General features: G+C 46.3%; 1 long non-coding RNA gene across 2 annotated transcripts; it reads left to right on the top strand.

Annotated features, from left to right (window-relative positions):
* The first annotated feature begins 75,507 nt into the window (after positions 1-75,507).
* Positions 75,508-124,980, top strand: LOC146397677 (uncharacterized). Of its 2 annotated transcripts, XR_014822663.1 has the most exons (6): positions 75,508-75,685; positions 77,380-77,537; positions 81,593-81,684; positions 95,990-96,240; positions 101,139-101,515; positions 122,274-124,980. It is a non-coding gene; the product is annotated as an uncharacterized LOC146397677 (long non-coding RNA). The 2 variants fall into 2 exon arrangements; XR_014822662.1 differs by lacking the exon at positions 122,274-124,980 and having other exon boundaries at positions 101,139-108,583.
* Positions 124,981-144,179: the final 19,199 nt, after the last annotated feature.

The raw sequence follows: 144,179 nt of genomic DNA, 5'->3' as shown, positions 1-144,179 counted from the left end.
GGGTCAAAAAAATCTACTAAGTAGGTAAACTTGCGTTTGAACCGAGATAGTACTATCTGGTATCTTTACATCCCTCTTTGCACAACACTTGCTATGGCCATCCCTTCATTGTGTTTGTGTGACTTATGTCTGGGAGACACTTGCTGAATAACATCTACAGGAGTGTCTTTCCAGGGTGCTGGTTAGAAGAGCGCTAAATGTATTGTTGTATTTAAGAAAATGTGCTCATTTAGAAAAGAGACACATATGAGCCTGATGTTCAATCCTTTAAAATAGTAGCTTTAAAACTCCTGTTTGAATAACCTCATGGAAGAAAGTTTTGTCTGGTGAAGATTTCCACTGTTCCCTGTTCCAATCAGCTGCTGAGTTGGGCTGCTGCCAGACTGACAACTCTTCTTCCCTATGCAAGAGGGTGCAGCATGAGGGTGTTACCGGGAACTGAGACCTGGACAGGCTTACAGGGCTGGGCACCCAGCCGAGTCACACCCTTGTGGTGGGCGCTTGCCAACTTCAGGGCTAAGCCATTGCCCTGGAGAGGCTGGGCAGGACAGGCAGCTCTTTGCTTGCTGATCTCTCATCTCCCAGGGCAACTGCCTGGAGCCGACTGTGGTCACCCGTGGGAATGCTCCTCCTGAGTCAGCGGGGCGTGCAGTGCCCCCGGGTGTGGCTGTGTGTTCCTTGGGGCCCCCTGCACAGATGGCGTTTATCTCAAAGGATGCCACTGTGCCATCATGGGTTGAGGGCTGGAGCTGCAGGATGGAAGCTGCTTGATTTGAGCCCTATGAGGTCCCCAGAAAATGTCAACTTCTAAAACTTTTCATTGGGCTGCTGCTGCGTGCATAAAATATTTAAGATGGGGACATTTTTAGCTTTTTAGTGTATCTATGCATGACCATCAGAAAGAGACTAGAATCAGCTCTTTTCTGATTTGGTGTTTATTTTGGAAGCTCCCTTTTTCTCCTCTAGGCCTCAGTTTCCTGATCTGGAAAGTTGAAAGAATTCCTATCCTTCCTATATCCCTGGATTATGCTGAGAACCAGATGGAATGACTGTAAAAATGGTCATTAAGTGGCCGGTGCTGCCTGAAAGCAAGGAGACATTTCTTTTCCTGAAAGTTAATCTTCCCACCCTGGCTCCTAACCAACCTCCTGTTTGAAGAGTCTGATTGTCACTGGCTTGGAGAGCTGGGGTTTGATTTTATGAAGAGAGGAAGCTGGTTTCCTGACCTGAGATGCCAGCAAGGAGCTCTAAGGGTAAGGATGGTCTCAAGGAGGCTATGGGACCAGTTGCCCCGTCCTGTCTGGAAGCCTCCCTCCACTTCTGGCTTCTGTGGGTTGGGCTCTCATTTTACAAAAGGGGAAAATGCAGGTTTCCTTAGTGCCTGTCAGTCTTCTGTGGTACTTTTGGGAATTCTTACTTTAGGGCTACATATTTGGGGGTACAGGGCATCCTCAGAGTGATGATTTCCTTGGGAGGGTGACCATTTGCTTTTACAGAGAACTGAAGAGGCGGGGGAGCCCCAACGAGGTAAAATCTCAGCATGTAAGGACTGAAGAGGAGAGGGAGGAGGAGAGAAGGATGCTGCTAGCCCAAAACAGCAATGCTGGCTCTCATACTCTCACCATAGATTTTTGGCAGGGACAGCACAAAATTTTTAGCTAAGTTTTTAGGTGGCACTTTTGTGATCTGTGCATTGAGATATAGCTGCTGTTGCACCAGAACAGTCTACGGATGGCTGCTCAATGGGAGACAGGAGTGAGGCCTGGCCCCCAGGGATTCTGTACTCAGTTCCAAACAGAGAGGACTGACATGAAACTCCCATCACAGAAAGTAAAGCAATGCTTAGTGAGGAGCATGAGACTTGCCTTCATGTGTCTGAGGGCCCATCCTGGAGAAGGGTAGCCAACTCTGTTAGCTCCTAACTTTTCCTCCTACTCCCCTACTATCAGGGGAAGACTTTGGCTCATTATAAGAAAGAACTTTCCAGAAGTCAAGATACCTAAACCTGATGAAGCAGAAACTGACAGATACCATGAAGGAGCCCATGTGGAAGGGATTCAGCAGTCAGTGGGGTTGACCTAGAAGATTTCCCTCTAAGTCCTAAAGACTGTGATCTCAAGGGCTGAGTTTGCAGAATTAATGATCTGTCCTAGTTGGCATTCACTCAGAAGTGCTCCAGAGCTTTCTCCATGATGAGATTATCCTTCAGGACTGTTGTATTGGAACCCTCTCCATCACAGTAAGCCTTTAAGGTACTGTAAAGTTCTACTGTCCTCTGGTTTTGCTAGGAGCAGAGGATGGCCTACATCTGTCATTCTGTATTCCGACTAGCCCCTTTTTCATGTTTCCTGTTCCTTCCTTATTCTCAGTTTGTTGCTCTTGGCACCAGAATTTGTGTGGATTTGTTCATAACAATTGCCCTCTGCCTTGAGAAGCATGTGGAATGTTTTAGGAATATTTTTACAAAGTCTGGGGCCATATTTTTATGGCTGGAAATTAACCAGAAAACTGCAAAAATGCAGCCTTGTTATCCAGCTCTGCATCCTGAGGGTGAAGGCTTCTTGCCTCCCATTTCTGTTTTCTAGATCCTCGGGCCATAGATATGGATCCTCCTCCGACAGGACTGTGGGGTTCCTTGCAGCTCTGTGTTTTTATTGTTGAGTCTCTGGTCTTCTTCGCCTCCCAGATACCATCTTTCTCCTTGATTTCCTTTTTTCTCACTCCAGTCCTTGCCTCCTCCCCATGCCCTGTATTTCTTCCATCTTAGAAACCTCTCTAAGATGAAGATGAAGATGTCTGTGCCCATGTTTACATCTGCTTCCTGGAAAGACTCAAGGAGACCATGGAATTGGGGTGGAGGTTGAGATGGGTGGGCTTTAGCTCCCTTTAAAAGGGCTTGACCAGGAGTTCCCGTCATGGCACAGTGGTTAACAAATCCGACTAGGAACCATGAGGTTGAGGGTTCGGTCCCTGCCCTTGCTCAGTGGGTTAACCATCCGGCATTGCCCTGAGCTGTGGTGTGGTGTAGGTTGCAGACACGGCTCGGATCCCGCATTGCTGTGGCCCTGGTGTAGGCCGGTGGCTACAGCTCCGATTCGACCCCTAGCCTGGGAACCTCCATATGCCGCGGGAGCGGCCCAAAGAAATAGCAAAAAGACAAAAAAAAAAATAAAAAAATAAAAATAAATAAATAAATAAAAGGGCTTGACCATTCAGAATACCATTTCTCTTGGGAACTGAATTGACAGACTGGTAATGTGCAGCAAACATCTTTTAGGTCACATGGTTGTGAAGTCCTGGTCCATTTCCACATTTTAATCATTCTTTTTATATCCCAATGTAAAAATATGTTTCTGGTGCCTTTAAAAATACATACTATTTTATTTTATTTTATTTTTGGCCTTACCTGCAGCTGTTCTGGACCAGGGACTCTCATCAAACTCTTGCCACAGCAGTGACCTGAGCCACAAAAGTGACAACACCAAGTCTTTAAATGCTAGGCCACTCGAGAACTCTTCTGGTGTCTTTTATTTTCAAATTTAAAATATTAAAGGCTGAGGAAAATGGTTTGAGTCATGAATGTAAATCTTTAGAGTTCTGCTTATTGGCCATGAGCCCCTACTTACCAGGCACTGACTTTGCAACAGGCATTGGGATAGGCACCTGGACAAAGGGATTGATATGACGGCTTCCTGTCCTCAGGGACTCAGAGTCTAGTCAAGGAGACTACCTTATGGCACAGTAAGGGCCAAATGAGCTGATGTTGGTGCAAGGAGGAGAAAGCCTTGAATTCTGTTTGAATGGAGACATGTGGGTATGGTGAGGAAGGCTGTTCAGCTTAAAAGGTGAAATCCTAGGTGAGTCTTAAGATATACCAAGAAAGTTTCCTGGGGAGATAAGGATTTTACAGACAAGGGACGGCATTAGGAAAAGCAAGAGATTAGAAGAAGAGTGGTCTGTTTAGGGATCAAGAGCAGCTGGGTGTAAGTAGAGGTAGTAGAGGCTGGTAGAAGCAGAGGGGAGGGGGAGAGATTGGGACGTTGTCTTAGAGAGTGCTCATGCAGGGCCTTGGGCACCATGTGAAGAAGTTGGGATACTGGTGATGGGAATCTCTACTGATCTCTACTCCCCCACTCCCAACCACCCTGACTTTCCATAGGGCTTTTCTGCCCACCAACTCACTGTGAGATACTCCGAAAGGCCCCTGTGAGTTTGCGTATTTCCAGCCACAAAGTGAAAGACAAGCCAAAGTAGTGAGAGACTGGCCACAAGGAGATTGACTGGAAGGACATTGTGATAATTCAGGTGAGAACAATGGAGCATCCATGAGATCAGCAGCCTATGCTTTGTGGACCGCATGTCAATACTGCCTGCCATGTCAGGGACAGTGCTTCTCCTAGTCCCCAGGCCACTTCTGGCTGGCCTCCTAGCCTCTGTGGTCACCCATCACTTCCTTCCCAGAACTCATCTTTTGTTTACAGAGGCCCCTAACTGGGGCTGCATCCCCCAAGCCCTCTCAGGTACCCCACCCCGACCCCCTATGGACACACAGGCCAGAGATATGGCAACCCACCCCAACATACACTCTAGGAGGAAATACTTACAGTAAAACAGAAGCCCTCTGTGTCTCAGCTGAGCTTGGGTTGGGCTCAAGAGTCTGAACGTGAACTCAAAGGCTTCCTAGTCATGGTGTGGGATGGCTTAGGACGTGTTTCTGCAGGCCTTTTGGCTGCACAAGGAGGTTCTGTATGACCTCACCCAGCTGAGCACGTGCTCGTGTCATATCCTCAGGAGCACCAGAAGCTCCTGGGGACACTGCCAGCGTCTGTCTCCTGGAGAAGAAAGCCTGTCATCCCAGCCCTTCCCTCTATACTTTGCCTCCCAAGATTTAGAGCTGTGTTTGCCTGAACATTCTGGGAGTTTGGCTGCCAAAAGATCTCATGGTGTTCAAAAACCTTTGTGAAGATTCTGGGTTGAACAATACTGAGTATTTTTTTTTTTTTTTGTCCTTTTGCCTTTTCTAGGGCCGCTCACGCAGCATGTATAGATTCCCAGCCTAGGGGTTGAATTGGAGCTGTAGCCGCCGGCCTACGCCAGAGCCACAGCTACGCAGGATCTGTGACCTACACCACAGCTCTCAGCAACGCCGGATCCCTAACCCACTGAGTGAGGCCAGGGATCGAACCCACAACCTCATGGTTCCTAGTTGGATTTGTTAACCACTGAGCCACGATGGGAACTCCAATACTAAGTATTTAGTTCCCTGCAGGTCTTCTCAAAGTCTCCAATGTTTTATAAGGGGGACTTGTGCATCCCCAGATTTGGTTATCCGGCTCTGGAAACCAATCCCATGCGAGTGCCAAGGGATAACTGCATTTATATTCCAAGTCTCCCAGAGAGGGTAAGAAGATGAACGGTTCATTTTTCACACTTATTTGGCCATGGCACTTCCTCGTGCCCCACTTCTTGCCAGTGTAGAGGCTTTGCCTCCACGGGAAGGGAGCTCAGCTGCGGGAGCCGCTGCTCAACTTTGTGGAGAAGATTCTGAAAGCAGCTAAACTTTATCCCCGACATTTTGGAGGGATTCCTAATTAGGGTCAGTAAAGCCCCAGTTGCATTTGCATGGTCCCAGTGTAATTCTGAGAAGCGCCCAACTTTTACTCTCCAAAGGGCGCCGTTTGAGGGAAAGAATTATGTGGTCACCCTGGCCATAGTCCACTGCAGAGCCCAGCCACTTGGCCTCCTGGAGCCCAAAGGGCAGCTATTGTTAGGCTTACTTCTGCTTCTGCCCATAACACAGTCTGATGTCACCCTTTGACTCACCACTTGCTCTCTGACAACCTTTGATATTTGCCAGTGGGTCCCGCATTCTTTCCCCTTTATTCAGCCACCATATTCAGCCTGGTGAATTGCCTCACCTTCTCAAAAACGGTTCTGCAAGAGAGGGTGACAGAAAATCAGTGCCCCTAAGACACGCAGACCTTTTGTGTTAGGTGTCCTTTCATGACGCGTGCCTTCAGTTGTGGCATTTCTGGACCGCCTCAGCTCATGAACTTTTGGACTCTGCGTCTGCTGGTCTACTGCTGAATTGTTTGTCTGTGCCATTCTTTCTCCTTCTTCCCTGGTCTCCTCTTATTCCTGCTGCTGAAACAGCCACCTTCCTGCTTTCAGATGCTCTGAAGGAATTCATGTTAGAAAATATCACGAAACCATTCTCATTTAGGGCAGGGAAGATATAAAATGAAAAAAGGCCAACCAGACAAAGCAGGAGCCAAGCAACTGATGAATTACAGAGATCACAGAATTTAATGAGAAAAATGAAAAAATGAGAAACTTTCTTAATTCTTTTTAAAGGGCAGTTAATGGACTATAAGTTTTTTTTTTTTGGTCTTTTGAGGGCCACACCCATGACATTTGGAGGCTCCCAGTTCAGGGTTGAATGGGAGCTGTAGCTGCCGGCTTATGCCACAGCCACAGCAACATGAGATTTGAGCCACATCTGCAACTTACACCACAGCTCACAGCAATGACAGATCCTGAACCCACTGAGAGAGGCCAGGGATCGAACCTGCATCCTCATGGATACCAGTCAGATTCATTTCTTTTTTTTTTTTTTTTTTTTTTTTTGTCTTTTTGCCATTTCTTGGGCCGCTCCCACGGCATTTGGAAGGTTCCCAGGCTAGGGGTCTAATCAGAGCTGTAGCTGCCAGCCTATGCCAGAGCCATAGCAATGCCAGATCCGAGCCGCGTCTGTGACCTACACCACAGCTCACGGCAATGCCGGATCCTTAACCCACTGAGCAAGGGCAGGGACCGAACCCTCAACCCCATGGTTCCTAGTCGGATTCGCCAACCACTGCGCCACGACGGGAACTCCCAGTCAGATTCATTTCTGCTGAGCCATGATGGAAACTCCTGGGCTATAAGATTTGATTTCAACTTTTATTTGTCTTTGAAAAAATATTTTTGTTGACAAATTTGTTTTTAAAATGTTAGTCTAGGAGTTCCTGTTGTGGCTCAGTGGTTAATGAATCCGACTAGGAACCATGAGGATGCGGGTTCGATCCCTAGCCTTGCTCAGTGGGTTGAAGATCCAGTGTTGCCGTGAGCTGTGGTGTAGGTTGCAGATGTGGCTCGGATCCTGCGTTGCTGTAACTCTGGCGTAGGCCAGCGTCTACAGCTCCGATTAGACCCCTAGCCTGGGAACCTCCATATGCCTCAGGCAGGGGCCCAGAAAAGGCAAGAAAGACAAAAATGAATAAATAAATAAATAAATAAATAAAATGTTAGTCTAGCTTTCCAAAATTCCAAATTTCCGCTCAAAGTGGAAAAATGATTTATTGAAGAAGTGCTTTCCTTTTTATTTGATGAAGTAAACTGTGGGGGTTATTTTTTAGTATTTGCAAAAGCCTCAAAAAAAATCTCATAAGTTAGAAATACAAAAGGAAACTAGTGATCAAGTATTTGGGATCTCTTTTTATTATGGGATATTTTTGGATGTAAATCATACATACCTGAGTTTCATCTGGTTGTAGATGTCCCAAGTAATATGATTTGTTCATGAATATTTTGTTGAAAGTTCTTAAAGATGTTTGGGACCGACTCATAAATCTTGTTTCTTTCTCAAAAAAAACAAAAACAAAAACAAAAAAAAAGGTAACTATTTTGTCTTTAAATTTAATACCTTTAGAAATTGTTCAAGTTATGGATCTTGAAATTTAACTTCTCTTTTTTGGGTAACCTTTTTGGCATTTTTTTCCTCTGCCACCAAAGGCAGAGTTTTGCTTTGCCTTCTTTTGAGCATGTAAAGGAAGTATTTTTTTTCTCCTTAATTCTTTTGAAAGAATGGGGCTATTTGGCTTTAACACTGTCATCTAGGCTTTTCTTGTACGTGTGGGTTCATAGCAGTTTTTAATTGGCCAAAGTACCATAGTTTTCAGCTCATCTGCCTGTTGTAGAGCCTTCATGATTTTCCTTGACTAGACCAGACCAGACCAAACCAAACCAAACCAAACCAAACCAAACCAAGATCAAATCAGAGCCCACTCTCAAAAATACAACATAACTGGCCCTCTGGTTCTCAGGAGGTAATTGACTGAGATTACTTTCCTATTTTAAAAAAATATATACTTATGCACAGCAACACATGCGCATATATCAGTATTACCTTCCAAATTTTATTTCAAAAGATGCTTCAATACAATTGTGTAAATCCTGAGTGAAAATTTTTAAAGAAATATTTGTATCTAGATATTAAAATCAAACCTTGAGTCACAAGCTCCACCTTCTTCTTTTTTTTAATTAATTAATTTGTTTTTCTGCTGTACAGCATGGGGGCCAAGATACACTTACATGTATACATTTTTTTTTTTCCCACTCTTCATTCTGTTACAATATAAGTATCTAGACATAGTTCTCAATGCTACTCAGCAGGATCTCATCTGATAACCCCAAGCTCCTAATCCCTCCCACTCCCTCCCTCTCCCCCAGGGCGGCCACAAGTCTATTCCCCAGGTCCATGATTTTCTTTTCTGTGGGAATGTTCATTTGTGCTGTATATTAGATTCCAGTTATAAGTGAAATCATATGGCATTTGTCTTTCTCTTTCTGACTTATTTCATTCAGTATGAGAGTCTCTAGTTCCACCCATGTTGCTATAAATGGTATTATGTCATTCTTTTTTATGGCTGAGTAGTATTCCATTGTGTATATATACCACCTCTTCCGAATCCAATCATCTGTCGATGGACATTTGGGTTGTTTCCATGTCCTGGCTATTGTGAATAGTGCTGCAATGAACATGCGGGTGCATGTGTCTCTTTTAAGTAGAGCTTTGTCCGGATAGATGCCCAAGAGTGGGATTGCAGGGTCATATGGAAGTTCTATGTATAGATTTCTAAGGTATCTCCAAACTGTTCTCCATAGTGGCTGTACCAGTTTACATTCCCACCAGCAGTACAGAGGGGTCCCTTTTCTCCACACCCCCTCCAGCATTTGTTATTTGTGAACTTATTAATGACGGCCATTCTGACTGGTGTGAGGTGGTATCTCATGGTAGTTTTGATTTGCATTTCTCTAATGATCAGTGATATTGAGCATTTTTTCATGTGCTTGTTGGCCATCTGTATCTCTTCCTTGGAGAACAGTCTATTCAGGTCTTTTGCCCATTTTTTCCATTGATTGATTGGCTTTTTTGCTGTTGGGTTGTATAAGTTGCTTATATATTCTAGAGATTAAGCCCTTGTCCGTTGCATCGTTTGAAACTATTTTCTCCCATTCTGTAAGTTGTCTTTTTGTTTTCTTTTTGGTTTCCTTTTTTGTGCAAAAGCTTTTCAGTTTGATGAGGTCCCATAGGTTTATTTTTGCTCTTATTTCTGTTGCTTTGGGAGACTGACCTGAGAAAATATTCATGAGGTTGATGTCAGAGAGTGTTTTGCCTATGTTCTCTTCTAGGAGTTTGATGGTGACAAGCTCCACCTTCTTTTGTTGACTTTATTTTTAAGAGAGAAGGCCCTTTAATTAAAAAAAAATTCTCCTTTTCTTGCTTTTCTTCCCCTCTCCCCTCCCCCACACTTGCTATTGTCTCTTAGGACCAGGAAGTTTATATGTAAACAGAAGCCGTAATCAGACCCCTGACCTCCTCTGGGCTTTCAACCCAGTGTTTCCACAGAGGGATTAACCCCAAATACCAACTTGCTCTCAGAGGCAAAATTGTTCCCGAGGCGGGCATCACCAAAGGGATTTCTTCTCTCTAGGCTTTCACATTCACCCTGCAAATAAGTTCTTCTCAAAGGGAGGCTTAAAGGCGGCCGAGGGAAAGCAAATTGCCGGGCAGGCTGGAGCCTGGAGGGATGCTGAGAATTCTCTGGGCTCTCAAGCCCCTTAGTCTGTCCTCAGCAGTGGTCATAACCTTCCTGATCCATCAGTGTGATGGGAAAGGGCCAGTTTGCTTGGTGTAAGAAAGCCTCACTCCGTCCTTGTGGGTGCATGTGCATGTGTGCACGCGTGAGTAAATCGGAGTGAGTACCTGTGTTCCCTTTTATGGATTTACACACGGGCGAGGGGGCTGTGGATTGCCAGCTTGAGGGCGATGCAGGGAGGCTGGCAGGGAGGGGAGGGTGGGGATGGGTGGGGATCAGGATTTCCTTCTGGGGGGACAAGAGCCATAGCCCTAGCCTCCGGTCCAGAACCACAGCTGTGTGTCTACAAGGGGAAAGTTTGCAAGTCATTCTGTTTTATTCTTCGCTGCAGGTCTCCAAATGGCCACTCAGGAGGGAACGCTTTGAACCAGGCATCAAGATCTGGGCCGGATTCCAAGTCAGCTCTAAAAACAGTCAGAGCTCCCCTCCGGTCCGCAGCTTGCTGGGCAAAAGGGCTGAGTGAGTGGGTTCTCACTTCTGTGTGGCCCCCACCCCAAGTTGCTTCCCTGCAGCCCCGCTTTAAGCCAAGACTCGGACAAGACAGGACAGGGCTGGGCACTTTTCTCAGGGCAGAGCATCCTCTGCCCACCTGGTCCCCCAACAATTTCTCACCCGAGAGACAAAGTGTCTTTCTTTTAAAGGCTCCATGTAGCATGTCCAGAAATTTCTCATGTTATTAAGAAGCGGGGTGGGGGTGGGGAAAAGGACTGGATGGGGCTACTTACTTAATAGCTCCTAACAGCTGTGGAAAGTTTGATGCCGCAGGAGCACCCAGACAGAAAATTAAAAAACTAATAAAGTCCTCAGTGTGGGGGCGCTGGCATCACGACAGCTTTACTTCTCCAGACACCTAATAAAGAGACATTCCGGGACACTCACTCATAAGGGGAGTCTGCAGGGGTCACTGAGAACAGTGGAAGGCGAGCCATGGAAACACCACAGTCACTCGCATCCCTGCAGGGAACGTGCCTTTGCTTCTCCACTTCGGTTCATTTTAGAAAAATGGCAGGGTGCTCAGGACCAAAAACAAAAAAATAAGAAACAAACCCCCCAAAAACCCCCAAAAACCATACCCACGAAAACTCACAAGGAAAAGAGCGTCAGTTCTAGGAGCCCTGGATTTAGCAATCTCACTTTCCTGGACAGAAGCAGTGTGAGGCTAATGTTGGACATTTCAGACATCGGGGGAACAGGAGGTGAGGTGAGACTGGGCGGTGGTTTGGCTTTGGAGGTAGAGGAGAAAAGGAGTCTGGAGGATTCAGGTTGATTGAGCTGGAGTGTGGAAAGCACCCTGCTCTCAGGGGCTTTTCTCAGGTGGGTTTTTCCACTGCTGTTCATTGGTCATTTTGCATCTGAGTTCCATGGGGGCTGCTAGGTAATGGGGTTGCTGGCTGAGGCTTTGGTTTTCAGGGATATTTGTAGTCTTCTGTTTTGGTTCTCAAGTCCATGCCTGGGTAGTTGAATTAAAAAAAAAAAAAAAAAGATGACTTTGAACAACCAAGCCATCCGTCCATTGTGGAGATATTCCATTGAGTTGGTGGTACCAGTCTTTTCACCCAGATAATTGTGTGCCAGAGGTGGAATGGAGCTACTTGTGAGGACCAAGAGAGTGAAGTGAAATCAGACAGAAAAAAACACACACTTTCTGATCCCACTTATGTGCAGGATCTTAAAAAACCAAATGCAGAGAGAGAGAGAATAGATAGGTTGTCAGAGGCAGGTTGGGGGATGGGGATGCGGGTGGGGGCAGAATGAACAGAACAAAAAGAAAAAAGGGAGTAAAAAGAAAGTTGGTTCCATTTTCTAATCTGATGTGGAATTCAGTTCAAGTTTTTGAGAATGGCTTGGCTCAGTTCTCACTTTCTGCCTAATATTCTAAGAACAGCCGCCAAAGTGGTTCTCAGGATCACCTCTCCACAGCAGTGGTTACAACCATGTAATGCTACATTTGCATTAGAAGAATACAGTTTGCGGTTGTGCCAATTGGTGAGACGGTTTTGCAAGTGGGCCTGGAGATTGTCCTCATGCAAATTTCTCAAGGGCTCCTGGTGACATGGAAAGAGAACCCTAGACAAGAAACTTGGGTCCCACCCCTGCCAGCTCTGCCACTAACAGGCCTGGGTTGCTGGAACAAACCACTTGTCCCCTGTGGGCCTCAGTTCTTGTTCTACACGGTGAAAGGGTGGGAAACGACTTCTAAGGCCCCTTCCCACTCAGAGCAACTGTGATTCTCTGTACTGGCCTTCCTGGCTCTCCTGGGTCAGGGTGTTTCCCTTCTGGTTTTTCGTTCAGCTGTGGCTTGGCAGAGTGGAGCTGCAACCCCTGGGCTTGATGTAGAATAGATCAGGGCTTCTGTTAGTCCAATGACACATGGGCTTTTGAACTCAAGTCCAGAAACTCTTTCTTGGTCGTTTCTACGTCTTTGTTTTGTTTTGTTCTTTTCTAGGGGGGCAAAAAAAGATTTTTCTGCCACGAGTGCAGTCCCACATTTAAGAAAGGATGCTGCCATTGGGATGGGCATGGGCTGGTTTCTCGTGAGTGGAGTTCCCTGAGGGAAGCCTGGGAAGTTCTGGTTTCTACTGGATGGATGGAGACCAGTGCTTCTCAAATTTCCAAGTGCATCGGGATCATTCGAGGGTTCATCCAGGTTCTGGTTCAGTAGCTTTGGGGTGGGGCATGGAAGTCAGCATTTCCAGTAAGATCCCAGGCTATGAGGCTGATGCTGGCCCCGGATGGCACTTTCAGAAACAAGGTTAGACAATTCTAACTCAGACCTCCCCTAGGCTCCTCCAGAGAACAGTGGAACTCACAGGATTGGGGGTACTGCAACCAGAGCCTCTGTACTGGGGCTTCAGAGGGGTAGGACTCTCTGTGCCAAGAGATAACTTCGTGGGTTCATTCTGGATGTCGGGCTGTCTCAGTCTGGCTGAAACTCATTCTTGATGTATGTTCTCCCTCTTGCCATCTGACACTGGAGTGATTTCCTCTCTGTGTCTCTTTCTTTCCGTTTCCAGCATTGGGAGAAAAATTAGACAATGCGATAAGGAAGAATGATGCATCAATTACTTAGGAAGCTACAGTATAGAATTAAATGAGCCCCATACTCTGGCTCATTAACAGCATTTTATTACTTAGCAAGTCTAGAACTAGTGCTTCAGCTAAATAAAGAACGTAAATCATTTAATACACCTTTCTTAATTGAGCTGCACACCAGGGCCACCTTCCTAATGGTATTATGGCACCAATTACCTCATTAAGAGAGAAGAGCTGCTTTTATGACAGGTTTTAGAAATTAACATGGCAGGGGGATGTCCTTCAGGAGGACTAGTTCTGGGCTGGGGTGAGCAGAGCCGAGCAATGAGCAGGGACCAGAAGGGCATGCGGGGACCTGGGACCGAAGGCAGGACTGTGATCGCTCTTGGGTCTTGGGAACAAGATCTTGTTTCTCTCTTCCAGGGCTGTTTGCTCAAGAATGTAAACCTCAGTGGCTCTCCTTCGCCCGTTTGTATACGATCCACTGGGGAGGCTGGTGAGGAATTCACTTTCCAGGGCCCTTCCTTGAGATTCCAGTCCAGGAAATCCGGGCTGGGTTCCAGCCAAACCCTGCTGCAGCAAGGCCCCTGGGTAGTTTCCTTGTCGGAAAGCTCCCAGATGCTATTTCTTTTGTAGAAATTGTGGAAAGGGTCCAGGTGACTTCACCCAAAACCCCAGTTGAATGTATGCAGGTTCTTCCATCACTGTGGGTTTTCATCTTTCCAAGGAAGAGACCAAATGGGCTTTGCGTGCATTTGTTTCTTTAGACACAACACAGACGATTTTCTCTCTTTCTCTCTGTCTGGCATGGTTTATATGACTGAGTAGCAGGGCAGACTGGGTTTGACTATTAGCTTGGATGTTTACTTGCCATGTGACATTGGGCAGGTCATTGTGCCTTTGGGGCTACGGCTTCCTCAACTCAAAATGAGCACTGTCCCTGGGAAGAGTGAAATACATGGAAATGCTATTGGTCAAGACACACTGTCTTTTGGCAACTGTTGCCTTCTCTGTAAAATGAGAATGCTGCCCTTGAGGATGAATTTGAGGAACCTAGGTAGCAAGTGGGCTTCTCTTTCTGGCAGCTTTTCATGTTTTCCTTCCCTGTAGTAACAAGACCTTCGACCTCCAGATTTTGTGTAAATACTGAATTTATAGCAATGGTTTTGTAGAGTCTTCCAGTTTCCTGGGTTGATGATTAATGTGGTTTTCTCGGAGTGTGCTGTGCCTTCTCCAAACGCTTTTCCTGCTAGTCCTGTGAACCGCACAGAAGCTAAATGTTATTTCTGCTTTTTTCTCTATGGTCACCTGGAAGGGGAAGCAGATGCATTCTGCGTTACCCATAGGGCAGAAGAAGCATCAGCTGGCAGACATGTGGGGAGGTGAAATTGGGCTTAGAAACTGGAATTTTCTAATAATTAGAATGACTTCCCTGATCCAAGCCTTGGCTGGCTTTACATTACCTACCATGTCATACACAGAATTCTCTGGATTTCAGGGTCTCATTGCCTGGCTTTAGCAGGCTTTGCTAATTCTATACCCTTTTCCTAAGTGATTTGCAGCGTGTAGCTTTAACTCTTGTGATGGTCATTCTCCAATCCAGATTTCCAATCCAGATCCTGTTCAGCATTTTCAGCGGTCCGCAAAGCATTTCCAGTGGGCCAGCTTGGCATTACAGCGAATTCAAAGTGTTATTTTGGACACCTGCCGACTTTCCCTTAACTTCACTACTTTTCCCATCTCTCTCATGTCTGTTCATGGAAGCATGATCTACCCTAGAGAATGAAAAATGAGCTTGGATGATCTGAAGCCTCCTTATTGTATCATCTGATCTTGTTCCATTGCTTTGAAATATCTGGATATTAACACTTACAAGAAATCTTTTCCATTTCCTATAGTCCGTACCGTTTCTTCTTCCTCCAAATCAACAATGACATCGCTCTAGATTTGATAGCTCATGGGCCTGGCTGGATCTCCCATGTGGAGGAGAATGGTTTGTTGGTAGTACGTGCACAAATGGGGTTTGCTGATAGCATAAGCCAAGTGTAAATCCATGGTGTGTGATGTTAGAGACGTTCACACACGGTACGCTTTCATTAGGAAACATACAGCTTGTAGAATAAGCAGAGTTATTGTCCTGATCAATTTTGCACTGACTGAAACACTTGAAGAGTGCTTCTTGACTATTATATTGCTGTATGTATATTACATGTGCATGTATGAGCTGTCAAAAACATTATCTTAAAGTCTCCCGTTCCTATTACATTTCTATCAATTTTCCCCTGAATTTCTGAGAATTCTTGCTTTACTTATTTGTACGGTATATTATGTGCCATATAATGGTTCATGACAGTTATATTTTCTTCATGCTGACTTTGTCAATATTTATCAAAATTTCACTTAGGCTTTCCACTTTAAATTCTTCTTGGAAAAAGAACATTGTGATTCTGATTTCTTTATAGATTGTATAGGTGATGTATTTGCTAATTTATTTTTCTTTAATGCGATGCTTTTTTTTTGGTTTTAGGTATAAATCTTGGGGTTAGCATATCGATATGTTTAGTTTTTCAAATGTGAGAGTTTAAGCCATTTATATTTATTATTGTAGTTACTACATTAGTTTTTACATGACATAAATCAGGTTGCTTATACTTTCTGGGTTTTTTTGTTTGCTTTTTAGAATACATTCTTGCTCTTTAAAATTGTTTTTTGCTATGTTGTTTATATTTATATTATATTATTTTATTTTATTTGTTTTTTTTGTTTGTTTTTTGCTAGTGAGATGGAATATGTAGGTCCTATTTCAAAATTCTATGTGGATTGCCTTGGAAAAAATTTAAGTATATGGATCTATGTTTTCCTAATAATTTTTTTAAAAATGCTATCAACTGTTTCCCATGTAAAGTTAACACATGAACACACTTTTATTTCCCCCTTTCTTATTTAACTTAGTTTTCTGTTTTATTTATTTAATCTAGGATCTTAGACTCAGTAATTTTTTTCTCCAACGTTTTGTTTTATGAAAATTTGCAAACAGGGAATTCTCTGATGGTCTTGTGGTTAGCACTTGGAGCTTTCACCACTGTGGCCTGGGTTCAATCCCTGGTCAGGGAACTGAGATGCCACATCAAATACTACACACTGTGACCAGAAAAAAATTCAAACATAGAGAAAAATTGAAAGGATTTTACAGTGAACACTCATATACCCAGCATCTAGTTTCCACCATTACCATTTCACCTTTTTTTCTTTATCCTATATCTATCCATCCATCAATCCATCTTTTAAAAAGAGCATTTCAAAATAAATTGAGGATATCAATATCACTCCAGATATTTCACCATGAATATTATAAATTAGAATTTAATATTTGTTTGCAGTTTTTCCCCCTTTGAGGTAAAATTTATAAAGAATGAAATGTACAATTCTTAAGTGTATATTCATCGAATTTTGACAAATATACCAGGTATTTTTTCACACTATTTTCTCTTTCAATAATTATTGTTTTGTATTTTAAAAACTCTTTTACGATCATGCTTTAAAATTACTTGGATGGTATATTTCAGTGGTTTTAGTAATCACTGTGAGTGCCATTTCATCAAAACTTCTCCATTCTTTGTTTTGATTCATCTCTCAGTTGGCTGGAGTGTGACATAAGAAGATGTGAGTGGTGTTCGTTAGGCTTCTCTGAGTAGCTGGCAATCTTCTTATAGTTCCTTCAGACATGAATGCCGACTTGGATGAATTGCAAACTCTTGACTGGCTACCTTTTGCACTCAAAACTATAGATCTTTCTCTATTGTCATCTGATGTTGAATGCTAAAGGGCTCTCTGAGGCTATCGGCCAGAGTAACTGTAAAATTCTTCTATTGTTCCTGAATTTGAATGTATCTAGGTGTTGAAATCTTTGAGGGACTCAGTGAGATCTTTTGATCTTCAGATGTATAGTTTTATTTGGTTTTCCTCCAAATGCACATTGTCCATCTTGTAACCTAATTCTTGATTTTCATATGGGCATGTAATACTTAAAATAAAACCCATATTTGCCAGACTCCTTTGAAGTTTAGTGTTTCTAACCTTCTTTTTGTCACAGGCAGCTGACTCTGATCCTTATATTTTATCAGCTCAGGAAAATACACCTGGTATATTTTATATTTTTGGTGATTTTGTTTATTTATTCCGTTCTCTTTTGTTTTTTCTGGGAGTATCTCTTATCTATGTTTTCTGCTACTATCTGTTCTTTAAATTCAATAATTTTTCTCTTATTATTCCAATCACTTTGTCTTTTTCCTCTTATTCCATGGCAGTCTTTCATGTTTCATTTCTGTACCACTGATTTTGACTTTTTACAGTGCCCATGCTACTCTTTATTGCTTTTAATGAAACTTTGAAATAGCTATTGCTTTTTAAGTTCCCTGACTCATAAATTTCTGCCTCCTCTGAGGCAGCACCCTCTTCATTGCATCATTCATTCTTCATTGCTGCCTCTGGCCCTCCAAGGGTCACAGCTGAAGTGGGGAGGGCCGTCAGGTTTGGTGGGATCTCGGGATCTCATGCTCTCTGCCACTTACTTCCTGGAGCCACTGCTCTTTCTCAGGAGGCCAGTGGTGAGATGGCCTTTAGTGTCTTTCTTCCTCTGGCCCCACCTCTTCCAAGTTGAGAAGGATGGTCCCAGTCTTTCCACCACGTGGAAGGCACACTTTCCTGCACTCGTCCTCCCTCCCTGCAAAACTTGTGTTTTTACAATTTTAATTCTTCTCTGAGTAATTTTAGAGGGACTCTTGTGGACAAGAAGTGAAACACTTAATTCCAATGCCTTTTGACCCAGGAGTCTATTAAAGACATTCTTTAATGTTTCTCATATTGTGAGAGCCTATACTGTCGGCTATAAATTTGTTAAAAACAACCCTCCTCTTTGTAGGCAGAGGACTAGAGATGTAAGAAAGCAGGACTCAAAGTCAGAAGACTTAAGTTTGAGCCCCAACTCAGTCAGTTGTAAACCACGTGATCTTGGTCATATGTGCTTCAGTTTACTCATCTGTAAAATCAGACTAATACCTTGGACTAAATGAGATCAAGTACAGTAGTCGAATGCATTTTTATATTCTTTTTTTTTTTGGTCTTTTTGCCTTTTCTATGGCCACTCCCGTGGCATATGGAGGTTCCCAGGCTAGGGGTCCATTCGGAGCTGTAACTACCAGCCTGAGCCAGAGCCACAGCAACGCGGGATCTGAGCCATGTCTGCAACCTACACTACAGCTCACGGCAACGCCGGATCCTTAACCCACTGAGTGAGGCCAGGGATCGAACCCACAACCTCATGGTTCCTAGTCGGATTCGTTCACCACTGAGCCACGATGGGAACTCCAGCAATTTTTAAATTCTTAAAAGCTAAAACAATGTAAGAAAATGCAGCCGTTCTTTTGGTGTTTTTTGTTTGTTTGTTTGCTTGTTTTGTTTTTTTTTTTCTCTTTTTGCCTCTCTGAGGCTGTGCCCATCAAAAAGAAGATATTCTGTAAATCTTTGCAGGTTAGTTGTTTGGAATGAATGCCCAGAAAATGCTGAAGAATATGTAAGGAGGCAAAGGGGAGTGACAGAGTCATTCACTATATTATTATTGCCTTCTTTGCTATTTATAAGATTTTTTTTTAAACCTGTGGCGTTATTTGCCTTGAAAGCCCAGTTTTTATTAACCATGGTCACATTTTCTCTCTCATCCCTCCTTCTAACCCTTGCTATCCATTCCCCCAACACTTCAAATTTATTGTCAAAAGGTGTTCCTTTAAAGACTTTTTAAAAGAAATGTAATTATCTATGGCTCAGTGTCACTTTGAAAGTGGTCCCTTGGTATTTTCTGGAGGCTGCAAAATATGTTTAATTTCCAAACCTTCTTGGAAGTCACCCAATAAATTCAGGCACGGAGGGCATGGTCAGAGTACAGGGTGTGTGAGGAGATCACTCTGCAAGTTGGCCGGTGTCGTTTATTATAGGCAATCCAGCAGGTGCGTAAATAACTCCTACTGGGAGGTTTTCCGCTCAGCTTCCCCAAATGGCTCCATTTCAACATCCAGCAGTGACGCTGTATTCTCAGAATTGGATTAGCTAAGCACTGGGCAAGGTAAAACCCACTAGCATGATCCAAAGGAAAGTTTGCTTCTACATCAATAGCACTAGTATGAAATAGACTTTTGTTGATTAAAAATGGTAGGATTCACCAGCTAATTGAAAAATCCAGTTCTTTGAAGTGCATGTGCACATTTCATGTTACATAGCTCAATTCTATGTACATTTCATGTTGGAAAGTTCAATTCCATGTATGCCATTTTTCAGCCCTTACTAAGAGTCGGACCTTATGCTGGTTTCTGTGGAGAATAAGGAGATGAGCTTGACCTGGCCTCGGCTTTGGTAGTTCACACATTTGTAGGAAGACAGTGGCAGATGTATCCCTCATCACAGAACAGACTGAGAAATTAGAAATGCAAGCAAAATGCTGTCGGGTTAGAAAGGAAAACTTAGAGATGCCTCTTGGTAGAGGAAGCATGAAAACTCGGCATTCTTGTATTCATTTTTTAACAGACAGTTATGGAATGCCAATGGGTTTCATGCCCTATTCCATGAACACTCTGAGAGGGCCAATTTTGGTTGTTTAATTATTTACAGAAGAATAAAGTTCAACAGGCAGAAAAGGGAAGGGGGGGCATTTCGGGCAGTAGGCGTTGAGTGGAAGCCTTGAGGCTACAGGGCAAGCCCAAGCCACGGGCAGGAGTTCTTTGTGGCTCTGATCCAGGATGTGTGTGTGGGACCGAAGGATGGCAGGGGCTGTAGTGAAGGAACAATTTTTTCCCAGGGGGTCTCAACCCTGAGATTCCCTGATTCTCCAGGCATCAGAATCACCTGGAGAGTGTGTTAAATTACAGATTGCTGGGTCCATTCCAGCGTTTCTGACTCAGGAGGTCTGGATTTGGGCCTGAGAATATGCATTTCCAACACATTTCCAGATGTTGCTGATGCGGGGACCACACTTTGAAGACCTCTACTTTATCCTGGTTTGCCCTGGATAAAACCTGTTAGTTGCTGACCCAAGAGCCATCCCATCATCCCGGCTGCCCCAGCCCTGAGTTGTTCTGGTAGCACAAAGAGTCTTTGATTTCAGTATTAGATTTCCTACCCCAGGGCCAGAAGATGATGATGATGAGCCTAAACCAATCACGGTAATCTCAGTTCCCTTGGCCATTGATTGATGTGAATGTGGGCAAGTACCTGCAGTGTCTAAAGACAGGTAAGGATAATCATCTAACAGCAACTCACAAAGAGAAGGGCTTCTGCCTTTTGCACTTACTTCCTAAATCTCTATATACTGTTGTAGTTACACTGGCCATCTTTGGACCAAGAGATGACAAGGATGAGGAAGAGAACCAATATGGCACGGATGTCATGGCAAAGATACAGAAATAACCGGGGTCCCCAAAGGCATCATTGAGCTGCATTCCCTGGACTGTCTACCTCAACCTGTCCTTGTGTGAGACAAATACACTCTTATTTGTTGAGGCTGTCATAATCCATTCTCTTGTTACTTGCAGCCAAACACACTCCTAACTGATCCAACCTGTTCTAATTCTGTGATGTGGGTGGCATGGGTGATATCAACATCATTTTAGAGATGAAGGCACTGAGGTTCAGAAAATGAAGGTGACGTAATATATAGTGATAGAGCTCAGATTCCGACTCAAGATTCCTGATTAAAAGTCCTTGGCATTTTGGCAACTCAAAACTACAATGTGGTATCATCTCATACCAGTTGAAATGGCCATTAGTAAAATGACCATAAATATTAAATGTCGGAGAGGGTATGGAGAAAAGGGAACCTTCCTACACTTTGGGGATGTAAATTGGTGCAGCCACTATGAAAAGCAGTATGGAGGTTCTTTAAAAATGTAAAAAATAGTGTTGCCATATGATCTAGCAATCTCATTCCTGGGCATATATCCAGAGAAAACCATAACTCAAAAATATACATACACTCCACTGTTCATAGTAGCATTGTTTACAACAGTCAAGACATGGAAACAACCTCAATCCATTGACAGATGACAGATAAAATGACGTGGTATATAAACACAATAGAATACTACTCAGCCATAAAAAGAATGAAATAATACCATTTGCAGCAATATGAATGTACTTAGAGATTATTACACTAAGTGAAGTAAGTCAGACAGAGAAAGACAAATACCATATGCTATCACTTATATGTGGAATCTAAAATATAATAAAATGAGCTTATTCACAAAATAGAAATAAACTCACAGACATGGAGAACTTATGGTTACCAAAGGGGAAAGGGGGTGAGAAGGGATAAATTAGGAGGATTTAGCAGATACAAACTACTCTATACAAAATAGATAAACGACAAGGTCCTACTGTACAGCACAGAGAACTATATTCTGTATCCTCTTACAAACCATAATGGAAAAGAATATGAAAAAGAATACATATATAGACATATAACTGTGTATATATATATTATATATAATATATACATATATGTATATATATTACCAGAAACTACCACAACATTGTAAATCAATGATACTTCAATTAAAAAAGGTTTGGCGTTTTCCCACTGACCTATAGCTCAACCATTCTAATTATGTCTTCTAACTTATATACATATAAGTTATATACACGTTTATGTATATATAGATACGCATATTCTTTTTCTCTTATATTTAGGAAGAAGAAATTAAGTGTCTGTTCTGAGCTTACTTGTGTCTCTGTTGTCAGCTATCTAACTTCTGATTGTCATTTATTAATGATTTAAGTAATTCATTCCTCCCATATTTACATATGTAGGTAATATATGTAACCTCTGAACTTTGAGCTTTTTTATAGTGGACAACTTTGCATTTGTTCAGATTTTGTTCCTTACAGAAAGAAGCAGTTCAAATTAACTTTATGTCCTACCTTTTTAGGCACGGGCTTCAGTTATACTCTTAAATTTTTGGAGACTTTGAAACATTAATCACGCAAAACTTATAGAGCAATACTAAGATTCTTCCAGAAAATGCAGCTGGACCCAGACTACTGTGTAAACCAATCTGAATGTCTGACTTTGATGTATTTTCTTAGCCCACCCACCCATTCATCATACTCAGGCCCTCCCAGCTCTGCTCCCTCAAGCTGTCAAGATTAGTGCCAATTTACTGAAGAGACCCGTCCCCCACTCACCCTGACACATAGGTCTACTCCTCCATTACCTGGTTAGGACAATGGGCCCCGAGGCTTCTGAACCCCCTGGGAAGACTGAAATCCCATGAATTATGAGCTCTTAGATCAGAGCTGGGTGTTTACGACGGAGCCCTAAGTTAACTATCATCACTAAGAATATTTCCTTTAGTATACGAAGAAATGCTATTATTTAGCTCAGCCAAATTTTCGTAAGTAGTTCATCCACTCATTAGGCAAATTTGCACTGAATGGTGTACATGCTGCAGTGCTATCAATACCCTCCACTTATACAGTTACTTATCCACAGTTTATGAAAGCGCTTTCACAGCATTAGGGGCTGGGAACTGAGTTACAAGGGAGAGCAAAACCAGTGCATATTGATCAGATATCCTTATTGGTCATAGACGTATTTATAGTTAAAAGAACATGTATACATGCGGTTTTCCTCTTTTCATTACTATGATATGTTTACATAGTTCTGTGTATATGTACATATATGTTGTTGCTTGGATCTTACTACGATTTTCTGGTTGGAGATTCTAACTCCATAGCTTCTCATTTTCTTAGTGTTACTATTGGTAACACTGCAAGGAATCCATGGGATGTGCTGTCTTCCCATCCAATAAAGAAAAAGGGATTGATACATCCCCTTCTATTCTGAGCTTTACCTGTATCTCTGCTGTTGGCCACCTGGCTTCTGATTGTCCTCATTAATTAATTAAGTAATAATTCCACCCAGATTTATGCAGCACCTACGTTTGGCACTTTGGAGTAGGGAGAAATGAATAAGCTCAGAATGCTGTGTGAAGAGGCTCATCCAACAGCAAGAGAGGTAAAATGTGCCCAAATAACTGAAAGATGACAGAGCAATCGAATGACAAATACTACAGGAAAAGAACACACAGGAGAGCAAAGGTGAGAGAGAGGACTTCTTGCAGGAGAATCAAAGAAGTGTTCATGGCAGTGGTGGGGATTAAGGGGTGGGTCTAGGCACTAGAAGGTTAACAATCCAGCAGGATTTGGGTACTTTGATTGAATCAGAGACCCTGGGCTAAAAGGTGGAGAAAGCTCTCTTCACTGTGCCTGCAAGGGCAACAAGCCTACCACGAGATAGAGGTGATACTTACTGATCAAGTCAGGTCTTGTTACAACAATGGGACAGGACCACCCCACATATTGGGAGTTGTCCGCAATGGATTGCGGGGGGGGGGGGCATTGCATCCACTCACTATATGCACAAGTTCCTAGGCAAGGGATTGAACCTGCACCACAGCAGTGACAATGCCAGGTCCTTAGCTTGCGGAACCACCAGGGAACTCCTGGAATAGCTTTGGTACCAAACGGCTCCCTTGCAGAGGCTCCACCCTCTTTCTGTGTAGAGGTTTGGGTGGTAGGGCTTGCACCTTTGCTGGAAGGGGTTAACATGCATGCTTCTCAGGAATGGAGTAAAGCCAGATTATCTGGCACTTGGAGAGGTGCAGGTAGATTCTTGGCTCAGGAAGCTTCGGGGGTGTATTTATAGAATGCTGTTTCTTTTGAGAGAGCACAAAGGAATGACAGGAGGAGGAAGAGTGATTGGACAGCAACACAGTACTCAAGGCTCTCAGCCAGCCCCTTTGAGTTATTCCAATGTACAGTGCGCTCTCCTGCTTCAAGTTATGAGCAGCTGACTTGAATTAAAAAACAGTCCCTCCTTTGCTGGGACCTGGCCTGCCAAATTCTCAGCTGGAGTGAGTTTTTATGGCTGCGTTATAAACCCCCGAAAAGTGAGGCATATAATGGAAACATTGACATAACTTGAACTCCAAGGAGCGGCTTGTGCCACTCTAATTATCCTTACGTTCCATTGGCCCGTTTCTCTCCCTCCGCTGGCGGGACCTGCTGCAGAGCCTCTGCCTAACGGTCCAGGGGGCTGGAGGATGGAAGCTGGGCTTTGCTGGGGATAATGAGACAGTGTCTGCTGGTGGGAAGCCCGTTGTTCCATACATACGAGCCCCTCCCGTCTCCCTTCCTTCCCTTGTTCTCCCCCTGCATTGCCTCCCCCAACCCTTCCCCCCCACCCCAAAGGCAGAACAGTTCAGTTGGTTGTAAAAATTAATGAGTTCAGATACAGACTTGCCTTATTCCGGTCCAGCTGCGTAACCAGGGCGATTCCGACCAGCATTCTAGACGCTGACATCAGCTCCACACCCCGGTACAATGCTGCTCTGTTTGATCTCAGAAACAGATCAGGCTCCTGGGCTTTATACATCCTGCTTCCTCCCTTCGTAGACTCATTTTATTACCCACCGGGAGAGCTCATCTCACTGCTCTCCCTCTGGGCAGCTAATACCCGCGGATCAGGCCCTAGGGCTGACTCTTCTTTTACCCACTGGACACTTTGATCCGGTCTTCCCGGTCTGCTGCAAAGATCTCCCCACCCCCACCCCCCAGGCGTTGACAACTGGTGGAGGATGAGAGTGATAATGATTTCACCACCTTCTCCTGGCACAGGACTTCATGATTTGCCATGCACTTCCACGATCTTGTCCATGTGGCCCAGGACCACCCTGGCTGATGGAGGTGGGACACCCATTTTACAGATGAAGAGGGTCTGGGAGAGCTGGTGAGTGATGAGAAGGGGAACATCACCGAGTCCTTGACTCCTCTGCCCGGCTCATTCCCTGGACTCCAGGAGTTTACATGAGGCAAGGCCGACTGAGTTTCTGTCCATGGGCAGAGCTGGAAGGAAGCTCTGTGGACCCACTTTCTGTCATGCTAAAGGACAGGGTTAGTGACAAATCCACAATAGGCCCTTCAAAATGTGTGCGAGTTCCCGCTCTGGTGCAACAGGATTGGCAGCGTCTCTGCAATGCTGGGATGCAGGTTTGATCCCCGGCCGGGCACAGTGGGTTAAGGATCTGGCATTGCCACAGCTGCAGTGTAGGTCACCACTGAGGCTCAAATCTGATCCCCGGCCTGGGAACTCCATATGCCTTAGGGCTGCTGAAAAAGAAAAAAAAAAAAGTGTCACTAATCTGTCCTGACCCACCCCTTCTGCAGAATGCTGCTTCCCCTTCCGCTGGTCCAAGAATGTTTATTTCCCAGGAGGACCAGACAGACCTCTTGCTGACAATGGTTCCAGAAGCGCCAACCCCAATGGTTGTAAACAGTTTAGGAGATTTTGGGAGAAGCTGCTAAAGTTATGACAAACCTCTTTAGAAATAAAATGTAGACGTATAAACCTTATTACACAGAGAGTTTCACTTCTGGAGTTTGGGGTAAATGGTTTAGCAAGTATGAATTGGGCAAAGCAGAGGTCAGTATCCGTTTCCTGTGGCTGCCATAGATTGGGTGGCTCAAACAGCAGGCATTATTCTCCCTCAGTTCTAGAGCCCAGAAGGCTGAAATCAATGGCCACGCATCCTCTAAGAATCTGGGGAGACTCCTTGGCTTTTCCCAGCTTCTGATGGTGGCCGGCCATCTTTGGCTTTGGTTGCAATGCCCCAGTCTCTGTCTCTGTCACACCTGGCTTCTCCCTGTCTTCTTGTGGCATTTTCTTTGTCGTATAAGGGCACCACTCTTACTGGATTAGGGTCCACTTTAAGCTAAGATGATGCTGTAAAATGTTGGGGGGGATCCTAATCCAATGACTAGTGGGGGTCCTTCTAAGAAGAAAGACTTAAGTTGATAACATCTACAAAGCCCCTACTTCTAAATAAGGTTACCTTCACAGGGACCAGGAGTTAGGCAATGAGGAGAGGGATGGGAGTCTTGAAGAAATGCTCTGGGAACTTCATTCCTGATCCCCACCCCCAACCCCCATGACTCTTCTCATTTGACCACAAGAATGAGAATCAGGGCGGTTATCCAACTTGGCGAGGACCCCAGCTGGGAAATTGAGCTGGTTTGCAGTTTCCAAAACCTACCTTCATTCCACTGCATCCTGTCTCTGGTGGACTTTGAAGGTGACTGAGCCCTCACCTTGACTTTTGGTGAAAGTGCTGGGAACCAAGGCCAGTGAAACTGCTTCTTGGAGGCCTTCTGGGGCTCATGAGCTCACCCGGAAGCAGAGCTTCGATGCCCTTACTCTGGGTCTCAAGCTCTGCCCCCCACCCCCATCCTGCCTCCGTGTTATCAGACAGCCGGGCTCCCTTTAAAGTTGCTTCAACTTCTGTTTATCATCATCTTCCATCATTTCTAACCGTTTTCTTGTGCCCCTTTCTTTTGAAGAGCACATTAACTTTGTACGTTTAGTTTTTGAAAGAGATTCACTGTGCAGTCTCATGGTTCCATAGTGGCTTAAAACATATTGTCTTTTAGTTTCTCTGGGCCCGTCGGTCACAGTGTCCACTGTGGGAAGCTGCAGGACACCAGGGAGGTGGATGTTTATTCAGTTTTAGGGGATTTGAAGGCATTCCTGGGACCATCTAGATTATAAATATTTTGCCTCATTGTCGCTGAAGCTACTAACATATGCCAGAAATGGCCATGTCTCAGCATCTAAGTTACACATTTCAGAGTACCTCCTGTACCCAGAAATGACTTCCATAAACAGCTTCAATGAGCCACGGTAATGGTTCTGAAATGGGAACAACATGGTCCTTCCACCTCCGAAGCCCCTCCCACTCTGAGACTGGATGCACATGGCCGTTTTCGGCCAGGGCTCTGATTTACGAGATGCTCTATGAGTTCTGTGTTTAATATATGTGGCTGGCTGCCCTCAATGCACATGATTTTGTGGAATTATTTTTCACATGCTTGGATGGATCACATTCATGTTATATAGTCACTCTTTGGGTAAATAAGCAATCCTAGCTTTGTACTGCATCAGTTCACTAAAACCTGTGCCTCCTGGAATGTGTCTCCACTTTGCCTGCTTCTGTGGTAATTGCTAGGTTAGGACAAAGGTCTGATCTCTATGAGTTTCAGTGAACATGGCTCCAGCGCAGAGCAGGAATAGCTGCAGCTGCTTTTAAATAAAATTTGGGTAAAGAGTGTGACTACAGCACTTCTCATTTCTTAAACAAATAGTGAGTGCCCATTGGGTCCAGGATGCTAGGCTTGCCCCTGTGCTGAAATACAGCTGCCACCGGCTCCACACTGGAGCTAAGTGGTAGAAGAGGTCAAGATGAGGTATGGAAGTGACTGAACAAAGGCAGAGATGGCTGAACGTTTTAAGACGTGTGGCATGATCTCAGAGAGGATGTGGTCATTTTTTTTTGGGGGGGGGAGGTGCAGGGAGGCGGGACAGTCAGAGAAGACTCAGGGGGAGTTAACATTTGAATTGAGCCTTGAGAGAGAAGGGGATTTGAGAGACAAAGAGGGAAATTGGAGGTGGGCCTTCCAGGCTGACCCAATAAGGGAGCAAAAGCAAAGAGGTGAGAAATCATGAATCCTGGAGCTAGGAATTTATCTTTTTTTTTTTTTTTTTTTGCTTCTAGGGCCGCACCCGTGGCATATGGAGGTTCCCAGGCTAGGGGGGTCTAATTCGAGCTACAGCTGCTGGCCTACACCACAGCCACAGCAACTTGGGGTCAAAGCCATGTGTGCAACCTACACCCACGGCTCACGGCCACACCAGATCCTTAACCCACTGAGCGAGGCCAGGGATTGAACCAGCAACCTCATGGATGCTAGTTGGATTCATTTCTGATGCACCACAACAGGAATTCCGAGCTGGGAATTTGCACATAATGACCTATGGGCGACATTGTCCAAGGGGGGACCCTCTGCTTCTCAAGCTCCCACACCAAAGGTGGAGGGTGATAACCAGTCATGTATTAGAGATCCCCCCAGTGCTGTCACTGTCACCTTTCTGGCCTTGTTTGATTCTCAGAACAAGCCCGAGAAGCACCGAGTCTGGGTGCCCATTTTATAGCAGAGTCAAAGGCAAATGCTGGACCTCTTCAAGACGAGAGAACTCAAAGCCTCTGGCCACGACTAGAATTTCCAGACCCTTATCATTGCCCCACCCCTCTCATTGTAATGCCCCCACCGCACCCAGGAGCAACCTGGCCTATTCCTTCCTACCCCCTAGCATGCGGCCCACTTCTTACTCCACTCCTATAAAGCTGTATAAGCCCCCAGCCAACCAGCAAGTGTATTGTAGGACCCCTCTTTCTCCAACCAATCAGCTGGTCAGCAGATGTATTAGGCGCTCTCTCCTCTCTCCCTGGGCTACAAAAACAGACATAACCATGTGTCCAGGTCTCTTCTCCCTGATTATCAGGGGATCGTCCTGCTGCACCAGCAGCATCTCTCATCTGAATAAACTCTTCTTTCTCTTCACCTGGCTATGCTGGAAAGTTCCTTTTTCTGACCCATGTACACAGACCATGACAATAAAGACCTGCCTAAGCCTTCACAACTAGCAAGTGACTAAGCACGGAGAGGAAGGCAGGTTTCTAGAGGTTCGATCTGTTTTTTTCTATTGGTCACCCTGAGAAGTTGGTGCCCTGGACAATTGTATTGGGTCTCTGCTAAATTGTCTGGCTTCATATGGTTGTGTTCGAAAAACTCTTAATTATTGCAGCTAATCTCTCCTCAACACTCAGAGGGAAAAATGAGAAAATCAACCTGGGCACATCCAAGGGCTTTGAATTTCATTGCTTATTTTATTTCTTCTATACTTTTACTTTGAAAATTAATGTCGATTGGATTTTTGAAAATTGTTCCCCACGAAATATTTTCAGTTGCTAAAAAAATAATAATAACACCCCAACCAAATGAGGCTTTCAATGTGGCTGCCAAACCGTCTTCTATTTTGGGTGGATTTTCCTTTTGTTTAGCCAATAATTACTGCAGGACTGCCATCCTGGGCTCCTCCTGGTAAAAACTGGTGTGTCTCCTAAAGCCTATTGTGTCCACCTCTGAACTCTTCCATCCTCTCGAGTTTATCTCAAGCATCACAAAGAAGCCTCTCTATTAATTATTTTCTGAAAAATCAGCCCGGATTTAATCCCAATCAGAATAGCCGAAAGCCAGCAAGATGGGGCTCTCAGGAGGCCTACCCTGGCAGGTCTCAAGTCTTTGACCAAGTAAACACAATCTTAAAGGGCTGGGGAACTTGAAAGTAAAACTGTAAATGATCCCATTTGTGACTCTTGGCTGATGATTCCTCTGGGGTGGACCAAAGAAGGGAAAACCAGAAGAGAGGGTCTCTCTGTGCTTTAAACAAAATACCGTTACTGTTCTAGCATCTTCCTTGTTTGGGGTATTTTCCAAGTGAAAGTTCATTAGGGAGACACAAAAGCACGTTTTGCTAATATCCGTCAAAGAGAGGGGGCTCAGTTTCAAAGCACAGAAGAAATACAATATTGTTGAAGCAAGCTACATGAAAAAGATCTTACAGCCCCCAGAAGTGAGAAAGAAATGGACTGGTGACCTGGGTTTTTTTTTTTTTTTTTTTTCCCCCAATCTTTATTTGGGACAAAATGAGTAAGTCCCAGGAAAATTAGTATCTCCTGGGCTTTCTCTTATTTACAACGAGCAGCCTCAACTAAACATTCTGGAATGTTTGTAAATGTTTGGGTTTCCTTTTCCATATTTTCTCCTGTTGGCACCAAACCTGAAGGGCTCAGAATTTCTCAAACAAGGTTCTTATCCACAGTGATGACTGTTATTAACAAGTATTGATCTAGAGGATATACAGAAACAGGATTAAGTGCAGATCCGGAGCCCAGGGATTAGGCCTGGCTGGAGAGCAGAATGTAAACAGGGGATGTCTGAGTGCCGGGGAGCAGGAGGGCTCATTAGAGGTCTGGGCTGGGGAATAGGGTGGCTTTGTGTCTGTCCTCAAGCCAGGGAGCGGGCCTGGATGCTGATGAGCATTAGCTGGGCTCCCCAGCTTCGTCTTCGGTCTGAGGGCCAGCCTGTCCCTCCCCGGGACTCTTCAGAGGTGTTGGGCAGGTCCCAGGATAACATCCCCTCTGCAAGGAGCACTCAGGCCAGGTGGAAGGAGGCCTTCACTTTTGTCGAGGTTTTTGCTGAGGACATCCCAGCTGGTCTCATGCACGTTGCTTTGGGAGCAGTTCTCCATTTCAGAAGGCTCTGTCTCCCTTGGCTGCCCATGCAAAGAGTGGCTATTTGCGATGCTACAATCCTCGTGCATTGGGAGCACTCCCCCAACACACCAAAAGCTCTTTCAAAATAAGATCTTAGGTGAACATAAATGAGAGGCACTAACGGCCCAGGAGAAAATCCACCATAAGGATTCAGGCTGCCGTAACAAAGAATGAACCGTTGCCATATGCAGCAACATGAGGCTAAGTGAGGGCAGAGAAAGACAAATACTGTACGATGTCACTTATATGTGGACTCTTCAAAGTACCACAAACTAGTGTATGTAACAAAAAAAGAAGCAGACTCATAAACATAGAGAACTGATGGTTTCCAGTGGGGAGAGGGAAGCCGGGGGGAGGAGAAAGAGAGGCGTAGGGGAATAAAGTGGTACAAATTATCCGGCATAAAATAAATAAGCTACAATGCAGGGAATATAGCCAATATTTTATACTAGCTCTATTATAGAGTATAACCTCTAAATATTGTCAAGTGGTATATTGTGCATCTATAACTTACATAATATTGTACATCCACTATACTTCAACATTTTTTGAAAAATAAAAAATTCAAAAACCTGTGCCATAAGAATCCACTGAAGCTGGGTTCCCAGCAGTGAGATGAAGACGGTGGAGAAAGCCATCAGGATGGAGGATCTCTCACTCTGCTCAGGAGGCCCAGCTAGAGATGAATCCAGTGTATTTCTTGTACCAGGTTCATAGGTTCATTTGGGTACCTCTTTTATTTTTTTTTTTATTTTTAATTTTTGTCTTTTTAGGCCTGCACCTGTAGCATAGGGAAGCTCTCAGGCTGGGGGTTGAGTTGGAGCTGTAGTCACAGCAATGCCGGATCCAAGCCCTGTCTGCGACCTACACCACAACTCACGGCAATACCAGATCCCTTACCCACTGAGCGAGGCCAGGGATTGAGCCTGCATCCTCATGGACTCTAGTCAGGTTTGTTACTGCTGTGCCTCCAAGGAAACTCCTGGGAGTTTAGATGAGGAGTTTAGATGAAGTGTCTCAGCCTCAGCACTGTCGATGTCTATATCGGGCGCAGGGACACAGAGGAAGCAGAGCTAGCTCTGGCACTAAGCATGTGGCTATCATCACAGGCTTTGGAATCTAAGATCTGGGTTCACATCCAGCTTTAGGGCTCAGTTTTCTCCTCTGTGAAATGGGGATAACATCAGACTTGAGAGAGTACCTGTGAAAGATAAACCTGGTAATATATATGTATAAGTATTGCATAGCCTAGTGCCTGGCATATAGGAAGTGCTAAGTCAAAGGTAGGTTTACCATTCCCTGTGGCGGGCTTCACAGACAGGTGCATGGATGGGGACATTAATATTTAGGAAGCACCCACTCTATGTTACACATCCTACAACTTCTTTCATGGGTGTAGGAAGAATAGACTCTACCCTCCTCTGGTGTGGTACCAGCTGTTGACTTAAGGGGATGCTGATACCAGGCACCAGAAGCTGAGAGTGGAAGAAATGAATGCCTCTTGTCTTTCGTCTTAGATCTAATGCAGAAAGGCTACCATGTGCTATCTTCATTTGTTCTTAACGGATGGAAAGCATTTGCAGCTACAATTATAGTGGAAAGTCTATAAGGAAAAAAGACTTATTTTTCTCTTATGCCCAGGCCTTGGAGCTTACAAGGTGCTTATCTGGGTTTGGTGCTCAGCCGCCAAGCCGCTCCCCCGTCCCTCTCCTCCCAACCACCAACACTTCTTCACAAGCCTCGTCACTCAGAATTCAGGCTCCCAAAGCCTGGACAAGAAATCCCGAGTTAACCATTGAGCAACGCAGATAAAGTGGAAATTGGTAGAAAAGGTAAAAGTGAGTCAAGTAGAGATGAGACAGGAACAGAAGGATTCTTTGGCCCACATAACAACAATTTGTTCATACCTGCTGCCTGCCAGCCACCGTACTTGGTGCTGAGGTTACAAAGAAGATCTGAACTCAGTCTCCGACCTCAGAAAAGTAATGGCTGCTACTTGTTCTGGGAGCTGGTTAAAATGTTTAAATATTCAACAGGTTCAGACAGTTCTTGATGTATGTTATTCTTTAATAAAAGCTGTTTTTTTGTTTGTTTGCTTTTTGTCTTTTTAGGGTCACACCCGCAACACATGGAAGTTCCCAGCTAGGGGTCAAATTGGAGCTGCAGCTGCCAGCCTACACCACAGCCACAGCAATGCCAGGTCCAAGCCATGTCCGTGACCTATAGCACAAATCACAGCAATGCCGAATCCTTAACCCACTGAGCAGTGCTGGAGATCAAACCCATATCCTCATGAATACCAGTTGGGTTTATTACCACTGAGAACCCAAGTATTTGTACCACAGTGGGAACTCCTTCCTTTAAAAAAAAAAAAGAAGAAGAATAGTGCAGACAATAGCACAAATAGCACAAAACCAGATCATTCTAAGTGCGAGATGCCCCTGTGCCCAGGGCACTGTGGGAGAGCAATACGGTAGGAGGTGTTTTATGTTCCCAAAGGGGCAGGTGGCTTCCTGACAAAGGTCTCAGTATAAGTGAAGCTGTGGGGGAGAGAAGCCACGTGGTGTGGACAGGAACCTCTGAAGAGCCCCGTGTTGCTGGAGCATAAACTATGAGGCAGGAAGCGATAAGCACGGAGGAGAGGGAGGTGAGGGCTTTGTCCCTGAGCTGGGCTTTATCTTAGGGGCCATGAGGAGTCCTGGGCGTGTTCCTGCCACAGGGGGAAGTGGCTGGATCTGCTTTTAGATTTTAGACGGTGATGGGGAGGTTGGCTCAAGATCAGCGCGGGGAGGCCAGTTTGTGGGTCATCGCCATTTTCCAGATGAGAGATGGGTTAGAGATCAAACTATGATACCAGCTTTTACACATAGTGTGAATACACACACATACACACACACACAATTTTCCAACTGAAGATTTTCATGTATTCTTCTACAGAAAAGCCCATTTGAGCTTGATAGACACAAAGGTAAAATTGTTCAAAAGGAACTCATTTCTCTGTGAATTTTTTTTTTTTTTTTTTTTTTGTAGCAGGAGATTTTGAATGTGAGTTCATTGCCCCGTGTCAGTTATAAGTAGCATTTATTTCATGTGTTTTGCATTTTTTTTGATTTTGGAGACATTTGTGAGGAAGTAATTCTTCCTTCTCCTTTTGGGGGTTTATTTGCTACTTGTCTCTTTTGTGAAATTTTCTGTTATCTACTTTCTTGGCAAGGCACTAGTCTGAGGAGTTAACACCCTTGTATCAAAAGCTCATCTTTCCACCTTTAGCTCCTCACGTCTTTGTTTGTGTTCCAGAAGAAATTTCCAAGCAGCAAAATGGATGAAGAGATGTTTTTTTCTCCTTTTTTAGGGCCGCACCCGGGGCATATGGAGGTTCCCAGGCTAGGGGAGCTACAATTGCTGGCCTGTGCCAGAGCCACAGCAACACCAGATTCGAGCTGTGTCTTCGACCTAAACTACAGCTCATGGCAACACTGGATCCTTAACCCACTGAGTGAGGCCACGGAGTATACCTGTGTCCTCATGAATGCTAGTTGGGTGCATTCCTGCTGAACTACGATGGGAACCCCGATGAAGAGATTTTTATCTCCGCTCCATAACCCCCATTGACTGATGTGTTTCCTTTAAAATAGGAGGCTGAGGAGTTCCCACCAACGTGCAGTGGGTTAAAAGTCTGACTGCAGTAGCTTGGGTTGCTGCAGAGGTGTGAGTTCAATCCCTGGCCCATCTCAGTGGGTTAAAGGATCTGGCATTGCTGCAGCTGAGGCTGGGATTCAGCCCCTTGTCTGGGAACTTCCATATGTCATGGATGTGGCCATAATATTTAAAAAATAGAATAAAGCAGGAGACTGAAAGACCTGCTCGTTCACTCCAGAACAGCAGTTCTGAGAGGTCTGGACTCTGATGGGGAGGGCAAGGTTGGGGATGCAGAGTCAGGATAGTCTTTGATGTGTACATCGTCTCGGATGCTGGAGGAGAGAAGGGGAGGTGGTGACCAATACACCTGGTCGCTCAAGGGCTCTCCTGCTGGAGGCTAGGATACTGCCTGGTGTTGGAAGACTTATGTTCTAGGTTGTATGAGCCACTCATGAGGAGTGTGGCTTTGGGCAAGTTACTTTACCTCGGGAAAACCTATTTCCTCTTTATAGAAATTGTCGTAATAGAGCCTGTTGTGTGACTTGACCCTTACAGGTTATGTGACGATGGGGGTGGAGATATTTTGGACACTGAGAAGTGTATTTTGTTCTTGTTTTGTTTGCTTTTTGTTTTATTTTCCCCTTTTAGGGCTGCACCTGCAGCACATGGAGGTTCTTGGGCTAGGGGTCTAATCGGAGCTGCAGCTGCTGGCCTATGCCACAGCCACAGCAATGCTGGATCTGAGCCGCATCTGTGACCTCTACACCACAACTTGTGGCAATGCTGGATACTTAACCCACTGATCAAGGCCGGGGATTGAACCCACATCCCCATGGACACCATGTCAGGTTCTTAACCTGCTGAGCCACAACGGGAACTCCAAGAAGTGCATTTTGGAAACAAGGGTCTAGTATGAGAATTTTCTTCTGAACATTAACCAGTGTATCACCAAAACAACTGTAATCATAATAAAAAGGATCTAGAAATAAAGAGAAATTATGCAAAGTGCTCCTTCAGTTGGAGCAGAGTAGAAAATGATGTCTTATCTATCACGAGAAGACAGATGCTTGCTGGCTTCCTTTTGCCTCACAGCCTCCTCTCTCTCTCTCTCTTCCTTTGCAGGGTTTTACAAACTAATTTCCAGCCAAGCGCTGGAAAGTGGAAGCTGAGACGCAGCATCATGGGGAGGGGGCCCTGGCCTCAGTCCCACCACCTGGGCTTGCATCCCGGAGCTGCCCTTCCCTTGCTATGGGTACCTGGGTAGGTCTCTTCACCTCTCTTGGCCTGAGTTCCTCATGCATAAGTTAGTTAGAATTTTATTAAGGTCCTCTCTAGCACATGGATTCTGAGCTGTCCCAGCATAGAGTCGATAATACCTGCCAGGGACTGAAGAGCCTGGTGTTGCCGAATGACTGGGTTACTGGTGTAGTATCTCCCATCCTCTCACACAGTTATCAGGTGTTGACATTGCTGTACTACATCCCTGGTTTTTGCTCCTGACAGTGGCAGGGGGATGGGACACTCCACAGCGGCTGCTTGGTGGCTCAGCGTCCCCAGGATGCAGGAACATGCAGGGTATAGACCAATGCCACATTTTCCTTTGGTCCCAATTCTGGGGAAGTGGTAAGGGAAGAGGTTGGGGAAGGGTGTGGTGACTCTACCTGGGCACCCAAAGCAAGGGTGGTGGGAAGAGGGTCACTTCTAAATTGGAAGGCCACCCAAGACCTGCCGAAGGATGAGCATTACTCAGAGGGTGGGTCCCGTTCCCATTTTAGAGCTGAAGTCAACTCCAGGCCCTGTTGTAGTTGGCTAATGGCGATCCCCAAAACCACAGGCTCCAGAGATATGAGCCAGCATTCCAGGAAAAGCCACCCACGGGAGAAGGGAGGATGGAGGGAGAGAGCTTGGCGCAAGGGCCTGCGTGTTTGGGGCTGATTGCTTCAAATGGAGGGTGACTGCACACTCCAGCGCAGGGTTCATTGGTCAGACCTCAAGCAAAATCCAGTCTACAGCCATGGATGCTTTGGCGACAGGGAGCTGAGTTGCTCCCCCTCCCCCAACCCCTGAGTCAACATCCAGAGAATGGAGGGAGGCCCGGGGTCACTGGGAAGTTCTTCATTCTGTTGTTGTTTTCTTTAAGCTCAGAAAGACCAGCCTACGACTTAGGAGGCTTGGTTTGGATGGCTCTCCAAACCCCTGGTCAGATGGCGATCTTTCAACTAAAACACAGGGTTATTCGAATTTTCTTCCAAATTTCCGTGCAAACAATTATCCTGGCATGTTATCTGTCATATTTCCTTTGGAGGGTTCTTCCACACTGAAAAAAAAAAATTCATCCTATCTTGTGAATGAGTCGATTGAGAAGTAAACCCTCACATCCGTCGAGATGTCTGAAGATCTGAATGATTCCCCGAGCATGAGCGCCCCTGACTACAGCTCTCCTTCGGGGGCAAGAGCCAAGAAAGACCTAGAAGGATGCAAAGGATGCAGGATCCCACCAGCAACCTGTGAAATAAATCTGGGAGGTCTTCCTTGAAAAGTCAGCTGTCCAAGGTCAGGTCATACTTGAATCTTCAAACCCTTTAGTTTCTTCAAAACACGCGCGCGCGCGCGCGCGCGCACACACACACACACACACACACGCACGCACTCACACAGAATACGCATTTGTATGCGATATTGCACACTCCCCCAAACTCACAGCAATTATGAGCTGAATTCCTCAGTTTGCTGAGCTGGACTTAGAGATGCAGCTAAAGGGACTCTTGAGAAGAAAAAAGGCATTCCACACTGGTGAGGTTAGGGCTGCAGTCCTTAAAAGCGAGGTGGTTTCACGGAGACTGACTGCTTTAGGAAGGGACAGGTCCTGATGCTCTCAAAGGGGAACTGGGTGACATGGGAGGGAAGCAGCCCGGAGCCAGCACTGGGCGGGGTATCAGGGCAGGGCTCCCCTTCTAGCATCCCCACCTGCCCTCTCACTCCCACAGCCCAGGGCCCTCCGTCTGCTCTATTCTCCACCCACCTCTGAAAACCTTCCATCCCCGATGCTACTTCAAAGCCCCCTGGGAAAGCCAAGTTGCCAATTAAGCCTCTTTGAGGCAGGTTCTCATTCCTTCCCCCACTAATTGAAATGTTACTCCTTTTACTAAACCCCTAAACCACCCAAACACAACGGTCTTCCTCATTTGCATTGTAACAAGGACCCTAATGTGCTTCCAAGAGCTTTCCCTAAAGGGGACGTGTTCGCTCCTCTCCCGGTAGGAGCGGGTAGGACCGGTCAAAAGAATTCGGAGGCAAAGGCCTTCATTTCCATCCCTATACAGCTGCTCATTAGCTAAGGTGGAAGAAATTCCTTTCATGCTGGATTCATTTCCCAGGATGATAATGTCTTTTTTGTCTCAGGCCACTGTTCCCAAACTAGGCCTTAATTGCTGATCGTAATGGAGTTAATACATATTTACAGGCTGGTAAGGTTAAAGAAGGTCTCCTGTAGTTTTAGTATTTGAGACATTTTATTTAACTTGCAATAAAATCATTAACCAGTTGTTGAGCGTTAATGCTGTCCTTTATCTTGTCTCTGCCCCTTTGGGACAGTTGGGTGAAGGCAGATGGCTTAGGTGGAGGATCGGGGTCGATTCGCAGGCTGGGTGGATGGGGAGCCCCAGTCCTCACCTCCTCACCTCTAGGTTCTGCCCTGTTCAGGGAGCAGGGCCTCTGCTGGGTGAAAGCGGAGAGCCTGGGGCAACGCCCGTGCCGCTCTCCCAGGCACCCAGCCAGGGAGTGCGGGCGGGGTGATGAAATCCCATCAAAGCCACAGGGCTGGGCCAGGCTCCTGAATGAGCTCCCACCAGTAACTCGAGCCCCAAGTGGCCCACAGGCTGGGCACTGAGCCGAGGTGTCAGGCCGCACGACAGCCTGGCCACTAGAGCCCTCCCAGAAAGAGGGGCTGCGCACAGGGCAGGAGGAGGGCCCAAGGGCCAAGGGCAATGCCAGGGGCAGCTGCGGGGGCTTCCAAACTTCACCCTGGGAGTCTAACAGTGGGAGCGAGACATGCATGCCCCCTTTGCTGCTTTACATCGGGGGAGGGAAATCGGCTTATCAAAAATGACACTGCTTTGCGTCAACCGCAGGTCTGACTGCCCCCAGTGTGCTGCTCCCACTGCCAGATGCTTCTTCTCTCCCCCTCTGGTTGCTTTGATTTCTTTCTTTCTTTCCTTTCCTTTCCTTTCTCTTTCTTTCTTTCTTTCTTTCTTTCTTTCTTGCTTGCTTGCTTGCTTGCTTGCTTTCTTGCTTGCTTTCTTTCTTTCTTGCTTTCTTTCTTGCTTTCTTGCTTTCTTTCTTGCTTTCTTTCTTTTTTTGTCTTTTTGCCTTTTCTAGGGCCGCACCCTTGGCATGTGGAAGTTCCCAGGCTAGGGGTCTAATCGGAGCTGTAGCCGCCGGCCTGAGCCACAGCCACAGCAAACACCAGATCCAAGCCTTGTCTGCGACCTACACCAGAGCTCACAGCAATGCCGGATCCTTGACCCACTGAGCGAGGCCAGGGATCGAACCTGCCACCTCATGGTTCCTAGTCGGATTCATTAACCACTGAGGAATGCCTTGCTTTGCTTTCTGATCTGTCCCGGAGCAGTGGACCAGGCTCTAGCCCGCCTTCCCCAGCCTCCCTGGTGCTGAATGTTTCCTGGCCACATGTTTCTACATTTCCCAGCTCCCCTTGCAGGAGACATGGTGGGAAGAAGTGACAGCGACCAGCTCCATGCTCTTTGCCCTGTCCGGCTGCCTGGAATGGTGAGGACCCTCAGGACAACTTCTGAAGACACATGTTAAAAATGGTCTGTGTAACCCGGTCACCTTGCTGTACAGTGGAAAATTGACAGAACGCTATAAACCAGCTACAATGGAAAAAAAATCATTATATAAATTAAAAACAAAATGGCAGAGCCTTGGTCAACTCAAAGAAGGTAAAATGGTGGGTGGAGGGTAGCAATGGCTTTTACCCTATGTATGAGCATGACCTCAGCGTCTCTGGGGTGTGAACCACTGTAAGCTTTGAGGACTGGTGGTTACAGCAGGGCATTTACTAAACAGTCTGAGACATCCGACAGTGGGAACTGCAGGGGTCATTGCCTTTGCTTACAATGCTGGTCCACCAGTGCCTCTCCTCCACCCATCCCTTAAGTCTCAGCTTTAATTCCAGCCCCTCTGTGGGGCCTTCCTCCAGGCAGAGGGAACACACTGGGAGCCTTATCCAGTCATCCATCTGTGGGCTCCAACAGAAGCCCCCTTTGCCCACCTCTAGGCTGGTAGAGCCAAGCAGGAATGTGGGACCCAGCCAATGGAGTGAGACTGAGAAACTCAGCTTGAAGGCAAGTCTGCAAACCAAAGGTAATGCCTCTGAGATGCTGATGTCATAATTCTTTGTTTCTGAAATCAGGCTCAAGAGCCTCGGATGAGGTGAGTCGGTACTAAGCTGATTCCCAGGCAGTTCAGCAAGTTGGAGGTTAGATGGGCGCTTGGAGGTCGTCTGCTGCCGCCCTTCTCCTTATGGATGAAGAGACTGGGGTTTAAAGTGCAAAGGCAGAATCAGCACCCGGGCTCCTGCCTTGTAGCCCAGTGTTCCTTAAGTATCCGATGTAAACAAGGCAGAGGACACGCTGCTGTGCAGTGTCCTGGTCCATGCTCAGAATTACTGGTCCTCTTCGATTCGCCAAGCTGTGCTTCAGCCCCTCTATTTCAGCGTTCTCAAACACTGCTCTCTGAGCACCTCCCATCCAAGTTCTCGGTGCTGACCTCTTGCGTCAGCGTGTTGGGAAGCGCCAACATTTCTAAGGTTAACCAGTTCAAGAGCCCTCTGGATGGAGATGGCCCCTGCAAGGACCCCAGACCTATTCCTTGGCTCTAGTGAGGGCTGGGACCTTGCGGCTGCAGACCATCCCCTGTCTCTTGGTCTTCCCTTCCCTTTGTGGGAGGACGTATCCAAGAGGTGGAGTTCTGTCCCATGTTACAGGGAAGGGGGCCGAGGCTCAGTGAGGTTTGTGATAACTCAAGGCTCTACGAGATGTGCTGCCTTTCTTCCCACCCCCTCCCTCCCGTGGTTTTTCCGCTGCAGAGTCGCCCATCGAAAAAAAGTTGCCCTTTTTCTTGGAATGATCTCCTTCCGTTCTTGTTGCTGTCTTGCTTTCTTTCTTGCTTTCTTGCTTTTTAGGGCCGCACCTGCTGCACATGGAAGTTCTAGGCTAGGGGTCGAGTCGGAGCTACAGCTGCCGGCCCTACACCACAGCCACAGCAACATGGGATCCAAGCCGCCTCTGCAATGGTGTCACCACAGCTCACGGGGATGCCGGATCCTTAACCCACTGAATGAGGTGGGGTATTGAACCCTTATCCTCATGGATACTAGTTGGATTTGTTTCTGCTGTGCCACAATGGGAAATTCTCGTTTTTTTTTTTCCCCATTTATTTATGTATGTATATTTTTTTACGGTGCAGCATGGTGACCCAGTTACACTTACATGTATACATTCTTTTTCCTCACATTATGTGTTTCATCATAAGTGACTAGACAGAGTTCCCAATGCTAAACAGCAGTATCGCATTGCTAATCCATCCCAAAGGCAACCTTCTAAGTCACCAAAGAAAGTAACACTAGGGTAGAGGTGGGGGGTATATTTTGGAATTTTAAACTCAATCAACCACAATTACTCTTCTGATTTCCCAAACCGCAGACTTATTTTCCTGGGTTAATTTCTTAGAGTCTAAGGGGCCTGGTGGTCAAAACCTGACCTCTTACCTAGCCTAGGGGCCAAGCTAGGTTTCCACAGGGCAGTCCCCATCCCGTCAGTATCTTTTTTTCTGATTACTGGAGCTGGTTGAAAATCCGCATTTCTGCCCTCACATCCTGCCTTGCAGGAGGCTGCAGGGCAGAGTTCTGGATGTTTAGCTCAGGAAGGGCCTTACGCTCACAGAGTCCAATCCTCTCGTATTTGGGGGACCAAAGACCCAAACCACATAGTGGCAGGGCTGGCCTGGTATCCCAACGCTTCAGCCCAAAGAGCTTTCTGGAGAACATATGATAGGGCATCCAGCTTGGCTGGTGTCTCCATAAAGTAAAGAAGGAATAGCCTTTTCTTTAAATCCCACAGCCTGGAGACAGAGGAGGCCATTCTCCCTTGGGAAGTATGTTCCATACCACCCTGTCTGTGCTTCATTTATGAAATTGTCACCTTTTTGGATTGTCGATGTCTATTTTCCTCTGGGATGGCTTCCTGAGTCTTCCTCATTCATCTCTCTGCTCTGTCACCAGTTCTTTTTTAGCCTGGTGAGCATGTACTTGGGAAGCAGGGAGGCGGTGGTCTGGAGGCGGGGGTGAGAGTCACTCAGATAATGGTACTGGAGGAGGGAAGGAGGTGTTTGATGAGGTTAGAGTTGGGGCTGCCTGGCAACAGCCATTCTTTAGTATTTGTTAGGTATTTAATGAAGGAACATCGCTTCATATATGCATACTTTATAGTTCGCTAGGCACCTTTTCCGTTTGGTAGCTTTTGAAATTCCTTAAACCAAAAAATCTTTGGAAAACAGTGACCTGGAGAGGAAGAAGTCACATGCGGGGGATTCCACAGTACCCTAGGAAAATTTTTTTTAGGGTTCACCCACAGCCTATGGCGGTTCCCAGGCTAGAGGTCCAGTCGGAGCTGCAGCTGCCAGCCTACACCACAGACACAGCAATGCAGGATCCAAGCTGTGTCTTTGATCTACGCCACAACTCATGGCAACAAGGGATCCTTAACCCACTGAGCAAGGCCAGGGATCAAACCTGCATCCTCATGGATACTAGTTGGGTTCGTTACCACTGAGCCACAATGGGAACTCCAGAAATGTGGTTTTTATCTTCACGTGTACCCCTGAAAACTCTTCCTGTCCTGGACACCATGAGACAAGTAAGCTCACAGCTAAGAATTGGCAGAGGCAGGATTTGAGTTCACTTCTCTTTTGGTCGAAGCTACATTTCTTTCCATGATGTCAATCTGCCTCCTTAAAAACATAGAACTATTAGCAAAGAGAAGCAGTCACCCCAACTTGTAGTTTGAGAAAAATGAGTCTGTAAGTCTCAGAGAGTCAAGAAATGCTGTAACTTCTTCTAATCACAAAATTGGGACTAATGTTCCTAGCTGAGCTGAGTGAAGTGGAATTCTGCCTGGCATGGTCCCACCTCAAGAGACCATCCATCACTGGGAACCATATTTGATACTTGCATCCCAGCAGGGAATGGTTCAAAATGAGCCCATGGGTGAGGGCTACACCGGGTGGTCTAAAAGTACCGGAGATGCTGGATCTGAGTCCTGACTGTGGTCCTGTCTGCCAGTCTGTTAAAATTGTCTTTGGCCATAGGCCATGGATCTGCTTATACCATTTATCAGAACTTCTTGAGACCTGGAAGTAAGAAAACCCAAAGCTAATTGGACATGAATATTTTGCAGGAATTGCATTTACTTAACAAGGGCGGGGATCTCTTCCCTGGGAGAAAGAGCTGGAGCCAGTAATCACTGGTCAGACCATCTCACAATGGTCTGAGTGGGAGCCTCTCCCCTCCATGTTACCTCCCAAAGGAACAGGGGATAAACACCCTTGTAAGACAGTCGGTCTCATTTTGTGGACGTGAATTCAATGGCTCACAGCTCCATTCTACTCATCCTGGCTTCAGCTTAAGTTTTAAAACTAATTCTCTCTGCATTAATCTGAAAAGATCCTTCAAACAAAAGCTCAACATCTGAGTCTATTTACTGAGTGTGCAGCTGTGTCAATCGGCCAGGACAAAGCGAGGCTTCCTGGTTAGCCCACAATGGGCTGCAGGTAGTCTTGCAAACAGAGAAACACAAGGCAGCGTCCTTTCAGGAGCCAGCAACCCTCTTTCCAATAGGGAAGAGCTGGAGCTCAGGGGTCAAGAGAAAAGGAGTGCTGCTCCACCCCCACCGTCACCACACACACAAGTGGGGACTGAAGGATATGATCTGTAAGCCCATCAATTAGGGCTATTAAAAAGGTAATTAGCCCTCTTCCATGGAAACCAAGGACAGAGATGTGAAAAGGGGGAAATGCATTTCCATGTGGTTACATTTTAATGTGACCAGTACACTTTGGTCAGGAAGCAAGATGGTCCTGGTGAGAATACCATTGGGTCGGTCATGATGGGAAGGTGGTATCAATTTAAGAGCTATCTTAGAATAAAAGTAATTGTTTTCCATTCTTGGGAAAAAAAAAAAAAACACCTTTTTTTTTTTTTTTTTCCTGCTATCAATCAAATGCTTAATTCAAATCCTGCGGCTGGATTCAGGAGGCTAGGGAGGAGTGGAGAGTAATTTCCTTTCCAGTTTTTTCTCCCGAAAAGAATAGTGGCAGGAAATGAAATCTGAAAATGTCCACAATGAACAATTTGTCTTGGATTCTGGTATGTGTGAGATTCAGAATTAGTGTTTCTGTTCCCTCTCTTTTCAAAAATGTGTGGGTATTTTGGTAATAAAACTCAAGAGAGAAGAAAACGAATAGAGGAAAGCCCTCTCTCATAATGGAATTTGAAGATATTTATTGAAACACATCTGAAGTTTACAGCGTTCTGTGCAACATCAGCCCAGTTCGCAATGAACATAGAGCTTATACATATTTATATTGTCTCTTTGCATGGGCACACTTTCAAGTAAAGGATAGTTTAATTTTGTTTTGTTTTTCTGTACCGTTCATTCTCTTCTTCTCTTCCTCCTCCCCTTCCCACTTTATTGAGGTAAAATACATGTGCAGTGAGATGCACAGATCTTGTGTCCAATTGGACACATTATATCTTCTTAATCCACACAGCAATTAATCAAGATAGACAATATTTCCAGCACCTCAGAATTTTCCTGTCCCCCATCGGGTCCCCCAGGCAATCACTGTTTTAATTTGTATTACTCTAGATTAATTTCCACTCTTCCTGAATTCCATGAATATGCTATTATATGGTAAAAATTCTTTTTGGATGACCTCTTTCACCCAAAATAGATTTGTGATGTCAATTGCTATCAGGTCCTTCTTTTTAATCTGTAAGTAGTATTCCACTGTATGATGACACCATAAGGGATCCATTCTTGTGTTAATGGCCACTTGGGTTGTTTCCAGTTTGAGGCTCTTACAAAATCAAATACTTATAGTAAGAGCTTTTCGTGGGCATATATTTTTATTTCTTTCTCCCTCAGGGTGGAATTGCTGAGTCATAGGTTAAGTGTATTTTTAACTTAATAAGAAAAGCTAAGAAAACGCCAGCTTTCTAAAGTGGTTGTACCATCTTATGCTTCCAAAAGCAATGAATAAAATTTCAGTAGCTCCTTCTCCTTACAAATACTTGGTGTTGGCAGTGTCTTTGACTTCAGCTGTGATAATGGGTATGCAGTAATAGTCTTACTGTGGTTTTAATTTGCATTTCTCCAAGGACAATTGATGTCAAACACCATTTCATCTGATTATTATCATTTGCATATCTTCTTTCATGAAGTTTCTATTTAAGAATTTTGCCCATTATTTATTGGGTTTTCTTATTATTAATTTATAGGTATTCTTTATATGTTCTGGATATATAAAATCTCTTCTAATATATAGATATAGCATGTATTTTCTCTTGGTCTGCGACTCTCATTTTCATTTTCTTAATGGCAACTTTTTGATGAGAAAATATTATCTTGATGGAATCTAATTATTCAGTTTTTTCTTTTATGATTAGTGCTTTTTCTGTTCCAGCTAAGAAATCTTTGCCTAACCCAACCAAGGTTGCGAAGACATTTCTCTATGCTTTCTTATAGCAGCTCTACAATTTTAGCTTCTGTGATGAACTCTCTCGCCTACCTCAAGTTAGGTCTTTGTGTATGGAGTGAAGTAAGTGTTGAGGTTTATTTTGTCCAAGAATTTATCTGGTAGTTACAGAACCATTAGATGAAGACTTTCTTTTATCCATTCAATTGCTCTGATGCTTAGTCATAGATCAATTGACTACATATGTATGACTCTGTTTCTGAACTCCCTCTTTTCTTCTTTCTTTATACCAATACTACTTTGCCTTGATTGTTTTATGTTTTTTTTTTAGAAAAATTGGGAACACATATGTGTGTGTGTGTGTGTGTGTGTGTGTGTGTATTTTATTTGATGAAATTAACAAAAAAGTTAAAACAGCCTTAATGTTACATTTAGAATTGTCTTTACCTGGAGTTCCTGTCGTGGCGCAGGGGAAATGAATCTAACTAGGAACCATGAGGTTGTGGGTTCAATCCCTGGCCTTGCTCAGTGGGTTAAGGATCCGGTGTTGCTGTGAGCTGTGGTGTAGGCTGGCAGCTACAGCTCTGATTCAACCCCTAACCTGGGAACCTCCATATGCCGCCAGTGAGGCTCTAAAAAGACAAAACACACACACACACACACACACACACACACAAAAAAAAAGAAAAAACATATACTTAGTGTGTATGGTTATAAATGTGTTGTAGATTTTTAATACATCTTGAAATTAGATATTGTGGGTTTCCTAATCTTTCTCTTCTTTTTGAAGATTATTCTGGCCACTCTAGCCTTTTGCTTTTTTATATAAACTTTAGAATCAATTTGTCAATTTATACAAAAAGGTTTGTTGCGATTTTAATTGGGATTATGTTGAATCTGTGGGTCAAATTGGGAAGAGGGAAAAAAGGCTTAACATTGAGACTTTCAATTAATGCATGTGGTACATCTTTCTATTTACTTGTTTTCTTTTTTCCAGTAGTATTGTATGATTTTTAGTGTAGAGGTCTTACACATATTTAGTCAAACTTCTTCCCAAATGTTTCTAGTATCTTTGTTGCTATTGTAAATGGTGTTTTAAAAATGTTATCTTCTAATTGTTGTTAGTATGTAAAAATAGAATTGATATTTATATATTTGATCTTGTAGCTTGCTATGCTGCTAAATTCCCTAATTAGTTCTTCTAGTGGCTTTATAGATTCTTTAGGATTACTTATATACATGTTAATGGCATTGATAAATAAAAATAGTTTTACTTATTTCTTTCCAATCTTTACACTTTTTCCACCCCACTGCACTGGCTGGAATAGAAGTGGTGAGAGCTAACAGCCTTGCCTTTTCCTTAGAAAGTGTTCAGTCATCTACTGTTAAGTACGTATGATGTTAACTGGATTTCTTTTTTTTTTTTGTCTTTTTAGGGCCACACCCATGGCATATGGAGGTTTCCAGGCTAGTGGTCCAAATGGAGCTACAGCTGCTGGCCTACGCCACAGCCACAGCAATGCCGGATCTGAGCCGTGTCTGCGACCTCCACCACAGCTCATGGCAATGCTAGATCCTTAACCCACTGAGGGAGGCCAGGGCTCAAACCCATAACCTCATGGTTCTGAGTTGGATTCGTTTCCGTTGCGCCTGATGGGAACTCCTAACTGTGGGCTTCTCATAGTTGTTTTTTATCAGGCGTTTTATTCCTAGCTTGCTGAGAGATCTTTAAAGTGATAAATAGGTATTTAACTTTGTCAAGTGCATTTTCTTCATTTTTGAGATAATATGGTATTTTTTTATGATTTTGTTGACATGGTGAATTACAATAATTGCTTTTTGGGTGTTCCCATGGTGGCTCAGTGGTAACGAACTTGACTAGTACCATGAGGACGTGGGTTTTATCCCTGGCCTTGCTTAGCGGGTTAAGGATCTGGCATTGCCATGAACTGTGGTGTAGGTCACAGACACATCTCAGATCTGGCATTGTTGTGGCTGTGGGGCATAGGCCAGCAGTTGCAGCTCCTCTTTGACCCCTGGCCTGGAATTTCCATATGCTGTAGGTACAGCCCTAAAAAGAAAAAACCAAAAAAACAATGATTGTTAAATCAACCCCTTGCATTCCTGGGATAAACCTCACTTAGTCATAATGTGTTGTCCTTTTTTATATAATGCTGGATTTTATTTGATAATATCAATTAAGTATTTTCGTATCTAAATTTACGAAGGATATTGATCTGTAGTTTTTACTTTCTTGTAATATTTTTTTGTCAGTGTCAGGATGGTGTAATGGTTAGTTTTATGTGTCATCTTGGCATGTACTTAGACTATAGTACTCATTTATTCAATCAAAAACTAATTTAGGTGTTGCTGTGAAGGTATTCTGTGGATGTAGTACGTGGTTGACTTTAAGTGAAGGAAATCACCTTTAATAACATGGTGGGCCTTATCCAATCAGTTGAAGGCCTTAAAGAGTAAAACAGGCTTCCCAGAGAAAAAATTCCACCTCAAGACTATAGCATCAATTCATGCCAGTTTCCAGCCTGCCGGTCTGTGCTACACATTTTGGACTTGCTAAGCCCCACAACTGCATGAGCCAAGAGCCAATTCCTTAAAATAAATCCCCATTTATCAAATTATATTTCATACGAAATGTATGAAATCTCCATCTTTTGGAGGCTTATTTTACAGATCTGTTAGGGTGGGTCTATTCTGGTTTTGTGTTTGGGGTATGGCCCTTATTCTATGGCATGGTCCTTTCTCTGAAGGTGTGGAATTTCTGGAGGCTTACATGAATGGTGAGGAGATCTCTCTTCATGACACTTGGCTGGAATTCCAAAGTCTTTCAGCATTAAGGACCTCTAATGTATGATAGACCTCATGGGGCTTTGTCCTGTGATTTTGCAGTCCTGTGCATTTGCAGCCCTGATCTTCACCAAGAAGCCAGAGGGAATTCCCAATATAAATTTCTGGCACTCTTCCTCCACAACTACCTCTTCACTGGTACCCTGCTCTGCAAATTCCAGGTGCTTCAGCATCTCCGAACTCCAGTCTCCGCCTCCTCAACTCAGCATGCTTGACTTACTCTGCTTGTGCCCCACCTCCTTGCACCGTGATCTGGTAACTGTCCCCATGCAGAAAGCCAGGGTGCACGTGGGGCTCACTTGACATTCTTCTTTTCTCTCTAGGATTATAGTCCTGATGTCTATTGCTCAATGCCTGAAAAGAGTTGCTTCATATATTTTGCCCTATTTAATCAAAACTTATGATAGGAAGGCATGTCCAATACTCGTTTATTCCATCATGGCCAAAAATGTAATTTCATCCATTCTATTTCCAGAAATCTGGAAATATAACAGTTTATGTTTGTTAAACCATCCTCCAAACCAAGGGCATAGCTATGCCACTGGTTTATTTCTCATGTGCTGAGCAAAAGACAAAAATCACAGATGAGTTTAGAAACATCACTGGGTGATTCTTATAACACTTGTCTTCCAAAAACAATCAAACAAACATATTATAATTTTTAACAATTCAAGTAGTTTTTAGCAGTCTTTTGTGGCTGGCATTTCTTGAACTGTTTTCTCAGGAGTGTTGGCTCCATAAGGTAATCTGTGAGTAAAAGATTCTCAGATCAAATACTTTGGAAAGATGTTACATCTGATTTTTCTTCCAGGAGAGTCACATTTGTATTAACATATTAAAGATTCTGACAAGTCCTGTTGAAAAGTTTCATTAACTTGATGTTTCCCAAACTTAATTGATTAGTGGAACTTCTTCACCACTAACGAATTAATATTTATTAGTATTGGAAATATGTGCTCTTTAGTTTCATGGGTTATATGACTTCTGATATGTGTTCCCCAAAGTCTTGGGAAAATCCTATTCAGAAGGGAAAATGGGAGTTTTCAGGTTTGGCGAATCAATTAAAAATCAAGGCTGCTGATGTGATATTTAAGCTGAACATATTTGGTAGAGCCAGCAATTAAATAGACAATTTAAAACTCTCCAGGAAACTGTGTCTTTGAATTACACCTCCTAAATATGCAAACGACAAGGTGTTACAGGAAAAAGGACCTTTTCCTTTAAAGCTGGTGGACTTAGATCAGCATGTTTATTTTTTTTTTAAAGCCCTAGAAATCTGGAAATATAATGCCAGCCCATAAAGTCTTACCTCCAATAGTATTTATATATTACTATATATTTTTAGATAATAACCCACATATATAAATTTTATTAGTCATTTATGAGCTGCCCTCCCCCCAATACTTTTGGAAACATTTTCCAGCTCAAACACCTTTTTAAAACCAAATGACATCATGTCTGTTGGTATATATTGTTCTGGACCAGAGATTGGGAATACTTCCCTGCCCTCCATAAAGTGACGGCTTTAAAGTAGCATCATCCTTCCTAAAAGTAAGCACCTGGAAAATGTGACTGCAGTAAAACTCCAAAGCACAGCACTGAGGAAGGGAGCTGGATTTAAAAACCTCTCCCTGGGGGAATTGCCTGTTCTGAGGTCCCAGGAACTTCGGGACCCCGTGAAAGGTGAGGCCCCGTGTCTCCCAGTTTCCCTGGTTGCTGAGAGGCTAACTGCTTTCTCCTCCTCCTTGCCCTCTGTTAACTCTATGTTCTGACTTGCAGGCAAATGTTGATGCACCCTCAGCTTTTTTTTATTATTTAATTTAATTTAATTAATTTTTTTTTGTCTTAATCTCTTTTTAGGGCTGCACCTGTGGCATATGGAGGTTCCCAGGCTAGGGGTCCAGTCGGAGCTATAGCCGCCAGTGTACGCCAGGGCCACAGCAATGCTGGATCCCATCTGCATCTTCCACCTACACAAGAGCCCACGGCAAAGCTGGATCCTCAACCCAATGATGGAGGCCAGGAATCGAACCTGCATCCTCATGGATGCTAGTCAGGTTCATTAACCGCTGAGCCAAGAGGGGAACGTCTATTTTTTTAATTTTTATTTTACTTTTTGTCTTTTTATCTTTTTAGGACTGCACCTGCAGCATATGGAGGTTCCCAGTTTAGGGGCTGAATCCAAGCTGTAACTGCTATCCTATGCCACAGCCACAGCAACACAGGATCTGAGCCACATCTGGGACCTACACCACAGCTCATGGCAATGCTGGATCCCCAACCCACTGATCGAGGTCAGGGATCGAATCCGCCTCCTCATGGATGCTAGTCAGGTTTGTTAACCACTGAGCCATGACAGGAACTCCCCAACTGTTTTTTAAATTTAACTTTAATTTTATACGGGAATATAGTTGATTTACAATACTGTATTAGTTTCAGGTGTTACAGCAGAGTGATTCAGTTACACATATACATATATCCATTTGTTTTTCAGATTCTTTTCCCATATAGGTTATTACAGATTACCCTGTGCTATAGTAGGTCCTTGATAATTATCTCTTTTTATATGATGGCGTGTACGTGTTAATGCCAAACTCCTAATTTATCCCTCTTCCCAGGTATCCCTTTTGGTAACTCCTAGTTTATTTCCTATGCCTGTGAGTCTGTTTCTGTTTTATAAATAAGTTTACATGTATCCTTTTTAAAAGATGCCACAAAGCGTTCCAGTTGTGGCTCAGTGGGTTACAGAACCTGACGAGTATCCATGAGGACAAGGGTTTGATCCCTGGCTTCTCTCAGTGGGTTAAAAGATCCAGCATTGGTGTGGCTGTGGCCGTGGCTGGCAGCTGCAGCTCTGATCGACCCCCTAGCCTGGGAACTCCCGTATGCTGCAGGTACAGCCCTAAAAAGCAATAAATAAATAAATAAATAAATAAATAAATAAATCCACATGTAAGGGCTATCATATGCTATTTGTCTTTGTTTGGCTTATTTCTTTCATTATGATAATCACGAGGTACACCCATGATGCTGCAAATGGCATTATTTTATTCTTTTGTAAGGTTGAGTAATAGTCCACTGTAAAGGTAGATCACATCTTCTTTATCTCTGTCTCTGTTGATGGACATTTAGGTTGCCTTCATGTCTTAGCTATTGTAAATAGTGCTGCAATGAACACTGGGGTGCATGTATTTTTCAAATTAGGATTTTTCTCTGAAGAGATGCCCAGGAGTGGGATTGCCGGGTCATATGATAGTTCTGATGCATACTTATTCATTCATTCCATCCATTCATTTATTAATTCAAAACTGATTTACTGGGTGACAATTATGTACCAGGAGCTATTCCAGAAGTGCTAGGATGTAGTGGTGGACAAACCCAACCCTGCCTCTCATGGAGTTTACACTGCAATGAGGAAGAGGAAGGACCAATCAAATCATAGAGAGAAAAGTGCTGCAGGGAAAGGAACCATATTAATAGGTTGGACAGTGGTTGGAAAGAAAACTGTGTTACATAGGGTGAATAGGAAAATTTTCTCTGAGAGGTAGCATTTATGCAGTGACAGGAATGAGAAGACAAGACAAAAACATATTTAAGGAAAGAGCTTTCCAAGCAGAGGGGATAGTAAGTGCAAAGGCCTTGAAGTTGAGTTGCTTTTTTTTTTCTTTTAGTCCCACGGCATATGGAGTTCCAGGTGAGGGTCAAATGGAGCTGCAGCTGCCAGCCTATGCCCCAACCATAGCAACGCCAGGTCTGAGCTGCACCTGTGACCTACGCTGCATCTTGCAGCAACACTGGATCCTTAACCCATTGAGCAGGCTAGGGATCGAACCCACATCCTCACAGAGTCAACGTTGGGTCCTTAATCTGCTGAGCCACAATAGGGACTTCAGAGGTTGAGGTTTTTGGTTGAGCCCAATGGTTCCTAAACATTAATTAGATGCATCAGATTCACCTAGAAAGCTTGGGGGAAAAAATCACATTTCTGGCCTCCACAATCTCAGAGTCCAGTTCAGTAAATCAGAAGTGGGATCTGGGAACCGAGATTTTTTTAAAAAAAGCTTCCCCCAGAGTTGCTTTTTTTTTTTTTTTTTTGGTCTTTTTGCCTTTCCTAGGGCTGCTTCTGCGGCATATGGAGGTTCCCAGGCTAGGGGTCTAATCGGAGCCGTAGCCACCGGCCTACGCCAGAGCCACAGCAACGCGGGATCCAAGCAGCATCTGCGACCTACACCACAGCTCATGGCAACGCCGGATCCTTAACCCACTGAGCAAGGCCAGGGATTGAACCCTCAACCTCGTGGTTCCTAGTCAGATTCGTTAACCACTGTGCCGCGATGGGAACGCCTTCCCCCAAAGTTTTTGATGCTTAGCCCAGTTTAGGAAACTCCGATTTAATCCAATGACTTCATTTTATAGATGAAGGCATTGAAGTCCAGAGAGGAGAAACGACCTCGCTGCTGGTTGCAGAATTAAACCGTGATGGAGCCAGGCCTGAAAACTACATTCCCACACTACCAACTAGGACTTTTCCTCTTCTACCCCCGTCTCTGATCCATCCCTCCTCCTCCTCTCTTCTTTCTCATCCACCCCAACCGAAGGGCCCAATGGAAATGTGTGTCTTCTAACAATAGTTGTTACTATCCTCATTACTATGAATAATAGTGACTATTTATAGAATATTTATTTTATTCAAGGCATTGTTCTTTGCACTTTCCATAGATTAATCCATTTAATCCTCACAAAATCCTTATGGACTTGGTGTGCTTATTATTCTCACTTTATGATGAGAAAATTGAGGCTGGGGAGATAAGTAACTTCCCCAAGGTCATGCAGCTGGCAGATGATGGGGCCGAGCTACCTTTCAGCAAACCTGATGATCCTGGACCCACTGCATCATTGCCTCACGCTAACCTGGGCATGAGCTCTGGGCTGATTGTGACTGCTGTTATTGATCTGCATCAACAGGACACCTCAGATCCTCATCCTCTGCCCATCCCGGTGAGTCCTGGCAGTCCCATTATGCAGGGCAGCTGGGAGCACACCTAAAACCCGTGGCTCACAGTTCAGGCTATGGAGTCCATCCCTTTGGACAGTCCATCCCTTTGGACTGTAGTCTGAACAGGATTATTTCTCTTCTAGAAATTCCAGAAGATGCGGGATTCCTTTTAGTGATTTTTTTTTAAATCAAGCTCGGCTGAGAATGCAGGAGTGATAAGCGGGGGTACACGCTGCGGGCTGACAGCAAAGCTTGGCACAGACTCTGAGTCCTTCGGGCATGGAAGTACCACACCCCTGGGACTTCTTCCCTGAGGCCGGGAAGGCTGGATGTGTCATTTATCTCACTGCAGGGGCCCCAAGAGTGAGGTTCGCAGATGGAGATGCTCTCTGTCTCCCAGGGGCTCCCCAAATAATTGTAATTCACAGCAGAATGTAGCACTGTGCCATCAGAATGCTGGGGGCATAGAGGGCTATGGCAGCTAGTACCTCTGAGATCAACAGGAAGGATCTAGTTGGATCTGTGCCTTAATGTCATAGGTATAGACAGGGGAAGGAAACACCAGGACTAGGGAACAGTCTCAGCAGCATCACAGAGATGTGACATGACACGGCAGTTTGGGGGAAGGGAGATGAGTACAGGGGTTAGGAAAAGGAAATTTTTTTTTTTTTCTTTTTAAGATCACACATGCAGCATATGGAAGTTCCCCGGCTAGAGTCGAATGGGAACTGTAGCTGCTGGCCTACACCACAGCCAGTGCAGGACCAGTGCCACATCAGATCTGAGCTGCATCTAAGACTTAAGTGGCAACATCAGATCCTTAATCCATTGAGTGAGGCCAGGGATTGAACCCTCATCCTCATGGACACTATGTCAGGTTCTTAACCCACTGAGTCACAGTGAAAACTCCTATTAATCTTCTTTTTCCTTTTTTGGCTGCCCTGTTGGTATATGGAGGTCCCCAGCCAGGGATTAGAACTGAGCCACAGTTGCAACCTACACAGTAACTGTGGCAATGTTGGATCCTTAACCCACTGTGCCGGGCCAGGTATCAAATCTGCATCCTAGCGCTCTAGAGACACCACCAATCCCATTGTGCCACAACAGGAACTCCTATTTTTATTATTCTTAATAGAATTAATAACACATTGTATAATGGGATACAGAGGAGGACACTGGCTGGGAGACTGGACTCAAGTGACCCCTCCAATCTGTCCCAGCCCAGCCGTCCTGTGCTTATGTGTCTACCACCAATAGGTGAGAACATACATGTTCACGGATCCTTGCTATCATGCATTTCTGTGATGCTCTGGTATCTGGATGAGGTACTGCGGGCCTTTAGAAGATGAATTTAGGCCTTTAGAAGAGGATTGCCTATTTCACTTCAGTTCCTGTTGAAAGGATAAAAGAGAGGCAAAGACCTTGAAACTTGAAAGGCAGCCATGAAGAGAGGGCCAGGCACTGAGACACGTGAGAGTGCTGGGGTTGGCTCATAACCGGCTCATAGAGTCAACCGTTAAATATGGGGGAAATTTGTTAGTCATTAGTTAAATAGAGACACTATTAAAATTAAATTATGAGAGTTTACAATTATATAAATTATACTTAGAAATACTCAGACTCATCAATTCCCAATTGTACTATATTTTGTCACTATTCATGCTCTTGGTTATATCTATCGCATCTGCAGGGTAGATGAAGGTACTGTATAATGGTGAGCTACCAGAGTTCCCGTCGTGGCTCAGTGGTTAACGAATCCAACTAGGAACCATGAGGTTGTGGGTTCGATCCCTGGCCTTGCTCAGTGGGTTAAGGATCCGGCGTTGCCGTGAGCTGTGGTGTAGGTCACAGATGAGGTTCGGATCCCGCGTTGCTGTGGCTCTGGCATAGGCCGGCGTCTACAGCTCCGATTAGACCCCTAGCCTGGGAACCTCCATATGCTGTGAGAGCAGCCCAAGAAAATGGCAAAAAGACAAAAAGACAAAAAAAAAAAAAAATGATGAGCTACCATCCATCTTTTCCCAATCCTGCATACAACGAAGTCATGCTGGTAGCCTGAAATTAGTCATGGTGTGAGGATTTACACCATGGAAATGGGCAAACTCGAGACATCAGACAGTGATAAATTGTTTGTTGATATCTAGACTTAAGAAAGTGATGAAGATATTAAAAATTCAGATTAAATTTAAAAGTGTGTTCCATTTATCATCATTATATAGGGAATAGCACAAAAAGCTGAGGAAAAATTCTTCTAGTATTCAACCACTAGCTTTCAGTTCAGCAAAAAAGCCTCTCACATCATGGATGAAAGGTAAATTTCTACCTATCTTTTGCTTTTATCTTACTTATTAATTTAAATGAAGATATCAACCAACACTCATGTCAGAACTATAGTTGTCAACTTCCACCATAGATTGGCTACACATTCAAGTTTTCAGCAGCAAAATTGTGAGGCTCAATTGGCTGTATGAAATTTACAATCAATGTATGTTTATTTTTATTTTTATTTATTTTTGTTTGTTTTTTTAGGGCTGCAGGCTAGGGGTCCAATCAGAGTGGTAGCCTCTGGCCTACACCACAGCCACAGCAATGCGGGATCCAAGCCTTGTTTGTGACCTACACTACAGCTCACGGCAATGCTGGATCCTTAACCCACTGAGCAAGACCAGGGATGGAACTTTCAGCCTCATGGATACTAGATGTGTTCATTACCTCTGAGCCACAAAGGGAACTCCGTATGCTGTTATTTTAAAATCGTGTGTTATACATTCTTTATATCCAGGAAGTTTATAATAAATTATGTCTGTCTCTCTGTTTTCCTCAAAGATCCAGTTGTTAAATCTTTACCAGCACACCACTGCTGAGGCATTCATTCCTTGCAAATTGACAAGGACAAAAAGCAATTCTCTCATATCAACAAATCAAATGGTCTCTGGAGACAAGGACTGAATTAGGTGCAGAAGGTCTCAGGGGAGCTGGTGAAGAGCAGGTCACTAAATACCTGGTTGAATGAAGGGTGGTTTGCTCCTTTATGAAATGAAATGCACTTTATTCAAGGACCTCCAAGGTTTTAGCAAAAAAAAACCCTCTCAGGATTGGCTGCTTTGCTCACCTCTGCCTAGTGACAGCTCTAGGACAAGAAGGTCTGGGGTCGGCATCTTCTTAACTCCCCGTCCCTCATTCCAGCCAGCAGCAGCAGACTCCATGCTGATCCTCAAGCAGAGTCCGGCTTCAGAGCTCCGTACAGCTGTTCCCGCTGCCTGGAACAGTCTATCCTGATGACTCCCATAACTGTCGTCCTTACTTTATTCAAATGCCACCTCCCGGACATACCCCTTTACTTCTCTTTTACTTTGTTTTGTTTCCCTTCATAGCATCTATCACTCCCTGATAGTGTATGCTTATTTATTGTCTAACTCATCTACTAAGATGTTAAGTTCCATAAGGGCAGAGATTTCTTTTTTTTTTTTTTTCCTTTTATGGGCATACCCATGGCATATAGAAGTTCCCAGGCTAGGGGTTGAATTGGAGCTGCAGCTGCTGGCCTACACCACAGCCACAGCAACAACATGAGATCTGAGCTGCATTTGAGATCTATGGTGCAGCTGGATCCTTAACCCGCTGAGCAAGGCCAGGGATCAAACCCACGTCCTCATGGATACTAGTCAGGTTCATTACCACAGAGCCACAATGGGAACTCCCATAAGGGCAGAGATTTCTGCCAGCTTTTTTCACCCTGGAACCGTGAGCAGCACTTGGCACTCAATACGTTTTGCTGAAAGAATGAATGTATGCACTCGGCTGGGAGTTTTCTTTTGTCTCAAGGGTTCTGGGTCACCTCCAGCCTTTGCTCCACAGTCATGGGTGTGTGTGAACCAAATGGAGGTGTGTGCGGTTGAGCTAATAAAACCTCCTCCTCCTTCAGAACAGCTGCTCTCCCTGGCTTGCTGGCCCAGGGCTACGGCCAGGTCCAACCTCAGCAGATTTCATGCAGGTGCTCCCCCGTCCAGGGCTGACATGGGCCATGGTTCTCGCTGCTATCTCCAGCCTGTGGTCCTTGCATAACTTCCCAGAGGATGGATGCCTCATGGTCTTGCTTTGAATTCCACTCCTTTGACTTAGAGGGGCGGAAGGAGCAGAACCGACAAAGGCTGTTTAGAATTTAGTCTTCCTGATTGTTCAACCCGGTAAATAGATAAACAAAAAAGAGGGGAAGAAAAGAAAGAAAAGGAGAGGCTGGCCTGGGCCCTCCAGCTGTGGGTCCCCGTGGGCCTGGCTAACAGGAGCCCAATTACCGCGGGGCCAGCGCACCTGTGAGGAGTTAATGAGCGGCTTGCAGAGCCGGGGTTGGGGGGGCCTTGCGGGGGCTCCGATTAGGACCCCACAGAGGCTTCCCTGCCCCCACCCCCGTGGAGCTAATGACGGATTAATCTCAGCTGGTTGTATCTGGAGACCGCCACCTCCTGAGGAGGAAGAGTTGGAGGTGGGCTTTTGGCTGGGCTCGGTTTCCTTAGGGTTTTTAGTTATTATTTTTTACTTTTTACATTTTATTAGAGTATAGTTGACTTACAATGTTGTATTAGTTCCAGGTGTACAGGAAAGTGAATCAATTATACATATGCATATATCCATTCTTTTTTTCCACATAGGTTATTATATGTGTAGACCTCCCTTGTGCCATATAGTAAGTTCTTGTTACCTAGTTTATATACAGTAGTGTGTATGTGTTATTCCCATCATCTGAATTTATTCCCCCCTCACCACGGTTTCCCCTTTGGTAACCATAAATTTGATTTTGAAATCTGCGAGTTTGTTTCTGTTTTATAAATTAGTTCTTTTGTGTCACTTTTATTAGATTCCACATGTAAGTGATATTGTATGGTATTTATCCTTCTCTGTCTGACTTACTTCATGTAGCATGATAATCTCTAGGTCCATCTATGTTGTTGCAAATGACATGATTTCATTCTTTTTTTATGGCTGAGTAATATTCCATTGTGTATATGGACCACATCTTATCCATTCCTCTGTCAATGGACACTTAGGTTTCTTCCATGTCTTGGCTATTGCATACAGTGCTGCTGTGAACATTGGAGTGTAGGTATCTTTCTGAATTATGGTTTTTCCAGACATATACCCAGGAGTTGGTCCTTAGGGTTGTTAGATACTGATACTGTTTGTGAATTTAATACCAAAAGGGTACAAATACCAAAGGAAGTTAGCAGGAATCTGTTGGAGAATCAGGGCACAGAGTTCAATCTCCTCACTTCTCAGATAGGGAGGCTGAGACCCAGGGAGGGACACTCAGAAGAAAGTGACTACTCAGAAAGGAACTACTCATCAGAGGGTCAGTGTGGGGTGACTGTGTGGGTGTGTGATGGTGAGCAGGCTCAGAGCGGGATTCCAGCTCTGGGACATACTGACTGTGGCCTCCTGCAAACTGCTAACTTCCTGTCTTCCCTGGTCCTTATCTGTGGACGGGGAATGGGAGTAGTGCCTGCTCCCAGCATTACTGTAAGGTCTAAATGCACTAATACATACAATGCACTTAAAGAAGAGTCTGGGCCAAGGCAGCTTGAAACAAGTGTTAGATTTTATGATTATTATAGTCTGCTCTTCCTGGCCCCCTTCCAAGGTCCCATGCCTAGGGAGAGTCCCTTGTGTTTAGGGTCAGGCTCAGACTGCAGATGCGGGAGGATGGTGGTCTCATGCCATTTGATTTAGTCCCACAGGCCAGGCACGCCACAAGGCACCAGCTGTGACAGACCATGTAGCTGCGTCTCTTCAGGAAAGAAACCCCATTCCTTTTTTTTTTTTTTTTTTTGTCTTTTTGCATTTTCTAGGGCCGCACCCGCGGCATATGAGGTTCCCAGACTAGGGGTCTAATCGGAGCTGTAGACGCCAGCCTACACCAGAGCCATGGCAACGTGGGATCCCAGCCGCATCTGCAACCTACACCACAACTCATAGCAACGCTGGATCCTTAACCCACTGAGCAAGGCCAGGGATCGAACCTGCAACCTCATGGTTCCTAGTCAGATTCATTAACCACTGAGCCACGACGGGAATTCCAGAAACCCCATTCCTGAAGAGCCATTGGAAAGAGCTTCGGGCTAGGCATCAGGCCACGTGACCTCTAGAGGCAGGTCTCTCTGGTGCCAGCCATGCCACCTCGGCAAGCAATCTCCTCTTCCTCCATTGCTATGTTTTTTCCTGCCAAACGGAGAGGGAGATCCCCACCCTCTAGCAAGAATCGAATGACCTAAGTGCATGCAGAGAGTCTTTGAGTGCAGGGACATGGTTGTGCTGAGGTCAGGTGACAGTGGGGCCCAAGTGGCCACTCACTCAAAGGACCCCCAGTTGCACTCAGCCCGATGTGGGTTGCCCAGTCACAGTGTTGAGAGGGGGCAGCAGAGAAGACTGCCAAGGAGGCTGGCTTGGTACCCAAACAGCAGAGCCAGGAGTCAGGAGATGCAAGCTTGAGTCCCAGCTCTTCCACTTAACTAGTGGTGTGACCTTGAGTAGGCTAAGTAACATCAGCCCCATCTCAGAGCCGTGAGAGCTACCTCATGACAACCTCACAGGATGGTCATAAGGAGAAAATGATATAAGGCATGTGAAGTGCTCACCACAGTGTCTGGTACAGCGTGACCCCTTGTGAGATCACCACATTCTGGAGTCCAGCTCTTGTTGAGCCACCAAGAGGATCCTGTTCACAGAGCCTGCTGTATCAGCAATGGGTGTGTAGATGAGAATTCTAGTTCATCCGCTTACCAGTGGAACTGACCTCTGCTGGGGACTGGAAACTCATGCCTAGCCCAGAACTTCCTTGTAGGCAAGCTCCCCAAGGAAGCCAAGTGGAACCAGCTTCTTGCCAGGTAAGCAGAATCTCATGGCAAGAGAGGGCAGCAAGGTGATTGCTTATGTCTGAGGCATCGTGTGCAGGCAGCCTGATGCCTCCATCTCCATGCAGCAGAGCATCAGGACCTGGGCAGTGCTCTCTCTAGCCAGAGCCCTCCTCCTGCCCCTGCTACACAAACAATGCCAAATTCCAACACTCTGTCCTTCCTTTTCTATGCTGCTTCCTAAGAAAGACTTACCACCCTTTCTCCATCTTTCCTTCTTTCTTTTTCCTTCCTTCTTTCTTTCTTTCCTTTTCTCTTTCTTTCTTTCTTTCTTTCTTTCTTTCTTTCTTTCTTTCTTTCTTTCTTTCTTCTTTCTTTCTTTCTTTCTTCCTTTCTTTCTTTCTCTTTCTTTCTCTCTCTCTTTTTCTTTCTCTTTTCTTTCTCTCTTTCTTTTCTTTCTCTCTTTCTTTTCTTTATCTCTCTTTCTTTCCTTTTCTTTCTTTCTCTCTCTCTTTTTCTCTCTCTCTTTCTTTCTTTCTTTCTTTCTTTCTTTCTTTCTTTCTTTCTTTCTTTCTTTCTTTCATTTCATTTCTTTTTAGGGACACACATGTGGCATGTGGAAGTTCCAGGCTAGGGCTCAAATTGGAGCTATAGCTGCCAGCCTACACACACAGCCACAGCAATGCTCTGAGCTGCATTGGTGACCTACACCACAGCTCACAGCAACATTGGATACTTAACCCACTGAGCAAGGCCAGGGATTGAACCCATATCCTCACAGAGACTGGTTGGGCTCTTAACCTATTGCGCCACAACGGAAAGTCCTCATTTCTTTATAAAAGCTCAGGCCCTTGATTGCACTTGCTCCTAGCCTGCCTCTGGCCTAAGACATCTGGATTTGGGGCACCCCTTTCTACTTGCTATCCCCTTTGTGCACTGACCCTGCTAGCTTAGCTGTGTACAGCCTGCACATGGATTGTGATCTCCCTATGGGGACCCTACTGTCATGGGGACATATCCTACTCTTGGCTATGCCACAGCTTAGTAGGATAGGGCTCTTAGAGGATAGGGCTGCCCTGGGAAAGCTCTTCTTTAGAAACTGGCCCTTCATCTCCACTGTCTATGAGGGGGGCTCGAGGGCCATGGGAGATTAATTACTTCCTTCATGAGGTCGGGACCTGTGTGTGTTATATTCACCAAAGTCCCACACCAGGACAGAGCCCAGCACAGAGTAGATGCTCAATTATATCTTGCAAAGGCATACAAGCCCCTTTTCAATAAAGCATCTTATTTATCTGAGAATCCATTCTTTGGTTGGTGGTAGAAGATAGCATGACTTGGTTCCCTCCCAGAGACTTTCCTTTTACCTGTCCCAGCCTCATGCTTGCCACCCTCTGGGTTTGGTCATTGGGGCTGGGATTTCATTCCTGCTTTAGGCCCTCATTGCCTCTTTCCACAACAGCCCCCTGATCTCAGGGCCTCCTGGGTAAAAGCAATTGTTCGGACCTTGCCATTTCTCAGCTACGATCCTTAGATGGATGGATCCCATTACTTTAAAACCTAGGATAAATTTCTTACTTTGCTAGTCAGGGCCTTGGATCTGCCCCCAACCTAACCCTCCAAATTCAAGCTCCATTTGTTCTCCAAAAGCGCTCTTGGTTGCATTTCAGCTGCATTGCTCGATGTTTTCCAGACCTTCCCCTCGAACATCTGTGTCTTCATCCCTTTCTTCATGTTGTTTCCTCTGTTTGCAGCAACTTGCCCCCAGACAACAATGTTCAAGAGGAGCCTGGAGAGCTGTCGGTGATTCCTCTCCCTGTTGGAATCACTTAGAGCTTTTAAGAAGTATCTTGTGCTTTCAAGAACCATCTTGAACAACATTTTGTTTATAAAATCTCCAGCTAGAAGAGGTCGCGTCTTCCTTTTAATCTTCTAGACGTGCACCCACAGCCGTCCTTTGTTTTTCTCAACTTTTACAAGCATTTCTTGTAAGTCCCTCATTCTTTCCCACCCCTGTGTCTGAAAGTTCTTGGAGAATGAGGACTTGATTTCAAATCCATTCAATTTCCAGGGATGTGCATATGGTTCTGTCTTGGGATAGATTTGAACCCAGCAACCACTGTATGGGGTATCGATTCTGTAAACAGAGGTGACACCTCTACACTTTACAGGTCTTGTATCTAATTCCTTTCTGGGTGGCATAGATCTTATAAAAGGAATGATTTTGGTTTTCATCCCCGCAAAAGCCCATTGCAGCATCATTGACTTCAGCTGCAGGAATCAAAAGCCAAGACATCTCAGATCACTTTATGCCTTCAAACTCACACTGCTGTTGCTTGCAAGTTAGTGTCCCCGTGGCTACACCTTGCACGTTGATCCTTCAAAAGGAAGTCGCATGTGGTTTTGCTCAGCTCTAGGAAGGCAGACATGAATTCCTCAACTTGGTCCAACCAATCCTTATGCCGGGACAAAAGACAGAGGTTGGGCCATTTGTTCAAACATTTTGATTAGCTAACACATGTTTTCTTGTACCTGAAGAGTTGTTGAAAGGAGTTCCTGCCTTATCGCTACAGGTTGCATTCTTGAACTTGTAAAATAAACTCGCTAATTAGCATGACTTTATATTTTCCCAGGCTTTTAGGTGTACCTACTTCCAGACGTTTTTAGGAGGCATTGGGGGAGGCTGTGATTAAAGGGTATTTTTTGGGGAATGGTATGGAGGCTGAGCCTCTTGACAATGACTTGAAAAAAAAGAATAAAATCTATTTTACATCAGTTGAATGTCTCTAATTGGGTCTTGAAGACCAAACAATTCCCTGCAAGACAGCTGGGGCTTTGGGTAGCCCCAAACCAATTAACTCAAATTATATAATTTTCCTCCCACTCCTACCCCCAAAGCTTGACTTGCTTATTTAGTAAAGACGAGGATTAGTGTAAAGCACTGAGGGGTCCTTTCTCTGGAAGCCTGGCACAATATGCTGAACTGAGTTCTGGGCCAGCCTGGAGCACGCTGGCCGGGAAGAAAGGAAAAAGGGGAGCTAAAGTCAAGCTGTCCCCTTGGTGTGAGCCTCCTCCTTCTTGGGACACAGTGCAATTCAGCATAAATATATTACTGGATTACCAGCCAGCAGAAAGCACCCTAGCCTTTAAATGGAAACAAGCAAACTTTTGCCTTCCTAAACCTCTGAAAATGTGCAGGAGCTAATTAAGGCAACAAAACGCATGAGGTGATCAGAGTAGACCAGAGAAATGCGGATGGTTATGGAGGAATCTGAATAGGAGTGAGTGTGTGTGTGTGTGTGTGTGTGTGTGTGTGTGTGTGTGTGTGTTTAAGGGAGCAAAGAGCTATACTATGAATACATTGCATATTTCTTCCCTTTCCCATTGGATTGTTAATGCTGGGAGAAGCACTGGACAAATGATGAAATTATGCAACAACTCCTAATGCTTGTTTTCCAAATTTTAAAAGGTCAGTAATTGCAGAGAATGACAATATACGTTTTGTGTATTGTATTTGGTATCTTGTAGAAAGATACTAAATTTCTGATCTGATCATTGTAAATGAAAATATAATTGAATTTGGAAAAGTTTAGTTCTAATAAGAAAGAATAATGCATGGAATCTTGAGGCTGGGCAAGATTCTTCAGGAAAGCCCTTTTTTGCTAACTTTTTTTTTGACCTGGGGAATTCCAGCTTGTAAGAGCTGGCCTATTAAGTGCCAAAAAGAGAGGGCGAACAGTAGCCTCCCCCTCCTCCCAAATGTTCTTGGCATATAAAATACAGCACTGAACTTACCCTGGTATTTTCTCACATCTGCCTTCCTGAGGGAACCCTGCCCTGGATACGGTTGGTACCTCCAGCGACTAGAATTGAAGAGTGTCCTGTTTTCCTTCATCCTGGGAGGTATCTTGCACCTTTGACTTTTTACTCATATGTCTGTTGGAAAGGACAAGTGAAGTGCAATTACAATCCCCTAGGAAGCTAGATTTTCATCTCCAAAGCGCTCGTGGATGAAGTAGCCTGTTTCCTTCTGTTGGATGCCTGAACCTTCCTAGGGTTTTCTAAGACCTAAGAAACACTGTCTGTTTAGTGATAATGTTTCTTGGTTTCCTTTGGAAATTAGTGATCATTTGCTCAGAGCCAGAAAAATCACAGCCCTTGATCATTTGGTTTTCACTACCTCTGACCAGGGCTTAGGCCATTCTGTTGACCATCTCTGTTTTGGGGAGATAGGTTCTCAAATTCAGGGGTATAGACTCAGTAAAGGTATTCAGGTAAGACCCAGAAAATGGATATTCATTAAAATAAAGATAACTGACTGTCAAGTTCAAATTCTGAAAAGAAGGTTGAAAATTATTTAGTCCACTCTGTCATTTTATTTATTTTATTTTTTTATTTCTTTTTAGGGCCATACCTGAAGCATATGGGAGTTCCCAGGTTATGGACTGAATCAAAACTGCAGCTGCCAGCCTATACCACAGACACAGCAATGCTGGTTCTCAGCTGCGTCAGCAACCTACACTACAGCTCACAATAACACCAGATCCTTCACCCACTGAGGGTGGACAGGGATCAAACCTGCATCCTCGTGCTGAGCCACATTGGGAACTTCCACTATATCATTTTAAAGATGGAGCCACGGCATTCCAGGGGGAAAGGAGACCTGCTCAAAGTCACATGAGGACTTGGTGGTACAGCCTGACCAGAACTCAGTTCTCTGGACTCAATTAAAGAGTGGTCCCTGGCCATCGATGCTGATTATATCTCAATCACAGAAGCACCTCACTTATTCTGATTTTAGAGATGGCTAAGGAGCCATGTGATTTCGAGGCTGAGGTTTCAGCCTTCTACCCGCTGGCTGTATGCATTTGGCATCTGCAGTCCAGACTCTAAGGTGGAAAGCAGACAGGGCCCTCTCAGCTGCTGCTCTTGATCGGATGTAAAATCAGGACGTGTCTTCATTAACATAATGCTGCTGTTTCCATCTCTGATCTTAGTTGGCCCTTCTCTCCCGGACTTATCGTCAAAATTGAAAGCACCGTTTTGGTTTATTTTGAAAGTATCTTGAAAAGGAAAATGTTTGACCATACCTCTCCTGGCTTTACCTCCCTGTGCTATGTGTAATGATCCAGAGACAATCAATTGGACACTGCATTTGAAAGATAAGGATTGGGATTTTACTTCTGGGTAACCTGGTGACCCCAATCAATCTCTGTCTTACAAGCCCTCTGAAGATTTGATGCTCCAGTCTGCAATTAAGTCCCAGCTTCCAAGAATGACAACAGATGTTGCAATCCAAACACCTTTATTAACTATTTATCTTCAGATGGGTATCAACCATCTCTGGGCCAACAGCAACAGCAGACTGCTCCTTAAATGAAAAATTACCCTCTTTCATCTTCAAGTTATTTTACTCTATAATCCCTTGGAGAAGATAAAAAGAGATCTATTAGGAAGGTGGCCAGTGATTTTTAACTGCTTAAAAAATTTGCCTTTTCTAAAAGTAGTTGTTACCAGTCTAGAGAAAAGAGGGTTAGGAAATCATAGATCCTGATTATACAAAACTTCAGATGGTATGGAGGGTAAGCAGAAAACCTACCCAAAGTGAAGATTTCAATGGTTTCTTTCCTTTTTTTCTTATAGCTTGCCGATGGTATTTCATCTGCCAGACTTTTGGTCCTGTCTGAGGTCTGGCTCTTCAACACCGTAATGAAAAATCTTTGCCACCCATCTGCCTTATAAAAATGTCGTAAGGATTATAAATGAAGGTGCAGTACCTTGAACATTGAGAAGGAAATATAAGGACCACAGGTTTTAAGCAGGAATCTTTGTATTTCAACTCATCGAGGTTTTGTTCTAGAGCTGAGCTCTTGCCTGGAGTTTATGAGGTTATTCCACAGAGAGGAAAACCTACTATTGCGAGATCTTCTTCTCCCAGGATTGAACTCATTGGCTAAACAGACTAGATTCCTCTCACACAGGTGGGTGGAGTGGGGAGTTGTCTGTTTCAAGGGCAGGGCTGAATCCACAGGGAGGCTTAATGCAGTTTATCTTTTTGTCTTTTTAGGACTGTACCCATGGCATATGGAGGTTCCCAGGCTAGGGGCCTAATCGGAGCCGTAGCCTGCAGCCTAAGCCGCAGCCACAGCAATGCCAGATCCGAGCCACGTCTGCGACCTACACCACAGCTCATAGCAATGTCGGATCCTTAACCCACCGAGTGAGGCCAGGGATCGAATCTGCAACGTCATGGTTCCTAATGGGATTTGTTTCCACTGCACCATAACGGGAACTCCTGTTTTTTCTTTTGAAATGAGAACTCATCACAATTCTCTGTTTATAGATGCAGACCTGAGGGAGTGCCACAAAAACAAGTATAGCTAGTGAGAAATTGTGAATGTATGCCTTACACCTTTCAATAATAGAGGAATAAGTCCAGGAGTTCATGCTTTAGTGCAGTGGGGTAAGGATATGACTGCAGCAGCTGGGGCTGCTGCAGAGGCACGGGTTTGATTCCTGGCCTGGCCCAGTGGGCTAAGGATTCACTGTTGTCACAGCTGTGGCATAGGTTGAAGAACTTCCATATCCCACAGGTGTGGCAAGAGAAAAAAAGAAAGGAAGAAAGAAACTCCTGTCAACCATGCTAGAGGAAACGGAATATCATAGTCACAAAAAAATCTTTTGTCGTATTAAGAGGCAATCAAAAAGCGGTTTAAAAATGTAGCTTAAAAATATCAGTATATAATTATGTATATAATAAACAGTGACTCAAAATGCAAAGTTGTCTTGAGGATTTTGAATGTTTATAGTGTTTACCAGCTTTCTAAATAAATATTTGTTTTTGTACTGAATTTTTTATTTGTAATCTTCGGTGCCCTTTTTTTCTCATAAAATACCCTCAAAATTCTATTTGCTTCAGCACTCACATAACTTGGATTTGCAGAGAGTAGGTTTCAGGCAGCAAAGCCTAATCCTTCAAAGATTAATTTAATTCCGAGGCCAACCACATCCATGCTCCCTGCTTCCCTCTGCCCTTCCACACTGTGTTTAAGAAAATTTAGGTTTTCACATGAAGCTCTCTGCCTGTGATCACAAAGCCCATGCGTCTGGCAGAAATTGGACAAATCCATTCAGTAGGCAGAATGGATGCTGGGTCCTCCTGGTCCCAGAGACCAGTGATAAAGGGGCTGATGAGAAGCTGAGAAGGCCAGGGTGCAGTCTGGAATGTCAGTGGGTCACGTGTCACCTGGAGTAGTGATGCTCCCCCTTAGGGCCTTAGCATCCCCAATTGTGCAGGCCTGAAGGAGTTACCTTCCTGTACCAGGTAATTAGAGAAGGGTTCTGAGATTAAGCAACATCTGAGCAGGACATGTAGGAAGTAAGAGAGGAAGTCACTTTTCCCAAGAGGGGACTCTCCATGCAGGAGAGTGCAGGGCATCCTGGGGGAAGAACAGAAGGCCAACAGGTTTGGGCGGAGTGATCAGAGTGGGGAGAAGGAGGCATGAGATCCGCACCTGAGCCAAGGCCTCCGTGAGGGTGTTGAGTCTCAGGGAGGTGGGGAGCTTATGAACATTGACATGACGTGACTTGACAGATATTTAAAGACTGTCACTCTGATGCTATGTGGAGTGAGGGTGGAGACCAGATAGGAATCACCTGCAGGCATCCAGGTGTGGCCTGGGGAAGATGCCCATCATCACCTCCAATTCAAGGCGCAAAGTACCCAGGACGAGGTGTAAGAAGGTGGTGCTGGCTGGGATGAATGAGCTGGACATCACCAAGCAGAGACGGGGGGGCAGGGGAAACATCAGTTTGGTAGAGGAAATGCGGTCAACGAAGGCACACGTGAGAAAGACGAAGGCTGTGTTCAAGGAGACTGTTGTGAAATGACTGGGAGTGAGGGCTCTGGGCTCAGTGCCCTTTGGTGAGTTACCTCCTCACCCCTAAGAGCTCTTGCTGTAAAAGGCAGACCGTATCCGTACTGACCTCGAGAGGCTTTGCAACAAGATGGCACCTGGGTGGTGCTCTAGAGGCACCAAGTAAAGTCTCATGACCACAAGCGCAACTTTATTAAATGCCAAAAGTTCAGTGCGCCTGAATCATAGGAATGCAATGGGCCGAAACCTGGGAAATCAGGCTGAAAGTGCTGGTTGAGGCCTGACAACAAAGAGCCTTGCAGGCCATGCTGAGGGGACAGTCCCTTCTGTTCTGGGAAGGCTTCCCAGACTTGCCTGATTTTAAGACTCACTGGAAGTGCTTATTGAAAGTGAGATTCCTGGGGTTGGGAGAGAGGTGGAGTGGGAGCTTGGGGTTCAGATGTGAGCTGTTGTTCATGGAGGGGATATACAACACGATCCTACTGTATAGCCTGGAGAGCTATAGTCAATGTCCTATATAAACCATAATGGAAAGAAACATTTTATTTTATTTTATTTTATTTTATTTTATTTTATTTTATTGTCTTTTTTAGGGCCGCACCCTTGGCATATGGAGTTTCCCAGGCTAGGGGTCTAATCGGAGCTATAGCTGCCAGCCTAAACCATAGCCACAGCAAGGCTGGATCCTTAACCCACTGAGCAAGGCCAGGGATCCAACCCGCATCCTCATAGTTTCTTGGATTTGTTTCCGCTGAGCCACTCTGGGAATTCCAAGAAATATTTTCAAAAGTATACACGTAACTGAATCACTTTGCTGTACAAAAGAAATTAATACGACATTGTAAATCAGCTCTACTTCATTAAACATTTTTTTGAAAGTGAGTTTTCCCAAGCCCCTTCCTGGGATGGAGCCCAGGGAATTGAAGTTTACAGGAGTCCTAAGTGACTCTTACACAGGTGGTGCTCAAGAAACTTTGTTTTTTTTTTTTTTTTAACTTAGGGTTGCATTGGGATGGCCAAGATATGATGGACAGCCCTGCCCCTAGCCCCCCCACCTGCCGCCCCCAAAGCAACAATGCTCTTGGTGCTTCTAGCTTCCCTGGGGTTGTCAGCAATGGCAGAGCAAGAGATGGGTCTGAGAGCTGATGGAGGGAGAAAGCACATGGGCCAGGACTGAAGCAGCACTCTGGGGACCTTTCCAGAAGCCAGCCTTCCCAGAAGAGGCTATGCAAGCAAAACCAGAGCTTGTCTTTTCATGCTGGAGTCACCGCACATCTTTGGGTGATTCTCAGAGCTGCAACTTCCTCCTCTGCTTTAAAAAAAAAGAAAGAAAGAAAGAAAAAAGAAATGTCTAGAGGGCTGAGTTGGGCAAACTCTAAAGTCCCTTGCAGCTCCAAGTTTATCTGTTTATCAAACAGCCCAATCTTTGCAAAAGTACTTGCAAAGGCTACAGCCTGGAGACAGTCTTTGCAAACTTTGCTGTCAGACTCAAGCTTTTGGGGTTACACAAAGGGCACTGAATACCCCTGCCATCAAGATAAGAGAAGGAACACGTCCCAAGGGCTTTTCTCCCTGGTGGTTCACCTGCACCTCTGCACGCGCAGAGCAGATCTAAGGGCTCTGGGACTTGTCTGACTTAACCCTTTTCGCGCTGAGACATTTGGTGGGGCTGAGCAGCTGGACAGACGCTGCTGATTTCACATCTGCCCTCTCGTCTGCCATCTTGGCACCTGGATAGTGCTCAGCCCTTTCTCTGCCTGAAACAAATGGATGGAGTTTGTAGTGCCCCTGACTGGAGGCCTTGTGATTCTGTGGTCTGAAAAGCAAAGACATGAAACACTTTTGACTTTGGATAAATCACTCCAGGTCTCAGTTTCTTTATTTCAAAGATGTTTGGTTCCCTGGAGGATACTTATTTTCTTAATTGCTATCAAAACCTGTCTTTAGATTTGACAGTTTCACCTTCTGATGGTATAACTTTGACTCAATGCTTTTCTTTCCTCCACCAGGTGGTGGTGACCTGACCTTTTAGGGTAAAAGACAATAATTTCACCCTAAGAAAGCTGCCTTTCTATTCAATTTATCTCTATGGAAAGCATCCATATATTTTGAGGCAAATGGAGGTCACAGCGACCTCACTAAGGGACCCCCCTCCCCTCGGCCCACACCCATCTGAGAACTCCTGGACTTGTCTGATCTAAGCCTTATCATCTCATTAAGTTTTAAACAAAGTGTATTCATGTAATTTCCATCTAAAGACTCACAATAGGAGTTCTTGTTGTGGCTCAGCAATAACAAACCGGCCTAGTATCTATGAAGACATAGGTTTGATCCCTGGCCTCACTCAGTGGGTTAAGGATCTGACGTTGCCGTGGCTGTGGTGCAGGCTGGCAGCTGTGGCTCTGATTCGACCCCTAGCCTGGGAACTTCCATATGCCGCAGGTGCAACCCAAAAAAGAAAAAAAAAAAAATAAAGATTCATAATAATCTCTGGATATATTTTCTGAGGGGAGGCAGGGGGCAGGGTGGGGGGGAGGTAGGTCTGTAATTACTTGCTAATTTATTTTCTCAATCCAGGAGTGTGGAGATAATCATTTGTGTGTGGGGGAGGGGTGGTACATAAAATCTCAGGAAGACATATACCACCAAGAGTGTGGGGTCAGGAGTTCTGTTCAGTAGCTTGTGATACCATGATTGACTAAGTGAGAAAAATTAAGGTCCAACATTTCTGTGAAAAAAGCTGAAGGAGGGAAGGTGGGTGGGAGTTAAGTTCTAGAACTCAGATTGCTCCTGTTTGGGGTCTCAAAGCCAACTCTTCTGCAAAGCCAACTCAGGCACCATTATTCCCCGTGTTTTTTTGTTTGTTTGTTTTTTGTTTTTTTTTTGTCTTTTTGCCACTTCTGTGGCATATGGAGGTTCCCAGGCCAGGGGTAAATCGGAGCTGTAGCCACCAGCCTACACCACAGCCACGCAAGATCCAAGCCACGTCTGCAACCTACACTACAGCTCACAGCAACGTGGGATCCTTAACCCACTGAGCAAGACCAGGGATCGAACCCACAACCTCATGGTTCCTAGTCAGATTTGTTAACCACTGTGCCATGACAGGAACTCCTATTCGCCGTATGGTTATATTTCCCCTGAAGCCTCCTTGTGGAACCCCCAGGCTCTGAGGAAAGCAGGGGTCCCCACCCTAGAAGAGCAGGGTTTACCTTCCTTCCCCATAGCTACCTGCTCTCTGGGACTCTGAGCCTGGGGGCTTTTGAGGGGACCCCCCCCCCCCTGCCCACTGCCACGAAGAAGGACCTTGGAGGGTAGGGAAGGCGGGTCCTGAACACACCTTCCATCTACCACGTGTCGTGTCCCCAACAGAGCCATTGTCCATGTGCCCGTCCACAGAAGCAGGGGTGGGAGGCTGACTGCAGAGGCTGCTGAGGAGTAGCTTGAAGTCATCTCATCCAGGAGTGTCGATGTGCCCTTTCTGTTTGATGGCAGCCAAGTTCTCACGACAAATATTTATTGAAGCCTTGGAGAAGCCCTGTGCATATGCGCTCCACCCCATAATAAGAAGAAAGAAATGTGGTTCTGTCCCAAGGCAGCTGAGGGCTTCTGGCCTGGACATACATACTCACCAGCACTGAGAGCCTAGGGCCCCCAGCTGCAGGTTCCTTCTCTGCTGGGAGACTGGCGGCTTGCTTGCCCCTGACCTGAGACCCCCAGGTCAAGGCAGCGGGAGGGGTATGGGTGGGTGGAGGCCAGCCTGAGGATATTGCAAAGTAGGTGACCTGTTCCCCCCTGCCTGCAGAGCAGTTCCTCCAGGGCACAGAATTCTCAGTGGTTCCTGGGCGTTTACTTCCAGCTAACCCATAATAGACCTCCATGCAACAGCCTACAAACACCAGTTCTGCCCTTCTTCTTCTTCTTTTTGTCTTTTTTAGGGCTGCACCTGCAGCATAAGGAAATTCCCAGGCTAGGGGTTGAATCAGAGCTACAGCTGCTGGCCTAAACCGCAGCCACAGCAATGCCACATCCGAGCCACATCTGTGACCCACACCATGGCTCACAGCAAGGCCGGATCCTTAACCCACTGAGTGAGGCCAAGGATTAAACCCTTATCCTCATGGATACTAGTTAAGTTCATTACCACTGAGCCGCAATGGGAACTCTGTGCTCTGTCCTTTTTGCTGGCCTCTTTTCTCTTAAACCAGGACCAAAATCTGAGTCCCTATTTCTTCCAATTTGCACACCCCCTGCTGATTTGATTTTTGGCCTAATATCTTGTATTCTTTCCCTGCAAACTCCTACCCCCTACCCCCACCCTACACAAACCTAGCCCCTAGCCCTATGGACCTCCCCCTCAGATATCCTGCCTCCCACTCCTTCAAGGCATCATTTGGTTCCCAGGAGCCTAGAAAACTGTCTTCTCCAAAAGCCCAACTTTACATGGACCAGCTTGGCTGGTGCTCCCCTGGCTCTGGCCAGGTACTTCCCAGAGGATGCTCTCTCTGGTTATGGCCCCAGGGGTTCAGAATACCATCCAGGTGTCATTTAATCATTGCAGCAGTCTCCTATTGGAGCGGCCCTCTACTTCCATCAGCAATAAAAAGAGTTGATAACAAGGCTTGTTTAACCTGGAGAAGGGTAACCGGATAGCTGAAGGGGTTCTGGGCAGTTGAGGGGCTGAAAATATTCTCTAGGACCCCAGTGAGTGGGGGAAGGAGGACTGAGGGCTGGAGGTATCAGGAGGTGGAGTGGACCTTCCACTAGGAAAACTTCCCAGTAGAGCGCTCCAAAAATGCAAGGGCCTACCTCGTAGCTCAGCCAGCAGTGAGTGTACCTAACAGGCTGGGTGGACAATCAACTGCTGGAGATCTGGGAAGAGTTGGAAGAGTGCTCAGGGCCCTTCCTGACTCAGTTGCCTATTGCTATGCAATAAAGCACTCCCAACTTAAAGGCTTAAACAACAATGACTTATTATTATTATTGTTATTATTTTGTGTTTTTAGGGCCACACCCATGGCATATGGAGGTTCCCAGGCTAGGGGTCAAATCAGAACTGCAGCTGCTGGTCTACACCACAGCCACAGCAATGCCAGATCCGAGCCACGTCTGCAACCTACACCACAGCTCACGGCAACGCCAGATCCTTAACCCACTGAGTGGGGCCAGGGATTGAACTCGCATCCTCATGGTTCCTAGCAGGGTTCAGAGCCACGAGTTCCATCAAGTTTTCCAATGAGCAGTCACATGAGTGACTTAGGGCAAGAGCAGCACCACCCAGCTGAGCTCGGCCAACCAACAGAATCATGAGAAATAATAAGTCACAGAGTTCCCCTCATGGCACAGCAGAAACGAATCTGACTAGTGTCCATGAGGATGCAAGCTCATTTCACATCCATGAGCTGATACCTTCTCTTTATTAGTTAAACCAATTTAAATGGGGTTTTCTGTTACTTGCAGTTAGAATTATCAGTCCCCTTGTGGCTCATCTGTAACGAATCTGACTAGTATCCATAAGGATGCAGGTTTGATCCCTGGCCTCACTCAGTGGGTTAAGTATCTGGCATTGCCATGAGATGTGGTAGAGGTCACAGACGTGGCTCGGATCCCTCGTTGCTGTGGCTGTGGCGTAGGCTGGCAGCTGTAGCTCCAGTTTGATCCCAGCCTGGGAACCTTCATGTGCTGCGGGTGTGGCCCTAAAAAGACAAAAAAAAAAAAAAGTATCATAAGTGACCCAGGGCCTGAAATTGTTAGATAACCAACCTAGCCACCCTGTGAGTAGGTTACAAATCAGATATTAGCTTTTAAATAGAATGATAACGAGTGGATTTTTTTGTTTTGCTTTCCTAGAGAGTGGTGAAATAGATTTATGATGTCAGAATGGAATGAGAAATATCCTTGGCCATCATCTGTTCAACCATATCACTCAACAGGTAAGGAAGCAGAGACCTGGACACTTAAGTAGAAATATGCCTCAGATGTCCTGACACCCAGGCTAGATTGCTGTCCACTGAGTCTGCAGCCATGCAGGATTTCACATACCCTGCAGCACAGGGACCATTGTGTTAGGCACACTTAAAAAAAATTTTTTTTAATTATTTTCCTTTTTACAGCTGTACCTGCAGCATATGGAAGTTCCCAGGCTAGGAGTCAGATTGGAGCTGCAGCTGCTGGTCCACACCACAGCCATGGCAACACCGCATTCCAGCCACATCTATGACCTACATCATAGCCTGTGGCAAGACCAGATCCTTAACCCACTGAGCAAAACCAGGGAATGAAACTGCATCCTTGCAGACTATGTCAGGTCTTTAACCTGCTGAGCCACAGTGGGAACTCCATGATAAACACATTTTAAATGTGAATTTCTGAACAGCCACCTCGGAAGTCTGTTTGGCAGTTTCTTTAAAAATTGAACATCCATCTACCCCATGGCCCACCAATTCTATTCCTAAGTATTTACTCTGGCGGAATGTATTTACATGACTTCTAGAGAGATATTCCTGGAAGTTTTTATTCATAATAGCTAAAAACTGGATACATCCCAGATGTCTGACTACAGGTGAATGGATGAACACCACATTACCGTATTTGCAGTACATCCATTTGATAAAATACTACTCAGAAAGAAAGAGAAAAAGGAATGTACTGTTGATGCATGCAACAACATGCATGAATTTCAGAACATACTGAGGGAAGGAAGCCAGACACAAAAGAGGGTACGTGATATGATTCCATGTGTATGAAGTTCTAGAATAGTGGCTCCCATCTGTGGTGGCAGAAACTGGATCAGTGGTTGATTGCTTCATGCTGCGTGTATGCATGTGCAGGGGCATTGACTAGGAGAGGGCGTGAAGGACACTTCTGGGGGTCCTAGACATGCCCTGTGTCTTGACTGGGGTCTGAGACACATGAGTGTATTCGTTTGTCAAGTCTGATCAAGCACTTAAGATCTGATTTTACTGCATTGATGTTATACTTTAAAAAAAAAAATGTTTTAAAATGAATTTCTAGCTGAAGTTCCCGTTGTGGCGCAGTGGTTAACGGATCCGACTAGGAACCATGGGGTTGCGGGTTCGATCCCTGGCCTTGTTCAGTGGGTTAAGGATCCGGCGTTGCTGTTAGCTGTGGTGTAGGTCGCAGACATGGCTTGGATCCCACGTTGCTGTGGCTCTGGCGTAGGCCAGTGGCTACAGCTCCGATTCGACCCCTAGCCTGGGAATCTCTATATGCTGCAGGAGTGGCCCTAGAAAAAGGCAAAAAGACAAAAAAAAAAAAAAAAAAAAAAAGAATTTCAAGCCACACATAGGAGGGTGCAGTATCAACATTCTGTCTGGTTGAGAAGAGAGTGCGTGAGCCTGCACTGGCAGGCCACTAGAATGCGTCTGCAGTGGCGTGTCCTGGAATCCGGAGCTTGGGAAAGTGCTGTCTGTTCCCGCTGTGTCGATGGCGGGGCCGGCCAGCTTCCTGTGCAGGCTGCCAGCGCCTAGCTGTCAGGCTGAGCCCAACCACAGCTGCTTTAATAGCACGTTGGGAGGGCCATTTTCTCCGGGCCCTGCAGCCACATCCCAAGGACCAGCCATACCCCCAGGCCCACTTCCCCACCTTGGATTTTTCTCACCAGACAACCTTCTTTTCCTCACTCTCAGGTACTTTCCTGGGCCCAGACTGCACTTGCTGCCACTCAAGCTTCATGGGTGATAAACTCTGGCTTTCTAATATTCCAGGACTGCTCCACGGAGCCATTGCGGCAATCCTTTCTTAAACGTTTTTTTTTTTAAACTGCCATTTGCGTTTTGTTCATATTTCCTGCCAGATTGTCAAATCAGGTTCTCTCCAGATGCCAACATCTGGTATTAAATTGCAAGTCTGAATAATCTTCCAAAACAATGTTTTCTAAGAGCCAGGCAACTTCTTTTGTTCACGTTCTTCATCTGCTCAAATTGTATCATGTTCTCGCCTTGATTTCTCTGCTGAAATATATCTTTTGAGAGGTCAAGTCTCACCTGTTTAAGACAGGCCTAACCCTGGCATCAGGCCACAGGTTGCTTGGAGAGTATGGGACCTTTTAGGGGTTTTTAGGTTCTCTTTTACCTTTTGATGTTTAAAAATTAATAAATCTCAAAGCAAACTCTCCATCGAATAAGCAGTGAATGAATTCAGCTTTTCCCTTATTCTGATGTTTATATTTTCAGTTGGAAAATGAAATCTCTAAGATGCCAGACATGTGGTATCCAGACACGTCTGCCTGTTGGAATCTGGAGCTAGAGGTGGTTACAGAACGTTTCAGCTGCATGCAGTGCGTGCTCCGCAGCTGGGAATATGTTCCCAGGACGGAGAGGACCCACAGCTCCAAGCTTGCTTCCTGTTGCTTCTTTTACCATTGTAGAGACCTCTGTTCTTCTCCTGTGGGGTCAGGAAGTGGGGAAGCCCAGGCACGCAGCCAGCTTGGGATGGAAGGGTAAGCACTTGCCAAGGGGACAGAGATGCATTTCGGGCCCTAGGGCTGTCACTCCCACCAGGAGGGGGGTGGGGGTGGTGAGCCCTCCTCTCCTGCCTTCTGCTATCTTAGGCCTTAGATTGGAGCCATTGGTTTCAACCTCAATGTCTTTTGTGGGGCGGCTGAGGGGGACGGGGGTTGGTGGGGGACGGGGGTTGGTGGGGGACATGGAAGAAATGTCCTAGAGAGTGGGCTCCTGACCACCTCCTGCTTCTTCTGCAATCAGAGCAAGTTCCACCTTTTTTTTTTTTTTTTGCTTTTTAGGGCCGCACTTGCAGCATATGGAGGTTCCCAGGCTAGGAATCTAATCAGAGCTACAGCTGCCAGCCTGCACCAGAGCCACAGCAACACCAAGTCCCAGCTGTGTCTTCGACCTACACCATGGCTCATGGCAACACTGGATTCTTAACCCACTGAGAAAGGCCAGGGATCGAACCTACAACCTCAGGGTTCCTAGTTGGATTTGTTTCTGCGGCGCCACAATGGGAACTCCCACTTTGTTTTGTTTTACATCTTGGGCTTTGGTGTGAGCCCAGGCAAGAGAACAGTAACAACAAAACAACCTCCTTTAGGGCCAAATGTTGAAGGCTGATATGGCTGATATATAAGGAGGATTCATTGTTTCTTCTTAGAGCTGAGCCCTAGGGATGACCTGTCTGATGGTCAGATCCCTTCAGAAGGGTCTTTGATCACCATCGCTATGCAGGAGACAGGATAGGCATGGAAGAATCCTGTGAGCTCTGCTAATTTAGCATCTATACTTTCTGGTACGTGCATAAGTGCCCCTTCCTTCCTCCCTCTTTCCTCCCTCCCTCCCTTCCTCCCTCCCTCTTCCTTCCCTTCCTTCCTTCCCCCTTTCCTTCTTTCCTTCCTTCCCTCCTTCCTGCTACCTCCCATCTCTCTCCCAGAGCACTTGCTGCTGTTTGCACTTCCTGATCCAGACCTTTCAGTGGCAATAAATTCCTTTCACCTTCTGAGCTGTTTTTAGGTGAATTTGGAAGGTGAGGTGCCTAGCCTCCTGCCTAGACACAGTTTCAGTTTGTGGATGGAGATGTGCCTGCCTGGGACACTCCCTGGAGACTACCTGGGTCCATCTGTGGCTTCAGTTAATCTACCAGGAGCCAGATTCGACCGCCCCACTGCAGGGTTTTCAAGCCTCTGTGGTGGCCAGCTGTTTCAAAAGGCTTTCTGCATGGGCTGTGAAATGCTGAATCAGCAAAAATTGGGTGCCTTGACAAGAGACGGGGAGAAACGTGAATTTAAAGCACAGCCCAGCCCCACCACAGAACAAATGTTGAACAAAAGGTTAATTCCACGGATAAACAGCTCTCGGTGGCGCTTGACTGAGCAGCTGGTTCGCATTTCGTTATGCCATCCTGCCAGATGTTCCCCTCTATTAATACATTCTGCTGAGGCCAAGATGAAAGGCGAAACTAGAAGGCTGCAAGCATTGCTGGCAGCACTGTGTGGCAACACGCAGGAACAGAGAAATCTCAGAGAGGGTCCTAAGCAGAGCTGTGCGTTTCTGTGACCCGGCCCCCACTGTAAGCGCCTTGTGCCTTCCGAGATGGTAGCCGGCCTGGGATGTCTTTTGGCAAAAAAATGAGACAGGGAGGGTCACCTGATTTTCTTTATATGTATTGATGTAATTACAGGGCCGGACCTGGAGATCGTCCTCTGAGGGGCCTCAGTCTGGGGATTCCACACTCACTTCTCAGAGGGTCCTTCCTTGGAACACAAGTGTGTTCTCACCAACCGGGCAGTCATGCATCCTGGGAATGCGCATGCGCACGTTCATCGGACCCGCCCAAAGGTTAGCAACTGTTATATCCTATTTTAATGACACAGCCCCCTGTGTTCCCTTAGGGCGAGACCAAGACTGATTCATCTCTGCAGATTCTGTAAGTTATTATTTATTTATTTTTGTCTTTTCTAGGGCCACACCCGCGGCATATGGAGCTTCCCAGGTTAGGGGGCGAATCGGAGCTGCAGCCACCGGCCTACACCACAGCCACAGCAACGCGGGATCCGAGCTGCGTCTGCGACCTACACCACAGCTCACGGCAATGCCTGGATCCTTAACCCACTGAGCAAGGCCAGGGATCGAACCCACAACCTCGTGGTTCCTAGTCGGATTCATTAATCACTGAGCCACGATGGGAAGTCCATGTAAGTTATTAAATACACGTTCCCGTGATGAGTGACAGCCAGAGCGCTGTTTTGGTTTTCCGGTTCTCCATGGCAGAGACGCAAGGTCCCGTCTGGCCCTATGTGAACATGGATGGGGAGGCTGTGGGGGCCTGGACGCCCCGCACTTCGCAGGCACCGAGAGGTGTTCTCCATCATGTTGAAAACTGTGTCCAATCTCATTGTCGGAAGCAGCAGGTAGCTGTGAAAGGCGGCTCAGGCCCCCATTGTGCCCTCCTTGGCTGCAGGTGAAAGGTCACTTCGCAGGCAAGACTCTGACCCTTAACTTTTTTGTGGCGAGTGTCACAAGGTAAATTAATCAGATTTGTGGCATTAAGCTCTGCCAATATCTTTATCCTCTCAGCTCTTTTTCTCCAGCAAAATTCTCTCTCTGAGGGGGAAAAAAAAAAAGTAGAAAAATAAAACCTTTTCTGAGGAAGGGAAAAAGCTGTTTTTTGTTTCTCTGTCGCAGTTTTCCCTAAAAAAGCAAAAAGGGTTGGGTACCCATAGATAAATCCAGAAGCCAGCGTGGCCCTTCCTCCCTGAGAAGGCTGCACAAGGCTGCTTATAAGTTAAAATGGACCTTCCTGGCACTTAATCAAGTGCCCTGGAGCACGGAGACAATGAGGAGGGCAGGTTTTGCTGGTGGTGATAGGCTTCTTGACTGGGACAGAGCCCTCTTCTTTAACCAGAACAACTAAGGAAAAACCCATCAGGGCGACATCACCAGGGAGGATGTGAGTCTCATATGGACCCAGCCCAAGGCAGTGCCGATACCAGAGCAGTATTTCCAAGGGGCAGGTAGGTTGGAAGCCAAGGAGCAGATACTGGCCTAGACCCCCAGCCAGAGGCTGGAAGCTGCCTCCCAGCAGGAGCAGGAGGGAGGCTGCCGATGTGGCAGGTGCCTTTTAGGCAGCCTTGCAGGAGAGCTCCAATTTCCTGCTGCTAGAAATTTGTCTGCAAATTTTTTCTCATTCAGAAGTGATGGGGTCCAGGAAACACTGGCTAGATATGATAACTTGATTAAGGCTTCCGAGGAGGACCCAGATGCCCAGAATTGGCTGGAAGAGTGTGTGCTCCCCTCTAATCTTTCCTCAGGAGGGAACTGATGTGTTGCAGCTGGTAGATTTTTGTCCCCCTAAGCTTGCAGGGGTCAATATTTTAGGCTCAGAGCCCTCGAAGTGCTGCAGTTGTGTTTTTTGTTTTGGTTTGGTTTTTATCTTTTGTCCTTTTAGAGCCTTACCCACGGCATATGGAGGTTCCCAGGCTAGGGCTCTAATCAGAGCTGTAGCTGCTGGCCTACGCCACAGCCACAGCAACACCAGATCCGAGCCGCATCTGCGACCTACACCACAGCTCATGGCAACACCGAATCCTTAACCCACTGAGTGAGGCCAAGGATTGAACCTGAAACCTTATGGTTCCTAGTCGGATTCGTTTTCACTGTGCCAAGATGGGAACTCCTGCAGTTGTGTTTTTGATACAGCTCCTTTGCAAGAAAAAGAAAAGTGACAAAGGATAATTTTCTCACTTGAATTTGCAACAAAAAATTAGGATTGAGTCTCATTGACCCAGTGTGTTTCCTGAGTACCTGCTTTGCTGTTTTAGATACTGGGCTATAGCAGTGACGGCTTCAAGCAAAGGCTCTGCTTTCATGGAGCTTAGAGCCTCTTTGGGAGAGACTGACAGTAAATAAGTATATGAGTTCCCCATATGTCAGGGGGTTCAAATGCTGTAAAGAACATTCAAACAGGGTGAGAGGATAAAACAGGATGATAGGGTGGGGGTGACACTTTGGATAGATAGAGTGGATAGAAACATCCTTTCTGATAAGATGACTCGAGGCTAGTGATCTGAATGATGTGAGAGCACAGCCACTTGAGACCTGGGGCAGGGCCTTCCTGGAAGAAGATTTAGCACGTGCAAAGCCCTGGGGTGGGAGTATGCTCAGTGTATTCAAGGACTATTCTTTTACAAAAACCCATTTAACAGTGATAATAATTGTGGTGGGATTTTTGTGACAGAGTCATCATGAGGATTAAGTGAAATAATGCTTATTACACATCACGCAGGGTGTTTGCTAAGAATTTAATAAATGTTAACTGTTTTTATAGTTGTAATTACTGTTTACCAAGCATTTGACAGTCATAATCATCTCATCAGGTAGGTGGGCCAGGACTATTAGCACCAGGATGTAAATGGAAGATCTGAACTTCACAGAAGGCAAATGATTAGCCCAAGATCCTACCTTAGGTTAGTGGCAGATGGAAGCAGTCTGGGTCCTTGACCGTTGATGCAGAGTCATGTAGGAGAGCTGCTGAGCTGCACTGGACTTTGCCTGAGTAGGAAATAAACTTTTATTACATTAAGCCATTGAGATTTGGGGGTTATTTGTTATAGCAGCTAGCCTTACTTAACCTGTCTAATACAATGGCTGTTAGAGGTGGGGCAGGGAGACCAGGACGGTGCCCCTCAAATAGCAGATCTCATGATTTTTGGAGGAGAAACTTTGTTACTGACAGAGAAGATAATAGAAGAAGAAACTGTGACATCTTGCTTCTTGGGGTTCATTTAGACTTGGTTCTTTACAAGGTATTTTGATTTTTCATCATTGGACATGATTCTTCTTAAAATGCATCCTTTATAATAGTGGACCATACATGCTCCTGAATTGTTTTGAAAACAGACGGGTACTATTCAAGGGTGGGTGGAGACAGGGAATAACTGAGACTAGAGGAAGGATGAGTGAAGACTAAGTAAACACGACATCATCACCTATGGTGTCCTTGACCTTCCATTTCACCTCTGGAATTCTCACTGGTCCCCATAGTCCCTCCTCATCCCAGCCCCTGCACCCCAGTTACACTGGGACCTGAACATGCCTGTATTTTTCCAGCACCTCTTTGCACCTGCTGGTCCCTCTTCCTGGGGCATGTCCATCTATTTCCCTGGCAAAACCCTATCTATCCTTCAAAGCCCTGTTTGCCTGTCCCCTCCTCCAGGAAGCCTTTTCTGTTACCTAGTCATAATTCATCATTTCTTGGCCTGCACTCCCACAGAACATCTCTGTTGACTAGCAGCCACGTTTTGCCTTTTGCTCCACCTGTGTACGTATGTACACACCTAGTTCCTGCAGGTGACAACAAGCTTCTCAAGGCCAGGTTCTGGCCTTATTGCTCCCTAAACAGGTCCAGAGGTAGGATTCCACTTGGAAAGAGATGACATGAAGCAATGTTTTCTATTAAAAAAAAAATCATTTAAATGATAGTGCAAGCATTCTGAGAAAACTCTCTTCAGAACTTGCTGGCAGTACCTCTTACAAGCATTTGCACCCCCCTCTACACACACCTCCCATCGGGCCCCTCAATTCCAAGGGCAGAAGGAGTGTGATGGGGTATTTTGCTGTTGCCTTTATGTTGATGTTCAAACTCCTCTTCTCCCCTCACCCCCATCAATTATTGAATGCTTAAAAAAAAAAAAACCCCTACCCCAGCAGATGTGTGTGAGCTGTTTGATCTTGAGACTGAATAGGAACGAAAGTATCCGAGACTCAGATTATGGTGCAAAAGAGAAAAAAAAATTCTTAACAGGAGCTCTGTGAAGGAGAAAGTTTAGCTTTGATCTTACTATTGAATTTTGCTAGTGGGGTGTGTGTTTATATCTATCTATTTATCTTTTTAGCTCCAAAATTCTGTGCTGCTGTGTCCCGCCTTTGTAACACTATAGAAGGGAGTTTTGTCTGGTTCTGTGCAAGGCGATTTAAGTCATTTAAGGTAAGAATTTAATTTCTCTGGGAAATAAGGAGAGGACTGTAGCTTAATTTATGGATATCTTTTCCTTTAAAGGATTCTAAAATAATTGGGGCCACTTTATCTCAAACAGAATGGAAAAGAGGCCTATTAAAAAGCAGAGAGGCTGTGTTTCCAGACCATGAGGTCTGACTTTTTCGTTTAATTCCTAATTTGCACATCTTCCTCACGAAAGAAAGCCCAGACCTTAGAAAGTAGTCTGACTTTTGCAATCCAGAAGGCAGGATTTAAAGTACACTTGTTTACAGTTAAATTCAATTTTTAAAAAGTCCCATGAATGGGACCTCTTCTTTTTAAAAATTTGGTAATTTTAAAAGTTAAGATAATTTGAGAAATTTAAAAAAAAGTTATTGAAGTATAATTGATTTACAAGGTTTCAGGTGTAAAGCAAAGTAAATCTGTTATACATACATATTTTTATATGTATATATATATACACAAATATACATACATATACATATTCATAATACATTTGTATACTCATTCTTTTTCAGATTCTTTTCCACTATAGGTTATTCTAAGACATTGAATATAGTTCCCTGTGTGACATAGTAGGTCCCCGTGACTTGAGAGATTTTAAAAGGCTCTGTCCCCTTATATGCTGATAATATTGTATATTGTAATAATATACTGGAGTGATACATACAAGGATTTTAGTTGCGTACAGCTTTGGATTTGTGGATTTTAATGCATTGCAGTATGAAATGGAGACCATCCAATCTCACTACTGATTTTTCCTTTTGATGTGAGAAATTGCTGAAATGCTTATTGTAACCTTCCTTTCCTTGCAAGCATTCTTCAGGCAATTTATTCATTCATTTAGTCAATACTTATTAAATCTACTACGTGCCAGGCATTTTGCTTACACACCCCTAGAAGACAGACGTTTAGGAGTTTCGTGGTGGCTTAGTGTTTAAGGCTCTGGTGTTGTCACTGCCGTGCACAGGCTGATGCTGTGGTGCTGATGTGGGTGCAGGTCCTGTCCCTGGCCCAGGAATCCCTATATGCCATGGGCCAGCCCCCCCCCCCCGAAAAATACAGATGGTTATCTGAAGCTCAAGGCATAAGCCAGAGAGAGTTCTTAAATTAGGTACGCAGAATCCTCCTAGACAGCTGTTCTCAGTATTTGTTTTATTTAGCATTTTCCTAGGTCTGTACTCAGCACCAGCCAAATATAAATTGCCCTGCTAAGCACTGATGTGAACAGGGAGGTGAATCATGTACAGACTGTGTTTTCTAAGTGGCTTGGGGTCTGGGGAGGGACTCTGCAGAAGTATCAGTAGGAAGCAAGGAGATATGGATGCACGGAATTGGGGGGCTGGGGCGAAAGGGGACCCCTTGGTCCCAGGCTAAGGCTGGAACTTGCCAGCTTCTAAAGATCGAATTGGAATATCAGCGTTCTGGTGTGTGGGAGAGGAGGTACTATTAAAATGCTGCCCATGGGGTGGGGTAGCTCTTAGGGAATCCTTCCTGGCCGGCCCAGAGGGGAGCTCATGCTCGGGAGAGCACCCCATGCCTAGAACGCAGGCTGCAGGCGTGGGGGATGTAGCTCACAGCATTCTTGACGATTCCAGAGAGAAGCAATGTGAAAGGTCAAGTGAAGACCCTGCTAGAGGAAAAATTGATGACCCCCCCCCCCCGGCCGCCACCGCTTCCCCAAAGCACTTTCCAAAGCCTTGCGTCGCTTGTTAATTTCTGTTGTACCCCAAAGGCCGCCCGGAATGCCCCTTCCCCTGGAACGACTTCAGAACCTCAGTGTTAGTTCCCATTGACTTCGTGAGAGGGAACAAATAGTCAGAGCAGGTGGACTATGGAGCCAAGATCTCTTTAGGGAAGTCAGCTGGTGCAGTCACGGAGCTGGGGGGCCCTCACAGACCCCTTCCTCCACACTCCATCCAGCTGGTGTGTCATCCACACTATGTCATCGGCCCTGCCGTCGTTGGTATGGAAACAGTTTCGGATTTTTCTTAGAGAAGTTTTAGATTTTCGTAGTGTTTCATGCCACAGTTTAGCCAAGTATATTTTAGGCATAACATTCTTTATTTATTTATTTATTTTTTGTCTTTTTAGGGCTACACTCTTGGTATATGGAGGTTCCCAGGCTAGGGGTCCAATCAGAGCTACAGCTGCCAGCCTACACCACAGCCACACCACGCAGGATCTGAGCCGAGTCTGGGACCTACACCACAGCCCACGGCAACGCCTTGTGGGATCATTAACCCACTGGGTTAGTGATTGAACCTGTATCCTCATGGATGCTAGTCTGATTTGTTTCCCCTGAGCCTTGACAAGAACTCCTAAGTTTTTTGTTTGTTTGTTTTTGGCCAAGCATCAGCATGTGGAAGTTCCTGGGCCAGGTATTGAACCCATGCCACAGCTATGACTAGAGTCCTAGTAGTGACAGTGCCCAATCATTAACCCATTGAATCACAGGGGAATTCTTAGGCGCATAATTTTTGAAGCCTTCTCTTTTGCTTTAGCAGCTAAAAAATATATTAGCATGTAAAATAACCATATATGGTTTGTATATCTACCCATACATACGTTATGAATGCTTAGGCATTGAACAAGGATGTATAGAATGCCTGCTAAGTGCCTTATGTACCTACTATGTGAAAAGGAAACTAATGTCATAGAGAAATTCAAGCTTTTTCTCCTGTATTATTTATACAATGCTGTATTATACATTCTGTGCCATAAAAGCTTTATTTCTGATGGCAACCTCTGGAAACTTATACATTTCGATTTATTAGTAAACTGAATAATAATAAAGACTTTGCTGATGTAATATTTGGTAGAGGCTTTGCAATTAAAAATGTCTGTCTCACAAACACTATAACACATTTGGCTCACACATTGGCCCTACCATACATGATCTGTGTGACCAGAGGTCACTATTATTTATGAGACAGAGGTTTGGGTGTTGTTCTTTGGATTAAATGAGACGACATTAGTGTTGAGCATTATGCCTGTCACCTAGTAGGTGCTCATTAAGTGCTGGCAATTCTTCCACTTTTTACATATTTTTCTAGTGCATTTCATTGGGTTTCAAGAGCCGTGAACAGCCTTAATTTTATGGTAGATGTTGATGTTTTCAATCTTGATTTTTGTTCATCTTAAAAAATTGTATTTATTTATATTTATTTATGTATTTCTTTTCATCAAGGAATAGTTGATCAACATTTCTCTTTAAAACATCAAGGTCGGTAAGCCTTTACGCACTGGCAGTGTAGGGGGTGGTGTTTCTGGCAAGAGTGCCTCTTTGGGGTCCTCGCTGTCACACTGCACACACCCATGGCCCAGATGTGGCTGACAGGCCTCCTTCTGTGCCCCCCTGGCCACAGACATCTCTTTGAACCTGGGCCTCCCTCCCTCTCTCTCAGGGGCACGCAGCACGTCTGCCCCTGCCAGCTTCCCGGAGCTGGGCTTCTTGGAATCATTACCTAAGGTCATTCTTTTTGGCCTTCACAACTATGCCTAATCAAACTGTGGCCTCCACTCTGTTTTTCCAAGCTTTTGAACTCCCCTAGCCTCTCTAAGAAAACCTCTGCATTTCCTTTCATCTCTCTTAAGACTTACACAACGGTATTTCTCCTGCTCAGGTCCAGTCAGAGCCAGCCAGCCTGGGGAGGCAGGGCACATCCCTGTTGGCTACATCCCTTCACATCTGGGAACAGCACCTCATTTTGCTTTGAGGAACCATCCAGCACCCACTGCATGCCGTGTCGGAGGGACTCTGGGCTATCAGTCAAGGAGTCCTGCCTTCCTCTGGCCAGGTCTTGGCATGTGACTGTGCCGTGACCAATCAGATTCTCTCTTGCAAATTTGCATCTTGGGGAGTTCCCCTCTTAGCTCAGTGGTAACGAACCAACTGGTATAACATGAGGTTGCAGGTTTGATTCCTGGTCTCGCTCAGTGGGTTGAATATCCAGCATTGCCATGAGCTGTGGTGTAGGTTGCAGATGCAGTTTGGATCTGGCGTTGCTGTGGCTGTGGTATAGTCTGGCAGCTACAGCTCCGATCTGACCCCTAGCCTGGGAACTTCCATATGCCGCAGGTGCGGCCCTAAAAAGCAGGGAAAAAAAAGTATGTATCTTGGATGGACAGGTCCAAGTCCAGAAAGCCACAGAAGGCTTATTCCCTGCAGCGGCACCCTCCTCAGACCCTCTGTTAGTTCCTGCTACCTAGGGCCTGCCTTGCTTCTTGGCCACGCTAAGATGGATTCTTCTGAATCTGATTCTGTAAGTGGTCCTGTATTGTCTACCAAATTCCTTTTTTTGTTGGAGATAGTGAGATTCCATTTCTCTTCCTTCAGCCAAAGAATTCTGGTAGGGTAGGTCAGCCCAAATAGCTACATTTCTAAACCTCAGTTTATACTATGATTATTCATGGCTGACCCACAGGAGAATTTTCTAAAAATCTTTTTAAATTTTGAAATGAAAGCTTTGACAGCTGTGTTTTAGGGTGAACTTCCTGTTCCCTTGAATAGAAATTTACTTTTTCTTAAACACATGGCAAAACGTGGCTCCAGGTGATGTAAGCGCATGAGAGGCTGATGCATCTAAACTGTGCCTTAAACCCATGCTTTGCAGACAGTATTGTGCATGAGAATAAAACAAACTCAAAAAGTCCGCCGAATGGCAGTTCCTTTATCAGCACGCTAAACCACAGGATTACCGAACTTTCTAGCAAAAGCCACCCTATTTATTAATGTCTCCATGGAACTGGGGTCTAAAAAATAAACTTAATCATTTAAGAATTTAAAAAAAGGAGTTCCCGTTGTGGCTCAGTGGTAATGAACCTGACTAGCATCCCTGAGGATCCCTGGCCCTGCTCAGTGGATTAACGATCCGGAGTTGTCATGAGCTTTGGTGTAGGTCACAGACATGGCTTGGATGTAACCCCTAGCCTGGGAACTTCCATATGCCCCAAGAGGGGCCTTTAATAAAAATTAAAAAAAATAATAATAAACAAAAGACAAAAAAAAAAGGCAAGTAATTACATGAGATGCAAGACTGCCCCCTGGGACTATGGGGCAGTGACCGCAGTGCAGTGCAGTGACCACAACTGTGACCCAGAGCTGAGCCCGCTCCTCCCTCTGTCCTCACAGACCCGCATCCCACCTCCAAACCCTCCTCCTTCTCTCTCCCCCACCCAGACCTCTGTGCTGACCTCTCCCCAGGGGGCTTCCAGGCCATCTTTATCCTCCATCATCCCAGCATCTACCTACTGAGCCTTGAAAAGTTTAAAATCCAGTTCTGATCTTACTAACAGCCTCTCCTTTGCCCTTATTGCATTCCTGGTGCTCTGTTTCTTTGTTCCACTTAACCCTTGCAGCAGTCTTAGGAGACAGGTATTATTTCCCCAGTTTACAGATGAGGAAACACAGTTCAAGGAGTAATTGGCCCTAAATAAACTACTTCGGAAAAGTGAGAGGCAGAATTTGAACCCTCTTCCGTGTCACTCTAAAACCCATGTCCCTGAACACCTTTCCACTCAAAATCAATTCAGTGTGTGTGTGTCTGCCTTCCTGACTGTATCTTAGTATTTGCATTCCCTGCCCAGTGGAAAGCTTGCCTAGCTCACCTCCGGGAGAATATTCTAAAGCTTCTCTTCGCCGCTCCCATCCTATGGCGCACTTAGAGCCACATTTCTTTCTGGAGTCATCGTTCAAGAGATATTGTTTACCACTGAAGTGTTGTTCTCTGACATTTCTGAACTTCAGCAGGGGGAGGAACATTCTGGAAGCGGGAAGCATTTTTTCCTACTTACCCATCGGCAGTGTTTTCCATTCATATCTATGAGAAAGATTAAAAATCTGACTCCCAAGAGGCATAAAGGGCTCATTATTCAGCATCATCTATTGCAAGTCTGTTTTGCACAGACCATGAGGCTGGATTCTAGAAGGAGCCCCAGAGGACCCTGATTTGGGAGGCTGTCGACGTGGGGTGTGCAGGGCTGCAGAGCTGGGGCAAGTGAGGTCGGCAAGGGAAAGCAGGCAGGGAACAGACGGAACCTGGTCTGAAGGAAGTGTCCTGACTGGTGGCCCTGGTCCCTGGGCTGGGCTTCATGCTGGGCCTAAAAGTGCATGGCCATCATGGCTGCCTGCCTGGAAGGGGTTTCCTGAGGTCAGGCCTGGGTGGTAGAGGGGCTTGATACTGGCAGGATTCAGGTGGGTTGTGGTGATGTCAGCTTTGCTGATACAGGTGCTTGGTTCATTCAGCACAGGAGCCCAGGAAGTGGCTGAGAAGACACAGGAAACATTCACTCATTCATTCACTCACACCTTCATTCCTGTGCTCAACAAGTATTGAAGGGATACACAACTTGCAGAGAAAGCACAGCTATGAACAAGACGGACGGGGTCCCTGCACTCATGGACCTTGGAGGGGAGGCAGGTATAAAACAGTTCTGGCACAGGGTGAGTTGCTCCCTGTTGTGATCGATGAGGTGACGAGGATGAAGACGGTGTTAAAGAGGCCTGAGGCTCTGAGGCTTGGCAGAGGGTATGTGCCCAGAGTCAAAGGGCAGGAGTTCAAGACCACGCTCTAAGCGCAGTGACTTCTGCGCCCTCAGTTCATTTGGATCAGATGAGACAAGTGCTTGGTGGAGGTTCAAACCCTGCTTTGCTCTTGAGGAACAGGCCATCTCATTGCACAGGCAGACCCTGAGCCTATGCTAAGAAAGAGGGTGGTATATTGAGTGAGTACTAGACTTAGAACCAGAAGAACCGCAGTCTAGCCCCGGTCATGCCTTCTTTCAGCAGCATGGCCTTGAGCCCAGTGCCTACATTGTAAGAGATTTAAACTCTTCAAGCCTCGGTTACCTCATTGTAAATGGGAGAAATATTTACCCCTCTGTCTGCTTTATAGGATTTAGCAGCGCGAATGTGAAAGGATCTTATAAAAGCAGGAGATCTCGGAGTTCCCGTCGTGGCTCAGTGGTTAACAAATCCGACTAGGAACCATGAGGTTGCGGGTTCAATCCCTGGCCTCACTCAGTGGGTTAAGGATTCGGTGTTGCCATGAGCTGTGGTGTAGGTCGCAGATGTGGCTTGGATCCTGTGTTGAACCTCCATATACCGTGGGAGAGGTCCTAGAAAAGGCAAAAAGACAAAAAAAAAAAAAAAGGCAGGAGATCTCTATGACCACCCACCCAGCCACCCACCCACACACACACACACACACACACACACACACACACCATGGGCTTAACCAGCCCAAGATGTTTAGGGCCAGGTGCAGACTTGGGGGCTCATGAAGCACTGAAAGGGTTTGGTCTGGAAAGATTGCCAAGAGCAGTCTTCAGAGGGGTGAAGAAGGGAGGGGCCTGCGGTGGACATTCTGAGGGGTGGCCTGTGTGAAGGCAGGTCATCAGGAAGCAGGAGCCCTGAGGGGGAGGCCAGAGATATGTTCGCAAGAGGCAAGGGCCTCAGTGTTGGGTAACAAGTGGTGAGAGGAGTTTACAGGATGGAAGGAACTAGCTGGTGAGGAGTCCTGACACCTGTGGTCATCTCTCTACTTAGTTTATGGTCCTAGTTTAGTTAAACCTCACTTACAACATTTAGATAAATCATGAATTTAGGGTTTTGTTTTTTCTTTCTCATAGAGGTTTAATTCTATCACAAAGAGGAGGGTCTGACTTGTCTACATATAAAATGTAAAGAGATCAGATGAGGTTAGGAATATGGGCCACTCTTTGAAAAAAAATAAAGTTGGAATCCCTACCATGTATTATGTAAAAGGCAAATTTCAGGTGGATTAAAGACCTACATAGGAAAGGTAAAATTATAAAGCTATGTAAGATCTACAGAGGTGTTCCCATTGGTGGCTCAGCAGGTTAAGGACTTGATGTCATCTCTCTGAGGATGCGGATTCTTTCCCTGGCCTCATTTAGTGGGTTAGGATCCAACTGGCATTGCTGCAAAGCTGCAGCGTAGGTCCCAGAGGCAGTTTGGATCAGGTGTTGCTGTAACTGTGGTGTAGGCTGAAGCTTCAGCTCCCCTTCAACTCCTTACCAGAGAATTTCCATATGCCTCAGGCGTGGCTGTAAAATGGAAAAAATATCTACAGGAGAAAATGTAAGAGAATATATTTGTGACCTTGGGGTGGAAAAGGACTTTAAAAAGACCCCAAAAGCACAAAACTCAGGGCAAAATACTGATGGGTTTCCACGAAGGGTACATTAGATAAAGATTTAAGAAGGCAACATGTGGCTGAGTGGTCATGAACCCAACTAGTATCCATGAGGTTGTGGCTTCTATCCCCGGCCTTGCTCAGTGGGTTAAGGATCTGGCACTGCCATGAGTTGCAGTGTAGTTTGCAGACACAGCTTGTATCTGGCATTGCTGTGGCTGTGTATGCTGGCAGCTACAGCTCCAATTCAACCCTAGCCTGGGAACTTCTATATACTACAAGGTGTGGCCCTAAATTAAAAAAAAAAAAAAAAAAAAAGTGCAACAGGAGAAGAGAAGGCATTTGCAATGCATTGAACTAATGGGAATAAGTGAACAAGGAACCTCTGTAGATCAAGAAGAAAAAAATGAGAAATCCAGTGGAACCATAGTCAGAGTCTATGTGTGAGGCAGTCACGTGGGGGAACTTTTAAGATTTACAAGTACACAGAGAGTTGTCCAACCTCAATAATAAAAAATGCAAAGTAGAATTATGAAATTGTACTTATATGCAAGAAATTTGCAAAAACTGGAATATCTGATCATAAATACTGGTAAAGGTATGAAGAAATAGTCACCCATAGGCATTACGAGTACACCATTTCAGACAGCAAACTTGGGGTACAGTATCGGAAATGCTACACAAGTCAGAGTGGTGTTGATTGTGGCAGCAGGGAGCTGGTGATGATCTCAGAGACCATCTCTAGGAGGATGGATACATGAAAAGAGGTGGATGCAGGCTGTGGAATACTGTGCAATAATCCGAGACAGTGAACGCAAGGTAAAACACCAGCATGAAAAGTTCTTAGCAAAATGGCTTCGAATGAAAAAGAAACGGAAATGAGCTATTTAGCACAACAGCATTTACATAAAACCACACCAGAAAAAACCTTTATTTTATAAGGATCTATTCATATCCAAGGATATATACCAAATACACTAGATTAGGTGCTTATGCGGCAGCAAGAAATGGGGATACAGCAGTGGGTGTCCAGTTGGAAAAACAAAAACCACTCTAGATATTTCAAATGGAGACGATTTATTTCGGTCTTTTTTTTTTTTTTTTTTGTCTTTTTGCTATTTCTTGGGCCGCTCCTACGGCATATGGAGGTTCCCAGGCTAGGGGTCGAATCGGAGCTGTAGCCACTGGCCTACGCCAGAGCCACAGCAACGTGGGATCCGAGCCGCGTCTGCAACCTACACCACAGCTCATGGCAACGCCGGATCGTTAACCCACTGAGCAAGGGCAGGGACCGAACCCGCAACCTCATGGTTCCTAGTTGGATTCGTTAACCACTGCACCACGACGGGAACTCCCGGAGACGATTTAATACAGGGGATTGATTACAAGGGGAATGGAGCAGGAGATAGAAGGAGGGACACTGAGATACTGAAAATCTATTACATCTAAGGCTGGTGGAACAAAAGAGAGGAAATGGGGTTGCCCGACCTAGGGATTCAAAGGAAGGAACCCCATGGCGGGTGTGCAGGCCTGGCGCTCAGACCTCCGGGGGAGGGGGTCAGCTGGTGCTGATGGCTGTTGCTGAGAGCATGAAGGCAGCTGGGGGCTGGAGCTGTGCCTCTCCTCTGCTGCTGGAGGGCTGCTGACAGGAGCCAGAAAACTGGGAGACAGCTCTTCTGTTCCTCCTATCTCCAATTCATGTGTCCCCTTGGCAGAAACTGCCAGGAAGCCAGTTGGTGAAGAAGTCTGGGAAATGGAATTAGAGGTTAGGCCCCAGCATTACAAAGCAAAATATAAAATGATAGGTGTGGGCTCAGAAATACAATAATCAATGCTGTAAAAACAACAAAATATAATTAAAAATAGGAGGCTTATCTTAGACTATTGATGTTGGTGTACTTATAAATGAAGGAATGTGATTAACTCATTCTGCAACTAGATCCAAAAAGAAATAAAAAGGACAAGGAGCTCAGGACAAGGAGCTATGTGACGGGGAGCCAGTCTGGGGTCTGACTCACCATGTTACCTCAGCCAAGACACTCAAACACAAATCTCTACTTTTCACTGATGCTAATCATAGGCCTAAATGTAAACTAAGATCATAGAACTTCTTGAAGAAAACACAGAATAAAATCTGAATGATCTTGGATTTGGCAAAGATTTCTTAAATCTGATACAAAAAGCATGAACTGCAAAATTTTCAAGAAGCAAAATGGACTTTACCAAAATAAAAAACACCCCCTTTTGCTGTTCAGAAAACTGCTGTTACAAACTTGAAAAAGCAAGTCACAGATGGGAAGACTATTTTTGCAGAATATATATCTGATAAAGAACCTATCTCTAGAATATAATACTGAATTCATACAATTCACTGAGAAGAAGACAAACCACCTAACTTTTTAAATGGGCAGAAGATTCGAATAGACATTTTACCAAAGAATGGATGGCAAGTTAGCACATGAAAAAAAAAAAAAAAAAGAAAAGAAAGAAAAAAAAAGATCAACATCCCTAGTTGCTAGGAAAATGCAAAATAAAAACCACAGGGAAATACCCTTAGTCTCTCTGGAATTTAGAAGACTGGCCAGGAGTTCCCATTGTGGTTCAATGGGTTAAGAACCTGACTACTATCCATGAGGATGTGGGTTCGATCCCTGGCCTGGCTCAGTGGGTTAAGGATCTGGCATGGCTGTAGCTGTGGCGTAGGCATCAGCTGCAGCTCTGATTCAACCCCTGGCCTGGGAACTTCCATATGCCACAGGTGTGGCCCTAAAAAAGAGATTGGCCAAAAAAGTGTTGCTGAGGATGTGGAGCAAACACTCAAATACCAGGTTTGTCTGGTTCAGAGCCTGAGCTCTTCACACTCCACATTTATCCTGGAAGAAGAAAAGGAAGGTAGACACAACAGTGTTTATTAAGTGCCAGCTACTGCATGCATGGTTATTTCATTTAACCCCACAACACGTCCATAGCCCCATATTATAGGCACAGAAATGAGGAAACACAGACGTAGAGTTTAATGGCTAGTTAGTAAGAGGTGGAGCTGGGATTGAACCTCAGTTTATCTGACAGTATGTAAACCTGTGCTTTTTTCACTAAACCATGGAATTTCAGAGTCCACACTTAAAAGCTGCTTAAGGGAGAAAGTTCTCTTGCTTAGGTCTTCATCCTTACCTCTGCCCAATTTTAACAAGTTAGTTATCCAGGTTCCTTGCTCAAAGCCTGGAAGAATGTGGGAGGTTAAAGAGAGGAGGGTGGTTATGTGGATTGTAGGGGAAATAAAGTTAATAGAGGAATAAATGTCCAAGAGAAGAGAATTATGAAATAAAGTGTCCATCTTTTATTTCTTTGAAGACACATTTTGCATTAAAAACTAGAGGGAGTTCCCTGGTGGTGCAGCAGGTTAAGGATCTGGCATTGTCACTGCAGTGGCTCAGGTTTCATACTTGGCCCAGGAATTTCCACATACCATGGCATGGATAAAAAAAAAATTCTATTCATCTCTCAATGGACATTAAGGTTATTTCCTTGTCTTGGCTATTGTGAGTAGTGCTGCTATGAAAATGTGGGTGCATATACCTTTTGAAGGAAAGTTTAGTCTGGATATATGCACAGGAGTGGGATTGCTGGATCATATGATGGCTCTATATTGAGTTTTCTGAGGCACCTCCATACTGTTTTCCATAGTGGTTGTACCAGTTGACATTCCCACCAACAGTGTAGGAGGGTTCCCTTTTCTCCCCACCCTCTCCAGCATTTTCTAGGTCACCTAGCTGTACAGCAGAAATTGGCACAACATTGTAAATCAACTATACTCTAATAAAAAATAAAAAAATTGCCATTTACTCTAAACAATGTAACATCCACGAAACGATGATCCCAAGGTTATTAAATAAATATGCATCTGAAGGTATGGGGAGCTTGGACAGGCCTCAGGCTGCATTGCAGGTCCTGTGCCCAGGCATGCCCTCCTTCCCCACCTGCCCTGGGCTCCTCTGCAGGGCCTGGGCAAGCTCTTTCCGGGCTCTTCCGAGAAATCAGCCCTATTGCCTCTGCCCCGCCCATCCCCACCCCGCCGTTCTCACACTTTGAGGGCTTCTGAGTGCCCAGCACTGGTTAAAGCACAGATTCCTGGGCTGGGCTCCTCCCCTGGAATTTCTGATTCCCACAGTCTGGTCCCAAGCACTTGCGTTTCCAGCAAGTTTCCAGCTCACACCGACTGCTGGTTTAATGATGACACTTTGAGGACCAGGGCTCTAGAAAGTGTCCCCACTGCTGCCCCAGTTTGTCTATGTCTTCTCAAGAGTCTGCGAGCTTCTTGAAAGAAGGAGCTGGTTTTCTTTTCTTTCTTTTCTTCTTGTCTTTTTTCTTTCTTTCTTTTTCTTTTTGCTTTTTAGGGTCACACCTGTGGCATATGGAGGTTCCCAGGCTAGGGGAGAATCAGAGCTGTAGCTGCCGGCCTACGCCAGAGCCACAGCAACACAGGAGCCAAGCCGCATCTGTGACCTACACCACAGCTCACGGCAACACCAGATCCTTAACCCACTGAGCAAGGCCAAGGATCGAACCTGCATCCTCATGAATCCTAGTCGGGTATGTTAACCACTGAGGCACGAAGGGATCTCCTAGAATGAAAGAATATTTAAAATTCTGTTCATCACCAGACTAGCCCCATTTCAAGCACAGATGGTGCAGCGGCCATCCTGTTGGACAGCCCAGGCAGGGAACACATCCAGCACTGCAGGAAGTTCTGTGGCTGGCCCTGCCATGAGGCCCTAGGGAGTGACGGCATCCAGGGACAGGGCAATGCAGGTTGTTTGTGCCCTTCCCTCTGTGTGCTGCTGCTGCCCAAGTTCTGCAGACACTGCACAGAGCCCCATGGATGGGTGCCTGAGAAGAGGTGCTCCCTCTGCCTCCTCACTTTCCTACACTTCCTGGGCTAGGATGTTAGTGCCTAGCATGGTGGTGGCACACATGGGACAGAGTAGGATTGTCCCAGAGTGAGTTGAGTCATTCCCTGGGACTCCTAGCAGCACCCAGGGTCCTGTACATGGGGCGGAGGCTGCCTGACGTACTCAGACTAAGCTGGGTCCTACTTTTTCCATTGCCATCAGGGTCAGCTGATGTCCATCTGGCTCCTTCTGTGGCAGGAACTTTCCCTCCGCTCTCTCATAAGCTGGATGTATGCCTTCTCTTGTCATCACTCCTGTTTTAAAAAACAGCCCACTCTGCGTTAGAATTCAGGAATTTAAAATGATGGCAAGTAGAACAGCAGAGTCGGGTTATCCAGGCCAGTGAAACCTTCTCCAAGACAGAGTGTATTTTAGCAATAGGATTTCCCAACCTTCCCTGGAGCCCTGGCCATGGTCTGATCAACCTCCCTATGGAGGCGAGTTACCTGATTGCAGGTAGCTTAAATGTCCCTTCATCTAATTCCACCTTAACTCATCATAAATTGAAAAAACAAAATCTGATTTCCTCCGGGCTGACTAAAGGTAGGTGGGATAGAAAACCCTCCCAGTGAACTTTCAGGTTGCCCGTGGACTTGAATTGTAACAGATGAGCCCTGGTCTGTCTCTGCCATGAGTTTTTCCCATGCCTCACCCTTCAAGTATGGCACAGGTCTTAGCCAATGGCTGATCCGAGGTGTTCTTTCAATTTTCCAGCAGAACCCAAGGACCTGCTGTGTGTGGAGCACACTGAGGGGAGAGGGGTCTAAGAAGAGCATGCTCAGCCAGACCATTGGAGCTGAGCCCAAGCTATGCCCACAGCCGGGGTTTAGAAATGCCTAGAATGTGTGGCAACAGGCAACCAGAAATTTGTTGGTGCAAGGGACTCAGCAGCCTCCCGGGAGATTTCTTATCATAAGAGAACAGGAGTCAGGGCATTGCCAGCTCCATTTGGTAGGAACTAACTCTAAGCTGAAAGAGGGCAGGAAATCCCACATGCAGCCTGGTGTTTGTCACCCAAGTTTGTCTCCAACCCACCTGGGGGAGGATGGCACTCAAGGGCCACCCCAGGTCTTCCTTGGAAAAGCTGTTTGATGGCCAGTGGAATGTCTGGGCCCAAGCAGCACCGAGTCACAGAGTGATGAAGCAGAGCAGTGATCAGAAGTCTCCTTTCACATTTTCCAACAGAACCCAATAACTTTGGCACTTGAAGAGCTCTGGGCCCTCCAAGATGGCGCAGAAACAGCGTAGGAAGCAAGGGAATCCTGGTGGGACCCAGCAAAGACCTCAACAATCCCAGAGGACGTGGGTCACCTACAGAACAGAGGTGTGAACAGAGGAGAAGGGTGGATACAGCAAGAGACCACAAGAAGAAGCTCTCGTCTGCCCTTCCCTTCCAGAAAGTTCTGTCCAGAAGCCATTAAGTGAGGAGGAGCAAGGTAGGGCTCTGCACCTGAGAGGTGCCCAGAGCAAAAGGGTGGAGTCAACTGGGTGAGGAGGAGGCTCGCACGGGGAGCAGGGCCCTTGCTGAGTGAGGAGGCTGTCCGTGGAGGAGCCAGGTCCCAAAGGTCTCAGGAAAGTGTCCTTGTGGAAGGGAGCCCCTGTGTGGGGGGTCAGGCCTGAACCAGGGGAGAAGAGCGTCCTGGGGCGGGGGGGTGCCCTGGTACAAGCACTTGGACCCCCAAGTGGAGTGAGGAGTGGGCCTGCATAGAAGGGTGGCACCAGGCAGGCTGCCAGACCCCAAGTGGGTGACGAGGTGTCTGCTCAGGGGGCACCCCCCCACTTGGTGTTGGTGCCCAGTGGGGTGGGGTGGGCGTCCCTGTGGGAGGACTGTCTAGGGCAGGATGCTGGGTCCTCACTGGGGAAGTTGTTCATGGGGTGCCCTGGGGGGTGGGGTGCTGTGGGCCTTCCTCTTCTTCATATCCTGGGCCTGGCAGTATTAGGGGATGAGCAGGTGCCCGCATAATGGATGGTGAAGTAAACTGAAGAGACTCTGACCAGTCGCGAGACCTTAGGCAAGCAGCACCCCTGGCCTGGGCAGCTGAGCATGTGTGCTGGCTGTGCTCTCTAATTCTCGTTTTTTTTTTTTTTTGCTTTTAGGGCCACGCTGGTGGCACATGGAAGTTCCTAGGCTATGGGTCAAATTGGAGCTACAGCTGCCAGCCTATGCCACAGCCACAGCAATGCCAGACCCGAGCCTCATCTGTGACCTACACCACAGCTCATGGCTACGCAGCATCCCTAACCCACCGAGCAGGGCCAGGGACTGAACCCACATCCTCATGGTTACTAGTCAGGTTATTACCACTGAGCCACAACAGGAACTCCCCCTGCTTCTGATTCAATCCTCAGAGTCTTCCTTCTGACACTGTGTCCAGTGAGGACAAACTTATTGACAAGCAGCGTGTGATTTGCAGGGTATCCAGAAAAGCCTTATCAAACAACCTCTTTCCATATATACCCAGGTTCTGTAGCATTACATGTGCCTGTTAAACACAAACTCATACAAGACAATTTCAGGAGTTCCCGCTGTGGTAAAACAGGATTGGTGGCATCTTGGGAGCACTGGGATGCAGGTTCGATCCCTGACCTGGCACAGTGGGTTAAGGATCTGGGGTTGCTGCAGCTGTGACTTAGATCACAGCTACAGCTCAGATTTCATCCCTGGCCTGGGAACTCCATATGCCACAAGGTGGCCAAGAAAAAAAAAAAAAAAAAAAAGAGAGAGAGAAAGAAAAAAAGGACAATTTCATTAAGTACTTTTACGTTATTCTAGACTGAATTATTTTGAACTTTTATAAATGTGTTTTTTGATTTTGTTTTTAATTAATGTCATTATCTTTAGAGCCCTGAGGTAGGCTTTCCTCTCCAGGTAGCATTTTTAAAGGTGAAATTGCCCCAAAGTTCTGTGTTGATCTTGATCTCTCCAGAGATCCAACTGCCTCCTACACATGACCACGGGGATGTCTCTCAGGCCCCTCACCTCCTCAGAACACACAACTCCAGGCCTTTCCTCTTAAAGCCCCCCTCCTGTCTTGCAAGAACCTCAGTTTCCTTAAACCAATAAGTCCCTAGACCCTGCTGCTTTTACTTCCTAAGTAGTTCTCACATCTACCCAGGTCCCCTGTTCCCATCACCAACATCCTGGCTCCAGACACCATCACCTCTCCCCTGTAATACTGCAAACCCCTCGCCTCCGGCCTCCCTGACTCCAGCCTGGCCGCAGGGCCTCCTCAGCCTCCTCAAACAACACTGAACCTTAAAAGATATAACCCTAGGAGTTCCCTTTGTGGCTCAGTGGTTAACAAATCCGACTAGGAACCATGAGATTGCGGGTTCGATCCCTGGCCTTGCTCAGTGGGTTAAGGATCTGGTGTGATCACAGACACGGCTCAGATCCCATGTTGCTGTGGCTGTGGTGTAGGCTGGCAGCTACAGCTCCAATTAGACCCCTAGTCTGGGAACCTCCATATGCCGCAGGAGTGGACAAAAAAAAAAAAAAAAAAAAAAAAAAAATAACCCTAACGTATTACTTCCCTGTTGAAAACTCTCATTGTTCACTATGGCCCTTAAGATAAAGTCCCAAATCCTTAGCACAGTTTATTAGCAGTCCTCTAGCATGGCCTCAGCCCCCTAGGGTGACCCATGGTCCGGATGAGTCACTCAGCCGGATGATTCCAGACTTCCCAGAGTGTGCATGTCGCGCTGAAAGTCCTGGCTTCTCCTCGGTTTGGGGAGGCTCATGGCTCTGCTCTCCTCCTCCATCCCAACCCCCTACCAGCCCTCGCCCCCACTATTTATACCTCTTCTGAATTTCTGTCATTGAATGCGGTCTGTCACCTGGGGACTTCCCATTCGCACTCCTACTGCTTCCTACTGAGAACACTCTGCCCCATCCCTTTTGTCGTTTTGACTTTCCAACCCCCCTGGCTGTGATGCAAAGGTGTGGCAAGTCAGATGACTGGCCTTGGCTGTGTGACATTTTCTAATCCCCCCTGTGACACCAAAGCACATTGGTGCAATCCTGGGTGTTTGCATGCCTCCCTTCTTAAGTGGCGCAGACAGTGGCTGTATTACCTTTGTCCTTGTTATCTCCCCACATCTGGCGCCTGGCCTGCTGCAGATTCCAGTGGTGACTTTGATTCAATTGTGATTCCTTCAGGCAAAGCCTATACACAGAGCCTGTGTATGTCTGTTACTTTGCTTCTTAAACAGGCAGTGTCAGAAAGAGAAAGCAGTGGTTTATAAATAGGTGGTGAAATGACTATCACTCACAATTAAACAGATGCAAATTAAAACAATGAGATTTATTTATTTATTTATTTATTTTTATTTATTTATTTTTTGTCTTTTTTTTTGCTATTTCTTGGGCCTCTCCCTCGGCATATGGAGGTTCCCAGGCTAGGGGTCCAATGGGAGCTGTAGTCTCCGGCCTACGCCAGAGCCACAGCAACGTGGGATCCGAGCCGCGTCTGCAACCTACACCACAGCTCACGGCAACGCCCGATCGTTAACCCACTGAGCAGGTGCAGGGACCGAACCTGCAATCTCACAGTTCCTAGTCGGATTCGTTAACCACTGCGCCACGACGGGAACTCCAGATTTATTTTTTAACCTGCCGGATTTATAAAGATCACCAAGTGTTGCGAGTTCCCTTCATGGCTCAGTGGTTAATGAACCCGACTAGCATCCATGAGGATGAGGGTTCGATCCCCAGCCTCGATCAGTAGGTTAAGGATCTGGCATTGCTGCGAGCTGTGGGGTAGGTCCCAGATGTGGCTCAGATCTGATGTTGCTGTGGCTGTGGTGTAGGCTGGCAGCTGTAGCTCTGATTCAACCCCTAGCCTGGGAACTTCCATATGCGGTGAGTGCGGCCCTAAAAAGACAAAAGAAGAAAAAAAAAGAAAAAAAGAAAGTTATCTGTCTGGAATCTTCTAAAACTATTAAACACAAAATCACCCAGCCCTTCATCGTTGGGTTGGGGGTCTATCTTTCTTTCCGGCTAAGTGTAGACTTTTCTAACTTGATGAATGAGGCCTGCATCATCCTCCCTACCCATTGTGTCACTTCAGCCAGGACTTGGCCCCCAGCTACTGCTGCTCCCAGCACCTCATTTCCCTCCCTCCCCCCCAGGCTCCTCTGCGACCCACAGGAAGAACCCCTGAGGAAGTTCGTTTCCCAGCCTGTCCTGGGTGGAAGCCTGGAAGTAGGAGGGCAGGAACCACCCACAGGGTAACCTGTGCCCAGTGGGAGCCAGGGATGGATCCACACCCCTCACAGCGTCATGGGGGGTCCCTGGGTTCAAGCGTGGGTTTCCCGGACTGACCCTCAGTTTGGCTCTCTGTTGTCCCCCTTTACTGTCCCCAGCCTCTCACTACTGTTTCTCAGGGTCACTTCCCCAAACAGACTACCAGCTCGGGCTGTGGGCACCCAAGCTGGTGTGCTGTCCTCCCCATCTCTGTGGAGTTCTGGCGTCCTTGTCCACCTGTGCACCCGGAGGAGGCAATGGTCCTGGTCCTGGGGGAGCTTCTCTGTCCATTTTCCTGAGGTGAAACCTCCATCCTCTAGGTCTTTGCTCCCCCACCCCTGTGAGGGTGGCATTCGTCAACCCAGCCACTCTTTCCCCAGACTGCCCCCAAGTCAGATAGAAAAGCACAGTAGAGATTTTCCAGGTACAGGCATCTGTTCTGTAAATTAACTACACCCTTCACAATGGGGTGATCTTGCATTCCTTTTAGATCCCCAAAATCTGGGTGATTCTGGACACAGGAGAACCCCCGAGTCGAGCTCCCCTGCTCCAGATTCTCTGGGAAGGTGACAAGCACACATGGTCTGACTGTTTAGACACCAAGGCTCCATGCATAGAATGTGTTGGATCAACCGGGAGAACCCCCGCTCTGGGTCCCTCTTGTTTCATCATCCACTGGTCAGAGTTCCATCCAAGGGCTGCTGATGCCTTTCAAATAGCCCTGGAAAGGTTGCCCGGTGGCTGCTCATTCCCCCCACCTGCCCTGTTTCTGGGTGACACTCTCTCTTCTCTCAGTGCCACGCTTTCGAAACTAACCATCTCCGTTGGTTATGGGACACATGTCTGTGAAGGAAAGTCCAAGTTGGGAATTGTGAGAAGATGTACAGGAGGGGGCGCTATATATGGCCAGTCTTTAATGGCCAGACCACATCACTGCCTTTCATTACTGTCTGCCTTTAAGCAATAAGTGACATTGTTATTTGAAAGGCAAACCGGAAGAGATGGCACAGTCTGCTGAGATTCAGTAAAGTGTGCATAAATACGCAACATGGCTCAATTATTTATAGACCTTGTTACCGTTTTCTTTAGGAGAATAGCTTCATTTGGGGATTCTGTAGACCTGCATCAACATAATTTAAGAAAATCTGAATGTGTCATAAAACATAGAAGTTTGAAGGCAGAGGGGATTTAAGGAGTCACAGCATTGAGTCCAAGTCATGTGATGACGAGATGGAAACGTGCAAAAAGCGAGAAGCGATCAATCCACTGACCTTGTGGAGAAAGGCCGTGGGTTCTCAGATTTAACAGAAGATGCCTTCACCTGTCTTTCATCTATTACAATTCAAGATTCGGAGGATGTAATCCCCATTGCTCCATTGTGGAAAGTGGTTCAGAGAATGAAGTGACTTGTTCCAAGTTACATAAGGACAGACATTGGATTGGAATCCAGTTCCAACTCTAGGCCGGTATGTTTTCATTCACTATGAAGGTTGCTCTGGGTTTTTGGAGTCTTGGGCAAATGTTGATTGACATCTCCATAGCAACAGTTCCATCCCTGCCACTCCACACACCCCTGGGTCCCCAGCCTGTTGCTCTCTGACCCCCTCCCTGCTTCTCTCCCAGCCCCAGGCTTGCTCACCTTGTGGGTGGAGTTAGCTTCTCCAAGCCCCCACCCTCAGAGGTACCTTCCTGGACACTTTTATTATTCCAAGGCTTTGTCAGTTATTTTCTTCACTTTCTCCTCAAATGGCCCTTTCAAAGCAGAGTGATTAACAATGTCCTGTTTTCAAAAAAATTTTTAAAAGTTACATGTGGGTTTCCCTCCTCTTCCATTACTTACATGCTTAAGTCCAGAGGCTTTGGCCTGGCATTCAGGGCGGGGAGTCATCCCTGCAGTATCGTGACGAGGGAGCACCAGACACTGGATTTATGTTTATGTGCAATGGAACCTCTGCCAGGGTCTGGACAGAGCAGGTGCTCCGTGACAGCGTGTCGAGTGGAACAGACTCATTCCTGTGCTCTGCCACATGGCCCTTATGCCCTGTCTAGACCATCCCACTCCATCAGGGGGCAGGTCTGGGACTGCCATTCTTTGTAATAGACACAGAGACACAAAGGGGTGAGACGAGGTCCCTGTGCGTAGGATCCTGGAACTGGCTGATTGAAGTAATACTTCTGAGCAGGCTACTCATGCAACTAAGATTTGCTTAAATCATCACAGCAGGATGCCTGGCGTATTTTCTACAAACCTCATCTGACACATTTCAATGTCTGTTACTGACCCCACCCCCTAAATTGTAACAGCTCAAGACCAGATGCTGAAAACTCCACAGACACGGCCGCACTAGGCTATGTGTTGGGGTCCGGAGCCACTTCACAGAGGAACTTACAGTCTAATGAGGGTGAGGTTGCCGAGTGAGCACGGGAACAACCCCACAGAAAAGTACCAATATGAATTCCCTGGTGGCTCAGCGGGTTAAGGACCTGGTGTTGTCACTGCTGTGGCTCAGGTCACTGCTGTGGTGCAGGTTCAGTCCCCGGTTCAGGAACTTCTGCCTGCCATGGGCATGACCAATAAGAAGAAAAAGTACTGACAATGCAGCAAGACTAGAGCACAAAGGAGGATATTGTGTAGTGGGGAGAAGTGGTGGAGAGGGGGGTTAAGTGAAAGAGTTTATGGAAATTGCCTACCTGGTGCTGGCATGTAATAGATGCTCAGTAAACGATAGATGCTCATCTGGCTGGGTGCACAGAGGAGCCAGGCTCTGCCTGGGTCTGGCTGCCATGCCTCCTCCCACCCCCTCCATCTGCTCCAGTCAGATTTTCTATCAATGAGAAACACATCAAATTCTTTCCCTCCTGGGAAGGGAAAAGCTGTCCCTTATGCTGGGAACCCTCTGTTCCTGGCTGTTGGCAAAGCTGGCTTCTGCTCATCCTTCTGGCCTCAGGATAAATGCCACCTCCCCTGAAAGGACTTTCCTGACAACGCCATCACTGCCAGAGTTATTGTCTATTACCTCATGGCTCTTTCCTTCTTGGCAATTACCAGAAACTGGAACCATCTGATTTATTTCTTTACTTTGTTCATTGTCCCACTAAGACTTCAAGCTCCAGAAAGCAAAGAGCCACTTCTGTGTGTGCCTCCGCCGTCGTGTTCCAGTCCCTGGAATGGGCTTGGTGCATGACCAGCAATGGTGCTTGGTCCACCTCTGCCCTGGAGAGCTGGGAAGGCCCCACAAGGAAAGGTGCCTCTAACCCGGGCCTTGGAGCGGGGGGCAAGAGGTTATCCAGCAGGGGCTACAAAGATAAGGGGGCTTCAGGCCTGCTTTTCAGGGGGAGGAAGTACGGAGAAAGGAGATTTTTGTCATGATAAACAGCTCTGTCCAGGAGGAGTCAGGGCCCTGAGTCCAAACCAACACAGGATTCAAACACCCTGGGGGTGGGAGGGCTCAGGCCCCACACCCTTATCGGGGCTCTCCTGAAAAGCAGCCTTCTGATCTGGAATTTTTCTTCTGATCTGGTCCAGCCACCAGGCAGGGGACCTTATCAGGTGGCCAAGTTTTTCAACAATGACAATGAAAATTAGAGCTACTGCCATGTATCGAGCACCTCCTAAGGGTCAATCACTGTACGGGGCATTTTACACACAAATATCTGTTTAAGCCACCATCACTGCACAAGGCTGGTGATATTTCCCCCATCATCTGAGGCTGAAACTGGGATTCAAATGGGGTAATGTGTCCAAAGTCCCCAGCCTAGGACAGAGTTTCAGACCCCCCTCCCCCCAGTGCTGTGAACCACAACCTCCCCTGGCCAGCGTATCTTACAGGTGAATCAATTAATTCGGCTTGGCTCAGTCCCTTGCGGGTTGAGTCATCGCACGTCAGGCGGCCTGAACCTGTTCTCTCGGAAGCTGAGAAACCTAATCCCTAAACTGACAACGCCGAGGGTGAGACTCTGGACTTTGGTGACCCCGTGGGAGGGCTGTTAATCCCTCTCCCACTCAGAGCTGCAGACCAATCCTCCCCAGGGCAGGACCAGGGCTGCCGAGGAGAGGGGGGGACCTATTGCAGCGACCATGCTTTGCTCTGCCGTGGAGTCGGGCGGCTAAGGGCTTGGGGAGAGAGGCAGATGGACTGGTTTGAAATCCAGCTCTTGAGCTTTGTAGCGGAGGGACTCTGGCTGGGGCAAGTCTCTTTACCACTCTGCACGTCAACCCTCACCCGTGAAATGAAGCCCAGGACAGTCTCCTGGTGTGGCGGTGAGAACCACGGGAGAAATCCTATGTCAGGTGCCGAGCGCATTTGCCTGGCACACAGCAAGCCCTCGGCCATCGGGGGCCTTTATTATCATGGTAGATGTTAACAGCTGGAGGGGAGGTGTCTATGATAGAGTGGGTTTGAATCTCACTGCCATTACCTTTTAGTGACTTTGGGCAAATACCGAATTTTTTTTTTGTTTTTGTTTTTTTTTTTTGGTCTTTTCGCCTTTTCTAGGGCCGCTCCCTCAGCATATGGAGGTTCCCAGGCTAGGGGTCCAATCGGAGCTGCAGCCGCCGGCCTATGCCAAAGCCACAGCAACTTGGGATCCGAGCTACGTCTGCAACCTACACCACAGTTCATGGCAACGCCGGATCCCTAACCCACTGAGCAAGGCCAGGGACCGAACCTGCAACCTGATGGTTCCTAGTCGGATTCATTAACCACTGCGCCCCGACAGGAACTCCTAATTACCGAACTTTTAAACTCCTCATCTTTAAAGTGGGTAATTTAGGAAGTTGGGGGAAATGGGAGTCCAGTACTCGCAGCCTTAAATGCAAGCCAGCTACTGTGAAGGAACCAGAAAGTGCCAGAGGTAGGCAACGACTCACCCCATGAGGACAGTATCTGTCCCAAGCCATGGTCTGCCAAGGCCAAGGACTTCTGGACTGCCTGACTCTCACCAGGGGGTCCAGGGTGTGGTCTCCAGAGTGTGGCTGTACCAGCTGGTCTGAAGCTTCCCACTAGTCTGTTGTTTTGGTTTGAGCTGAAAGAATGTTGAAAGGAGCTTGGTGAGTCTGACCAGCATGGGAGTTAGGGAAAGAAAAGGCCCCTATGCTCGCTGCCCTGGGTGTGTCCAGCCTCGGGAATTCACACGTGCAGCCTGGGGCAGGCCACACTGCTGTGGACACAAGGGTTCTAGGTGATCAGAGCTCCCTGGCTTGGGTTCTAAACATCTCATTCTGCTTCCATGCACCTCCCCCCCCACCCCGCACCTACCTCACCATGGCCACCTTCTCTCCAGGTGAAAAGCTCAGGTCATCTGCACCTCGGTCTCTTTGTAACATATCTGACTCTGAGTTGTGAGTTGATGTGACCTAGTCCTGAGCTGTGTCCCCCTCCAAGGACACGGACAACGCTGAATTTCTGGGTCTGCCATGCTGAGAACCCAATCCTGTCCCATGCTGGCTCCACCAAGTGCCTGTCACTCTGAAGCCCTGAGGGAGCTGGCAACTGACTGTCCTAATGGGCCCTGTCTCCCAGTCGCCTTCTTTATCTGTAACAATACCACCATCAGGGTTGTACAAAAGATTAAATATCCGTACCTGGCATACGCAAGGCTGTATGCTGATTCTTTCCTCATCTTATGTAAATCCAGTGAGCAGCCTAGGCCAATGGATTATGGTCACTTTAAGGCCTGGAACCCTGCCTTTTGTTGCTCTGGTTTCTCTTGCTCAGGACCTGACCTTGCCCTTGGCGGTTGTCTTATCCATGCTGTGGCGTCTCACCACTTCAACTTCGGCCCACACATTAGTCATGCCTTCTAGGTGTTCCCTGAGCCACACAACAGCAGTTACACAATAGAGCAAATCAGACGCAGCAGCAGGGCACCAACTCTAGAGCTGCTACCTACTCATTGTGAGACTTGGTTCCAGTCAATCCCAGGTCTGGACTTTTCCTTCCCCATTTGTGAATTGAGAATATTGGGTTAGCTGCTCACATGCATGTAAATGAATTATTCCATCCATCTGCTCATTCAGCCACCCATCACCCCTCTGTCCATCCATCCATCCATCCCCACATCCATCCCCGTATCCATCTCCAGCACTGTCTCAGTGCCGTGTTAGGTATTGTGGTAGGAAGAGAGTCGAATGGCTGTGCCCCAGGCTTTGAGCCCCTCACACCGCAGTGAAGGAGACAGACCCACACACAACAGGGTGTACTCTCGGAAGGGACCAGCAGTGAGACAAGATGGCGCATAGGGTCACTCTCTAAGCAGTGACCGAATGCCCCCAGCCGCGGTTCTGCCCGGGTGTGGCGTCCAGAAAGTGGTCCCCTTCCGGAGGAGATCCCTCCCCTCCCCAGGGCATTAGTCAGCGTCCTGAAATGCCTGCCTCCCCATGGCCATCCCCTAGGTCCTCCTGCAGTGTAGCACAAAGGTCCTGTTGTGGACTGCAGCCCTGGCAGCGGCTGGAGCCTCGGGGTGACTCATCCTCTTGCCATTTCCTTTGTATGGCTCGCAGGCTCCTTGCTGGAAGCCTGGAAGCCTGTGCAGGGCTGCGAGGCCAGCGGGAGCCAGGGAGGGGGCTTGAGAGGGGCAACAGGAGGCCAGGGGAGCACTGGCCCCTGAACCAACACATTTTGATAAAAAATGAAGATTGACCAGGGAAGGGAAGGCATGGGTAGCTTGGGGAGTGACTTGGGCGGCCGGCCTGCTGGCGGCTCTTTGGTCCCAGGCCAGATGCATTGCCGGCAGCATCAGGACCTGTCTGTGCTGGAGGCATCCTCCCCTGCCTGGCTCAGGGCTCAGGCTGGCGTGGGGCCAGAGGCAGCCGCTGCTTAAGGAAGAGTGAAAAAAGCCAAAGAGCACGGCCCAGGGGCCTGAGACGTGTTCCTCTGCAGGCTAACTTCGTGACCTCCGGCAAGTGTTAGCAGTGGAATTTCAGGCATCTCTCCCAGCAGGTCCTAAGTCAAGGCTCTTTAGACCCTTCCTGGTCTGGCTCCTGACTCCTGCACTGGCTTTTATCTCTGCCCACCCACGTCTTAGCTTTACTCCAGCTGCTCTGCTCTGAACAACTTGTTCTGCCCTGAGCACCCCGCATTCTCCCTCACCTCCAGGTTTTGCACAAGCCGTTCCTGTGGCAAGGAGAGCCCTCTCCCGCCTCCTCAAGGGCAACTGGTTAGTCCTGTCTTTCAAGAGTCGGCTCAGGTGTCCCCTTCCACTGGAAGCTTCTCCCTGAAGTCCCCTATACGTGCTCCTCGTTTGCACTCCTGAGAACCTCAGCAGAGCCCTGTCAGAGGGCTTAGCACCCCTTAGTCTGCATCTCCTGCTCCTTTACATGAAGGAGGGCCCTGAGGTAGTGAGCAAATGAGTGCATGAAGGAATGAAGCGTTTGAGAAAAGAGAGAAATTGCATGGCACAGCAGTCCCCCCCGGGTAGGGACTAAGACAAACTCTACAGGGAGCCTAAGAAAATGGCTCTCATTCCGTCCTTGCTTTTACAATTTGTAGGCATCTCATGTGAAACTACAGATGCTATTGTGAGGTTATTGTCCTCGCGGGAGGAGGGCTCCATAGAGGCAAAGGAGGTGCACTGGGTGTCAGTATTCCGGGTTAAGGGCAGTTCACAGTTTGCAGTCCAACCACTGAAACAAAAATGCTGTAATGATGTTCCATCTCTGGCCAGGTCAGCAGGTGTCCCTGAGACCCATGCGGTGGGCAGCAGGAATAACCCACACACCCTCCTACAGTCCTTCAGGACAAGCGAAGCTTTTGCCACCCCTGGACTCATGGGATTTGAGTAGGAGGGGCGAAGATAATTTCTGCCCCTGTTTTAGAGATGAACACACGAAGCTTCAGGGAAACTTAGTCTTGCTTAATATCCCACAAAGAGTAAGTGGGAAGAAAGAACTCAGTCTTCCTTCAACCAATCATCAGAGGCTATGGGTGTCAAGCCCCATAAAAATAAAGAGGATGTAGTTCTTGTCATCAGGGAGCACCCAGGTTTGTCAGAGACCCAAGTAGAGAATGACAAATGCTACCTTCATTATAGGTACAAGACTTTGTTGTACTGGATTCATTTAGGGATGACAATCTCACCGAAGGCCAGTTGTTAAGAAGCAAAGCCACACTCCTCCAAACTTCTCCCTTATTGAAAGGGTGGGACCTGGGAAGTCATACAGGTGTCGTGTTCCCTGGTTCCTCATGGGCTGATTGACCCAAGGAAGGACACAGGACACTGGGCAGAGACAATCAGCTTCTTTTTTGAAATAATTTGAGCCAAGAGACATAGCAACTCAAGTTAGGAATGTGTTTGAACTAAAAGGTCCAGAGAGGAGATCCCATCGTGGCTCAGCCAAAACGAATCTGTTGAGTATTCATGAGGATGTGGGTTCCATCCCTGGCCTCACTCAGTGGGTGAGGATCTGAGTGAGGATCTCAGTGGGTGTTGCCATGAGCCGTGGTGTAGGCCGACAGCTACAGCTCTGATTCTGCCCATAGCCTGGGAAATTCTATATGATGTGGCCCTAAAAAGACAAAAGATGAAAAAGAAAAGAGTTCTCAAACTGGAAAAATGTGTTCTTTCATACCTAGAACCCAAGGTAGTTTATATATACGTTCTTTTTAAAATTATTCTTTTCCATTATGGTTTATCATAGACTAGTGAATATAGTTCCCTGTGCTATACAGTAGGGGCTTGCTGTTTATCCTCCATTCTACATATAATAGTTTGCATCTGTTAATTCCAAACTCTCACTCCATCCCTCCCCCAATCCCCGCCTTGGCAACCTGTCTGTTCTCTATGTCTGGAACACAAGATAGTTTAATATTAACATCCCTAGGGAAGTGCAGATGGAAGGCTGGAGGGGTGGACCACAGCTGGGGAAGCAGGAAGAGCTTAATGGAAGAGGGCCTCCAAAGATGGGCAAGAATTTCATAATGGAAAGAGGAATGGAAAAGTAAGAATCAGAGGTCTGGGCACAGGAAGGGGCATGATATTCATGGAACATGGTCAACTGAATGGCCTTGGCAGAATTGTGGGCTTAGAGGAATAACGTGAGATGAGTCTGTAAGAGAAGTTTAATTGTGATTATATGGGCCTTGAATGCCGTGTCACATTTGTTATTGCAGAATCATGAGAATGGGAAGAACCTTGGATGTCATCTAGTCTAACTCAGGTCATTTGTCCCCATCTCTCTTAAGGAAGTTCCTTGTGACTGAGTTTGTCCCAAGTGCCTACTTGAGATATTGTCATTCCAATGGCAAGGACTCAAACTGCTCTTCCCTCTTCCATAACTTATAGTTCTTTTCAGAAGGATCCTCTTACTGTCAGGTAGCGTCTTGGAGCTCAGGGAACCAGGCTTGGGAATTTTGCAGCACGTGGTCTGAAATAGCAGTTTGTGAAGTTGAGACCAGGAGTGGAATGTTCACTATGTGTCAGCATTGAGCACTGTACTTTAGACTTTATGACACTTAATCTGCGAGATGTGACAGTGAAAAAATTGAAACTCTTGGCAGGAGTAGGAAAGTTCTCCAGGTCTGACAGTTGCAACAGGCGAAGCAGGACTGTGGCCCAGGTTTACCTCAGTCATGAGTTTCCATCTCTATTTTGTGCTTCCTTTCAGGCCAGAGAGGCCTGCCTTCAAGTAAGTATCACTCACGAAGGAATTTCAAAATGCCCTTCACGTGAATGAATGGCTGACTGCTGGAAGTGGGTGGGTGGAGGTCACAGATTATAATAACTACAAAAGCTTCGTTGAATTTAGCAAAGCTCTAAACCATATGCACAGGAAGTCAATAGAGACATTTTGCAAATGGTTATTTCTTTTTAAATAATCCCAGGACTTGATTTATCGGAAAGCTTGAATGAGTCCCCAAATTTAACATCTCTTATCATCTTACAAACTGTTCTCGAGGCCACACAGTGCTTCTGGCTTCTGGAAACAGCAGGTGCCTTTGCTTCCGTGAGAAGTGTCATCACTTAATACATAAGGGGGATCGGCAGAAGGAATGTGTATGAACAGGGGACAGGAGAAGGAGGCAGCATTCGATCCTCTCTGGGGTCCTGTCCAGCTGGAACACTCCTGGAGCTGGTGGGGGGCGGGGGTGATATTGGCTGTTTGGGATGCCAGGAGTCTTTGGGATGCAAGAAACCCGAGGATGGTAGATGGAGGGACATGGAAACAGAGCCAAGTGAAAGAGCCACGGAAGCCTATGAGAAGGTTGGATCCAGCCAGTGTCTACACAGAAAGGCCAGATCACTTAGCAGAGATTCCTAAACTTCAGGGTTCACCAGAATCATATGGGAAGCTGGTTAAAACCCTGGTTCCTAGGGGAATTCCTAGAGACTGAGTCTGGGATGGACCAGAAGTGGCATTTGTGACCTATTCCCCAGACGATCTTAATAGGCAGAACGCTGGCGACAGGATTTTCCTCTGTAGACGTCTGTGATTTGCTCTATAAACCGAGAGATTTGATAAGAATAGTTCCAGCTCTCTCTGCCACCTCCTGCACTGGCCTTCTGCGAGGCTTCCATGCCATCCCTCTGCTCCCCTTGCAGGCCCTGGTAACTCTCTCAATGTAGCTGTTTCCCGTGCCTTGTCATTTACAAAGCAGGCAGGTCCTCTGGTTCCTGCTCAGCTCTTGAAAAGGCCTACGGATAAAAGGCTCTAGCAACTCCATCTGGTCTGTCCATCTGGGGAAGAACAAGGCAACATCGTGTGTGCTCACGTGGGTGTCCAGAGTCCTTCTCTCTGGAGGGCACCACTTGGGGCCAGGACAAAACTACTTCCAGGTCTCAGGTCACAGGATCACACCAGGTGATTTATCTAGGGAGGAAAGCTTCAAGGGCGCAAGGGAAATTGACCATGTATATTTCTCCAGCAATTACAGCTTGTGCTTTCCCTTAAAAAATAATGCCCATGCCCTGCCTGGAAGAAAAGCCAGATTCTCAATGAATCTGTGTTCTGAAGGCATCCAGAGTGGGGGATGGTGTTTTTCTAACAGCAAAAGCCACATGAAAGTCTTCACGGCAGCTTTGTGCTATTCTTGCCACGGCTCCTTTCAAGGCTGACTGGAGAGCCAAGGAGTCCTGTCTGGGAAAACGAGACAAGCTGGGCCAGAAACATTGATTTCTAGTTCAAGTTTCTCAATGAGAGGTGGGTGAGACATTTTCCACTTCTTTTTGTCCTGATTCACCTTGGTGGAATCTTGAGAGTCCCAGACTAGGGCAGGGAAAGTCTGTTTCAGGTGGGCATACAGGCAGATTTCTACCCCAAGTGAATAGTCCTGTGTGCTGTGCCCATTATCAAGTGTCTCCTTTTGGCTAGGAAAAAACCCTATCCCCCTGACTTCTGCTTTAGCCATTTACTCTGGGAGGAACCGGGCCACAATGTCAGGACAAGAGAAACGTCACAGAGTCCTCTCCTCTGGATGCAGGCTCAAGTGGGTGGTACAGATTCACTAATACTAACTAAATTGCTCGTGTATGTCAGGCTGGAGGCCAGACTTTGGGAATCAGAAGGCAAATAAGACACAGTCCTTGTTCTCAAGAGTTTACCATCTAGAGGCAGTCACAGCTGTGCAAATACCAGCCAAGGCAGACTCTGATAAAGATGACATGGGAGATGCAGAGAGATAGGGAGATTGGTTCTGGCTGGAAGGCCCCAGGGAATGCTTCCCAGAGGGGCTGGCATTTGCACTGTGTCTTGAAGGATGAATGGGACACATGAGAGAGGGTAGAAGGGGTGGGGGAGGGGCTGTAAGAAAAAAGCATTGTGGTTAGAACATTCCTGGTGTCTGGGGCTGCAGTAAATATCTTGGGATCACTAGTGGGTAGATGTACAAAGAGAGGAGCAGGCGATGAGGCTTGAAGAAAAGGCAGGGGCCCTAGCCCCAAAGAAATCCCGAAGCCATGGGGAGCGTCTGGACTTGACAAGGTGGCCATGGACACACATCAGAGGATTCAGCTGGAGAGAGAGGAGTTGGATTTAGAGAAAACGGGTAGTTTTTTTTTTTTTTTTTTTTTTTTTTTTTGCAATAAACCAGGTGAGGAATCAGGTCGATCAATGCTAAGCTGAGGACATTAAAAGTCAAGGACAGAATCAAAATATATATTTCAAAAAAGAATAAAAATTGATTGATTGTGGAGAGAGGGAGAATTTAAAAATTCCCAAATAGGTGCTGATCCTCAATTTAGACAATAGGGGGATGGTAGGATGGTTGGTGGCTCCTCCCACAGGCTCTAGAGTCGGAGAACCTCTGTCCAACACCTGAGTTTTCCACTTGCTAGATAGGAAACTGACCAACCCCTCCGTGCCTCAGTTGCCTCTTCTGTGAAGTGGAATGAATAAATTGCAAGGTACGTCTGTCAGCTCTCCTTGTATTGACGAGTGTAGTATATTTTTTGGGGGTTATCAGTCATTCCCCAGGATCCCCTCGGGTCTGTGAATTGGACTTCAAATGGGGTGCACTGGGGATGGGGGTGGGGGGTGCCTGGTGTATCACTTCGCTCATGAGGGAGGGCCTCCCTCTCCATTTTTACTCTCCATCTGGCCACACATATGATGATTCTGTTAAGTGATAACATCTTCTTTGTTAAAAAAAAATAATAACAGTGCCTTTTGAGAGTAAAGAGGTCTAAAGTGCTGTTTCTTGGGCAGAAAACGAAAGTTTTATGGGAAAAACCACTGCCAGAATGGCATTTGAGAATCTGAGTTTTCTCCATAGAATCCTGCAAACCATCCTTTGCATTCTCATGGTAAAATTGATAATTTTGAGCACTGTGATATGTGGGGTTTTAAAAATCATTTAACAGCATATGTACAGAAGAAGTCCATAAACTGTACCAGCAAAGCAAACCATTACATAAAAGGAGTATTTTTTTTTTTTTGTCTTTTTGTCTTTTCTGGGGCCACACCCGCGGCATATGGAGGTTCCCAGGCTAGGGGTCCAATCGGAGCTGTAGCCACTGGCCTAGGCCAGAGCCACAGCAATGCGGGATCCGAGCCGCGTCTGCAACCTACACCACAGCTCACCACAACACTGGATCCTTAACCCACTGAGCAAGGCCAGGGATTGAACCCGCAACCTCATGGTTGCTAGTCGGGTTCGTTAACCACTGTGCCACGACGGGAACTCCTAAAAGGAGTATTTGCGTAGCCACCACTCGGGTCACATAATAGAACCTTGTCAGCACCCAGCGCTCCTTCCTGGCACGTCTCTTCCCTCCAAAAATAACTTTGTCCTGACTTTTATGGCCTTCATCTATCTCCCTGTACACCTGGACCCTGAACACCAAGATTTCATTTTGATTATCCTTGACCTCCATACAACAGACTCACACGCATGTACCCCTCTTTGTCTGGCTTTCCTTCCTCAACGCAAGGAACAATACCATTTATGCTGGGGTGAGCCTGCAGTGTATGTGTTTTCACCACTACCCTATAAAACATAACAAGAATTACCTATCTGTTTGACTTTTGATAGACTTGTGTTTTGTTCTTTGGGGGGGACCATTCTGAGTGGTACCGCTGGGCATATTCTTATTCATGTGGGTACATTTCTGTGGGGATTTTCCTGAGAGCGGAAGGACTAGGTCATTAAAACTAGACATAGGAGTTCCCATGGTGGCGCAGTGGAAACGAATCCGACTAGGAACCATGAGGTTGCGGGTTCGATCCCTGGACTTGCTCAGTGGGTTAAGGATCCAGTGTCACAGTGAGCTGTGGTATGGGTCACAGATGTGACTTGGATCTGGCATTGCTGTGACTGTGGTGTAGGCCAGCAGCAACAGCTCCAATTAGACCCCTAGCCTGGGAACCTCCATATGCCGCACGTGTGGCCCTAAAAAAAAGAAAAAAGACAAAAAACAAACAAACAAAAAAACCAAAACTAGACATAGCTTCCTCTTTAGTAAATACTGCTAATGAATCTTCCAGAGTGGTTCCACTAGTCTACCTATGCTTCTACCAGCAAGACCTAAGCATTCCCATCTCTCCATACTCATAAAACCTGATGTTGTCAAATTTTTTTTAAGGCTGCACCTGTGGCATATGAAAATTTCCAGGCTAGGGGTCAAATCAGAGCTGCAGCTGCCAGCCTACACCACAGCTCACGACAACGCCAGATCCTTAACCCACTGAGTGAGGCCAGGGATGGAGCCTGTGTCCTCACAGACACTATGTTGAATTCTTAATCGGCTGAGCTTCAATGGGAACTCTCATTTCACACTTCTAATAGCGCATCTCACCTTGGACTAGCAACATTTCAAAAGCTACACACACACACACACACACACACACACACACACACACACACACACAGCCTGTAGTATTATACTGGGCAGGGCAGCTTGAGATGCAGAGGATGAGGTGGAGAACAAGGCAGGTGAGGTCTGCTTTGACCAAGCCCACATCCTCGTGGACACTATGTCAGGTCCTTAACCCTCCCAGCCACAATGGGAACTCTGCCAATCTTTTTTTATGTTTTATGACTAAAGGAAGTTTGAAGGTCATCCCAGACAAATAACCAGAGGTTAGTGTGCTGCCAGGTCAGTTTCAGGTCTAAAGAGCTATAATATTTGTAAATAAGTACACTGAGTCACTTTCTCAGGGAAAGGCCCATAATTTATGCTTTAATAGGCAAAAGATTGCTGTAAATCTCTGAATGGAGTTCCAGAAGCAGGCTGCTTGTGGGTGGGCTGCTGGTGCCAAGAGGGTGAGTTGTAAGGAGATAAAATGTTATCTCAGAAAAATCTTTGAGATAGAAATGCAGGCGGAGATGGAAAGAATCATAAGTGCACTGAGGCAAGGTAAAGAGCTCCGGAAGAGAATTTGATTTTGTAACTGTATATTGGTATGGGTCCATTGGCTTTTAACATGAACAGAAATACTATAACACTGTTCTTTTATGCTTGCAATTTGCCTTTGCCTCTCCAAATATTGACCTGGTTTATTAATTTTAACTATTAGTTGGTGTATTATTTGCACTCGAACATCACCTTTATTTATCTGTTTCTATGTTGGTGGATATTCGTAAACAATGCTGAAACATATTTTTTTGTGTGTATATAATACATATATATATTTTTTATACACACACACACACATATATATTGGCCATGCCCGCAGCATGCAGAATTTTCCATACCAGGGACTGAACTTGTGCCACGGCAGTGACACCTCCAGATCTTTAATCCACTAGGCCACCAGGGAACTCCTGTTTTTATATTATTTAAGATGGGAAATAAAATTAAGCTGAAGCAAGTATGGCAATTCAGGGCGTTGATTATAAGAATATCTGCTATATTATTTTCTGGACTTTTCTGTATATTTGAAATACTTGATAATTTAGACATGTTTTAATATTCAATATTAACTCAAACAGGGCACAGAGAAAGAGGAGTATTTAAACGAGCAGATTCCAATGTTTTACGGGCTGGGTGGACCAAGAAACCCATGGGAACGACTTAGACCAGACACCCAGAGGGTGGACCTGGAGGCAGTTTGGCCAAGACCTAGGGCTCCCCCCAAGCCCCAAAAGTGGCAATATGGTGCAGTTCTGGAATTAGATGCACATGGGGAGGATCCGAGTCTGGTGTTCATGGAATGACACCATTGACAAACATTCACTTCTCAGCCTCTTAATCAGTAAAACTCGAGGGATTCAATCTATCGGGCAGAGTCATTATGAAAGTAAACACCATCACGTACATAATAGGCAGTTATACCCTTTTGGGTTTGAGGAGGAAAGCAGAACCACTCTGAGGGTGTGGAATAAAGGATCCATTACAGGAACTTGACCGTCACAATTGTGGGGGAAGCTGGAGAAGTCAAGATCTGAAAAGAGACAGTTGGAAGACCAGTCACTCACCAGGGACCACAAAGTCAAGCTAATAAAGAAGTCTATGGAAAGTTCTGCATTTGATGGTGGCCTGAAGCTGTTGAGATCAGCAGGCAAGACAGTTGGGAAGAAACACTGGGCGTGAAACAGAAGCGAGCAGGGACAAACTGGAACTCACAAGGACAAAACTCAGTTCACCATGGCCAGCTCAGGTCTCATGGTAATTGGCCCATGGAAAGCATTCAGTCTTCATAAGGCCCAACAGCAAGAGAGAAAATTCCCTAAAGGAAGAGTAATTACCTGCAGACCATGCACAGTTTTGCACTCAAGTCCTAATGGTCTGAGTTGTGACTTGTCTATAGCGACCTGCTAAAATTCCACAAAGCTTCCTTGTCTGCCACAAGACACTTCCAGCACACATGGGTCTGCTGACTCCTGTATCCCATTCAGATGGCACAGCAGCTTGCTTGGCAGGCCGGGTCTGTGGCAAAGTCTTCTCACTTTCGGGACCCTGCTCAAAAAGTGGCAGCCTTTCAGGTTACTCAATAAATAGGTTGAAGTAGTGTGGCCAAATGAAGCACAGTTGCCTCCCAAGTGCAGTGGTTCACTGGGCACTCTGCCATTTCTTCAATGGTAAGAGGCCAGATGATGTCATTTCTTTCACTTTGGATAGAACATCTCAACGTGTCCTCATCGCTGGACTCAGAACTTTCACTGAAAGATCTGGCTCCATTTTTTTTTTTTTTTTTTTTTTGGTGAGATTCACTTTTCCTTCATCTGCTTACATTTTTCCTACCAAGGTATTCAGAGCAGTTGTCATTTCCTGCCCTCCAGGCCCAATCAGCCTAGTAGGTCTGTATGATTGTCTATGGAATGGGGAGACTGTCAAGGTCCCCAGGATTAGATGATGAGAGTAGACTGAGGGGTTATTATGACCCATAGTCAGGACAGTGAGGGTGTCTTGCTAGCCCTGCGAGTTGAAAGTAAACTCCTCCTCGTGGTTTTTATTAGGAGGAATAGAGAAAAAAAGCATTTGCCAGATCGATAGCTGCCAGAGGTTGTGTTAACTTTCTTTGGCAGAAAAACCACATGTGGAAAAGGAGTTTCAGCTGGAGTTCATGATAACTTGCTGTGATTCTCCAAGATCAATGTACAGGCCAAATAAGGCGGTGGGATGGGGATGTGGTGGGATTTCTGCGTCTTTCAAGGCTATGATGGTGGCACTAATTTCTGCCATACTTCCAAGAATGTGAATTTTCTTTACTTTGGTCTTTTGTGAATAGAAGTGATTCTATCAGCTTCCACTTGACTTTTGCTACGCTAAAGACCCTTACTCCATGGATGAGAAAGACAATGTGGAGAGTCTACTAGTTGCTGAGTGAGTCTATTCCTAAAAGGATCAATTGTGGAACTGGGGAAATAGGTACAGGTTATTTAGGGACACACTGAGCCCACCATGAGATGGACCCAAGCCAAAACTCCATTGATCATTTGACCTCCCTACGCCCCTGTTCTAACTGTGGGCCATAGAGACCTTTTAATCTCTTGAAATTCACGCCAATTCAGAGTCAATGCTCAGTCATTCCTGAAAGGTATGCTCCAGTACAAAGCCACACTGGTGAATATCCTCAGGTACTTTGGGGAAAAGCTAGAAAAAAGATCTACTGTATAAATTTAGAGCTGAATAGTAATTCCTTCCTTATAGAATCCATCCTTTCTTAAGAGTGAGAATTGGCTCAAGTCTTGGTATTGATTGGGAAAGGGTCATGATTTTCTACTGTGATCAAGTCACCTCTATTCACCAGACCTAGAGCTTTTCAATTTATATAAATCAAAGAAGATTTCAAAGACCACCCATCAGTTTCAGTTTTCAAGACACTCTGATCGATTAGCCAATGCCAAAGAGCTCACTGCAGGTCAACCCATTCTGATTAATGCTTTGGCTCTGCTCTCTACCACGACAACCCCCTTGTCCCTGGTGTCTGCATTTCTTACATTTGGTTTCTGCCTGGGCATCATCTCCATGAATTTGTGGAGCCCACTTTAGTGGCAGCAGTACCCTATCATTCCTGCTGCACAGTTATTAGCTACTGTGGATTTTTCAGACACACGGCCCCCTGTCCCCTCCTCCCCCACCCCCGGGTTTGCATATCATGTCCTTGATGAAAGGAATGTCCTCCGGACAGTCCTGCTAACACAATTAGAAGATGGGTAAGAAGGTCTCCTAATACATCTACTTTAGAGTTATGATTTCTTTAAGCCTTTGGCTACCTTCCTCTACATTATCTCGAGAAAGCTCTAGCATTTCAATTATACTATATGTAAGCCACTATTGGGCCCAGGTTTTAGTTCAATAACTAAGCAAACAGTTAGAGCCGCTCTAAATTAGTTGAAGCAACACACCGAATTCAGAATCTCTGCTCATTGTGCCTATATTGATGTATTTGGCCTGATCTGACCTTTTATTCCTTCCCCCCTGATTTGACATCCATGAGATCCATCTCTAAACATGCCCCTCAGGTTTCTGTGAATATAAATTGGAAAAACTTGGCAATTCTTCTGTTGTAAGTGACATTTTCACATGGCTCACACCTTAATCCATAAGCCCTGGGGCCGGCTGAATCTTGAGTCTAGTCATGGATCTAGAAGCAATGAAAGGAGATAAGGAGGGATCCTGAGGGGGATCAGTAGTTTCTTGTGAGGCTCCTGAGGTCCTTGGTCCTGGTCCAGATCCAGTGAACCTTTCTTCAGAAAAGGGGAGACTGGGCTTTCAATTAGGTAGGAAGTGATGCTACTGTTGATAAAGAGGCTTTGCAAATTTCAGAGTTCAAGTTCCCTAGCTTCATGCAAATCTGCCCATGTCTCTCTACTCTAATATTCAGGGTCCCATTCTTCCCAACCAATGTCCTAACTTTAACATAAGAGACCCTGTAAGGTCTTAACTTCAATATGCATTATTTGCCCCAAGATTAGACTTTGGGTTTGATTTTGAGAAATCTTGACCCTGTAGCCATGGGAGCTACGGGTTTTCCTTAGCCAGATCTTATGTTGGAGATTTAAAGTCCTAAGATCATAATTTTCTCCCTGCAAGTTCTCCAGCACACTTAGGAGCTACCTAGCAATCCCTCACTCTCCCTGTTTTCACGAAAATGTTCTATGGCAGCAATTACTTGATCATCCAAAGTCTTACCTTCTCTGGACACTTAATTGCAGGTATTACAGGTAATCCTTTAAGCAGCTATTTTACCACTGCCTACCGTGAACTACTAGTATCCTCCTGAGCACTGGCATCAAGATCATTGATGCTTTAAATAGAATCAGACCAGAGAACTCATTCCAGAAAACAGAGAACACATTCCAGAAGCAACTCCAGAAACAGTACAGAGAACCCATCCTTGGTGTTGCCGTTGTGGTGCAGTGGAAACGAATCCACTGGGAACCATGAGGTTGCAGGTTCGATCCCTGGCCTCGCTCAGTGGGTTAAGGATCTGGCTTTGCCATGAGCTGTGGTGTAGGTTGCAGATGCGGCTCAGATCTGGTTTTGCTGTGGCTCTGGCGTAGGCCGGCGGCTACAGCTCCAGGGGAACCTCCATATGCTGAGAGTGCGTCCCTAAAAAGACAGAAAAGACAAAAAAAAAAAAAAAGAGAGAGAGAGAGAAACCCATCCTTGAGATTCTCTTCTTTATGGTTTGGTCAGAGAAATAGAACTACAATAAAAGACAAAAAAAAAAAAAAAAAAAAAAAAAAAAAGGAGTTCCCGTCGTGGCGCAGTGGTTAACGAATCCGACTAGGAACCATGAGGTTGTGGGTTCGGTCCCTGTCCTTGCTCAGTGGGTTAAGGATCCGGCGTTGCCGTGAGCTGTGGTGTAGGTCGCAGATGCTGCTTGGATCCCGCGTTGCTGTGGCTCTGGCGTAGGCCGGGGGCTACAGCTCTGATTGGACCCCTAGCCTGGGACCCTCCACATGCCGCGAGAGCAGCCCGAGAAATGGCAAAAAGACAAAAAAAAAAAAAAAGAACTACAATAAATGAATAAATATAGGATTTCTGTAGAGATTAGACTTAACACAGTTGTGAGGGAAGCTGCTTGAAGGAAAGGTCCAAAAGAGAAAAGTCACCAAGCAGGAAAACTGGAAAGAATTCTGAGGGCAGCCACTTGCCTCTGTGTCTCCTGGGGGTTGTGAAGTTGTGGCAGGATTAGCCACAGGGAAGACCAGCTGGATCCGAAGCGGGAGTGAACAATGACCACCTGGGACTCCTGCCTGTCTCTCCCCACATCTGACCCTGCCAGTGTGGGTGGCCTGCAGAAGAAGCTCATGCCATCCCCCACGGACAGCACTCATGTCCCACCCAGGTCTCCGCAGGAGCTGGAGAGGCTGCAGAATGGGCTCTTTCTTCATGCCAAGGAGGGGAGTGAGCAGGTCAGGGACAATGCACGTGCATGAGCTGTGGTGGCACCTGGGGTCCTGCACAGACCTTAAGCTGGAATGATCGTCCCCTCCCTCTGCCTTCCAAACCACATGCCACTTTCTCTGTGGCCAACTGGAAGGAGAGCTATACAAAGAAGGGAAATCTGAGAAATGCCATTTGAGCTCAGCAAGGCTGGTCCAGAGCAAAATCACCACAGATGTCCACATGGTATAGCTCTCTCTTCTCTAAGGAGCTTAAGTTCTAACCTAAGGATCGGTACCTAGAGGAAGATGTCAGCGGAACGCATGGAGTGGACCCACATAAAAATTGGACTATGAATCAGCCTAAATTAAGACCATCTGTGAGATTTTACTAAAAAAATTAGGATCTGGGAAGCCAGACGGAAGGGCAGGCTTTGCTCCAGACATTTCTGTATTTGACAACGATGATGCTAACGCACATGCTCTTAGAGAGCATTTTATGGTTTGTGAAGTGCTTTCACATCCATCATTTCATTTTGAGTAGATTGACCTTCCCCTTCATTCATTGATTCACTAAATACTTATTGAGTATCTGTCTCATGCCAGGCACTGTGCTGAGTATTTTACATATGTTGCCCCCAAATATGATAGCTCCTGTCTATTTCAATACATCTCTATGACAAAGGTATCAGTGCTATTTTACTTATGAAGAAATGAAGGTGATACAGAGAAGAGCAGCATGCTGCCCTTGCTGTCTAGAACAGAGGTCAGCAAATTTTGTCTATAAAGGGACAGAGAGTAAATATTTCTTTAGACTTTGTAGTCTGTCCTGTCTGTTACAACTGCTCAACTCCATAACCATGGAGAAAAGCAGTCATAGAATTAAAAAAAAAAAAAAAATGAAGGGGTGTGACTGTGTTCCAGTGAAGTTATGGGCTTGCAGGACACCACCTTCAATTTCTTCTGACCTGGAGCTTGGAAATATACTTCCTAGTAAGCCGCCACCAGTTTATACCTCTTCAAGTGCCCTCTGGGTAACATTCTCAATGCCGAGTCTGGTTCCTGCTCTGCCCCAAGTATAAAATCACCCTTAAGATTGGATGCTGCAAGGAGACAGACTTCAGCTCAAAACAAGGCAGAAACCTCAAAAACAACTGAAACAGCCCCAAGTTGGAATGGGTTGCCTAGAGAGATGAGTTTCTGGTCATGGGGGTTGTTGAGCAGCTGGAGGACCATCTGCAGGAGGAGGGTTCAGGAGTCTTCCTGCCCTGCTCTCTTATTAACCAGCTCTGTGACCTTGGACATGTTTCTTGACCTCCCTTAACTTGGTTTCATCATTTGAAAATGGAGATTACCCATCTTTCACTTGGCTGTTGTGATAATTAAATGAGAATGTCATCCAAATTCTTAGCATGCACCAGCCTGGCACACAGTTGAGTCCAGACAGCCTTAGAAGGACTCTGACATCAGATGGGGGTGGAGAGCAAGAGCTTCTGAGGTTTAAGGTTTACAGTTCTCTGATACAGAAATCTAATAAGCATTCCTTCCCTTATATGCCATGATTTCAGGGAATCCCAGAAACAAAGACATATGACCTTGGAGTCTCTGTCTTCTCCCTGAGGCTGCACGCAGGGAAGGAACATTTATTCACACAAAAAGATGTTATTTGGAGGGGAAACCAATTGTAGGTTTTCTGCGTTGAACAGTTTTTCACATGGGTGAGCCGTTTTGCTCCAAAGAGATTTCAACATGAAATGTTTCCCTTTCGACCTGAAGAAAGTTTTGCTTTTTCAATGTCTGTATTAACAAAGCTTTCATTGAGGTTGAGGGAGTGGTGGAGGGGGTGGGGGAGGACCTGCCTTTTTTAAAAAATTGGCTTGCCACCTGTTTAAAAATACATTATTTAGCCGATTGGTATTAGAAATAAGCATCCATTTTCATTGCGTCCTCCCCCAAATACAAGCCTCTGAATTTGTGGGCAGAAGGAAATACAACTTCTTTTTCTTAAACGCAGATGGAAAGAATCCCAAGAGACTAGTGAAGCAAGAAATTATCAAAGCCGCGGTATTTGCTAAGTCACTTTGTGCCAGTGCCCGGCAAGCTGCCACCGTGGCTGCCAAGCCCCAGCGCCCTCGCCGACCGGTGCCGAGGGGGCTCTCCGCCCTGGGCTGGAGGAAGCAGGAAGTTTGCTGAACCCTGGACAGAAGAAAAAGGACTCATTCTGGAGAGTCCCAGCAGGTGGGAGAGCCCCCTTTGCACAGCGAGCCTCTTTTGACCCGGAGCACATACAATAGAGCTCTCTCAGGAGAGGGCTTTTTTTCTTCCCCCCTTGCATTTCTTCTTGGCTCTTGGGATTTGTTCTCAACTGGCTCTCTCTGTGTGGGAGCTGTCTTGGCCTTTCGGGTTTTCTTTCCCTTTGGAACTCTCCGATCTTTCCATTGTGTGCCATGTCCCTATTAAAGGGCTGAGTCACTCTGCCTTGCAGCCTCCACATTCCCTCTTTGAATCAAGGTAACCTGGCAGATGTCGGGAGGCTCAGTGTGGGAAAGGGCGCTGTCACCAGCCTTTCCCCCCTCGGGAGCATTATTGAGAGTCAGGGCTTTCAGATGAGAAGGTGTCTGTAAAAGGCTGACCAGAGCCGCTCAGGCCAGATGACCTTTAAAGATCGTTCTTGGTTCTGCAATCAGAAGATTCTACAATGGTGTGCGGCCCCCAAACAATGCTGTTTGAGCAAGAGCAGATGGAACTGAAGCTGTGTTCATCTTCAGAACACAGAGCTGCCTTGAGGGTCCTTGGAATCTGGAAATGAAGAAGAGAGATGAGTCTTAGTCCTTGTGGTCTTAGAAGGCTGAAAGTTTGGCTGGAATTTTATCCCAGGATGGCAATCTACAGCTCATATAGAAAAGGATCCCTGATTTAGTAGCCAGGGGCCCAGATATAAAGCTTGAAGACTTGGTTATAAATCCCTAGTGGCCATCCACGCGACCCTGGACTCGTGACCTTACCTTGCTGAGCCTTTATTTCCTTATGGGTCAAATGGTGATGATAAGATTGGGTTTCCTTCTAACATCAGGCTCTCATGAGAATCAAATAGGTAAAGGGAAACTGCTTATAAAATTTGAAGTTCCCCAGATTTAATCTCATGGTCCAACCCCTTAATTTTTTAGCCTTGATAAACAAAGTCTGGAGAATTTAGGGAACTTATATGAGGCCATGCAATATTGGTCTAAGGTAATAGCTGATAAGGTCTCAGGGATAATTACATTGATATAATTGCCAGGCATAATTATATGGATCCCTGGGAGCACCCGGGATAAAAGCCTTTTGGGGGAACTTGGGGCCATGAGGTAGTCCCAGCTTCCCAGTAGAGTTTCAGCTCACTCTTAATTTTATTTTCTGATTATAAAAATAGCATGTGTTGCAGTTCCCATTGCATTGCAGTGGAAACGATTCCAACTAATATCCATGAGGATACAGGTTGGATCCCTGGCCTTGCTCAATGGGTCAGGGATCTGATGTTGCTGTGAGCTATGGTGTAGGTCACAGACACAGCTTGGATCTGGCATTGCTGTGGCCACTGCAGCTCTGATTCAACCCCTACCCTGGGAACTTCCATATGGTGCAGGTGTGGCCCTAAAAAGCAAAATGAAATGAAATGAAATAAAATAAAATAAAATAAATAGCATGTGCTCACGGTATGAAACTTGCAGAAAACAGAAAAGCACAAAGAAGAAACATTTAAAATATTTCCCATGTCCTAAAATTTTGATACATAGCTTTCTAGCCCTTTTTTTTATGCTGTACATATTTGAACATAATCAGAATAATATTTTCACAAAGGTTTGCCCCCTGATTCTTTTCTCACCGGACAATGTGTTAGGCGCTCTGTCATTAAAATTCATTAAGAGGTGTTTAGTGCCTGAATAATGGTTTTTCCAGATGGTGACCTTAGATATCAAGGGTCTTTCCAAATCTTGGTTATTAAAAAAACAATATTGAACAATCTCATACTCTGTGTTGTTAAGTGCAGCCCCACCATTAAGCAAATGTTTCCTATAGATTTCTCCAGATGATTTTGGCTACTCTCTAAAACTCCTGTGTTTGTCTTTCACAGGGACTCACAAACATGAGTTCCTTCCAAAGGGTTATAGTTTACCCTGATGACTTGTATGGTGTAGAATATGACACATAGCCCAAAGCCCTATCAGAAGTACTTTATTTAAACACATGTATTTGCATTGCGTATTTATTTTTGCCCTGTGTTGTTCCCAGAGATACTTAAGGTATCTGAGGTTCGTCTGTCTTTCCTGGTTTAGGTTTCAGACTAGACTTGTGGCAGTTGTTGGTCCCCAAATGTGGCTCCAAATAAACCTCCCCCTCCCATGTCCACACGCTTGAGAAGTCCCCTCTTCTTGAATTCCTCCTGACTCCCTTCGGGCAATTGCATGCAATAGAAATGATGCTACTTGGAGTTCCCGTCGTGGCGCAGTGGTTAACGAATCCGACTAGGAACCATGAGGTTGCGGGTTCGGCCTGCCCTTGCTCAGTGGGTTAACGATCCGGTGTTGCCGTGAGTTGTGGTGTAGGTTGCAGACACGGCTCGGATCCCGCGTTGCTGTGGCTCTGGTGTAGACAGGTGGCTACAGCTCCGATTGGACCCCTAGCCTGGGAACCTCCATATGCCGCGGGAGCTGCCAAGAGTAAAAAAAAAAAAAAAAAAAAAGAAATGATGCTACTTGATTTCGAGGCAGGTCACAGGGAGCCTTGCAGCTGTGCCTTGGATCTCTGGGGCCCACATGCTGTGAGGAAAGCCACTGCACACGTAAGTAGTCTGCGATCCTGAGATAGCTGCGCTGTGAGGACTCCTGGTGTAGCTACGTGGAGGGGGCCGCCTCGCCAGGCCTGGTTCTTTTTGCCACCTGGTTGAGGCTCTAAGCTCATGAGTAAAAAAGCCATTTTGCACCCCAGCCCAGTCGAATCTTCAGATGATCCCAGCCCCACCCTCCATCTGACTGTAATTCCAGACCTGAGTGGGAACCATGGAGGAGCTGAACCCAGTCACCCTGCAGACTATGCCAGGTCTGCTGGATAGACAACCAAGAGGGACTCCTGATCTATGTGAGGACACACACAAGGCAGTGACCTGATGGGATCTGATATGCAGAAATAAGGAGCCTCACAGTGGACGTGTCGCTCTGCCAGGGGAGGAGGTGATGCTGCCTATCGAGGAGGGAAGGGTTTTCTGGAAGCATGACATTGAATTGCATCTTGAAAAACTGCGTAGGAGCTCACCGGGAGGTACAGCGGAGGAGGGGCAGTGAAACAGAAGGAGACCCATGTGCAAAGAGACAGGGTATCCTGATTGGGGAAAAGCAGGAAATAAAACCGGAGGGAGAGGCAGTGCCTGATTATAACAGCCTTAGACGCCAAGTCATAGAATAAAAATTTGGCCTAGCTGAAATTGGGGGACCAATAAAGAGTTTTTAGCAGGCGAGTTACATGTTGAGATTTGCTCTTAGACCACTTTAGCAACCTTCCTTCATTCAACAAATGTTCATTGAGGACCTATTTGTTCACTGAGCCAGTAATGGTCTAGGGCGTTGATGTCTAATAGAATGCAGTGTGAGGAGTTCCCATCGTGGCTCAGTGGTTAAAGAATCTGACTAGGAACCATGAGGTTGCGGGTTCGATCCCTGGCCTTGCTCAGTGAGTTAAGGATCCGGCACTGCTGTGAGCTGTGGCGTAGGTCGCAGCCGCGGCTCGGATCGGGCGTTGCTGTGGCTCTGGCATAGGCCAGCGGCTACAGCTCCAATTCGACCCCTAGCCTGGGAACCTCCATGTGCCGCGGGAGTGGCCCAAGAAAATGACAAAAAGAAAAGAAAAAGAAAAAAAGAAATGCAGTGTGAGCCACGTATGTCGTTTTACATTCTCTGTAGCCATATTTAAAATAGAAGAAAGTAACGAGTGGAATTAATTTTATAACCTATTTGATTCAACACAATAGTGCCAAAGTTTTTTTCATTTCAACAGGTAATCAATATAAAAGATGTTGAGATATTTCAAGTTATTTTATTCTAAGTCTTTATGAACGGTGTGTATTTTTTTTTTTTTTTTTTAACTGTTGCACCTGCGGCAGATGGAAGTTCCAAGGCTGCTTAGCCGGCTGAGCCACAATGGGAACTCCTATTTCGTACTTCTAATAGCACATCTCAACTTGGTCTAGCTACGTTTCAAAAGCTCTACACACACACATGGCCTGTGGCTGTGGCACTGGGCAGGGCAGCTTGAGATGCAGAGGATGAGGTGGAGAACAAGGCAGGTGAGGTCTCTGCTCTCCTGGAGCTTCTGTGCCAGGGTTGAAGAGTGGAACTTGAGGGTCAACCAGTGAACAGGTAAATCAGCAAGATGGCCTCAGATAAGGATAAGCAGCACGAAAAGCATGAAAAAAAAGAGTAGAACAAAACCCACGAAGCTATGGTAGCACATGCCTGGGCAAGCAGCTGGTGGTCAGGCAAGGCCTTGCTGTGGATGTGACCCTGATGCTGACACCTAAGTGACAGGGGTGCCAGGTGTATGAGGCTCTCGGAGCAGAGCCTTTGAAGATCTGGAGGGCACCGTGGAGGGAGGAGAGCCAGAGATGGAGCTCCTGCCACAGTGCAGGGCAGGGGATAGCCACACTCAGAGCAAAGGCTGAGCTGGTAAGGGGGGAGAGGAATGGGTGAACCAGGGAGGTATTTTGATGGTAGAGTATAGACTTTGTAACCAACAAGAGGTCTGGGCAAGTGAATCTGGAAGAGGACCAAGATGTGGCTTTGGTTGATAGAATGCATGGCAGAGCTGCTGGTACCTACCCCCCCCCACCTCCTGCCTCAAGAGGGGGAGGAAAGGAATAAAATATGCATTCTCTCTGGGGCCTGAGGGGTTTGCGTTGTCTGTGGGATAGACGAATGGAGATACTTGGTGTTAATTAAAATTTATAGAATTGTCATAAAATTGTTCTTCCTTCCCCTTTCATTGGTCAGGAAAGAATCCCTGCTTTTCCTCCTCGCTCTTAATGGCATCTTGAACAGAATTCATCATTTTCAGTTAATTAAATCTCAGTCGAGTGAACGTACTAAAAGCCACCGAATTCTACACTTTCAAGTGCTTAAAATGGTGAATTTTATGTTACATGAATTTTATCTCAAAAAATAATTCCGTCAGACTTCCTTTAACTCATCAATCCCGCATCTGGTTTTGAGCTTTCCCTCCCTGCAAGGCGGGCTCTCCGTGAAGGATTTGTGTGGGGAAAGTGCAAGGCCAGTTCTTTCCAGCTTTCTCTTCCTGTTCTGGGCCTCCTTTTTAGGAATGGGAGCAGGAAGGAGGGCTCAGGGAAGTGAAGGTCATTTTGCGTTGCTGGCTTCATGTATGGTAAGGAAGTACCCCTGGCTTGCCTCTAGTTCTTTGAGCTGCTGGTGGTCTCCATCAATACTGCCTTCTCTCTAGAAAGCGTTTCTATTGTTATTTTCAGCCTCACATTGGTCCCTCTTGATACAGATTATCCCTCAGACCACGGCCCCCAACTCCCTCTCTGAGAGCAGTATCCTTCACTTGGCAGCCTTGGCAGCCCCATGGCTACTGTCCTTCCTCTGCTCTGCGCTTACTTAATGGGATCAGCAGGGGTACAGAAGTTCATATGCAGAAGGCTGCAGGATGTTGGGGAGGGGCCTGGTTCTCTCCGAAGGCTCAGACTCCACAGTCCTTCCTAATCTTTGTTGGCATCACTCAGCCCTTCAAGGTCAGAAAGGAAGTGGGCACTGTCCCTAGGCTCACACTGAGTGTCAGTTGCCCCTTGCCTGAAGACACCCCAATCTCTAAGAGAGATGCTTATGGAGACTCCACGTCCCTTAGCCTCAGAGTTGGAGGTAGCCCCCTTCCTACCCCACAATGCAGAGAACGAGTCTGTCCCATGGGACAAGCCCATTGAAGCTCTTCCCCCTCGATAGTCTTTAAATGAGGGAGGGGTTCCAGGGTGATGGTTGGCAATGGTCCTGACTTTGCCACCCCTTAGTAAGGCTTCAGCAGGGTTCTCAACCCCAGCCAGCCATTAGCATCCTCTGAGGAGCTTTGCCAAACACCAGTGTGGTACAACAACTTAAAAACCTGCCATTATCCTCGGAAGCCAAATATATGTGTTTAATGCATTTATCTGAGCAATCCCATCCCTAGATATATACTCAACAGAAAGGCATGTGTGTATGTGCTGAGAAACTTGCACAAGATGTTCATAGCAGCATGGCTTGTGAGCCAAACACTGCAAAGAGCCCACACGTTTATCAAGAGTAGAATAGTCATGTATATTGTGCAGATAGCCAGACAACAGAATACTATATAGCAAGGAACATAAACGAGGAGCGCCCCAAAACAACAAGTGAGTCTTATCATATAAAATACTGAATCAAAGAAGTCAGACACAAAGAGTGCCTTCTCTACAATTCTATTTCTATAAATATCAAAAATAGTCAAAACAAATACATGGTGGCAGAAGTCAGAAGAGGGTTACTCCGTTGGGGAGGAGGGGCTGAAGGAACGTGGAGGAGCTTTTAGGCTGCAGGTAGTGCCTTTTTCCCCCACTGTAGGTGGTCGTAACATGTGGGTATTCACTATGTGAAAATTTGCCAAGATTTGATATAATTTTCTGATATATATTATAATTCAGTTTAGAAGTTTATTTTCAAAATACCAGTACTGGGCCCCCATGTCCACGGACTCTGATTTCATTGGTCTGTGGTGGGGCTCAGGCTTCTCAATGGATTGAAAGTTCTCCAGGTGAGTCGAATGTGAGGTCAAGCTGGAGAAACACATGCGCTTGATTACTGGCCACCCCCGTCTTCAGATGTGGAGAACTTGGGCTTGCGGTTTTCACCCACTGGCTGGTTCCACTCAGCACCTGGTTCCAAGATGGGAACGGAGGAGTGAGGTCAAGGTTGGAGGTGCACTGATCATTGCCTACAGATCAGCACTCCGGAGAGTGAATGGGTTGGGGCACTGGTCAGTGACTCCTTAGATAGATTGCAGGGGATAGGGGGCTAGGACAAGAGGTGAACTAGGCAAGAGCTATGGACTTAGAGAACATGGGTGGACCAAGGGCCTGGGCGTCTGAAGGAGGTTTCATAACAGATGCAGGAAAAGGCAAAGAGTAAGGCCTCGGAGAATAGGAGGTCATGGCCAGAGAATGGCTTTGGATGGTGACCAGCCCTGAGCAGAGTAAAGTGAGATCATCACTCCTGGCCTGTTCTCAGGGTCACTCAAGAGAATGTCTGGCTCTCAGGTAACCACATCTGGCTTCGAGTGTCCTACAGCCACAGCCTTGACCCTTTTCTAACCCTCTCTGGCTGATCAAGGCAGCAGCTCAGTCCTGAATGTGAGCTCCTGGGCAGCCACCAGCCAGTGGCTGCAGCTTGGTAAGTGGCTACCCGATGGGACTCTGGGTGACAAATTGGGGGATTTTGGTCAGATTAAAATACTTTTCAACAATGGTCTGTGGAGACCCCTGGAGTCTACAGGGCAGGTTGGGGAAATGGGAGAAGAGAGATGTCAGCCCCAGTCCCCTGGATTTAACTGGAAGGATGGACTTTCAATTATTTTTTTTATTTTTATTTTTTTGCCTTTTTGCTTTTTCTAGGGCCACTCCCGTGGCATATGGAGGTTCCCAGGCTAGGGGTCTAATCAGAGCTGTAGCCACCGGCCTATACCAGAGCCACAGCAACGCAGGATCCAAGCCACGTCTGCGACCCACACCACAGTTCACGGCAGCGCCGGATCTTTAACCCACTGAGCAAGGCTAGGGATTGAACCCGCAACCTCATGATTCCTAGTCGGATTTGTTAACCACTGTGCCACGATGGGAACTCCAGGCTTTTAATTATTTAGTGCACTAAATTCAGCAACTAATAAAAGCTTGGGGTAAACCATGATGGAAGATAATATAAGAAAGGGAATGTGGGAGCTCCTGCTGTGGTACCATGGGTTAGTGTCTCAGGAGTGCTGGGAACCAGGTTACGGATCCAGTATTGCTGCAGCTGAGGCTTAGGTCCAAACTGTGGCTCAGATCTGATCCCTAGCTTGAGAACTCCATATGCCGCAGGTGGCCAAAAATGGAAAAGGAAAAAAAATGGAACATACACACACCCACACACCCCATATATATGACTTTTTATAGTGTATATATACATTCCTTTATATATATCTGATACTATATATATATAATACATATGTGTACACATATGTATGTATGGATGGGTCACTTTGCTGTATAGCAGAAATTGACACAATACTGTAAATCAACTATATTTTGATAATTAAAGTTAAAAGAATTTTTTTAAAAAAGCTTAAAGATCAGGTATTAAATTATCATCACTAATGTTTCTTTTAGACTAAGGATTGGAACTTCTACCATCTCCTCAGTTGGGCCACAGGGGGCTTAGGCCCACAGCTGGCTCCCCCAGGGTGTCTATGCTTCAGAAGCCACCTTGCCTCCTCCATCTTCTCCCCCCCCCCCCCGGCTCAGCTGCAGAAGAAAACGTGTAGGACACTGAGAGGCTGCCTGGGGACAAGTGCTTACAGAACGCAGGGGCCCTGTCAGGGTGCTGCCCTGGGTCCAGCTCCCAGGGAGGGGCCTGCTGACTCACACTCTTGTGCAGAACAAATGGAAAGAAGAGAGGCTGTCATAGAGTCCTGCAGTCAGAGGAACAGGGCTGGTCCGGGGAGCCTGTCTGGGTTCCCGTTTACTTTAGAAAAGGAAGAGGGAGTTCCCGTCGTGGTGTAGTGGTTAACGAATTCCACTAGGAACCATGAGGTTGCGGGTTCGGTCCCTGGCCTTGTTCAGTGGGTTAAGGATCCGGCATTGCTGTGAGCTGTGGTGTAGGTCGCAGATGCGGCTCGGATCCTGCGTTGCTGTGGCTATGGTGTAGGCCGGTGGCTACAGCTCCGATTAGACCCCTAGCCTGGGAACCTCCATATGACGAGGGAAGCGGCCCTAGAAAAGGCAAAAAGACAAAAAGACAAAAAAAAAAAAAAAAAAAAGAAAGAAAAGAAGCAGGGCCAGGACTGAGCAGAGTGGCCCCAAAGGTCCCCTACTGAGTGGGGAGGAAACGTTTTGAGCTGCTCTGGATAAAGGGTGCTGTTATGTCAGCTCCCAAATGTGAGCAGATGTTGTGGCCCACTAAAGAAGAGGTCATCGCTTGTGTGTGGAAAGCTTTCCTTGGGTTTGAGACTATAGACACTGAGGCCCAGAAAGAAGCTACTTGCTCCGGGTCCCAGAGCTAGTTAGGGGCTGAATATTTGGTTGGTGGGAAGAACACTGTCTCTGGGGTCAGACCAGCTCAGACCAGACAGAGCCAAACTCTGCTGTGTGACCTTGGGCAAATCCATTAACCTCTCATTTTCCCATCTGTACACTGGAGGTAATAATCCCTACTTAGCAAGGTTATCATGAGACTAAGTGGGAAAATATGTATAATGCCTGACATGGACTAGTACATGTTATTAGAATAAAGTGAAGCTGCTTGTAGATATACAATCCCTTTAAATGAGAGGTGGAATTAAAATGAGAGGGCTGTGTCGGGGAGTTCCCATCATAGCTCAGCAGTAATGAACCCGACTAGTATCCATGAGGACATGGGTTTGATCCCTGGCCTCTCTCAGTGGGTTAAGGATCCAGCATTGCCATGAGCTGTGGTGTAGGTCCCAGATGCAGCTTGGATCCCATGTTGCTGTGGCTGTGGTATCATAGGCTGGCAGCTGCAGCTCTGATTTGACCTCTAGCATGGGAATTTCCACATGCCGAGGATGTGGCCCTAAAAAGCCAAAAATAAAATAAAATTTAAAAAAAAAATGGCTATGTCGATCTCTGTCTGGGTGTCACTCACTGGGTACTTGGTGGAAATACTGCCCTTGTGAGTGGTATTTCTCTGTCCTGACGGATCAGGAGTCTGTCTTCTTGTCCTTCATGAAGTTTGCCATGGTGGCTTCTGTCCTCACTGGGGAGCAGCTTCTGAATGAACCACTGTGGAGCCCTCATCACCTGTGGCAAGACAGTGGCCAGTAATCAGACTCTAATCTTTCGTTCATTCATTTGGCAGGTATTGGAGCACCTGCTTCATGCCAGACACTCTTCTAGGAGCTGGGAACACAGCCGTGAACAAACATAAAATCACTGCCTCCGTAGAGCTTGCATTCTAGGCGATTCTAACATTTCCAAGGACAGTTGTAACAGGGCTGATGCCAGGCTCTGAAGCCCTTCTGTTCACAGATTCTTCCATTATTGCCACAGACCCTCCAATAGTGGTGGGCTCTGTTTCCTCCTCCCTTTGCATGGTTTTCCTTCCCTAAATCATTCCCCTTTAATGGAGGGGAGTTAAAGCAAAACAACGATTGTGTTTAGAAGGAAGAAATAGGATGCTTTGTTCCATGAGAAATCAGATAAGTTAACGCCTTATAAATCTCTTCTCTAAAATGCGACCCACATGAATTAAATAAAGTTGCTTTTGCCTTGTGTGTGTGGCCCCTGCTGAATCTCTCTCTGAGCATGGCTGAGCTGCAGCAGAAGGGCCCCCTCACCTCCTGGGGCCCAGGTTTTGGGGGTGTGTCTTTTCTAGCAAACATGACACCCTTGACCCCACCTCCTTTATCACTTGACTCTGGCTAAGAAAAGAAAGAGAAGAAAAGTAGGTTTGTTTAGGGGGAGCTCATTTCTGAAGACAACAGGGAGAACAGGGCTTGAAACAAGGGGAGGCTGCCTGTGGGGTCAATAGTTAACCAGTCAGATTAATAAATGCTAGAAGGAGGAAGCAGGCAGTGAGGAAAGAAGCAAGAAAAAAATATCTCCCTGTAGTTCAAAAGCCAACTAAAGTTTACCAGGATCTGTGACCTGTGGTTAAAATGTCCCAGAGGCCAGCTCTCATCTGATCCCCACCTGAAGTGCTGCTGCCTTTCAACAGGCCCACCTGACTCTGCTCTTGGGCTCAGCAGCCCCACAATGACCCATGTCTCACCAGTCACATGGAACTCATTTTCCTGCGCTCCCCCTCCTCTGCCCCCATCACAGCTCCTACCCAATATTTAGAATCAGATAGAGAACTCTGGGCCAGGTGAGAATTTCCGGCTGCTGGGAATCAGGATAGCTGGGCCACCCTGGCCTCTGCCCTGACTTGCTCTGTGAGTTTTGGCAAAATGCTTGCCTTGTCTGGGCCGCAGTTTCCTTGCTGGTGAAATGACAGTGTTGGCCTAAGGCAGTGGCCAACTTTTTCTCTCAAAGGTCAAATAGTAACAACTTTAGGCTTGTGGGCCATACACACAGTTGGTGTCTGTCTCAACTACCCAACGCTGCCAGGTAGCATGACAGCAGCCGTCAACCACATGCAAATGAGTGGGCGTGGCTGTGTCCTAATAAAGCTTTATTTGCAAAAAGAGGCTGTAAACATATCTGGCCAGTAGGTTGTAGCTTGTGGAGCCCTGGATTAGACAGATCTCTAAGGAGCTTTGCAACACACCAATGTCATTTAACCCTGGATTCTTTTACAGAGAGCGACTTCAGGTCCAGAGATGCTAAATGACACTGCCCAAGCCACCAAGCAGTTAGTGGCAGAGCTGGAGTGAGAAGCCAAGTCTCCTGGCTCTAGTCCACTCTGGCTCTCAATTTTCCCAAGGGCAAAACACAGGCTGTTTTTGGCATGCAGGGTTTGGGAGCTGCCCTCCCTCCCGAAATTACCAGGTGGGGGAGAGGAGAGGAAGGGGGAGGAGGACGGTGGGAGGGTGGGGTAGGAAGCATCCTCTCTGCCTGTTTCAGCGAGGGCCCCAGACGGAATTCAATGAGCTAAGGGACACAACAGAAAGATGGGGGCCCTGCAGAGGCTATTATGCCGTCCGTTTTGAATCGGGGGGAACTTCGGTGTAGGACAGGCGAGTCCCTGCATATTCTGTGTCATAACCTCGTGCTTCCGAATCTGCGCATGTCGACCTCTTTTTCACCCAGATGGTGCTGTGGGGAGGAAGGCCCCACCAGTGTGAGCTCTTCCTGTGTGTCTAAATGTCCCAACACAGGGGCTCCTCCCAGGAGATGGGCTCCAGGGCCTGCTCTTCCTGGGGCAGAAGCGTGGCTGACCCCACACGGCTGTTTATTGTTACACTTCTGTGACACGCTTCCCTTCAAACAGCCTCGTGTAAATTTGTTTGGGACTTGCTGTTCCCTGGCTGAAGACCCAGAAGCTTTTACGATGTTAATCTGTTTTCCTCCTTGCCCCCAGCCTTTGCTCTCCAGAGGGGAGAGGCCGTGGATAAGGTCCAAGGGGGTGGGGTGACACTTCTTTCTCTCCGAATCTCAGAGGCTCCGCAGTCCGGCCAGTGGGACTCTCTTTCCTACATTCCTCCCTCCGCTCCCTTCGTGGACCCTCCACGGGACCCTGGCTGTGGGTTGGGGAGCAACAAAACTCCCCCCTCCCAACCACCACCTCTGTGACTTCTAAAAGCAAGGCCGTATGTTCTGTCCACAAGCACGGAGCTCCAAGGAGCAGCCCCAGTGCTCTTTGTGGTGTTAGGATTCTGTAGCAAGATTTGCACGAAGAAAATGAAGCTTGGGAACCAGTGTGCTACAGGGATTTTCTTGCCAGACAAAGAAATAAAATGTTCAGAATTGGTCTCAGCAAGAGCCTGGATTGGGGGGTGGTTCTGGGGAGCCACACACAAAGGCCTCCCCCAGGAAGATATAGGAGGTTCATGGTCAGCCCCAGTGTCTAGCTGCACGATCAGCTGAAGAAGATCTCTACCTGAAGTCTTAGACCTTTGCACTAAATTTGGAGGCTGTTAAAGGTATGACTATAGGGTGCCTCCTATTCAGAACACCCCAGCCCACCATCACATGCCTTAAGATGAACAGTGATGGTCAGAGTCTGAGTTCTCAGGATGGCCGCTTCTCTGGCCTTCTTGCCCGCTGTTCCCACCCACAGCCCCCACCAAACACCCCCCACCACCCCTGCCAAACACAACTGCAGCAGTCCCTGACCTGCTTCTGTTTTTTAGCACCTGCCTTTGCTATGCTGCCCTCTTCTTTGAAAGCCATCCCCACTCTGGGCTGGTCCCATTAGTCCTTCAGCTTCCAAAGCTTACGGTTCTTACCAGCCCCCTATTTATATTTGTGCCCCAGTGCCCTACAAGACAGTGCTGTCCTTCAGGGTAGGGACTTTATCCAATTTATTAACTATATCCCCATTTCCTCCTATAATCTTTGGGGAAATCGTTGAAGGAGTGAGCAGATGAGTGAGTGAGTGCCCATGCAAGGATTGCCAGTTCATGAGACAGGTAAATAGTGGTCCTCCTGAAATATGTCCAACTACTAATTCCTAGTACAGGTGGATGTAACTTTATTTGGGAAGAGGGTCTTTGCAGACACAATCCAGTTAATGATCTTGAGATAAGATCATCCTAGATTTAGGTTGATTCCTAAATCCTTATAAGAGATAGAAAAAAGGAAAATAGAGACACACAGAGGGAGAGGCCATGTGAATAGAGAGTCAGAGACTAGAATGATGTATCTACAAGCCAAGAAACACCAAGGGTTGCCAAAAGTCAGAACAGAGTCATGAAATGGATTTTCCCTCAGAGTTTCCAGGAGGAACCAACCCTGTGGACACCTTGACTTCTGGCTAGAACTGTGAGAATAACTTCAAGTTGCTTTAAGCCACTAGTTTGTGGTAATTCATTATGGCAGCCCTAGAAAACTAACTCAAGGAGAAGATACTTCCCCACTAATTCTATAAGTACAAGAGTACTCTGATACCAAAACCAGATGAAGATATTGCAAGACAAGAAAACTACAGACCAATATATCTTGTGAATGCAGACATAGAATTCCTCCATAAAATGCTAGCAAATCAAATCCAAAAACTTATAAAAAGGATTATATGCCATGACTAACTGGGACTTATTACAGGAATGCAAGATTTATTCAAAGTCAAAAAACAATTAACGTAATATAGCAGTAGACTCCAGAACAAAAAAATACATGATCATCTCAGTAGATGCAGAAACATCATTTAAAAAAACTCAACACCCATCATTCATGATCACTCAATAAACTAAAAATAGAAGGGAGCTCCCTAAACCTCATAAAAGTTACCTATAAAAAACTCAGCTAACATCACACTTTATGTTGAAAGAATGATTACATTCCTCCTAAGATCAAGAAGACAAGGATATTTGCTCTTGCCACTTCTATTCAGCATTGTACTGGATGTTCTAGCCAGGGCAATTAGATGAAAAAACAAAATAAAAAAGACATTGAGAATGGAGATGAAGAAGTAAAACTACACTTTATTTTGCAGATGACATGGTTTTATTTAGAGAAAATAACTTAATCCACTAAAAGTTTATAAATAATGCATGAGTTCAATAAAATGAAATTATGAAAATTAATTTACAATATCAAAAATAATAAGATAGTAAGGAATACATTTAACAAAAGAAATGCAAAATTTATACTTTGAAAATTATTGAAAAATCTTGTTGAAAGAGACTAAGATCTAAATAAATGGAAAAATATCCCATGTTCATGGACCAGAAGATTTAATATTTTTAAGATGACCATATTCCCCCAACAGATCTGCAGAGTCAATTCACTCCATCAAAATTCTAGCTGGATTCCTTGCAGAAATTGATAAGTTGACCCTAAAATTCAAATGGAAATGTGAGGGACTCAGAATAGTCAAGACTATTTAGGAAAAGAAGAATAACTTTGAAGAACTTGCATTTGCTAATTTCAAAATTTTCTACAAAATCGCAGTAATTAAGACAGTGATACTGGTGTAAGGATAGACACATATGGAATAGAATTTAGCATCTGGAAATAAACCTCTGCATTTACGGTCAATTGATTTTTGACACATGCTAAAAAGCTTCAATGAGGAAAAAATAGTATTTTCAACAAACTGTGTTGTGACAACTAGATATCCACAGGCAAATGAATAAAGGTGAATCCAGTCCTCTTACCAAACACAAAAATAACATGGATCAAAACTTTGAATGTAAAGCTTTAAGTTAAAAACTCTACGAAGAAAATAGGGTAAATCTTCATGAGCTTGAATTAGGCAATGGTTTCTTACTATGACACCCCAAACACACAAACCAAAGGAAAAGTGGGTAAACAGGACTTCATCAACATTAAAAACATTTTGTACTTCAAAGGAAAACATCAAGAAAGTGAAAGACAACCAGAAGAATGGCAGAAAAATCTTTGCAAATCATGTATCTGATAAGTGACTTGTATCTACCAAATATAAAGAACATGGGCTTCTACTGCCTGCCCTTGGGGACTTTGATACTGCCTTGTGTTGATTTGAAATATCTCTCCCCAGAGCCTTCCTCATTGGTCTAGTCTATTTCTCTTCCACATGACAGCCCTTCAGCTCTCTGTAGATAAATAGCAACTCCCTGAGATGCCTCTGCTTCAGACCAAATACTGACGATTCCTTTAATCATTCCTTGTAATGTTATGTATGACAGTTCTCAGTGGCAGGCAATAGAAGTCCATGTTAGCTGACTTATGTAGAAAAGACACAACTTATGTAGAAAAGAGGCAACGGAGGTATTCCCAGAAATGGCAGAAAAGTCGGGAAAACTGCTTGAGAAAATGGGTGGGACTTGGGGAGCTCGGAGAGCCGGGACCACCTTGAAACTTGTCCCAAAGCATCCCAGGAGGGCACAAGAAATGCTGAGTAGAACCCACACCACCACAAAGGATGGGACAGCCATGGCCTTTCTAAACTGTGGCTACTGAATTACCCATGCAATGGAGGGAGCAGCAGCTACTTCTCAAGAACTTACTGTAAAATACTCAGTCATGGAATTTATCTAGACACCAGTTTGCCTTGTTAGGTCAGCTTGACTTTCTCTAGAGCATCAGCCATAGATGACATGATGGATGAAAGACTCTGTCTCTCTCCCCATTCATATGTTAAAGTTTTAATGTGACTATATGTGGGGATAGGCTGGTGAGGCGGTGATAAAGGCTAAATGGTGGATCTGTACCCTGCTAGGGCTGGTGACTTTAGAAGAGGAGGAAGAGACACCAGAGAGCTCCACCCCCGCCCGCACCCATCCTACCCGTGGGAGAACACCTCAAGAAGGTTGCTGTCCGCAAGCCAGGGAGCAGGACCTCATCAGGAATTGAATCTCTTGACACCTTGACCTCAGGTTTCCCAGTCACCAGAACGGTGAGAAATAAATGTTATTTAAATACCAATCTATGGTATTTTGTGGTGGCACCCCTAGCTGACTGAGACACATAGGTGGGTGGTGGTGATGTGTTTTCAACTACCTGAAATGTCTATAGAAACTAGTAGCCCCTAGAGGTACATGAAAACAGTCATGACACAGGGCTTTCCCATTCAAGCATCACACTTAGTCTCATGGTGGTGGCTTTGATTTACTTTATTCTGGGAGCATCAGATTAAGGAGGGGAAAAAAAGATCATTCAAGAAAACACAGGATTGCACAGCATCTTAGGGGTCTTCTAGGGCAGTCCTGAGGCAAGTACCAGGCGGGCTGTGTATGAGTTGCCTGGGAAGCTTTTCTAAAAATAGAGACTCTAGGCTTACCCTCTGAGAGTCTATTCATCTTCCTGGGGAGAAAACTCAGCAATCTGTGTTTTGGACAAGGGCCTGAGAAGACAGGGCTGGGCAGAGCCAGGATGGGGAACCCTGCTCTGGGCAAGTTCCTCGTTCTGCACGTGAGCCGCTGAACAGGAAGACCGTGGGCTCAAGGTCACCCACCCTTCTCCAGATTCAACCCAGACCAGAACGTGGGTGTCTTGGCCTCTGAGTATGCGTCTGTCTCTTCAAGCACTGAAACATCCTCTGTGAGTGAGGGAGCGTTGCCTGCACACAGCAGGCGATGCTTTATACCCAACACAGAAAATTTTGACGACAACTAGGAGGTGAGGGTCAGGAGTTCTGAGGGGAACAGTTACGATCTCCTGCAAACCTAGGCCTGAAAGGATAGGTAGAAATGAATAAGACAGTGTGGGTGGGAGGAGAATCCAGGAGGAGGAAACAGCTTGAGCCCAAGACAAGTGCAGGCAGAGTGAGGGAAGCCACAGCAGCCCCACTCACTGGGCCAGCCCCGCCCAGGGCAGGGGGTGTGGGATGCACTTGGAGTTGATGTTTGCAAATGAATATGCTTGTAAACCCTAAAGCACCCCTGGGCACATAGAGACGGGCTGTAAAGCCCTCATAAAGTCGTTTGATAACGTGCCCTGATTTCAAGACGTGAAGAAGGAATGGAGGGGTTTGGAACTCAGCAGAGAGAGATGGTTTCACATGACTCATGTCACCCCTTTGGGAGCAGGAGATTCTGCCCGGAAGGGAAAAAAGCGTCTACTCCCAAATCCTGCAGAGAAGGCGCTTATCTCATTCCCACAGCCCCGCTGACTCCTCCCAGCTCTCCGGCTGCTGGATAGAGATCTTGGCTCCTGCTGCTTCCCCTGCACGTGGGGAGAGGTCAAATGAACACAGGTGGGAGGGCACCTCCCTGGGTGACTCAGGGCAGAGGTTGCAGGTGTGATAGTCTGAGGGGGCAGGGACACAGAGCCCTCCCCAGCCCACCTGCTCTGCACTCAGCCATCAAGTCACAGGCATTTCTGCAGGCAGCTGCCAGGTAGGCACAGAGTTGGGGGAGATACAGCTCCAGGTAAAGCCAGAGGCTGTCCCGGGCCCCACCCAGGACTCTGCACCGCCCCCAGCTTGGCTCCTGGGGCCCAGGGAGGGCTCAGACCTCTCTATAAAACTACTATCTCAGCAGTACACACTTTGTGTGCAAGTAACACATGATGACTGATTGTCGCGTTGGGACCTTGTTGCATCAGGAGGGAAGGTATATTGAGATGCTTCAAGTAGCTTTCACTGTGAAGGGCGGGAATTACAGACAAATAACATGAGGTGTGTGAGAGGCGGGGGACAGTTCTGACAAAGCTCCCAAGTTCCAAAGAAGAAGCAATGCCTTCCAGCGGGAAATCCTCAGAAGGCAGCGAGCAGGGTGGCATTTGAATTGGGACTTGAGGGTGCAGACTTGGAAGTGGTGGCTGCAAAGCAGCGTAGGTGGTGGAAGGCCTGAGGAAAGGCAGAGAGGGTGGGTGCCTGGGCCCCTTCCATCCTCTTCCTGTGCAGCCAAGAAGGCAGAGCTCAGGAGCTTCTCTCAGCATCTCTGAGGATCTGTGCCATTCAGATCAGAGTTCCAGGGGCTGATGCTGTTTCTCACAGGAGGAGATGTGGCTGGACTCTGCCTTGTAGGAGCTCAAAAGCTTCAGTGCGAGAGGGAAGCTCCACATAAAGCCCGAGTGGGACCATTCCCTGCAGGTCTCTGTCCCGCCCCTGAAGCCCTGTCCCTCAGGAGCCCAGTACAGCTCCCCTGGCACACGTAGCTCCCTGGGCCTGAGCAGCACTTGCCCAGCCTCCTGGCCTTGGCTCTGCTCCGCCTGCATCTGGAGCATCCCTCCTCCATATGTGAGCATCCAGATCAGCCCACCAGACCTGACTCAATGCCGCAGCACCCAATCTGACCTTCATCCCCTCTGTGATCCCCCCGCACCTGCGTGCCCTCCTCCGTGCGCTGCAGCAGTTGTCTGCTGACACGGTTTAAGCTCCCCAACATGAGATGCAAGCGTCTCAAGGGCAGGGTTCTGTGTCCTTCTCAGAGCCTAGCACAGCTCTGGCACTTTGTTCAGAGGTGTTCAGGAAACATCTTTGTTAGCCCCGGATGCTTGGATGTACAGATCTCTGAAAACAGGGAGGCCAGAGCTCATCTGAAAGGGTTAAAAATATTTCAAAAGGTGAATTGGAAAGAAATCAAGTTTGAAGGTGTGTGGAAGGAGGTGGGCTTTCCCTGAGTGGAAGGATCTCAGAGACTCCCTTGACCTCATGCCCATCTGGGAAGCCCTGGCCTTCCCCAACCCAGAACCATGTGCTGAATGGATGCTGGACCAAGGCCTTGAATGCGGGGCAGAGAAACTGGCTCAGAGGCTTAGGAAGGCATTGATGGCTCTTGGAAAGGTTTCTGGTAGGAGGACAATTACATTTCAAAAAATAGCCTGGGCGTTCCCTTGTGGCTCAGTGGGTTAAGGCTCCAGCATTGTCACGGCTGTGGCTCGGGTTACTGAAGTGGCGCAGGTTTGATCCTTGGCCCAGGAACTTCTGCATGCCGAGAGTGAAGCCCCAGCCACCCCCCAAAAAAGATAGGCTGGGTCATGTCCCTCTTTGGCTTAAGATCCTTCAGAAACTTCCTATTTCTCTTAACATACAGAAAGAATGCCTTCACCTGGTCCTTAAAGCCTAGGATGTCTGGACCCCATCAGTGTGAGCAGCTCAGCTCACCCTGCAGCAGCCACTGTGCTCTCCCCTCTCTTGGTCTTCTCTCCATGGCCCTGGTCCCCGGACCTTTGCACCGGGGGTTCATGCTATCTGGGACACTGCTAGTCATGGAAGGAAGGCAGGTGGGAGGAAGGGCAGGAGCCACAGGGAACCACGTGGGATGAAGATAGCTGTGGAACCATGAAGACGGGACAGATACGACTTTGAAACACCAAGTTTTTAGAGTTGTGCAGAGCTGAAAGAAGGAAGGAAAGGAAACTGAGGTTTACAAGTTTCCTTTTGAAGAGAAACTAATAGCTAAAGCCTGACTGCCAGGTTCAAATCCCAGACATAGTACCTGATGGCTACCCGGTCTTGGAACAGATGCAACCCCTCTCGGCCTTGGTGTCCGCAGAGATTTTCTTACACATAAGCTGAGCTGGTGCAGCAGAGTCAGGCTATGAACGCGGACATTTCTGATTTCAAAACCCACACAAGCTGTCTCCCCATTGCACTGTGTGCTGGAAGGGAACTGAAAGACTCTCAGTCCAAACTCCTCATGATAAAGATGAAAAAGAGGGAGTTCCCATTATGGCTCAGTGGGTTACCAACCCGACTAGTGTCCATAAGGATGCGGGTTTGATCCCTGGCCTTGCTCACTGGGTTAAGGATCCGGCATAGGCTGGTAATGGCAGCTCCAATTAGACCCCTGGCCTGGGAACTTCCATATACCAGCAGGTGCGGCCCTAAAAAGCAAAAAAAAAAAAAAAAAAAAAAAAAAAAGGGTGGGGGTGGGGGTGGGGGAGAGGCCTCAAAGGATAAAGTGATTTGACCTGGCCTCATGCTCTTTAGCTGGGAGTATTCCAGTCAAAAGTTTCCAGAGACAATTGGGATCCTGGACCCAGCCTGGGCGCAAGGCAGAACTGCTTCCCTGAGATGGGGTGGAACCCGGTGGCTGGTTTTCAATGTTCAGAACAATCTGCCCTGGCAGGAGTTCACTGACCTGTGTGCTCCCCCGGGTGACCCGGCTGATGGTGAACTCTGGTTGCCAGAGAAGCAGGGTTGGCAGTTCCGACAAGGGTGGCGTGGGTGCCCTTGCTCCCAAGGTTTCCCACATCCTTGAGTAACCACCGCACAGAGGTGCCGGGCGTGGGGCCAAGGGTGCGGTGGCGGCTGAATCAGTAACACACACTGGGCACCCTCCCCAGCTGGGTGTCACTACACACTGGATGGACACGATCCCTTCCTTCGCATTTGTGGTGTCCCTATAGATAAGTGAAAAGGGACCGCTTTGCAGACGTTGGAAGGGGGCAAATCCACCTGGAGTGAGCCCCCCGCCACCCCGCAAAATGAAAATGCATACGATTGGCTACTTATGAAAGGTATGATGTGTTAAGTGAATCTGTCAAAACTTGAAAGCAGAGGTCAATGGGACGGGAATGAGCAGAGGGAGGCAAAAAGGTGTAAATAATCCGAGGTGAACGTGGGTCTTGCTGGCACAGTAGATTTATGCCCTGTCCTCTTAATGTACCCTTTCATCTGGGAACTTGGATTCCAACAATCTAGTCTAGACAGGAATTGATGGCGCTGCCTCTCGGTTCATGCTATTCAAGATTTCTCAACCCTCAGGACTCCTGAATATCAATGTGAACAGTCCACTCCATCAGGGGACATTGCTCGGAACTCAAAAAGCCCAGGACATCACTCTTACAGATCGTGTCAGGCACAGACGCTCTTCTCACAGGCAGCCTTCAAGAGGCGCAGCCACTCCCGCGGGATGACGCCACCTTTGTCTCCATCTCCCAGGGCGGGAGACAAGCCCAATCACGCCTGCGACCCGGCGGTTGGCCTGTGCCTCTTCTTCTTTTCATGTGTGCCTGGTTCTGGTTTCGGCGCTTTCATCAGCCACTGAAACCACCCCCTTCTTGTCGCTTCCCGGGGGCCCGCGGGCAGGCCCGGGAGTCTGGGCAACGGTAAACACCGCAGCCAGAGGACCTCTCGGAGCCGCTGCTCTGCCTGGGCAGGCCCTGTCTCCTGGGTGGCCAGAACCAGGGCTCAGGAGCCCCTGCTGCAGGAAGTGAGAGTCTGACAGCCACACTCCTGAGCGAGGCTCCCACTTCCATTACCCTGGCTGCGGGTCCTGCAAACTCAGCCTGAGAAGCCGGAGCCACGGGGTGGGCTGGAGGAGAGGGTGGAGCATGCCAGGGCCTGGAGCATCTGGGGTAGAGCAGGTGAGGCTGAGTTGTAACAGCTATGGTCATGGGAATGAGAAAACGGACTAGAAAAGACTATAGTGATCCAGCGAACATGGACAGACACAAACTACGCATGTACAAAGCAGACAAACAACAAAGGTGCAAGGGCTCAGAAATCAGTTTGTGGTTCTTTGTGAACAGCTGGGGATCCCTGACTCTTGCACTGTCCTTTGTTCTCTATGTGCAGGGGCCAGGGAGAGGCCAGTTTGGCAAGAGATAGAGCACAGCGCTAAACCAACTAAAGGGTGCTCGCTGCCACTTATGGACTGTGTGACTTGGGCAAGTTAGTGG

This window comes from Sus scrofa, chromosome 13 (genome assembly GCF_054392235.1).
Source record: "Sus scrofa isolate SSC_HxYL_T2T_F1_AM1 chromosome 13, Sscrofa_HxYL_maternal_Yorkshire_Landrace_v2.0, whole genome shotgun sequence".
Classification (NCBI taxonomy): Eukaryota; Metazoa; Chordata; class Mammalia; order Artiodactyla; family Suidae; genus Sus; species Sus scrofa.
Note: the sequence above shows the minus strand (reverse complement) of the source record. Positions and strands in the feature narration are given on the sequence as shown.